At 39.2% G+C, this 144,179-nt stretch overlaps 6 protein-coding genes across 8 annotated transcripts; 2 read left to right on the plus strand and 4 right to left on the minus strand.

The window, feature by feature from the left end:
* Nucleotides 1-730: 730 nt before the first annotated feature.
* ei24 (EI24 autophagy associated transmembrane protein) lies at nucleotides 731-12,894 on the minus strand. Of its 2 annotated transcripts, none has more exons than XM_084730553.1 (11): nucleotides 12,758-12,894; nucleotides 11,559-11,695; nucleotides 9,762-9,907; nucleotides 7,565-7,625; nucleotides 7,097-7,163; nucleotides 6,874-6,998; nucleotides 4,933-5,052; nucleotides 3,021-3,132; nucleotides 2,817-2,928; nucleotides 1,286-1,360; nucleotides 731-1,202 (listed from the first exon to the last, which is right to left on the minus strand). In XM_084730553.1, exons 2-11 carry the CDS (start codon nucleotides 11,598-11,600, stop codon nucleotides 1,037-1,039), a joined length of 1,026 nt encoding a protein of 341 aa, XP_084586679.1. In that variant the 5' UTR covers nucleotides 11,601-11,695; nucleotides 12,758-12,894; the 3' UTR covers nucleotides 731-1,036. The 2 variants fall into 2 exon arrangements, with proteins under 2 accessions (XP_084586679.1, XP_084586680.1); XM_084730554.1 differs by having other exon boundaries at nucleotides 11,559-11,724; nucleotides 12,758-12,880.
* Nucleotides 12,895-15,764: 2,870 nt separating this feature from the next.
* LOC146318583 (uncharacterized) lies at nucleotides 15,765-18,438 on the minus strand. Its single transcript, XM_084730591.1, has 3 exons — nucleotides 18,360-18,438; nucleotides 16,232-16,746; nucleotides 15,765-16,126 (listed from the first exon to the last, which is right to left on the minus strand). Exons 1-3 carry the CDS (start codon nucleotides 18,436-18,438, stop codon nucleotides 15,791-15,793), a joined length of 930 nt encoding a protein of 309 aa, XP_084586717.1. The 3' UTR covers nucleotides 15,765-15,790.
* A 1,829-nt stretch (nucleotides 18,439-20,267) lies between these two features.
* On the plus strand, nucleotides 20,268-40,453 carry LOC146318584 (beta-galactosidase-1-like protein 2). Its single transcript, XM_084730555.1, has 19 exons — nucleotides 20,268-20,365; nucleotides 20,844-21,029; nucleotides 21,115-21,183; nucleotides 23,020-23,115; nucleotides 24,701-24,809; nucleotides 24,919-25,011; nucleotides 25,885-25,966; nucleotides 26,781-26,845; nucleotides 26,934-27,018; nucleotides 29,769-29,906; nucleotides 30,099-30,179; nucleotides 30,259-30,368; nucleotides 30,484-30,630; nucleotides 32,501-32,572; nucleotides 32,710-32,788; nucleotides 32,891-32,978; nucleotides 33,074-33,185; nucleotides 33,284-33,400; nucleotides 37,165-40,453. Exons 1-19 carry the CDS (start codon nucleotides 20,274-20,276, stop codon nucleotides 37,249-37,251), a joined length of 1,908 nt encoding a protein of 635 aa, XP_084586681.1. The 5' UTR covers nucleotides 20,268-20,273; the 3' UTR covers nucleotides 37,252-40,453.
* Nucleotides 40,454-40,726: 273 nt separating this feature from the next.
* On the minus strand, nucleotides 40,727-90,485 carry b3gat1b (beta-1,3-glucuronyltransferase 1 (glucuronosyltransferase P) b). Its single transcript, XM_084730556.1, has 8 exons — nucleotides 90,123-90,485; nucleotides 63,062-63,307; nucleotides 49,820-49,934; nucleotides 46,127-46,272; nucleotides 44,843-45,354; nucleotides 43,969-44,265; nucleotides 43,562-43,667; nucleotides 40,727-41,398 (listed from the first exon to the last, which is right to left on the minus strand). The coding sequence occupies exons 4-7, from the start codon at nucleotides 46,239-46,241 to the stop codon at nucleotides 43,581-43,583; spliced, it is 1,011 nt and encodes a 336-aa protein (XP_084586682.1). The 5' UTR covers nucleotides 46,242-46,272; nucleotides 49,820-49,934; nucleotides 63,062-63,307; nucleotides 90,123-90,485; the 3' UTR covers nucleotides 40,727-41,398; nucleotides 43,562-43,580.
* Nucleotides 90,486-122,440: 31,955 nt separating this feature from the next.
* LOC146318586 (uncharacterized) lies at nucleotides 122,441-123,773 on the minus strand (the record flags this gene model as incomplete). The annotated part of the gene is made up of 3 exons (XM_084730279.1): nucleotides 122,441-123,153; nucleotides 123,263-123,480; nucleotides 123,626-123,773. Coding segments are annotated over 3 exons (633 nt in total), but the record flags the coding sequence as incomplete, so codon positions are not given.
* Nucleotides 123,774-134,639: 10,866 nt separating this feature from the next.
* On the plus strand, nucleotides 134,640-139,234 carry LOC146318587 (uncharacterized). Of its 2 annotated transcripts, XM_084730345.1 has the most exons (10): nucleotides 134,640-135,183; nucleotides 135,295-135,547; nucleotides 135,940-136,216; nucleotides 136,357-136,534; nucleotides 136,689-136,765; nucleotides 136,869-137,049; nucleotides 137,321-137,569; nucleotides 137,758-137,929; nucleotides 138,006-138,154; nucleotides 138,941-139,134. In XM_084730345.1, exons 1-10 carry the CDS (start codon nucleotides 135,003-135,005, stop codon nucleotides 139,117-139,119), a joined length of 1,896 nt encoding a protein of 631 aa, XP_084586471.1. In that variant the 5' UTR covers nucleotides 134,640-135,002; the 3' UTR covers nucleotides 139,120-139,134. The 2 variants fall into 2 exon arrangements, with proteins under 2 accessions (XP_084586471.1, XP_084586470.1); XM_084730344.1 differs by lacking the exons at nucleotides 134,640-135,183; nucleotides 135,295-135,547 and adding an exon at nucleotides 139,154-139,234 and having other exon boundaries at nucleotides 135,933-136,216; nucleotides 138,941-139,008.
* The last annotated feature ends 4,945 nt before the right edge of the window (nucleotides 139,235-144,179 follow it).

Consider the following 144,179-nt stretch of genomic DNA (forward strand, 5'->3'; position numbering starts at 1 on the left):
GCAAAGTTGCACAATAACACAAACAAAATAATGGACTGAGGAAGCGTTAGGGCCAGTAACTCCTGTGTTGAAATCAATGTTACAGAGATAAAATGACTGTTTTTGCCAAAGGAGTCTGGTGGCTTTGGAGAGAGTGACATTTGGCTTCTGTAACTGTGGATTTTCATCAGAAAAGTCTGTCTGATTGCAAGGTAAAGCGGTGAAAAAAATGCTAAATACAGTGTACACTTTAACCGCCAAACCGAGGGCACGCCACCCGCCATCTTTTGTAGGTAAAACACTGACTATGGATAAGAACCTCACACAACCCCACTACAAATACTCCAAACTATCCCTTAAACATGGGACAAGACACCAAGCAAACCTTTACTCAACACACGACAAGAGTGACTTTGTTATTTGGTTTCCATTACTAAAGGTCAACAATTTTTTTTTTCATAGCAGCTCTTGAACTGATTTGTATATTCTACTAAAAACAAAGCTCTTACAGGGTAAAAAAGCCTCCCTTCATAACTATACAAGGTGATTCCTGGAACTGCAAGGAGAAACATGTCCATGTGCAAGAAAGCATTCAACCTGTGAGGAAGGAATGGGACTTCTTGCAGCACTGAGACAACATGTAGTGTCAGTAAATCAAGACTGTGCTTTGCTTCTGAAGCCCATTCAAAATAATAAAAAAAAATCCTTCTTTAGTCAAACGTTTGCTTAAACATATTAAAACTACATGAGCTCTTGTGCTGTAATTTATTAAAGGAGAGTCACTCAAATGGCACAGTATACAAAAAACAATGAAAGAAAAATTCACAAAAGAAAACAAATCAAGAGCCGAGTATATCATGTGTTTTGAGTGTGAGGCACGGGGCAGTCGATTTTTGTGTCACACTGAAAACTTGTCTGGTGGGTGCTGCAAATGAAGAACCAAAGGGCCAGAGAGACTAGATTAAAAACATGTAAACCCTTTGTCTTAAACTGCGCATCGTCTTCACTGAGGGACAAATCACATCAACTGCTCTCCTGTCTCCTTCAAGTGGATCCATCACTGGGTGGGCAGGGGTCTCTGGCGGGTCGGGGAGGTGTGGGGGGTGGAGGACAGCCTCTCTGAGGAGGTGGACGATGTCAGGGACGACTGCAGGTGGACCGTCTTGTGGAAAAGCTTGTTGCTGATCAGCACGACCAGGGAGAAGAGACGCAGCTGGAAGTGGCTGAAACAGTGGAGAAGACAGAAGTGAGGTTGCATTCAAATCACTTGAAATAAAATGAACAAAAATACTGATTTCACACTCACTACAGCTTGGTTGGCGTCTTGGCCTCATTAGCGCTGATGATGAAAAGCGGGAAGAGGATGGAGAACAAGCAGCCGCTAGGTAGAGAAGAGAAACACAGCATAGAGTAAATACAGTACAGGATAACTGAGGCAACACAGAACATGAGGTGCGCTTTCCATTGTGTGTTGTGGTATTTTGTAAATAATCTACATTTTACCTCCTGTGTCTGAAAAATGATTTAATTTATTTCAAATTGTTTACAGGAGACAGGACGCGACCATGATGATTTTTTTTCTGTTTTTTTTAGAATCCAAAAGGCCTGAGGTCATAAAATAAACATTTCGTTAAATAAACTAAGTCATTTTGAAGAAAGACTGTTGACATTTTGGGCTGGTGACGCATTAATGTGCCTGTATGAATGAGAAAATAAAACGGGCGTGTATCAGATAGCTGCTTCAGGCTCTGCAGACAGAAACTCAGAGTTAGTTGAAGAAAACCAGCCAGCAAGCAGCTGAGCTTTACAGAGTGGTTTGGTCGCAGTGGCAGCAGTTTGAGCATGACGTCCCTCTCCTACGAAGGACCTTCCAAATGTCTGAGGCCCTCACTCTCTGATAGCTGCTGTCTGTCTTAAAAAAACAACAACAGGAGACTGCTACACCAACAAGCTGACCTGTCTTTTTTAATCTGCACTCATTTTGTCACTGTTTCAGCTTGTCAGACATGCAGCTCTGCACTGTACCTCATGTGTTGATGTGGCAACCAAAAACCACGCCTGTGAAATGATTAGCTGTTAGTGTGTCACTGTAGCATGTAGAGATATAACTGGCTGTTTATGAGCCAGGGAGGGAGCACATGTGGGGTCTGTCTGTTAAATGACTGGCAGTGCATCACGCATAGCACGCAAGGAATATGACTGGCTGTTTACAAGTCAGCGCGTATTTGTTTCATGCTTTTATGGCTGTTTGCATTCAATGTATTTAAGTGAAACTACTAAAGATTTTATCAAATTACTTTCTTATTAATAAGCACTAGAGGAAAGACTTGAAAAATAGATCCAGATAAGTGGAGCACACAGACATGCTTGGTCATTTTTCAGCTTTCAGCTTCTTAAATGTGACTATTTTCTGGTTTCTTTTCTCCTCTCTGACAGTAAACTGAATAAATTTGAGTTGTGGACAAAAAAAAAAGACATTTAAGGACATCATCTTGGACTTTGATTTTGCTGTTGATGATGTGTCTATCATGATACATGTTTGTTTGCATATCGAGCAGGAGAAGTGAGAGACAATCACAAGTCATTACTTGAGACGCATGTGGAGATGCATTCTAATGCCAGATATGAACAGATGTACTCAGGGCTGCTCACTTGTGTTTGGATCATCCAGGACACATGGTGTAAACAGACAATATGTCATAACACTTAAATTGGCATTTTGAAAACATATTTTGCAGTTGACTGGAGCTGAGAAAGTACAGTAGGTCAAAACTTAACTATTTCTATGATAATAACATGTAAATACATTCAGAGTAATCAAGAATTAAAGGTGCTACCTGATGATGTATGAGGAGGGCAGGGCGGTCAGCAGAGCCATCGGTAAACCAAAGCCGAAGTAATAGGGCCAGTTTCTCTCAATATTGGACAGCCGTTGGTGCATCTCAATGCCTTCAACAAACACAAACAGCCACTTTTGTTTGAGCTCTCTCTTCAGCCAAGACGACTGATCTTGGATGTGAAATGTAATGTGAGTGTCTCACCGTTGTTGAACCAGCGATACTCAAAGCAATACAGGGAGTAGAGCAGTGACATGTGGAGGAGGCTAACCATCTGTCCAATGGCGTCGATGGGGAAGAGGCTAACAATCATACCCTAGAAAACACACAACACGTTTTCACCCCATTTGCTACAGAGAAGAGAGTTTGTATTATTTGTTACAAATGTATGCAGATCAAGTAGTAACTGAAACCATAAACTGAGACCATAGAGTTTTTTTTACATTTGGAACTACAGCAGCACGATTATGGCAAAAAACTTAAATCACAATTATTTTGATTGCTATTAAAATGACAATTATTAAACACGAATATTCACTGATTTGAGAACATCATATATGTTTACTGAATCTTTTTTAACTCAATGACTTTGAATTTTTAACATAACTGAACTGACAAACAATAAATAAATAAAGATAAATAACGATGTGAAAAAAACTGTCTGCTTGGTGCACACAGCTCTGTGTCAGCACTGTATGAAATGTCTGTTTGTCTCCCTATGTCTCTCAGCTTAAAACTGCTCACAAATATGTGTAATAAGCTCATAATTTAACACAAACAACAGCAAGCACATAACTCAACAGCGTCCTGTCCCGCCCCACGCTGGCTTAGTTTGACCTTTCTTCTTGACCAAAAACTGCCTTTCTGTCGCCCTCCACAAGTTGTTTCAAATTCAGTCAAAACGAGCTGAAACCAAAACTGACTGAAGAGGAAGGGTGCGCTGCATTTATCACACATGCTGAAACCCAACACACCACCACAGCATGTGGCACAATGATAGTTTTATTTCACTTATCTTGTTGAATGATCGTGGGAAGCCAAAATTGTAATTGACTTTCAACTAATCTCCCAGCCCTACTTGAAGATCCTCTGAACTGACTCTAGAGTCTAAGGCTTTAAACTACATTGAACACTAATATGCAGACTGTTTGTGGAGCTCATGTGCTATGAAATATACCTTTTCACCAGCTACACGTGCAGCACATCTACGGTGTAGAGTTGTGTGGGTCTCAGGCAGAAAAGGACTGTGAAGTTTTGTTTTTGGGTTTGTGTCTTCAGGGTTTGGACTCAGCACAGCACTATGAAACTTTAACTTTTTTTTTTTAACCAAGTTTGTGTAATGTGGAAAAGTTAACATCTAAAGACTAAAGTAGGAATACAGTTGTTAAGCAACTGCCAGCTGCAACTGGCAAAATAAATGCCAACAGGTATCTGATCATCTTTTTTTTTCATTTATTTTTATTATTTCCCATTCAGTCTGCTATTTCAATCTCTCTTGTCAGCTGCTATCAAAGGATCAAAGGATGCAGATGATAGGAAACAATAAATTAAAAAATTGCCAATAGGCCAGAGTCATTTCCTGTAAACCAGTAGTTTAATAAAATAAAAAAATAACACTTTATGACCCATTTCTGTGTAATAGGGCCGTGCCTGCCTCACGTACAAAATATAAACAGACGAATGGCCTATTTTTACATTTGTAAAGCAGACTTCCTTGGTGCATCTGCACAGTATGAATGATCTGCATCTGTTACATGCTGAATAAAGCCAGCCTGTAAGAATCAAACTGTTTGCCTGCTGGACACAAGCCATTTTGAACAACCAATCTCTTTGTGCAAAGTGCAAATTGGCATCTTTTCACAAGATTTATGAACAGCACGAGTTTTTAAATCAGTGAGAAAAGTGATATCATTTATACACACAAAATAACTGGTGAATCTGGGCTACAGTGACTGATCACAACAGCAACTTTACTGGAACTGTTCAACTCAAACTTCCAGTGACAAAAGAATCAACACAGAAGTTCACACAACAGTGTGATGTTGCTGTATTGATACAGAGAAATTATTTTCAAATGGAAACAAACAAACAAACAAAAGCATCAGCAACAACCTACCTGAATAAGGAAGAGTGCCTGGAGGAGGAGGTTAAAGAGCATGTCGGCGATGATCTTACTGACACTGGGAAATGGCTGCGCTTTACATCCAGACACTTCAAATGCTAGGTCAGCTATATCCTGCAACAGAGAATACAAAACTCATATCTACAGCTGTGTCACTGGAGGAAAACTGCAACAAACACATGACAAAATATCAGGTGGCATTATGAGATGAAAGGAGATACAACTTGACTATAAACAGATGTTATATTGTTGTACGGTAACAGTTGATTCTGTGTAATGAAATGACTTTAACAACGATATTTGAACATGTGTTTGGTATTATGTCCTGTTCCTCTCACAGAAAAGTTTTAAGAGTCCTGAACAGTTTTCCAACAACCTACTTTACTGTGAAGCAGCTGGAGTCACAGGAGTCCAGTTGAATGGTGTGAGTCCAGTTCAACTCATCATCTACGACCCAATTCCAATCCGGTCCCTACACCCCTCCCCTATCCACTCCCATTCTATTTGCATGTTCGCCTGGTGGGTATGTCGCGTCATTCATTTATTATCTACTGTGGGAGATTCTGCAACGCCTTTTCCTTGTGAATCTCCAGCAGTGATTTGTGGACTAAAAAACTAAACCTGACCTTCAACCAGCATGAGGGTGAGTAGATAATGACTGAATTTTTATGTTTAGCTGAACTATCCCTTAAAGTGTCATTCCAAACCAATTAGCCTTAAACTGAACTGGGTTATGAAGTCCTATAAGTCCGAGTCTGCGTGAATATAGGCTTGCAGACCACACTCGTCTCAAATGCAATACTTCTTTTTGTGTCCAGGATGGAGGAAGTTTCCTCATCTAAAACAGACATTTGATAGACTTTTTCGTATACACATGATAGAATTGGAAGTTACATCAAACACAAACAAACACACTGTTGTGTACCTGAGCTGGTGATGGATCTCAACACAATCTGTTACCTATTTTATCTGTTCTTTTATGTGTACTTTTATTCATTATTTTATCTTTAGTTTTTCCCATTGCGTTATTTTAATTTGTTTGTTGATGGTATATCTGTTCTTCTACTTCTTTTATTTGCCCTTGCTTGTTAAGCACTTTGTAAAGGTTGTAAAGTTATAAGAAAAGTGTTGATGTTGATAAAGTGAAAGGTCTCCCAAAGCTTGTCGGTGTATTTATACCCTCCCTCTTCATTACAAGAACCTCGACAGCTGCTGGTGTGACACAGACTTACACTCCATCACGGAGTTGTAGGGTTCAGGGGCTAGATTGGAAGTGGGCCTACATCTCCAGGGTAAGGTTGTCAAAAGTATTGATACTGCATTATTTTTTTCAGTACCACGTTTAAAACAATACAATCTTTACATCTGACAGTATTAAAAGTACCAGGAATGTAAAAAAAATCATCTAAGTGACACATTTAAGACAGACTCAGTTCAGTTCAGTATTTGTCCTGCCTGAAATTTGTCCTGTAGGTGAACCAGACAGTGATGACTTTTACTGTCCAGCACTGTGTGCAGATTGTTAATTTAAAAAAATTATCATGACTTTTATGTGACTAGGACTTTTCCTTTCTCTTTACTGTGGTATTGTAGTATTGTACAGTATTAAAATTTTGATATTGTGACAACCCTACTACAGGATGTTTGCAAGATTGAACAGGAAGAATGGACTTGATCACAACATGTGGTAGAGGCAGGGCTGGCTTTATAAACCTCAGCCCATTTATGGCATCAGCTGCATTTTCTACTGAGAATAAAATCCAATGCTTTCTGCAGCTATTAACAGCATGTCACCATTTAAAACCCCTAAAAATGATGCAGTTTTGATAACTTTGCGTATATGGCATCACTGTGTGATAGGATCTATGCATAGATTTTAGAAACACCATCTGTCCTGTCATCACACCATCACAGCCTATCAAAGCAGGGCCTGACCTGGAACCAGATGGCGTTGACTATCTTGCTGAGGACGAACAGAGGGAGAACCCAGAGAGCACTGAAGACGGAGGTCAGGATGAACTCTAACCAGGACCACACGCTGCCATGGAGGGAGGGGTCACCTGGAGCAAAACACAGCTTGTTGACTGTCTGCTTCCTACGACCAGCCAGAGACCCTGCCCCAGATTTCACCAGCAGCCATATACACATGCTTACATACCGATGATTTTTGCAGTGAGAGTCTGCAGCAGAGGGATAAACACCCGGTAGAAGAGAAACAGACTGAGCTGGAGAGAGAAAATGAAATAATAGTTACTCTTTCAAAATCTGATACTTGGCTTAAGACAGTTTCATGGATATTTAAAGGATACAGCAACCTTAAAACTGGCACTAACAGGAAATGAAAATTAAATTGAACAAACTGTTAAAGCTTTTGAGGATTTGCATTTATATAATCACATTCAAGACTTTTTTGGGAACTGCAGATGGCACAAAAAGGATTAGGGACAGAGAAGTCATTCAGGCCACACAGCATGGGTGTCGCAGACCTGTTCCTAAAATTGTACAGAAGCTAAAAGATGAGTTTGGGACAGCATGTGACTAAGAAAATGTCATCCAGCAGAGGCAGTATTATCAGGGAAACTCAAAACTTTAGTGGCGTGAGAGTAACAAGACTGTGCTGTCTTACCCAGAACACTCCTCCATTCCAGGCACAGCACTGAAAAATCCTGCTGGCTACTTTGGGTTCACTGAAAGAGAGAAAGAAATAATGACAACATCCATCACTGTTGACTAATGAAAGGACAGTTTGGTTTCACTTTAATTTTACTTTTCTTAATTAACCAAAGTCGGGCAAACTCCTGCAACTAAAGATTATTTTCACTGTCGATTAATCAATCCTGTCACTCTCTGGTCATGGAAAAATAGGTCCAAACATGTAGATCAATCATCATTTCCTCCACTCATCGATTAGTTGTTTGGTCCGTAAAATATCAGAAAATGTTGATCAGTGTTTTTCAAAGCTCAAGGTGATGTGCTCAAAAATGTCTGGTTTTGCCTACAACCTGAAGAAATTCAGTTTACTATCAGAAAGGAGTAAAGAAATAAAAAAATATTCACATTTACAAAGCTCAAATCAGAGAATTTGGACAGTAGAGTAGAACAATTTCCAACCACTTCTTGTTTACTTGTGCAAAGAGCCACAAAAGTTGCTCAAGAGATTATCATGATGCTTCAACTTTCAAAGAGGACTTTGAATTTTACTTTGTGGGGATGTAACTAATTTCCTTATGTTTTGTCTGATTTATTTGCCAACATCATCACTGTGATTGGAACTAAAACTTCCTACTTCAAATTCAAAAATAACTCGACTCATTTCTACTTTGAAATTTTACTGTTACCAGCTGTCACCCCTCCTTGCCCCTCTTAACAGGCACTTGAGACAAGAGAAGAAGCTGTGGCTGTCTGGGAACAAGTCAGACAAGTTTTCTGTAATGAAATTTGTCTGCCTAAACCACAAAGAGTTCATCTGCAAAACAGCACCCAAAAGAAAACACACAGTGGTATTTAAATTTTGCTATGCAATACTTTTGAACATGGCTAAGATCATGACCACCTTTCATCATGGCGGCGGAGTTTTTGCTTGTGATAAATAATAATGAGACAGGCCCATAAAGCTAATCTACATATAGTTATGTTGGGGAGTAACGGTTACATGTACACGCTTACGTAATCTGGATACAAATACAAAAAAGGTAACTGTATTCCTGTATTTACTGTATTATGGTTACACAGTTAAAAAAAAAGATGTAATCAGACTACAGATACATGTAGTAAAAACGGGGATTATTACTAAGATTACAATTTTCAAATAAAGAATGATACTACCATGTACAGTGCACACACAGCTGACAGTTAATTATCATGACCTCTAGTGACTGTCTTTAAATCAATCAATCAATACACTGGGGACAACACAGGAACAGCTGGACAAACTAATAAACCTAATAATGAACATAAGACACTTCGGGCTGCAAAGATTAATCTGTTGTTAATCGACTATTAAATTAATCTGCATCTATTTTTATAATTGTTTAATCAAGCCATATTTATCTTAAAAAATTAAAAGATTTCAGCTTCTTAAATGTGAATATTTTCTGGTTTCTTTACTCCTCTCTGACAGTAAACTGAATATTATTGAGTTGTGGACAAACAAGACATTTGAGGACACCATATTAGACTTTGATCATCAGTTTTCACCATCTTCTGACATTTCATGAACCAAACAACTAATTGACTAAATGAGAAAATAATCAACAGATTAATTGATGATGAAAATAGTTAATTGTACTATATTAATTGTAACTATATTATTCTAAACTATTTCACCATATATTATATCAAGGTAATCCATAAGTAACAGAAAGTAATCAAGTTACATTACTTTATGTAATATTGTGATTATGTTAATGACTGCATTTTTAACAGGTAATTATTAACTGTATTGGCATACTTTTTAAAGTAACATTGACGTCATGAACACTACATGCTGCGATGCCGCTCCCTCACTTGGGTGAGATGTGACACTTGGTCTTGACTTGGTCTCAACCCCTGATATTCTAGGTCTTGTCTCGGTCTAGCTACACTCTGGTCTAGGTCATGACTCAATCTCGGTTTAGGTGGTCTGATGCTGATGTACAGCATGGGAAGTACACAGGATATTCTACCTAAGGCTATCATGTCAGTATGAGTTGCATTCCCAGATTGTTCAGAATAGCTGCTAATAAGTCAGACATAAAAATATCATCCATGGTATTTTTGACTCTGGCTTGGTATGAAAGTCAGTGGCATTGCAGCCAAAATAAGCAGCTTTTTCTCTGGCCTACTTGTCCGGTTTGCGCTCTTCACTCTGTGCCCGTCTCTGTGCCAGGGCCCCGCTGGCCCTTCTCCTCCGCTGCTCTTCCCTTTTCTGCTGGATGCGGGCATCCAGCTTGGAGATCGTTCCAATCCCCAATATGGAGTCCTTGATCCCCTAGAGAACACAGAGCAAGAGAGAATAGACATAAGGTAACTGTTTCAAACTACTGAAAATCACTATAGAGCTTTGAAATGTCTCGGTAAGTTCTTGTTGAACACATGAATTGGGATGATAGAAGTATGTGAAGGCAAATCCCGTTAAAAACACTTTAGGACTTGTTAGTTCTGTAAACAAAGTGGTAACTTCTGTTTATTCAATATCATGACGACCAGATTTTTTTCTTTTCTTGTCAAGGTGGAAAACTCTCTGAATTTAATGGTCAGAGTAAAAAGCTTGAACACACTGTCATCTTTCCTCCATCCTACCTTCTAAAATATAAAACATTAAAAAACAGGAAACATCAACAATGTTAAGGGAGAAGCCTTCATCTTATCAGAGGTGGATAATGGAGGCTGGATGATGACAGCATATTATGCTGAAATCCAATTTTTAATCAGGCTGGCTGACCTAATATTGATCAATGGCTATCGTCCACTGTTAAATGGATGGTCTGGAGTCCCAGAGTCAATATTAGAGCTAAACGATATGAAATAATAGTCATATTGCCATTAATAATTCAGATAATGCGATTGCAATATGAGTCTGATTTAAGAGAGAATGATAGCTTTTAATATCATAATGCATCATTTTATTTCATAATGTCTATTGATACCAGCTTTATCTAGCAGTTAGCTCCTGTTAGCTAAAGCAACAACAACGCAAAGGTTATTCAATCAGGCTGCTGCTGTAAATAAACATTGTACACAGTCAAAGAAACTAACATCTCCTCTTAGTTGCCTTTAATTAATCCAAAAACAAACATTATCACTGGACTCTTTTGGAGTACAGCCAGCTCACATTCAAGCTGATGACACACAATGATCAAGTTCAAGGGAATAAATAGCAAATGAAGTTCAACTGTCCTCATTTGTCCCGGACAAAAGTAAACAAAACCCCCAGCATCATCAGAGGATTTGTCTGTTCACATTCGCCCTTCACACAGTCTACATACAGCCAGAGAACGTGATGTGCAATTTGTCTGGGGAATTTATGTGGACACAAAAATAAATAGATGGCATTATATGCTCATGTTATTGTATAACATGAACATGTGGCTCCTGTTTTCTTGACTGAATAGGGATTAGATGTTTCTGGAGCATACTTTAAAAAAAGAACACACAATGTTTTTAGCATATTTCTTCGTTTAGTATTGTTAGGTTTGTTCGTGTGTCAGAATTACAGTCTTTAAGCTTCAATGCAATACAACAGCTCTGCCATGAAATTCTATGTTAACTCATTTATTTCCAGATTTTGTTGACAGTGTCAGAAATCAGAAATTCCACTTTATATTTATTTTTGAGCACACAGTGGGTGGTGGTGTTGTACTGGATTGTATTATATTGAAAGGTGTTAATCATATTTTGTCCACCTCATTTACATTCATGAGGGTGGCAAAATATTATACGATATAATTATTACACCTTTCAATATACGTAGGTGTACCTAATAAAATACCAAGTAAGTGTATGCTGCCACTATTCCAAAATAAAGCTGAAAGGGTCTGTTAGTTTAAAAGCATGTATCTGTTTCCCTGCCAATGAACTCCACCTCTGTGGCACGTGTCATAGCATATATGTGAGTACAGTCTGTGTGTGTGTCTGCTGACCGTCGCAACATTGCGGAGGAAGGCCCTGACGCTGTCTGTCATCTCTGGACCAGCTGCAGATCCATCAACTGCAGAAGGAGGGGGGGGTGGTGACCTGGTGGTCAGCTCTCATGGCAGGGAGAGGCGCACCCAGTAACCTGCCACGACCAAGAAACAAGGAAACAAACTGAGGACAAAAGAAGAAGACAAAAATTCACAATAACCTCTTGTGTGTGGTCTAAACAGCAGACAATTCACTTTGTTATGCTGGGAGATACTGTTACTGGAGGGACATTCTGTAGAATGGTAGAATTGAGCATACTTATTTAAAAAAAACAAAACAAAACATAATCTTAAGGATCTTTTTATGTGCATAACTGAGAATTAAACTTTCAAAGAACAGTGACAGTTGTCACATGCATGACAAAAACACATCTGGCCTTGAGACATGTCAACGACAAACAGCTGTTTAGCACCTATTTCTATATTTGGGATATTTGGTAGCCATTTTGTGCTGATTCACATCTGATATAACTTTATTTGTTTCAAAAAATAGCCCATCCACACACCACATGAACCACATTTGACGAGAAAAAAACGGTTATGCTAATTCTGAGATTTGTCACGTCTCTGTAAAATGTTTCTTTGTATTAATAACAACTCTTCCCTTTGTCATGAACATGATACTATGAAAACTACATAAAGTAGATTGTACTGTAGATCACACGAAGAAGAAAAATGAGGACACAAACTAGTTACCAACTTCATGAATAGTACGAAAATGTGAGATATAATACAGGATCTGACTTTTTAACGTCTTCACTGAAATAAAGAGAACATAACTAACGGTAATGTGTGTTCAGTGGAAGTTAACGTTAGCAGCTGACTCAGTATGTTAGCTCAAATATGAGATAGCGTACAGTCAGTGTTAGCTGGTTCTCCCTAACCTGCCAAAAACTCCAAACACTTTCATACGTGAACAAGACTCTCACTTAAAGTATGTATTCAGTCTGCTCAGCATGAAGCATCTGCTTTCATAATCTTTGACTGTCGTTGGTTTGTTTAGTCCTCTGCTAGCTTGCCTCTGTGTGTTGCTAGCTAGCTAGAACTGTTAACGCTGAACAACTCCTTTAACTGTTGTGTTTTTCGTGAAGACAAGTCCTCAACCAGCGTGTAAAGTCGCAGACAGAACACACAGTTCACCACGGTACCGTCCTTACCTCATGCGACAGGCTCGGGGTTATTTTAACTTCGTTAATTCTTTCTTTAGCCCCTTTAATGTGACAACAACACCAAACAGACACTACCAGGAGCTAGGGCCGTGGAAAACATATTGCGCAAGCTCCGACACTCTAAGCATCATGGGAAGTGTAGTCCTCCTCATTGGACTTATGACTTATGGACTTGGACTTATGAATATTAGTTATTTTACTCTGGCTATATTACTTATTATTTTACCCTGGCCATTTTATTATTTTACTCCAGCCATACTAGTTATTATTTACTCTTGCTATGTTATTTTAGTCTAGCTATATTATTTATTATTTTATATATAAGCTCCGTCTTCTTTATGGGACTTTTGGCTAACCCTGTAAAATGGGTTAGCTATTAAAATGGAAAATGTCAACATATTTAACACAAATTAATTCAAATATATACAGGTTACCTCTAAAGAAATTATGGGTAAATATCATGGACATTCATGAAAATAGAAAAACCAGAAGCTCTACTGGCTTAGTTTAGAAATGTACTAAAGAATATATTTTTCTTCCATGCTTATAATAGCTGATACACATCAGCAAATACAAAAAATGTATTCAACTATATTTCTGGTTTTGACCATTGTCCCTTTTTGAATATTTATTGATTCAATTGTCTCTACATGTGGATTTTCTGTGTGACTTACTCAAAATATTTATGATTTATGCACAGGTTTGGGGAATATGGGATTATATAATCTTGATAGAAAAAGGTAGGTATATTCTATTTCAGTTACAGAAAAAAAAGACATAATCACATTGCAGATACATTTAATAAAAATAGGGATTACAGCTGTAAAATTATTAACAACATGCACAGCACACACACAGCTACCAATTATGGCCTCTAATGTAATTATGCCAAAGAACTGATCAATTAACGAAGAAAATAATTGACTGATTAATCAGTTATGAAAATAATTGTTAGTTGCAGTCCTAAAGAACACAATTTCAGGCTCCACCATATTTTACAGTAAAGATGCCTTCCATGAAGTACATTTATTTTATAATGCATTTAGCTATTTAAATTCATTGTTAACTTAGCCCTGCTGTTTTGAATCTGTTTGTATTGTTTTATGCAAGGTAAATTCAATATCCCTTCCAGAAATGTATTTTATTGAATTGTTCTAAGTAAAGTTTAAAAAAAAATCACTTCACATCTTGAACCCTTGATAACAACACACATTTGTAAGTATCTGCTTATTGTATTACCTGTGAGTTAATGTGTATATTAACCTTCATAGCATCTCTATAACCCATTAATAATGTATGAATTAATACCTTAGTAACATTAACACCATTAATGAACTGTTAGTTACTTCTCATACTGCATTAACTTATGTTAACTAATGTACCTTTATTGTGAAGTGCTAGAGTATTATATATAAAACTAATTGTATATTTATCAAACAATTCAAAGTTCCACAGTCCAAAGCTACACTTAAAACAGTCTTTAAGTTAAAGAAACACCAAAACACACTGAATCATCACTTACACAATATTTATTTAATTTCACATGTCAAACATTGTCACATTTCTCAATTATGTACTCAAGATTACAGTAATACAAAGAAATATTTAGAAAATAACTATTGAATGTGAGCAGTGCTGGGTGGGTTACTGAAATTTAGCAGTTTAGTAGTAGTTTGAATTTAGCTATATATTTTAATCTACCTATATTATTTTACTCTACTTACATTATTTTGGTCTAGCTATATTATTTCAATGTGGCAATATTATTTTAGTTTAGCTAGGATATTTTAATCTACTTGTTATTCTAATCTAGTTATATTATTTTAGTCTAGCTATAATATTTTAATCTAAGTATAATATTTTAATCTAGCTATATTATTCTAGTGTAGGTATATTATTTTAATATAGCTATTATATTTTTATGTCGCTATACTATTTTAATCTAGCTATTATAGTTTTATTTAGCTATATTGTTTTAATCTAGTTATATTGTTTTAATGTTGTTACATTGTGTTAGTGTAGTGTAGGGTGCTGACTTACTCCGCCCACTGAAATAAAGGTGACCACCGCTCTCCAGCTGGTCCTGCGGTCCTCCGTCCTTCTCATCCAGTCCGCACCATCTCAGTCGTCATGGAAATCCAGGATGTTGTCACTTCTTGTTGGGAGGTTAAAGGGATAGTTCAGATTTTTTTTGAAGCAGGCTTTTATGAGGTACTTATCCATCGTCATCAGGGGCGTGTTGAGCGCCATCTACTGTAGGGAATACACTGACTGAATGGATAAGTACCTCATACAGCTCCACTTCAGAAAAAATCTCAACTATCCCTCAGAGTATTGACTTACCTTTGTGTGGTAGAACCATCTACACCTGCTAAGGACAAATACATTACAGAGTAACAGAGTGACACCAACCATGATGATGATGATGATGGTGTTTTCAGGAGGCTTCTTATGGAGGCTTGATGGTCTTTTGGACTTCCCATGACACTTAAATGCCTTTTTACCCAAAGATCCTAATCTGAACATTGTCTTGCATAAGGTACAGTGAGCTTCATACATTATTAAGCTAATGTTACTTCATAAATCAAATCATTTTTTACGACCTGTCAGAATAATATTAAGACATTTGGAGGTCTAAAATTCAGATTATTGGATCTTAGACTTTTTAAGATGTTTTAAGATCACTGTAAATGCAATATAAGACTAATGTCACATCCAAAAGGGCAAGCAAATACGAAGGATGGTTTTATATGACTGAGTCCAGTCATTGTTGCTGTAGAAAAGTATGAAGGCTGATTTTATTAGACTGATATTTAGCTGCTGTGTGTAAGATCCAGAGTATGTTTAATGTTTGTGTAGATCCAAGTGCTGTCCAGAGGCTTGCTGGAGTTACAGGAGTTCAAGTTGTTGGTGCAGAGTGGGATATGCTGGTGAACACAGAATAATACTGGATGATGGTGGCCTTTGCTGGTGGCACCCTGGTTTAGGCCTCAGTTTTCCAATCCTGGGCAGCTGTTGGTCCTAGTCGGAGTCGCTGTCTTCAGACCACATCTGGAACTGGAAGCCGCCCATCCAGAATCTTCTGTTAGTGGAGGATCCAAGGCCTGAGGTAGAGGGAGCTGAATCCCTGTAGCTGTCTCCGCTGCTCCTGGATGTGGAGGGTCTGAGGCCTGAGGTTGAGGGAGTGGGCTCCTCCTGGCTGTCTTCACTGGTCCACCTGGTCCTCTTCGTACCTTCCTGGCCTGTGTCGTCCTCTTCCCTGCTTCTCTTTGTGGAGGAGGAGCCGGTGCCTGAGGTTGAAGGAGCAGGTGGGTCCAATCGCTGTCCAGGAGGCTCCTGCGGGTGCATGGCAGTCGGCTGCTGAGGGACAGGAACAGGAGCGGGGACTGGAGGAGGAGGAGGAGCAGGAACAGGAGTGGGGACAGGTCTGGGGACTGGAGGATGAGGAGCAGGAAAAGGAACATCTGGGCGTCGCCATCCCCTCCATAAGACCAACCCATCATCTTCATCGTCACCTTCAGGGTCGTCGTCGTCGTCGTCAGTCATGGTCTCGTACCCGGAATCTCCATTCTCCTCATTAAACCAGTCATCAAGGAAGTCGTCTTCCTCCTCGAGGTCGTCAAGGTCTTCATCCTCCTCCTCATCACTGTCAAACAGATCCTCCACAAACTCCTCCTCCTCGTCACTGTCCAACAGGTCCTCCACAAACTCCTCCTCCTCGTCACTGTCCAACAGGTCCTCCACAAACTCCTCCTCCTCATCACTGTCCAACAGGTCCTCCACAAACTCCTCCTCCTCATCACTGTCCAACAGGTCCTCCACAAACTCCTCCTCCTCGTCACCTGCAATAAAAATACCTACCTGAGCCACACCTACCTCTTCCTCATCAGAGGAGATGTCTTCGTCGCTGTTGATGATTCTGATCACCTCAGGGAGGCCATTGGCTGCAGGACGCTCAATGATGAAGTTCACGCCCCCTGAGGAGAGAACAGATGAAGCAAATTTTAAATCTCATAACATTAAATATTTGGGTTTAAATGAGCAACAATCCAAATAAAAGTTAGAAAAATACAATCTACCCACATACTAACTCCAACTGCAATTCACTTATCACCAAACCACCAACACACATGAGGCTCCTTGAACATTAATATCAAATACTGTGCAGTTCAGGGAATCATAGAGAGTTTGACGACAAACATAATAAGTATATTCACATGTATGACTGAGGAGTTTGAATTATAAAGTAAACAACAATTTCACGGCTGCAAACTAAACATGGTTGAAAGTATAATATGAGCCTGTTTACTGATGTATTTACATTCACAACTTACAAACACAAATGTCTTACAGCACCGAGACAAAAATCAGTATTTAAAAACTCACGTGGATCAGTATTTCTGGATGGAAAACAACATAAGTAAATATGTAATGGCATTGACAAAAAATGACCAGAAGTGTCATAATGAAGCATTTCATTAATAAATAACTATTTGTACAATTAAAATAAGCATTAAAACTATTTATATATCACATTTTACTTTTTATCATTCAATATACATGTACTACACCCCCTCCAAAACAGTGTCAATATCATCATTACATTTATTAAGAACATTCATATGTGACATGAAAAGTTTTGTAATTATTTATTATTCATATGTTTACAGTTATGTAAACTATTATATATTATATATTACTATTATGTCACTATTTCCGTGACACTTGTTGTCTTCCACAGACGTGAGCCATGCGTCAAAATGATACTACTGCTACGATTAACAACAACAACAACAATAATAATAATGATAATAATAATATGTTCAAAACACTGTAGAACTGCGGGACGGGGAGACAAGGAGGCCACGCGCTTTTATGCATGAGACGACAAATCTGCATTTGGACAACACGGGAACCAAGGAAAGATACACGCGACTAGGTACCATCATACAACAACCAGACATGACTTTCCCTGCGCCACTACGCACAGTGAACCATGGGTACATTGAGTCAGTCATGCGCAACCAACAACTATACCTCTCCAAAGTCACCACAGTAACCTCTGTGCAGACCAAACGACTTTATAACTCATGATTCTCTCAGTTTCTGAGCTGTGTGATGATTGAACACAACGCCTCAGCCTCAGAAACACCTGGATCAATCTAAACAGCACAGAGGAACGTGCACCTGCAGAATCCGTCCACATGTTCTGACGTTCGGAACTAATAGTTCCATCGTTTCCATTTCCAGTAAAACACAATTTGGCATCATATTAAATTTGGCCCTATCGCCATTTTGTTTTTGTAATTTTGATGCAAAATTTTATCAACCAATAGCCTTCAAACCAAAATAACCGTGTTTTCATTTCATTACACTAATTATTAACACACTCCATACCTGTCCAGAGATATTAAGACATTCTGTCCATCAATTCATCACTGTAGAGAGTAAAAGTCCGTTTCTCCAACAGGACCAATAAACCTTTACATTCAACAAGTGACACTGGTTTCTGTGCTGAGGAAGCATTTAAGGGTTTGAGGGGATGAATTGATGAATCAAAATGCTAAAATAAATATAAAAGTTATCTTACCTGGTGGGTGAAGCTCCATCGCAGGGGCGTCTCCCCTCGGCAGGTGTCCCACGTCGATCAGTGGTCTACTGAGGGCCATTTTCAGCCTCTACAGTTTACCACTACAGCTGAGTGACAAGAAAGTTTTGCTTCTCGAAAAGAGTCTTTCCAAGTAGATTTTCCAACAGAGAGATGGCTTTTCACAGTTTGGGTTCGCAGCAGGTCAACAAATCAACGCGCCAAAGATCCAAGTGAAAAGAGGGGAATTCTGAAGGTGTGCGGCCCTTTTATACCTGACCCACAGGTCACCGTTCTGTTTCCATGACGATTACTGACGCACGTGCGGGCACAGAATTTATATTTACATTTTCTGGTATTTTTAAAAAATATTTTCGTTTTATACATACTTGTGTTTTGTTAGTAATTTGTTTGCAAGTATTTAATTTCATTATAGTAGAGCTGCTGTGTAATATCATAGAAACCAAGTCCCCCCCCCCCCCCCCCACATTCTGAATTATAATTACATTGTAAACTTTATGCAAGCAGTTTGTACAAAGAGAGACTCATTTTTCATCACTGTTTCTGGTTTTTAGTCTTCTATTATTACAAAATGTTACCATTCATCCAGCCAATGTTTTTTTTCTTAAAGAAGGAGACATCAGAGTTTCTCAAAGATATAAATAATGTAACGTTTTATTAAAGCAATAGTTCATCCATGTATGACAATTCAGTGATTATCTACTCAGCTTAATTTCAGTTAAATGTTGGGTTTATTTAGTTAGTCCACAAAACAATGCTGGAGTTTCACAGAAAAACAGCATTGCACAATCTCCCAAAGTTTTTAAGTCAATGGTGACCAGTTTTCAAACATAAAACACAACCAGACAAAAAAAAAACAAACAAAAAAAAAACAAAAAACAAAACATACTCCCTACTGCTCATGTGGTGTAATCCAAGTTTCCTAAAGCCCCAACATGCTGTTTGCACACTGTTCCACCAAGTTCACACCCAGTTCGGACTGTGTGCACGTCTGGGAAATTCTGCAAGCTGTTAGCCCAGAAAAATGTGTTTTCACTTCTGAAATTTTTAAGGATGTAAATTTCATTTGCTGCAAAACATTTCCATAAAAACGTTTACAGTTTGACAGCCTGTTATTAAATTAATATTCACTATTTTTGAAGGTAAGATTAACTTTTTAAGTTTAACATGCTTAAGCATTAATAAATCAATATCATCACCTATATTTTTAATCCTCCTTTTAGTTTGCAGCAGTGTCATAGCATTAGTTTGTAAATTTCAACCACTGAATTTTACCCTGCAGTATGTTTTATCTCTGGTGCTTATTTTATTCTATTAACTTGTATTTATCGATTTTTAAATTCATAATCTACAACATCTTATTAAATCAGTATCACCATTTGACTTTTAACTTGGAGTAATGTTATAGTCTTTAAGTTTTAGCCTACATTATTTTTTATCCATTGTGTTTATTTTGTTTCATTCTATTGCCTTTTATTTTTAATAGTTTTATTTATATTTTTATTGCTGTAATTCTTATTCTTGCATGTTTTTATTTTACTGTGTCTTTTTATTTATTTATTTTCTCTGTGTTGTTTTACTGTAATTTTGTGTGTATGAAATGCACCATTTAAATAAAGTTCAGTTGAGTTGAAAATCAGGGAAAAAAACAAAAAACAAAACACTATATTGGATGTAGTTTTTTTTTTTTTTTTTTCAAACCACCCGCACACACCCGGTTAATGAGGTGTGTTTGGTTGCCATGGCTCCGCACTGGGTCACTCCCACGAGGCGGTGCGTTTACTCACACCCGCAGCAGCATCGTGCGTTCATCTGAGCTCAGATCAGATGCTGCTGCAAACTGAAGCGGACTGCTGACTGGCTTCATGTCACTGACAGAGCCCTCACATTCTCTCCATGGTTGTGTTGAGGATAAGAAATGTTCACAAACGGAAGTATGCACTCATGTGCCTGTGCATTGTTGGCTTCATCATGTACAGATACCTCGGGTAAGTCAAGTTTCCATTGCTACTGTTCATCATGTTGCAGTTAGGACTAATGTCTTGCTTGTACCTAATGCTGTACATTATTACAGTGAATTAATTATCTTAACAATACTGCAAGTCCCTGTAAGTTTATGGATAGTTTATGAATGTATCTGTAGGAACTTTACTGGTACCATGATTTGGAGTAAAATGAACACTGTACCTCACAATTAAATGGAAACCTTACATTCAACATAAAGAATATTATAGGAAAATACATTAAAAAAAAGTGTACATAACATTGTAAAAGTTTAATATAAAGTTGTATCTGTTCCTTCAAATTCAAATAAGTTGCTGTTTCTTTTGCCAACACAAGACGTCTGCAAATTCCTACCAAGCATGTCATGTGGTCCACTCAAATACAATTAGCCTATGTGCTATATTATGTGAGTGTGACTAACTGAATGACTAAATAACTGAGTGAATAACTCTCGTCTTGCAGCATGCCAGCAGGGGGACGGAGACTGAGCAGGAAGGTGGGCCTGAGCGCCAACTCGTCCCAGTTCACCCTGGCAGGACAGCCCTTCCACATCCTTGGGGGGTCCATCCACTACTTCCGTGTGCCGAGGGCCTACTGGAGGGACCGGCTGCTGAAGATGAAGGCCTGTGGCATCAACACCCTCACTACGTAGGAAAACTACAGTGTTGTGGACGTGTTTTATTTCCTCAGGAAGTGGTCACCAGTTGAATGTTATCGTGCTGGGTCTTTGCAGGTATGTGCCGTGGAGTCTGCACCAGCCAGAGAGAGGGGTTTTCAACTTCCACACACAGCTGGATTTACAGTAAGGAGTTCTGACATTTTTTTTTTCTGGCAAAAAAACAATGGATCGACTTAATCCTTTTCAGTCATTACTTAGAAATGTATGGTGGTGTCTGTATCTGCAGAGACCCTGCCGTCTGCCTGTATTTCCTTATCTGCTTTTTTTTTTGCTGTACTCACAGGGTTGCCAGGTCTATGTGATAAAACTGGCATGCAGAGAGCATAAACACATTGTATTTGTGTGTAGTTGTGTGGGTACTTGCTGATCTGGTGTCAGTTTTGTTGAATTTAGGTACACTGTAAAAAAAAAAAAAAAAAAGAAACAAACAAACAAAACAGAACAAAACAAAAAAAAAAAACGGTTGAGACAACTTAAAATTTCAAGGCAATGCACTGCAATAGATTTTTGAGTTTTGAGCCCAACTCAGACGTAAACTAAACGGTTTTACTGACCTAGAATTGTTAGCTGAGATAATTTACTTTAATAATACTGTAATTTTTCTGATTTGCCTTTTTTGCCTGAAAAATTAAATAGTTTTAATTGAAAATATTAAAATTTACTTTCACTTAAATTAATTTACTCAGTATTTTATCATTATTTTTTTTAAATACAATGCTTCAAGTGTCTAAAATTCTTCTAAAGAAGAAAAGTAAGTTATCTCAACAAAAGATCAGTAGCTGGTAAAACTTTCTTAAAACTTAAGAATTTCAGTTGGGCTCAGAACTCTAAATCTATTGCAGTCCGTTGCCTTACAACTTTTTCCTATAAAGGATTTCATTTCAAATATAGATGTGTATTTATTTTGGGGGGCTGTTGGTGGCTGTTGAATCCCTGCAGAGGACCCACAGCCTCGGCACCTGAGGACAAACACTCCACCAACCAAGCCACCAGGCCACTGATAGATGTGTATTTATACATATTTTCAACATAATTTGCATGCTGAATAGGTCCACCCAACCACAAAAAAAACAAATCCCACAGCAACACTGCAAAAGTAGCCTAGTTCTGTAGAGAAAACACAGACCTGGCAACCCCGTGTGTACCTTTAAACCAAATATGTAATACTGTAAAAAAAAAAATCATGCAGGAATTTAGTGGAGTCCTTTTGTTTTTCTCTCATTAACTTCATGTAACTTTGCAAGTTTTATTCTGGAATTAACCAATATATTTTTTCTTTACCCTGCCCCTCAAAGAAAATTGACATGGCGTATTTTAGAAAATGTATGCCCCTTCCCTTTAACCAGGAGTCTCCTGGGAAAATCTGGAGGGTTTGCATGTAGAGTAAATTCTTTTTGTGAAATTAAAAACTGACTTTTTAAATTGAGAAAATGGAAAAGAAATCAAGTTTGTTTGTAATGTTCATCAGTGTGGCTGAAGAGTTGTTGGTTCAACTTAATATCTGCAGCTTATATATTATATTATTACGTAGTGAACTTTAAAAAAGTTATTGTCTGGGATGCCTTAAAAAATGAAGTTAAAACAAAGTTATTTTTACAGTGATGGAACACCTTCCACCACCGCTCTAGCTGCTCTAACAATATTACCTGCAATGAGGCATGTTGGGAATACTCTCTGTCTTCTTATCATCTACACCCCGGTGCTCAGGGGAGAAGCTAGAGGCGGAGAGGTCCCACCTGACAACGGCAGCGTCTCCCCAACAACAGCGACTTAGCGAGCAATTAACCACACAGCGATGATAAGTGAGGAGGGATGTGACGCCTCAGCCTGCCGCTGTTGTTGCCAAGCACATTTCACACTCCTAAAACAACAAGACGTGGGGTCTCACTGGGGGTCTAAACCTGATGTTTTGTGTAGATAAATAATGCTTATAGATTGTCTTCTCCATCTTGGTTTCAGGGCCTATATCAGTCTTGCAGCTGAATTGGGGTTGTGGGTGATTTTACGTCCAGGGCCGTACGTTTCCTCTGAGCTGGACCTCGGAGGACTGCCAAGGTACTGCTAGGATTCTTTGCATTCATTATTATTATCATTATATTATACTATGAATAAACGTGATTGCATATAGGAGTCCCAGTTTACTCTGTTTGTATGAAAGTGCAAGAGATTTAGATTGTAGATTTAAGTGTAGATTTAAAGGAACAGTTCGCCCCTAAATCAAATATCCATATTGTCCCTCTTAGCTGTAGTTCTATTTATCCGCCCTATCCGCCTCCCAAATATACCAGGTGGCACTTTCTTCACAAGGCGGCCATTCTCACCAGTTTTTGGAAGCTCAGTGTCTTATACCTGTGCTCCAGGTTGCAAACACTGAGAATCTGACAAATCATTAATTCACTGCTTTCTGATTGATCAGCAACTTAAAATGGACAATGGACAGCAACAGATAGAGTTCATATTTAAAATAAGATATAACTTTATTAATCCTGATTAATCTTGTGTCAGGTCGATCCAAAATTACAGTGAAATAAAAACAGCAACAGTGCATCAAATAAGTGAAATATAAATATAAAATATAAAGTTTAAAGGAGTAAATGCAAAGAAACAGTGCCTAATAAAGTAACAATAGAAGATAAGTACAAAAGTAAGCTAAATAGAAAAAGTAGTCATAAAAATAAATAAATAAAAGGTAATAAAAATGTATATATTGCACCTGATAATGAATATGAAGATAGCACATGATATTGAACATGATATTAATGAAAAGTAATAGTGATAGTGAAAGTAATATTGAACATATAGCCCCTGATATTGAAAATTAGTATTGAACATAGTTTTAAAAATCAAATATTAAACATAATAGAAGAGTACAATTTAACACAATGATGAAAAGTAATGTTGTACATGATGTTAAAACATGTCATTAAATGTGATAGAAACCTGATATTGCACTTGACAATGAGCATAATATTCCTCATAATGTCAAGGTAAACAAAGGTAATTCATTAGCCGTAGCTAGTGTTAGCATTCAGCCACTTCCTTCTGCAGGGTGATACAGTTGGCAGGTGTAGTTTGGTAGAGAAATAAAATAGTTCCTATTTGAAACTGATCACAACAAAGTCTGTAGATTATCTTGAGTAACCAGGTCATGATTTCTGGAAAGAGACATTGCTGTTTTTTTGTTTGTTTGTTTGTTTGTTTTTTGGCACCTTGAGCACCACAAGCCAAGTGTCATGTAGTTCCTGTATTTTGGAGAGAAGGCAGACATCTCTATGGCTGATATCTCCAAAACAGTCTAGATGGATAAAGAGCACTACAGGCCACAGGAAAAATATGTATTTTTGATTCAGGGTGAACTGTCCCTTTAAGGAGGAATGTATGAATTATTGCATATTAAAGTCCTAATTTTCTGAGTATGTATGAAAGTATGATTTAGATTTAAACCCAAAGCCTGCTTTGTACAGCGAGCTCTGACCGGTTTATAAATGAATTATGTTGAGCGGGGTGAAAAAGTCACATCTTGCTGTAAGAGAAGACTTGCTCAGTGTGTGAAGCTCCGTCTGCTCTGTTAGACTCTGTTGTTCTTGTGGCTCTGTGGCTTCAGTCCTCACTAAGCATCTTGTTTTCTGTCTCTTTGCAGCTGGCTGCTCAGAGATGGCAACATGAGACTGAGGACGACTTACCCAGGCTTCACTCAGGCTGTCAATACTTATTTTGACAAACTCATACCAAAAGTGGTTCCACTACAGGTTTCTTTTTCTTACTTAAAGCTGTAACCATGGTGTCTGTACAGTGTAGCTCGCTAGTTCATTTGACTTTTTCTTCTTGTCCTTAAAATGAAATGTTTGTGTTTTCCAGTTTAAGAAAGGAGGTCCCATTATCGCGGTGCAGGTGGAAAACGAGTATGGATCCTTTGCAAAAGATGAAGGTTACATGCTTTTCATTAAAGAGGTGATGTGACAGACTTGCTTAAAGGGATAGTTTGGATTTTTTTGAAGTGAGGCTGTATGATGTATTTATCCGTAGTCAGTGTATTACCTACAGTAGATGGCAGTCAGCAGAGTATCAGCACAGAAGGTAATCAATGCACTGGGCCTGGGTCAGCAGCAAAAAACATTTTAGCAACATTAAAAAAATTCAAAATCGGTTTAAAGTGTAGAATATTTCCAGTTTGCCAGCAGACAACTTTTTCCAATGGGAAACCACTGTTATATAAGTAAAATATCATTCTCTCCAAAGCAACCAAACTCCTTTGGTAAAAACATTAATTTTACCCACAGAACACGGGAGTTGCTATGCTACCGCTGCTTCAGTTAGTTAGTTTGTTTGTGTTATTTTGTGACTTTGGTGGATCCAACTGTTCTTATAAAACACCAAAGTCACACAGTAACAGAAACAAACTAACAGAACGATGCAGGAGTAGACCAGCAAATCCTGTCTTCTGCACACTAAAATTGTTGATTTCACCTATGGAGTCTGGTAGCTTTGGAGAGAGTGATATTTGACTCATATAACTGTGGTTTTCCATCAGAACAGGCTGTCTGATGACCAGTTAAAGGTGAGAATATTCTAAATATAGTCACTTCACCCTGTCCACAGCAGTACATTGCTTAGCCTCCTACACAGGTACTCTAAACTGGAGGCATGCAGACCGCTATCTACTGGAGGTAATATGCTGACTATGGATAAGCACTTCATACAACCCCACTTCAAAAAAATCTGAACTGTCCCTTTAATTAAAATGCCACCTTAACCCTTAAACCCCACATTCACAAATAGTGATGTTCATATCTTCTTTTGTGTCATTCGATTTTATTTTGAAAGGCTTTACAGTCCAGAGGGATCAGCGAGCTCCTGTTCACATCAGACAACCACAACACATTAAAGTCGGGAGGTGTGGATGGAGGTACAGTATATAATTAATACACACACACACACACACACACACACACACACACACACACACACACACACAAAGCTAGAGTTGTCAAAAAAACACATTCTTCACTCAAGTAGAAGTGCAAATACTAAAGTATAAGCACTGATTCAACTGTGTTACTCAAGTAAAAGTGAAAAAGTACAGGTTCAGAAATGTGTAAAAGGAAAAAGTAGCCCTCATTGTTTATTACATCTGCTAAGCTTGTATATTTTATGTCATTTTTCATCTTGTTACATCTTTTTTACATCTTGTTACATCTTTTGCAGGGATTTTCATCTACTTATATATTTTTTGTCTGGTTACATCTTTTTTGTTTTGTTACATCTTTTACATCTTGTTATGTCTTGTTAAATCTTTTGTGTTGATTTTCATCTGCTTATATCTTTTTTGTCTTCTTATGTCTGTCGTGCATGATATGTACTGATGGATACACCAATGAAACGCCTCTCCCATTTGTTATTGACCCATACTTTTAAGTTGAAATCAGTCTTGATGTTGGGAAGGTGGTGTGCAATGATGCAAAATAAAAATAATCAAAAATACTTCTCAAATACATCAAAACTAAAGTCTGTTTTGAAAATGTAAGAAGTAGAAAGTACAGATATTTGTGTTAAAATGTAGGGAGTAAGTAGAAAAGTAAGTAAAAAGTTGTCAGAACAATAAATACTCGAGTACAATTAAAGATACCTGAAAATTCTACTTAAGTACAGTAATAAAGTATTTGTACTTTGTTACTTCCCTCCTCTGCAAACAGTTTACCCTGTGATCTCCTTTCTTGTAGCCCTCAGATCAGTGAAGCTGCAGAAGCTGAATCAGAGAGACATCCAGGATCTGACTGCTCTCCAGGTGTGTATCTCACCTTTCTACATCATGTCTCTGTCTGTCAGTGAGGATGTGTGTGATCATGTGGGTCTCTTCTTCTGTTGTTTGTCAGCCTAACAGCCCCACCGTGGTGATGGACTACTGGACTGGCTGGTATGATGTGTGGGGTGACCTCCACCACACGCTTCCTCCAGAGGGTAAGGATGAGAAGGGCACCTTTCTATCAGTGCTGACCTCTGATTCTTTATTAGCCTGAGAAAACCCTGGGTTTAGTGTTGGCTGTAGGGAAATCTTGATTTAATACTGCTTTGCTGAACCTATAATAAAGCTAAATCTTGGATTAAATGTAAACTCTGGTAGCTGAATGGTGAATACCAGATGACTGCAACAAGCTCAGTTCCAGGAGACTTTGTTGTGTGACATAACTCTTTCTCACCATCAACTGTCTCATGAAGGTGAAAAAGAAAAAGAAAATCTAATCTAAAATTTCATCTCAAATTTATTCAAAAACAAAAATACTTTTTTATTGGTTTCCCTGGAACCAATAGAAGGCAATGCACTGCAATAGATTTTTGAGTCTTTCTCAAATTTGAAATGAACTTTAAAAAGTTTTGCTGACATCTGATCTTTTGTTGACATCATTTACTTTTCTTCTTTAGATAAACTTTCACATCACCTAATTTACTCAACATTTTTTAAATACAGTGTTTTGAGTTTCTAAAATTCAAAGCTTTAACTTTATTTAAAGAAGAAAAGTAAATAATATCAACAAACGATAATTAGTTGGTAAAACTTTTTCAAAACTTCAGAATTTGAATTGGGCTCCAAACTCCAAACTCTGTTGTAGCCCATTGCCTTGAAATGTTGAGTTTTCTCGACATTTTCATTTTTACAATGCAGAATAAGTGACTGCAATATTGATCTTGACCACCTGTGCAATAACAATATTCCACTCAGGTGCAATATCAGCTCCAGATGTGCAATATCCACATTTCCTATGTGCACTGGTACAAATTAAGTAAAGTGACCATATTGAACCTCCAGATGCTCTTAAATGCTGTAAACAAATCTTTCTATCTCACTCTGTGGTATTTATTTTCCTACATCTGCTCTTTGCATGAGGAATGCCCGCTACATGCATCACTGTCAATGTAAATATGAAAGTCGGGGCCAACCTGCTATTGAATGAGTCAGTGTAGCTCCTGGCCAGCAGAGGGTTAAAAAGGCGTCTGTGACTTAACTCAAACAACCAGTGTGTAGGATTTAGTAGCATCTTGCAGTGAATTTGCAGATTGCAAACACCTTCCTTCACCCTCCCCTTCCAAGTGTGTAGGAGACCTTAGAGTGGCCGTATCTGGAGCCAGTGTTTGGTTTGTCCAGTCTGGCTGCGCCCTCTGGAGATACAAACAGCTCCTTCTAAGGGAACAAAAACACAATGATTCTTATTTTCAGGTGATTATACATTAATGAAAAGATACTAATGAATATTATATTTAATTTCTGACAATAAATCCACCTGAATCTTACACACTGGATTATTAACTGCTGTAAACAAATGCTTTCTATCTCAGTCTGTGTTATGTTTTACATTTATTTTCCTACCGCTTTGTTTTTTGCACGAAGAATGCCGGCTATGCACCAGCAAAATGCAAATGTATGAATTTGAATGAGTCAGTGCAGACAAAGATGCATATTTTTCCGTTGGCCTGTTGTGCTATTTGTCCAACTCTTTTGGTGTGACTTGCAGAGTTTTGGAGATATCAACCATAGAGATGTCTGCCCTCACTCTGATGTAATGGGACTAAACGGCGCTCAGCTTCTGGTGCCCAAAGCAACAAAAGTACATTTTAAAAACTCAAACCAGCATCTCTTTCCAAAAATCATGACCTACTTACTCAAGATAATCCACACACCTTGTTGTGAGCAGTTTCATGTAGGAACCACCTCCTCTTTATCAGAAAGTTGTAGTAGTTTCTTAAGTAATTCTGGTGGATTCTACTGCAGAGAAAAAGTAGTTCCTACATGAAACCGCTCACAACAAGGTGTGTGGATTATCTTGAGTAACTGGGTCATGATTTATGGAAAGAGAGTTGAGTTTTTCAAATGTATTTTGAAAAAAAATTATTTTCTGGTACTTTGAGCACCACAGCAGGAGTGCCAGCTAGTTTCATTATATTGGAAAGAAGGCAGACATCTCTACAACCAAAACTTGGCAACTCACACCAAAAGAGTGTAGATCAGGTGTCAGCAACCTGTGGCTCCAGAACCACACGCAGCTCTTTTGCCCCTCTCTGGTGGCTCCCTGTGGTTTTGACAAAAAAAAAAAAAATATGGAAATAAATAACAGTATTTTATTACATTTAAATTTTCATTCATCATTGTTGTAGGTCTACAGTCATTCTTACATTCCCCAACTGTAAAAATGTATGTATTACAAAATGTCTGAGCGCTTCCTGGATTTAAAATGCATTTTTGTGAGGTGCTCTTTGGATAGGGGCACTTCTGTACTCAAAAATCACAAAAAAAAGTCAATCATGCTGTGACAATAAAGGCAGGAATTGTTTTAAAAGAGTGCCTTAGAGTTTTTTGAGTAAAAATGTGTAGCCTATACACCAGATAATAATAACAAAAAACCTCTGGCTTGCTGCCTTTTCCTTTAAATTTTGTTGGTGCCAAATTGAAAAAAACAGAGAGAAGTCCCCAAGGAAGATATAAAAATAATTGTGGCTTCAGACAGATTTTTCTTTTTTGTTTTGGCCAAATATGTATATATATATATATATATATATATATATATATATATATATATATATATATATATATACATATATATATATACTATCCCTGGTATAGATGGATAAATTGCACAACAGGCCAGAGGAAAAATATGTATATGCCCTTTAAGGAGTGGTTTTGTCTACAGTGACCATGTTGAACTCGTTGTCAGATGTTGTGTCCACTGTGAGAGAAATCCTGAGGCGAGGGATGTCAGTCAACCTCTACATGTTCCACGGAGGCTCCAGTTTTGGCTTCATGAGCGGAGCGCTGGCTGAACCTTCCTACACAGCGCTGGTCCCCAGCTACGGTTGGTCCCTCTGTGTCATGCGCTCTGTCACAAACAAACTACCTGTGTCTTTCATGCAAATTTACAAAGATTTTAGTATGTTGATGAGGCACTTCCATGCGAGAGTTGGAGAACAGGACGACATTGACATGAACACCCAGCAGGTGGCAGCACATGATAGTTAATCTGTGTTATAACGGCCATGTTTTTCAGATTATGATGCTCCCTTGTCTGAAGCTGGGGAGTACACTCCAAAGTACCATCTCCTCAGGGATTTACTGTCCCGATATAACAGTGAGTTAAACACTGAGTTGAAATAAGAATAAAGTGTGTGATTACATGCTGTGATCTTATGTTTGACCTGTCTGCACAGGAGGAGACAGTTTCCCTGACATGCCAGCCCTGCATTACAGGGAGACTTATGAGCCAGCTATCATGTACCAGCACCTGTCCTTATGGGATGCTTTGAGCTTCACTGAGGGAGTATGTTTTATGTAAGATTAGCTGTTGCCTATAGGCTTATGTGTAATGAAGTTATTTTGCTTTTCAATCAAGGAGGTCAATTATTATTTTTCTTTTCTTTTTCTATGTTCTGCAGCCATTTAAGTCAGTAAAGCCAGTGAACATGGAGAATCTACCTGCGAACAACGAGAACGGTCAGTCCTATGGATACACGCTGTATGAGACGACCATCACCAGCGGAGGATTACTTAAGTCTCAGGACAACGTCAGGGACCGTGCACTAGTGAGTCTGTGTGCTACATGAGGGCAGGATCTCACTCACTCTAACCTGCAGTATTAATGAATATTGATTTGCTTGTGGCAGCTGTAGTTAAACTTAAAGATGTGTAACATGTGGCCAGAATTTTAGTTTAAAACAAAAAAAGTATACATTCTGTACCCAAGTAGGAGTACAGATACTTGTCTAAAAATACTCTGGTAAGTAGAAGTACAAATTCAATTTCTTAACTCAAGTGAAAGTGACAAGCAGAGGCTTTGAAGTGTATAAAAGTAAAAAGTCATCCTCTGAAGGACATTTGTGGTTCAGTCTCCCTCTCTCTCTCTGTTCCGTCTTGTTCCATCTTTTACGTTGTTTGCGTCTTGTTACATCTGTCGTGTGTGATATGCACTGAGGGATACACCATGGAATCATCTTTTCTATGTGTTATTGTCCCATCCATTGAAGCTGAAATCGGTCTTAATGTTGGGAAGGCGAGATCACGTGAGAATTCTTCATGCTAGGCTTATTGTAAAGATGATGACTGTGGTGAAGGCTTGGTTAATAACAGATGATATGTAACAGAATTATGTAATCTGGATACAAAAAAAGGTAACTGCATTCCATTACAGTTTCAGATTATAAAATGGAATCAGATTACATATATATATATATATAGTAAAAATGGGGATTATTAGCAGGATTACAGTTTTAAAATAAAGAACGCACACTGCACACGCAGCTGACAATTCATTATCATGGCCTCTAGTGAAAAAATGCTTCATTGCCGGAGATGTCAACATTTTTTTGTCTTTAGATCAATCAATTAATCAATTAATTGTGCACAGCAAAGGAAGGAACAGCTGGACAAACTAATAAAGCTGACAACCAACATAAAACTCTTAGAGCTGCAACGATTAATCTGCATCTATTTAGGTAATTGATAAATTGTTTTTCAGTCATTTTTGAATGAAAAAAAGTCAAAATTCTCTGATTTCAGCTTCTTAAATGTGAATATTTTCTGGTTTCTTTACTCCTCTCTGACAGTAAACTGAATACTTTTGAGTTGTGGACAAAACAAGACATTTGAGGACGTCATCTTGGACTTTGGGAAACAGCGATCAACATTTTTCACAATTTTCTGACATTTTATAGACCAAATGACTAATTGATTTAATAGACAAAATGGTCAACAGATTAATCGACAAAGAAAATAGTCATTGCAGGAATGACTTGAAAAATAGGTCAAAACATGCGCTCATCCGTGTGTTCCACATGTTTGGACCTATTTTTCAAGTGACAAGTTTGTGACAAGTTTGTGTTAATTAATCGATTAATCAGTTTGAGTAGATAGAGAATAAAAAAAATCGAAATTATCTGATTTCAACTTCTTAAATGTGAATATTTTCTGGTTTCTTTACTCCTCTGACAGTAAGCTGAATATTTTTGAGTTCTGGACAAAACATTTGAGGACGTCATTTTGGGCTTTTATTAACGTTTTTCACCATTTTCTGATATTTCATGGACCAAACAGCTTATCAATCCATTGAGAAAATAATCAACTCATTAATCAATAATGAAAGTAAAGGTTATTATAAACACTACATTAGGTGAAAGAATTTCACCATATTTTATACTGAGGTAATCCAAAAGTTCTAGAAAGTAATCAAGTTACATTACTTTAATATTGCAGTACTTAGATTATGTTACAGACTACATTTTAAACAGGTAATTATTAACTGTACTGGAATGTATTTTTAAAGTAACCCTTCCAATCCTGCTGTGGTGATAGTTGAAATCTAAAAATCTAAAAGCCATCTTTGAGACTGTATTCAAATGAGGAGATTATGTGTTCTATATAATATCATTTATTTGACTCTCATATTTTTCTTCCCAGGTGTTTGTAGACAGAAGCTACATCGGCCTTTTCAAGCGCAGAAGCCTGGAGCTGGCGGTTCCTGATGGTAAGGTATGGCATCAAGTCAGACAATGAAGGCACATATCCACTGAACCTCATCCATAGTTATCAGATGTGATGGCTGCTGGAGTTTTGTCTGTCTGGCACTTAAAACCTGCAAGAAACATAAAAGCAATCAACCCCTACAGGGACGGCGTACCTTAAGTTTATTGGTGGAGAACTGTGGGCGAGTCCACCAGGGAAGGGACCTTGACAAACAACATAAAGGTGATCGACAGACAATATGCAGTTCATTGCTGTTCCTGCTATTAAATCACTCAAGCGTTCAGTGGGTATTGTACAAGCCAATTTTGATTTGTATTCTTGCAGGCCTTGTGGGAGACATTTTATTAAACAATATCCCTTTGCGGGATTTTACAATATACAGCCTGGATATGAAACCCAGCTTTATTGATAGGTTTGTACGCTTTATTGAATCTAAAGAATTGCACATCACTTTCATTTTGCTGTAAAAAAAAAAAAAATGTGTTTGAAGTGGATGCTTTATTTCAGTCTTTTCCAGGCACCTTGGAAAACCCTCCCTCATTCTCCCAGCTTTCCTGGATTTTTCATGGGGAGGCTGTTTGTGTACGGGTATCCAAGTGACACATTTGTGAAGCTGCCAGTGAGTGAAATGAAACATACAGTTTTCATGCTATGTATATTTTTGTGCATGTGCGTTTGTGTGAGAAATAAGGCATTAAAGTTTCTTTGGGTCTGCAGGGCTGGGAGAAAGGTGTCGTGTTCATCAACGGGCTGAATCTGGGACGCTACTGGTCGATTGGCCCCCAGCAGGCTCTCTACATCCCTGGACCCTTTCTCAACAGTGGAATCAACCAGGTACAGCTGTGCACAAACAGAATTTTTACCAGCCATGACAATGTGTGAGTCTCTGTGTGTGTGTGGTTTGCACACTGTAAAAAAAAAAAAATAGTTGGGACAACTTAAAATTTCAAAGCAACCCACTGCAATAGATTTTTGAGTTTTGAGCTGAACTCAAACTCTTAAGTTTCGAAATAAACTTTAAAAAGTTTAGCTGATCTGTAATGTTTAGTTGAAATAATTTACTTCTTTAGATAAACTTGAATCTTGGAGATTTAGAAACTACAAAAAAAGAATTTCAAAAGTGTTTGTGCCACCAGCGCAAAGCAGGATACACCTATCAGATGTGCCCAAGTGCCCAAATTCACAGGCAAGTTTAAGCTGAACATGCAATAAACCAATCAGAAAGTCAGCTCTCATCACCTTTAAGAGGCAGGTGCCCAGCAGCGCAAGCGAAGGCAGCATGACGGCAGATTTACCAGGAGCAAACAAAGTGACAAAGTGAGGAGACAGAGCTCCTGGTTCAAGGAGTGAAAATGTGATATATGGAGACAGCAGGACGTCTCCAAAACAGCTTCATGTGTAAATAATTTATTTTACATTAACGCCTGCAAAAAACAATACAATAAATAAACCGCAAATGTCATGCAGATATGTATCTGCTTATATTTTAACCTGAAGCACATTGAAAGTATGTTGTATTTTATAATTAATTATTATCATCATCATCATTATTAACTCTGCTGGCTGAGGAGCGGGGAGAGAGATGGGGAGGGAGAGAGGGGAGGCGAACAGATCCAGTCCAGCCGCGAAGGTTCTCGGTTCCGCTGGCCCACCTGAGCCAGGGGGAGGAGCAGAAACGCGGCGGTCCGTGCTCCTTCTTCTTCTCCTCTCCCACCTAATCCTCATCTCCTCCTCCCATCCTCACTACTCTGACCTGCTGCGATCTGACAGCTGTGATCCTGTTTGCAGGTCTGTTTAGATTCATTAGGCTTTAGAATTATAATTTTTTCCCTATTAGTTAGTTTATCTTTATAGGCACATGCACGCATGACTGTTTAACATTAATGAAAAGTGTTCAGTGATTGTGGATTTACACTTTTCTTGCTGATAGAAAACATGTTCAAATAACACTTAACTAATCCACACTCCTGTGTGAGGAAGAGAATGACCATAAATGAAGGTGTTTTGTGATTGTGAAGACGTGTGTGTGTTTTGGCCAAGCCCGCCGGGTGCTATCTTGTTCTGAAAGACCACAGGCTTTGCACTTAGACCAGGTTTTAGCTGGTCTAAAGCGCAAGATGTTTTTACCCCAATGCGCTGAGCACAAGATAGCAAACGCGCCGACCACGCTTTCATTTTGCCTTCATGTTTAGACCTCCCGCCCACAGCGGCACAGACCCAGCACAAGTGCGTTTGCGTTCTTACAGACATGGCAAAAATGACACTTGTAAGATAGCAAAACCACTTGTGCTGGCGGCGCAATGGCTTTGCTCCGGGTGTAAGGTAGAGCCCTAAGAGTTGGAGCTCAAAACTCAAAAATCTATTGCAGTCCATCTTGAAATTTGGAGTTTTCTTAACTTTTTTAACAGTGTGTGTGTGTGTGTGTGTGTCATCATGGCAAAATGTGGTCCTCCAGACACCTACTGTGACAGGAATTCTGTCAGATTATGTCAATACAATAACATCACAACCATGCAAGATGCAGTCACCAAACTTTACAGTTGTGTAGCTAGTGTGCGGTAATTAATGCATTTGAACCATAATTTTAATGCCTGTATTATATACAATCAAAAATTCAAAAAAATGGCAGAATGTACAATAATTTTGACATTTCCACAAACCTTCAACAAAACATCAGCACTGCAGTGACTGAGCAGCTGGTAGAGCAGTGACATGGTCTGGGGCTTTTATTTTGACAGGTAAGAACAGAAGGCCTGGTTGTGTGATGGACTGCACTTGATTCTGTGCAAAGTGATAAACTTATAGTATGGTGCACATGGCGTACTTTTACGTTTTGTAGTATCCTGGCCCCCTCACAGGTTGTTTATGTATGTATGATATTTTTTGTTAAAATATGACAACTTTAAAGTTGCAGTATGATATTGCTGTATTTTGCATCTGGCAACACTGTGTATAGTTGATATCAAAGCCCAAGTTCAGTAATGGATGTGGTCCGACCTATGAGTACTGAGTACTCATGTAATAATGCAGTAATAACAACATGTTTGTTGGGCGTGTGGTGGGTGTGATCCCATCGCAAGATGGTCTCTAGTTGGAAACACTCTAGTTTTCTCACTTGCTTAGAGATAAATTGATACTGCTCTCAAGCCTCTATGCTAAGCTACCATTAGCTTAGCCTTGTTATAAAGGCAGGACACAGGGAAACAGCTTGCCCGACCCTGTCTATTAACAAAACCTGCCTAACAGCATCTCTAAAGCACACAAATCAACACCTTATATGTTGTTTTATCCTTAAAGGGATAGTTCACCCAAGAATGAAAATTCAGTCGTTATCTACTCACCCTCATGCCAGTTGAAGGTCAGGCTTTTTGGTACACAAAACACTGCTGGAGCTTCACAAGAAAACACCATTGTAGAGTTTCCCAAATAATTGAAGTAAATGGTGATCAGTTTTTAAATGAAAAAAAAAAACAACCAAAAAAACCCTGGCGTAATCCAAGTCTCCTAAAGCCCCAACAATTCACTTTAATTTTTTGGAAGATTGTGCAAAATGTGCAGATATAAAAGTAGTGTCAATCTTCTCAACTCATTCTTGGTAAAAACAAAACAAAACAAAACAAAACAAACAAATGAATGCATTTCCCAAAACATTATAAATATAATACAAAGAATCTCTATGCATGTATGTAGCTCTGTCCTCTTTTCTTTTCTCAACAACTGTTCTTCTAGCTGACTTCACACTGGGAGGGTGAATTATGGAGGAGACAAGGAAGTGCAGTGTGAAGTGCGAACTCTTGAGATCTTCAAGACATACTTATTAGCAGTGCATTACTACCAGCTGAGTACACAGTGTGTAGTGTACTGAGGGGAGAGCCCAATTAATTAACACCATGGAATGGGTACAGCTTGCTCTCCATTACTTGCTACAGTACATTCAAGGACAGATGAAGAAAGAGACCAGAGAAGTGGTGAAGACTGTCATTTTGTTTCGCCAAACTCAAACATTTGAAACTTCAGGGATGTAACTTTCAGAATGAACGCTTTGGTTCCTAGAAATAGCCTGGTCCAGATAGCCAGTGGATTATTTCATGTTCTCTTTTAAGTTTAATGCTATTTTTGCTCAAAATCACCATTCAGTAAAATTGTCATTTTCACATGTAAAGGACTACTCACACACAACCGGAGATGAACAGTTGGTCAATTAATCGATTAGTTGACAACTATTAAATTAATCACCAACTATTTTGATAAGCCATGATTCATTTTTATAAGAAAAACTGTCCAAATTCTCTGATTTCAGCTTCTCAGAAGCAAATATTTTCTGGTTTCTCCACTCCTCTCTGACAGTAAACTCAATATCTGGACAAAACAAGACATTTGAGACTGTTGCCTTGGGCTTTAGAAATTATTTTTCACAATGTTCTGACATTTTATGGACCAAACAACTAATCAGGCTAGGCAATTGTCACATTCTGAACAGGCGCAGCACTTCTTCCTTCCTGTTTTTCCTGCATTAAAATGGACTTATTAAGATTAAGTCAGAGTCAGGTCTCAGTGCTCTAACTTTGTCTTGTCTTGCTCTCACTTTGTCTCACAAGGTCATTGTGTTTGAGGAGCAGGAGGCAGACTACAAGGTTCAGTTTGAGGATACACCCGACCTTGGCATGGCAGCAGACATCCAGTGACTCATCAATCCTCAACGCCTGCATGGACATCATGTTTGGAGTGAAAATGAGTCTTTTGACAAAGATTTACAAAGTGCTGGTTACACCAGATCAAACCTTCAAATTCAGGGATGTCAAGGATGTTAATATCATGGTCACTGTCCAATAAAATTCCTTCAAATCTACACACAGGTACACACACACCAATATCAAAAACAGAGACAGGCATGTTTGTGTGGGAGCAGTTTATAGCTATGTACATACAGTACATTAAGTTACAGTGACTCTTTACACATAGAGCAAAATTACCAAATACATCCTGTTATCCATGGATGCCTGGTTAAAGAATAATAATTTCTGTGTGGGGATGGTTATATTTGATATTGTTAGATCTGTATTGTTTGTGTGAATATCTGAGCTGAGGCAGGAGTGATTCAAATGAAACACAAGCAGCACTGTAGCAACACCAGACCCTAATCTTAAAGGTTCCATGTTCCCTGTCGCATTGATAAGTGACCAAACTTTTAACAGTAACAGAGTCTGAGAACATTAGCATTTTTAAGCTGTGCCACTGCAAGTCAATGGGCTATGAAATCATCACTCGCAAGCCAGCCATCCGTGTTGGGAATAATTAGATTGTGTAATACAGCTATTTGAAAGGATGCACTTCCAATTTTTGGAGTAATGACCTCATATCCCATTGGCTCTCACAAGCACAGCTCACGACTAACAAGTGAGAGGTACCAGCTACTCTGAAACATTAAATAATTCTGATGAGAAACCTTCAGTTCACTCAGTCCACCATACTCACACAGCTTTTCCTCTGATGTCACGCTCAGGGTGGGAAGGTCAAATGCTGTTATCAGAAGCATAATGTGGTACTGCATCTGGTTGCAAATTTGATAGAAGTACAAAATCTGACACTTTGTTACCATGTCATCGACTCCTGACTGATCAGAAACTGAGAAGACATTGGGCAGTTAAAATCTGCAAAGGCATCTAGGAAGTTGTCCTTAGAAACTGTTTGGAAAAGGGCAGGCACTTAAAAAAACACATGGCAGGTGATTGGGTGAACCATCTATCTATCATATCTAACACAGGCTAACTTAAACCAATCAGATCGGTGTCCATGGATGCTTCTCACTATCGTCGTACCTAAAACCACACCTGTAACTGCCAGTAGCCCCTCCTGGAACGCTGACTGGCTGCAGCACTTTTGGTGTAGATGTAAACTGATAACTTGTAACTTGTAATCCAGCTGCCTTGCAAGGTAAATCGTGACATATTTTAAGGTAAAGCAGCATAACCCATTAGCTACCATTAGGCAACAGGTAAGGATAGCATTCAGTCGTGTCTTAGTGAACATTAGATGTACCATTTGATAATGTTACACGACACAATAGTAGGGTGACTGATGTCCCTGTTTTTGTTAGCCTGTCCCTGGCTGGAGCGTCTCTGCAAAAGTTCCTGTTTTAACTGTGTTAAAAACAAACTCCAAAGTGAAATTATATTTTCCATGGTAAAAGAGACAGTAATGGAAATACATGAAATTGGTATTGTCCCGCTTTTTTATTTCATAGTAGCATTTGATATTTTAATGTGATGTTGGACCCAAGAGAGGGGGCAGGGGAGGCGATTGCCTCTCTGGTGCCCCCATGTTCAAAAAGATGTTCCAAAAGTGCCGTCTTTGATGCCCCTACAGTGGATAAAACATGATAGTGTGCTTTCCAGGGTGCCCTTTGAGTGGACAAAACAGATTGAGAGGCGCAATGTTTAAGACAAATGATAAAGTGCCCTTTGAGTGGACAAAACATAATAAAGTGCATTACGACTTACAGTGCATACAACTGGTGCCATTTTTATTTTTGTTCGCCCATGCCTCTCAGAGTCTGCCGCTGATTTAATGATATATCGACTGATAAGATAGAAATGTCCCCAGTTTTCATTCCAGAAATCTGGTCGACTTATACAAAACTAAAAGCGCAAATGAATTCTTCCACTGATGTGTGAGAATTAATTTCTACCTTTCCCATCATAACATGTAACACTATCAAATGGTGACATTAGCTAGAAGGTGGTTAATGCTAACGTTAGCTGTTGTCTAATGGTAACTAATGAGTTGCTGAATATGTTGTTTTAACTTGAAAGATGGCCCCATGTTCCTCCACATGTCTTTTTTCAGTTGCTCATCAGTCAGGAGTCAGTGACGCCACCTTCCCAACATAAAACCCAATTTGAACCTAAATAGATAGGACAATTAACCTGACATGTCAGACTGTTTGTTACACAGAACCATCTGAGAAGTTGTCCTTAGAAACTATTTGGAAAAGGGCAAACACTTTCAAAAAACACTCAGCAGGTGATTGGATGAACCATCTGTCTATCATGTCTAACATGAGAAGCCAATGTAGCAGATTAAGCAGAGGAAAATATGAGCCTCTCTCTGTGAGCATGTTTTTTTATGTTGAGCATGTAACATAAAATAGATTGTTTGTTATCCGTAATTGTGATACTAACTTCTGTGTTAATGGGACTTGACATTAAAAGTCAGTGCCAAGCTAACCGACTGAGCGCTACTTACGTACTTAAAATGTAGAATATCAATTAAAGAATACAAAAAAGAATTAAAAATCTTAAAACAATGAATCACAATAGTCAAGAGAATCATTTTTTTCCGCCCCTGTATGTTAGAGCCTGTACTTTTTCACTTTTACTTGATTAAATCAGTTTAATCTGTACTTTTACTTTTACCTTTTTTTTTTTTCTTTTAATCTTTTTTTACATGCTTTATGCAACTTAAAACCCGGAACACAGTAGTACGACATTATCTTTTGAATAACAGCATTTGACCTTCCTTCCCTGAGGCTAGCTGTCTTGTCTCTTCGTCTGACCTCAGAAATGTTCTGTTAAAGTCAGTAATGAAATGTGACCTTGTGCTCACTGGAACGCATGTTTCTGTCTAACATTCATACAGATTATATCCAACACAAAAGTGTGTTACAAGCACTTCAGTGCTGTGTGGCAGTAATGTTGATAACGTTAGCTAGAAAGTGGCTGAATGCTAACGTTAACTGTTGTCTCATAAGAGGTCATGGAATATGTTGTTTTTCCTTGAAATATGACCCAATGTCCCTCCAGATTTTCACTAAACATTGTCTTTTCAGTCGCTCATCAGTCGGGAAGCGGTGAAATGATAGCAATTTGTCAGATTCCCTACATTTTTAGGACTCTGTTTCTATCTGTTTAATAACAGCATTTAACCTCCTCGTCCTGACGTCAGTGGAAAATGGCCACTGTGTGAATTTGGTGAACGGGGTCTTAATTAGCTTATATAATAAAAGAAATACTGGATCTTCTCTTAAATATGAGTATACCTCGGTATTGTTACAGCATATCAGGAATAAACAAGAGCTTGGAGTAAATGCCTGTAAGAGAGGACATTGCTGTTAAACTGTAATAAATCATCGCTCTGTGATTTTGAGTTTGTGTGTGTGTGTGTGTGTGTGCATCGTGTGCAGCGTGACAGCTGAGCATATGTGAGTGTGTGTTGAGGAGTAACAGGACTCCTAATTAGTGCTGGGTGCAGGGCGCTATCTAAATAGCTCAGTGTTGTACAGTACAAGTGGGGGAGGGCTCAGATCCCCTCAGTGCAGTCTGTCAGTCAGTGCTGACTCACTTAAGACAAGGACCCCTTTTATTCCTCTGTGCAGCCCTGTGCCCGACAGCCAGCTCGCTTCAGAACAAAAGGGTCCAATTTAATGCTAATTGGATGGTTGGCTGGTGTTGTCTGCGCTCAGAGGGCTCTTTATTGCTTGCCGTGCCATCTCTTCCTCCAGTTTAATTCGCGTAACATCCTTTGTCTCAGCTCTCCGAGGAGACATCAGTGGGCAAGCTCCTTTTGGCAACTCCTACCAGTGTCTCGCATCAGCCAGCGCTCCGAGCGGGAACAGGCCCGCTTGTATTTGTGCAGTTGTGCTTTGATACTCTGTCTGTCGCTTCACGCACACGGCTTGTGCTGTCTCCTGGGGTGGACAGGTGTGCCTCCATTTCTAAGCTGTGGTGAAGTACAGCTACTGTGCTGTGATGATGTTTTTGACTCTGGCTATTGCTTTGAGGAGCTGTGAGGTTGGTTTGAATCCAGATAAAATCCCGTGGAGAAATGCCTTCCCTGGAACGACAACAGTTTTACACTTAGTAAGGACAGACAAGGACACAGGACATATTAGCACTGCTTTTATCAACAACACTAAGACTGGGTTGCACCAACAAAGAATTGAACAAAACTAGGTTTAAAAATCTTTTTCAGTAATTTCAAGTTTATTGTTGTAAACTGAAATTGAATAGAGTTTAATCAATATGGAGATGCTTGATTACTCAAATTAAAATATAAAAGTCTGTATGCTGTTAGGCCCTAAGGTGGGAAGAGAAATAAACGTCTGAGTGCTCTGTATACCTTAAAGGGATAGTCCACCCAAAAACAAAAATGAAATGTTGCATAACAGGAAAAAATGTATTTATATAAATTTGTGGGTGCAGGCATGGATAAAAATGAACTAAGTGTGGGTGGGTAGCAGATGAGAACAAGAATTCAACACATACAACACAAAAATATGTTTGTTTTTTTTCCTGGAAAAGTCAGTAATAAATGATTTGCAGAATTTTTAACCTTGACATCCGCTAATACAGTAATATCAAGCCTGATCAATCAGCAGGATTTTATTGTGAAAGTTTGATTTGACCGCAAATTACTGTAACTGAGTAGCATTTTGGGGTACTTATATTTTTTTGACTAGGTTTTCAAGTCTGTTCTTTTACTCGTACTGAAGCATGCATTGCACTATGTAATCTACTATATTACTTTTGAAAATCTTAACTGAGTCTGAGTACAAGTTTAATTAACATCCAAACCTTTCATCTGCATTTTAGTAGCCAATCAGGCGATGTGATCACAAAAGGGCCAAAAACTAAATCCTGCAGCAGCAGCAGGTTTGGAGGAAGGATGTTAATGATTAATCATTAATCGATCACCATAGAGAATTTAATCAATAGTCTTGAAACTGCACGTCATTTGACAACAAAACTTCAACTTTAACATGAGAAAAAAAACTACAATACAAAACAAAGAAATGAAAATGAAAAAAAAATAACAGAAAAGTGTTTTGTGTCTTGTAAATTGTTAATACTTAATCGATTGCACAAAATGCACAAAACTTTATTTCAAAGAGAAATAAAATTCCCCTTTGATTGAATGCTGCTATTGATAATACATCAAACATCAATTTAACCTTTGATGTTTGATGTATTATCAATAGCAGCATTCAAACTTGAGTAGTTTTTGAGATGACTACTTTGTACTTTTCCTGAAGTATTTTTCCAACACTGGTACTTTTACTTGTAATTGAGTACTGGTACTTGAGTACAGATTTTCAGTACTCTGTCCACCACTGCTCAAAGACTGTGAGACTAACTTTGTCAGTGGCTTTGCTGCTTATAGAAAGTTTTAAAAAGCTCCTTGCCACTATGGAAAGACATCGACAGCTGCTGCTGCACAGATGCTGCGGCGGCTGAGAACCCATGAGACAAGTGAGTGCCTGTATATGTGTTTAATCTCAGGTGCAAGTTGGGTCACTGGGCTTATAGTATTGGTTCATGGCGGGTGCGGATTTGACTTAGGGATGAATGTGGGTAACGGGTTGGTTCTGGTTCTCAGAGTTGCAGGGGCGGGTTTGCAAAACTGGACCCATGCAGCACTCTGGCACAGCATTTTGGAACATTTTTCAACTTTTGCAGAACAGATGCTCAGGGCCTTGTCACGCTACAGCTGTTTATAGCTTAGTGTAAATACGCAGCGCTTTCACTGCAAACAATTCAAAAAGTTTGCTGGCTTCATATACTGTATGTTCCAATGCATCCAATAAGTTACAGAGATATTTCACTAAAAAACAAAAATGTCAGTGTTATGGTGCTGTTAAATGAAAGGTCACCAGAATCCTCTGGGGACTGTGAGTGTCTCCACAAAAGTTCATGATAATCCCTCAAGTAGTAGTTGAGTTATGGAATAAAGTGATGGACTGACCGACACTGCCAGCCCCACCACTGCTGTGGCTAAAAATACATGTGATAACCAAAGCAAAATGGTTTAAATGTTCATAACTAAATCTGCAGGAGACAATCCTTTAAACGTGTTATGTAAAGGTCAGACTTCTATTTCAAGTAAGGTCCATATCTCATGGTGCACATATGAGCTTGGCTGCTCCTCTTTGGTCCTCCGCCCCAAAATAATCACCGTGTGGAAACGCAGTAATTTGCATTTCCAAATCTCTGCTATTACCTGTGTCAGATGAAGTATGTCATATCTCCACGTTAGAGTCTGTAAATCCTTTCTTGCCCTCATTTATGAGCACAGGCTTCTCTGTCCGTGTGTGCCATACTAATACCTGCGGGAAGAAGAAAGGGATGGAGACGAGCAGAAATACAGTGGATATGATGAAACACTAAAACAGACACTTTGCCTGGCAGTGCTGTGCAGTAGTAATATGCTGCATCATACCTGCTACACAATGTCTACAGGCAGGATGTAGCATATTTTAAATGAGCTGTAAGCTGACAGTTTACTGACTCTAAGAACAAATTGTTATGACAGTGAAGACGCGCCCTGTTACACCGGCAGCGTTTACAGAAGCAGCTTGCTTTAATACGAGTTCACAGACAGTTGCTTAACATTACAAACATTCGTACCTTCGTGCAGTTTGCAGCTTTTGGCTCCAAGTCGCTGAGAGTGACCAGGTCCTTTAATAAACTGCTCTCCTGATATCCTCCCTTCACCCCGCGTAATTTGAAGTAAGCCTGAGGTTTGGACAGAATGAGGTGCAGGTTCACCGCGAACCCGGCCATGTCGATGGCAAAGGGCCGGTGCGGGTCGAATACAGTCTTCCAGCCGTACACCTTGCCAAAGGTGTTAACTTTAGGGGACTCGTAGCGTAGGCCACCCACGAAGGCCACGGGCCACACTGACACGTTTTTGGTGGAACGCATCTGGTAGTTAGAAAAAGAGATGGAGATACAGGTCACTCCTGAGTCATTTTAAAGTTTTTAGTTTGGATTTTCTGAAATGGGGTTGTATGAGGTACTTATCAATATTCAGTGTATGAGCTACGCAATGAAATGCTGTGGACAGGGTCAGCAACAAAAGATTTTAGCCACTTAAAAAGATCCACCTTTAAAAAAAAGCAGTGTCAGTTTAAGTGTATGCGATATTTAGGATATTTTCACCACTTTACTTTGACATCAGACAGCCTTTTCTGATGAGAAACTGCCGTTATATAATAATCATTTTTTAGTTACTAAAATATTTTGTCACTGATTCTGTCAATAGCAGAGGTGCCCCCTCAGCATCTTCTAATGAGGCTGTGCCAATCAGCATCTACTGTAGGTAATACACAATCGATAAATACCTCATACAACCCCACTTCAAGCAATGCAATCTAAATTCCATGAATCAAATTATAGATTCTGCTTAAAACACACAAGTAAAAAAGTCTGTGAACAGATGAGGAGGAGGAAGACACATTGCAGACATTGAGTCATTTTTCCATGCAGTATTTGTTCTTACCTCTTCAAACAGCTCCAGACTGTACGTGTTGTCATCATCTGCAAAGTAGACGATCCCCGGCTGGCTGCTGTTGGCACTGAAGGTCTCCCGGAGCCACCGCAGGGCCAGGTTCCTCTGTATGGTCCCCCGAGGTATTCTTGGGTCCTTAGTGTCCCCGCGTACCTTATAGTTCTTAGGCGTCTCCACGTTGAGGTGGGTGTAGTTGAGTCCCGTCTCCTGGAGAAGATGGCTGACCAGAGTGGTCCTCCTCGGCGAGTCCTCCACCAGGATCCAGTGCAGGTTGGGCACGTGCAGCAAGGTGTTGGCCAGACGCGTCAGCTCGGCCTTCTGCACCGGCCGGCTGTAGGTGGGAGTGATGACGTGGATGGTGGGCAGGATGTCAGACCAGGGCGGAGGCCTGCTGTAGACGTACTCAGTGCGCACCACCTCCACGATGTCCCGGGTCTGAAGGGAGCAAGACTCCTTGAAAGCAAAAGTGTTCCTGGAGTTGGAGCGACCATCACGTCTGTCATCTGGAGCATGAGAACAAATGGTGGATATTAATAATAATAAGATAAGAGGAAGAAGAAGAAGAAGAAGAAATTGATTATAGGTTGTTTCAATACAGTAAATGTTGTGCAACTGTGCAACTTGCTACCTGGAGGCAGCCATATTGGATTTTGCACTCACAGACCAGCTGCTGCCTGAAGTGCTCTGATAATCCACTAGAGGGCAGTAGACACGTCTCAGATTTCATACAACAGGTTTTTCAGGAAGTATTTTTTCTTTCACTGTGTTCTATATCGTACCTGTTAAAAAGTATCTTGTGTGTTTTTGAATGTCAGTTCATCACTTGTTGGTGACTGTCCTTAACCTCCGTCCATCAAGGACCACAGTAGAGATAAGCATACTAGCTTTGTTGTGTTATCCTTGACAATCTTAAAAAAACTGTGCATGGAAATCATATCCTGTATTTATTTTTTATTGTCATGAAATATCAATCAATCTAGCCAGGTGGTAAAATGATTAGTGAGCCTCTGTGTGCTGTGTATTGATGGGACCACATGCTACATGAGTCCTGCATGAGACAATGTGGACTAAACTGCTAACCTTATCATGTAAGTGAAGAGACTCAGTCATTCATGGTGTTTTATCAGTGTGACATTTCTCCCTGAGGTTAGAACACGGATACAGATGCATGCAGGTAACACAAGCACTTTTGCTATATAATGCTATGGTAAATATGATGGAAAAATGTTCATCTCAAAACATCAGCAAACATTCTCATGCTAATTTTAGCCTCACCCTTTTTTAGAGTAGCGAGCAGAGGAGCGAGCGTGCTCTGGTGCCAAACTGTGATGAGCAGTGTCCAAGGCAACACGATCAACACAATGGCGACGATGTCTCGTCTCTTCGGCATCTCCGGGTTCAGACCTGAGTCATGTCACTACCTGCAGGGCATGTAACACATGATATGATACAGTAAGGTTCACAATCATAGGAACCAAGGAGCTGTGAAATGAGGTGTCGCAGTTTCCAATTATCATCTCACAGAAGAGAACAAGCTAACAAGGTAGAAAGGGTCTTGGAAATACTGTTTTAAATGTTGGAGTTACATATCTTTGATATATTTAATTGCACATCTTCTCATATCCCATTAATGTTACCATTTTTCTTAAATTTTTTAACATTTGAATTTTTTTCTGAATTTATAAAATCACATAAGTTAGGTTTTAAGGCACTTTATTTGTTATTTACAGACAAAAGGAACTTACTGTTCTTTTAGAGTGCTGTATAATTACATTTAACATGATTTTTGTTTTTTTTCTGTCAGAAAGATATATGTATGGGTGGAGTTATCATTTCTAAAGGAATCATATGCTGCTTTTAGAGTTATATTTAGCATACTGTCTTCAGCTCGTAAATGTATGAGCTGCCTGACCGAGTTCTCCAATCTGATGGCCCATCATCACTGGATGTGAATTGCGTTTTGAAGTTTATAGATGGCGGCTCTCTATTGAACATCGGCACGCTGTGGCTGCGAGGCACAAACTACAAGGAACAAGGCATTGTGTGTAGAAGCAGCCTCAGCCTGTTGGAACTGCCACACAACAGAAAATAGGTCAGAAAACGCTCCGAGCTCTCTTTTTGTCTCATGTGAAAGCATGCTGGTGGACTACAGAGGATGTTTGAGCTAATGATTTGAAGAGGGATGTGGGTGTGGCTAAAGGGGTCGAGCCCTTTCCTGTCTGTAAAGAGCTGACACAAAGACGTTATAGATTCACTCTTTTATAGATTCAGTTAAACCTTTAAGTACCCTGATACAGCTAGGTCTATGTTCTTTATAGTTCTTTAAAGTAGTTTTTCAAACAAGATTTATTGACCTCAATTTTAATTTAATGCAAACTCAAAACCTCCTCCATGTTTACTTGATGTCTTAATAAATTTAGTATAATGTCAATTTCCTCTGCCATCGTTACAGCAGGTTTCCCTGATTTATGTTGAAGGCAGAATGAGTTAGCCTGACATCTCCAGATTCATTTGGAAATACGAATTAACCTGCAACCTCTCAGCTCATTTCCAGTTTCTAGGGGGTGTTATTAACACATGCAGACAAAACTGCCTCTGGATGCAATGGGATAGGCCAACCAATCAGAGCAACAAAACGTCTGATGTAGCAGTTTTTTGGCCCTTTTCGAGAAGGGCACTAAATGGCAGCATCATGGTTAGAACTGTTCTTGTATTACAACTAAACAGTACACTAAAACATGTTTCTGAAAACATCTGAAAACACTCCCCAGTTTGACAGTTCAATCTAAGTTTCAGGAGCCTGAGGGTTTGTACTGGATGGACCTGCTGACTGGACGCAATTGGATACGCCTACAACCAATCAGATCAGCAAAGCGTATGATTTGACTTTTCAAATCTGGTCCGGCAACGCTCCTCTGGGGGCCCAAATGTATCTGTCAAAGCTTGGCAGATTTGTCTGGTTCCCAAGCTAAGAGTGCGTAGTATTTTTCTAAAATAATTCCCCTAGACGTGTGTGCTGGTGTCTGTATCTGCTGAGACCCTGCCCTCTGCCTCTATGTTCTTGTTTTGCTGGTTACTGATTGATTCCACTGGGCACGGCATGTCTGCACCACTGTTTTGATCCATCTGCCACATGTCTGCAGCCCCCACCGGCAGTGTTTCAGAGACGTTTCAGCAGTGTTTCCTGCCTGATTATGTTTACTTGCTCAGATTTTGTTGATTTGGTCCTTTTTGCTTGCTCTTTGTGCTTCTGCTATGGATGAGCACACTATGTATGTAAATCATTTCCTTCCTGTCTGTCTTTATTATCATGAGTCTGCTCAGGATCTTATATTTTGAAAACTGAATTCCCTCTACTTCTTCTGTGTTGGACTTCCTGCCCAGTCAGTCTGCTCTGTGCAGATTGATGCGGCATCCATCAAAAATAAATCTGGCATGTATTTGAAGCGGAGCGGAGCAGAAAGCTAGTTCTGGGACACTCCAAGGCGCTGCTGGTGGAAGCACAAGCATTGTGTAGAATGGCAGCGATCAGCTCCAGCTGCCGCACTGTGGCTGTAACACAACGCAGCCTTGCCTGGTGGAATTTAGTGGTTAACGCCTCTGGGCATCAGCCTTTGAGCGGTAGGTGTCTACCTCCAGCCAATAACAGCTCGCAGGGTGTGAGAGCAGGACTCATATATACATAGCAACTCAGTGCCAGATCATGGACGCAATGTTGATAAAATGCAAATGTATTGAGGCAAAATGCCAAGTGGACAAAGCTTGTTTTATGGGCATGAAAAGCAACGTAGAATTGGCCCTTTTTTCTGTTATTCTACAAAATGCAACTAGCAGTGAGGTCGTAGATTGCCACCAACTAAATACTGCTCACTGCACTTTCACCTTCCAAACAGGTAGGAGAAACTATGGTGGCCAAGAAACTAATGAAAAACCAGAACCAGTGTTTGGTTTGTCTTTTCTAAGCTACGATAGAAACTCTGCAGTTCAACATGGCGGCTTCCATAAAACAGGACTCACGCTCTCATTCTGAGGAAATGTTTCCCAAACTTTTTACAGTCCTGTTGTCATTGTTTGGGTTTTTTTGTTGGTTATTTCCTGATGTATTTTGTAGTCCTGGTCCGCCCTCATGTGTCTTGACTTTACTTCCTGTCTTTGTCTTTTTCCTGCCCTTTTTGATCATCTTTTGTTCCACCTGTGTCTGATTAGTTGCTTGTCTATTTAGTCCTGATGTTTCTCTGTTTCTGTGTCAGTTTGTTGTCGCCCTTGTGTGTCGTCCTCTGTTCTACTGATCTTGCTTTCATGTGTTGGATTTGCTTTCATGGACTTTGTGTTCCTCATTTTGCCCCGTGCGGATTTGTTTGTTTTTTTGACTCTGGTTTTGACCTGACTGCCTTAACACAAGCTTTTTGTCCTGCTTGATCTTACACACTAGAAAGTTAAACTAGTTTAATGAAATTCAGTACCACCCCCAGAATCTTCAAATTAAAATTTTTGCAGCCTTACCTTTACAGGTAAGCTTTCACTGTGAAAAACCATGAGGAAACCTTAGTTTTGTTAACGGGAGCTTGGCATTGTGGAATAAGTAAAAAAAAGAAACCACTGAATTTAACGTAAGTATTAAAACTTTTCTATTTAAAAAAGAAAATCAGAGCAGTAGAGCGGTGAGTCTGACTCTGCTCAAATAATGGCCCCCAGCCATTATTTGAGATGTATTTAATTTACAGAGCGTTACATGCGTGTGGCTGTGGCTCAGGAGGTAGACGATGTTGCCCAATAATTACAGGGTTGGCAATTCCATCCATGGCTCCTCCTGTTCACAACCCCAAATTTTTCCTGATGGTTTGGCCACCATTTTGCAAGTTAGCTCACTGCCATCGATGATGCGTGTGTGTGTGTGGATGGATGAGAGGTAAATTGTAAAGCGCTTTGAATAAAAGCACTATATAAATGCAAATCATATTATCTTACCTATGTTTAGAGCCACCGCACATGGTCGCATCAAGGACTGATACTTTAGGCTCTGTGTCAAGAGGCCTGGAGAACAGCAGACTGTGTATCAGTGCTTCAGTCCAGTCGATTATCTCTGCAGAGAGAAAACACACTCAGAATTACAATCTGTTTGAGAGCCTGTCATGTATTTCAGGGTGGCAACACAGACATGAAACAAACATATTTTCTATAATAAAATCTGTTGAATTTGCCCTCTTGGTCATGTGATGCTCAGCATGTTCAGTCTTTGAGGTTACTGCTTAACAGGGAAACATGGACAGCTGTTTCACCTGCTTTATTTGTGTGCTTTTGGTATGACTCACGACCAAAAGTCATTCATGTTTCAGGCAATTTACAGCCAGGCAGGCTTTACCTGGCTCAGATGACATTTGTTCAAACTGTACAAGCTTTTTTTTTTGGAAAGTTAGAAAAGTATGTATATACACTACTGGTCAGAAGTTTTAGAACACCCCAATTTTTCCAGTTTTTTATTGAGAATTATACAGTTTAATGTCTCATTGTACTCTGAAATGAAAGCATAGAACAAATAAACAATTGAAGTTTAAAAATAAATAATGGAATCAATTTATAAACCAAAATGTATTCTAAACTTTTTACTCATCAAAGTAGCCACCTGGAATGGAAATGGAAATGGAAATCAAATATTCTTCAGAAAGTTCTTCCCAACTCTGTTGCAGAAGTTCCCATAAATGTGTGACACTTGTAGGTTGCTTTTCTTTCACTCTTTTGTCCAGTTCATCCCAAACCAGCTTGATGGGGTTTAAGTCTGGAGACTGTGTTGACCACTCCATGTTTTCAAGCTTACCATCTTGTTCTTTTTTCCTAAGGTAGTTCTGGTATAGCTTGGACTTATGTTTTGGGTCATTATCTTGCTGTAGGATGAATTCCTGACCAACTAGGCACATACCAGATATACCAGGGTACTGCATGGCGCTGCAGAATGCTGTGGTAGCTGTTTTGGTTCAGGGTGCATCTCACTCTGTACACGTCACTGACCCTGGATCCAGCAAAACAGCCCCAGATCATCATGCTTCCTCGTCCATGTTTGACAGTTGATGTCACACACTGAGGAACCATCTTGTTGCCTACTCGACAGCGTACAAAAATTCTTTGTGATTAACTGAAGATTTCAAATTTTGATTCATCAGTCTATAACATCTTTTCCAGTCATGGCAAGCCTCTTTTTCATTCTGATGGCAATGGCTTTTTTGCTGCAACTCAACCTGTCAAACCTGCAACTCGAAGTCTTCTCTTCACAGTTGAAACTGAGACTTGTTTACTATGACCACTATTAAGCTGTGCTTGAAGCTGTTGTCCTGTGAGCTGCCTATCAAACAAGCTGTTGACTCTCAGAAACTTGTCTTCTGATTCTGTTGTGGTTTTCCCAGACCTCTTCCTCTCAGAGTTTCCCCCAGTTTGGTGAAGGAAACTGTACTCACTGACACCTTGACTTTCTCCACTATTTCTCTGTAGGAAAGACCTACTCATTTAAGTGTTATCATAGTCTGTCTCTCTTCCATTGTTAATTGCCTTTTTCTCTCCATTTTTATAGCAACACGCTACTTTCTGCAGTACAATGCTGTTCAAATAATGGTCATGAGGGTATGGTACCACAGTGTGTTCCAACACTACTTTTATGCAGACAGAGGGGGTTGTAAGGAATCAAGAAAAGTTGGGACACTTGTAGGAATTTTTGTAGCACCAACTTTCAAGGGTTGATCAACCTCCATTGCTGCAGAATACCTCTAAGTTGTCGTTCCCTGGAAAAGGCCTTTTTTATAATTCTGAAATGTAGTGTCGCAGTAAATTGAACTTCATCCACTCTGTGTGCTTTTGTTTCTCTTCTCTTCAGGAGTCTCTTCATGAGACAAATCATGTGCTGGTTAATCACAAGTCTTTAGACACAATTAATCCTTGATTAAAAAGGATCAGCCCCGGTCTGAGATCAAAGGTTGTGCCAGCTAATTAACACATCAGGATCGGTTTAATAGGGTCGTGTTTGAACAGCATGTCATTGATACAGACAAGCTAATTCTCTATGCACATCATGTTGAAAAGCAATGACTCGCTCTCCACCTCTTCACCATTTTGCATCCCCAATTTAAGATGAATCGTGTCACAGCTGAAAGGGGCTGCAGCAGAATGGGATGTGAGGGGGAAAAGTTCTGAGTATGTTCTGAGTATTTTGCTAAAAAATTAGAGTTTGTTCTTTTGTATCTGCCTCAAAATATACACGGTGGCAGGGCTGCTGCTGCTGGCCATTTGGGTTAACCTGACACACCAGATCACTTGTAACACGAAACCATCAGGGAAGTTGTCCTTAGAGGCTGTTTGGAAAAGGGTAAGCACTTTCAAAAAGCACTTGAAAGGTGATTGGATGAACCATCTGTCTATCACATCTAACACAGGCTGCCACTAGTCCCATCTGGATGCTGACACAAACCAAAATAATGATAATTATAGTTATAATAATAATTTAATTAATACACAATTTGAAGCCTGCAAGATGGATTCTCAAACAATCTCACAAATGCAGCTGCCTCACAAGGTAACATGTGGGTGCCTTAGGCAAAATTGTTTTGTGGTGTCCTCCCCAGTCATAAATCCACAAAAAACATGGGTTAGCCACCTATTCGGTTTTTGAAGTTTTAGAGTGTATAACGGCTTAGAGCATTATGATTGAATTATATAAGGGTAATTCCTGTGCTCTGTTATGTTTTATAAGTTGCTGCAGCAGTTTTTGGGTTGGTGCTATTTATTGCTGCAAAATACAACTATTTTTGATGACTCGATAGCTAATAAAATGGACAACCCCCCCCCCCAAAATACCACATTAGGACACCAAGACCTTGAGGAACACCATACTGACTTTGGGTGAATATCTACATCCTTGTACACTGTACCTTGCACTGTACAAGGGTAAAAAAAATACCATAAAATTTAGCAGCATTGCCTGAAGTTTGTACATACATCTGTCATCTAAATTTGGTTCCACTTGCACAATGTGTTATACCAGTTTAAGTCTAGTCAAAGTGTTTATCATCATATGCCTGTACAGGGAAATTCTTCCTTTGCCTTCCATTCTGAATGCAACTGAAACAAAACAAACAAAAATAGAAAAGTGAAGAAAATATAAATTATAAAGCTTTTGAAAATACCAGTATAAAATATAGAAATACAAGAGACATAAATAAAGATATCAGGAGAGATCAGAGAAAGAACATACCCTCTGTATGAACAGAAACCTCATCATGCTGCTTTGGATAGTCCCTTAACTACTGAACCATATACTAAAGCTGCTGTGTCTCACTTTTAAAGCATCCTACAAAATTCAAAAAGTCCATCAACAAACTCATTTAGGGAGGGCGGGCAGGGAGAGTTGGGAACTGTAATTTCAGATGAAATGTGGAAAACCTGTGTCGAAAATATCCACAGTGTTCGATAAATGCTAGGCACGCATTGATTCAATTCAAAGTTGTGCACAGATTGCACTTCTCTCCTACTAAACTGCAAAAGAAATTGAAAGATGCCTCATCCCTTTGTGTGAAAACTTTCCAGGGTCATTTTTTTTTTGCCAAGGCTTTTGATACTAAGTTTCCCCCTGTCCCTCTTACTACATTATTTGGTGATGTTGAGCCAGGTAGAGTGAGGGGCAGGTATGAAGCTCAGGCCATATTTTTGTCCACACTGTGTGCCAGAAAACTGCTGCTACAATTCTGGAAAGTCCCCAACATTTGATATGTGGCTAAAGGAATTAGGAATATCTAGAGAAAATTAGAGTGGAAAATAAAACAGAAAGAACATAATGTAAGTAACTGAGGAACACTATGTGCAATTGCATTATAAAGTATAAAAAATACATGTTATATAGTATGTCCAATATACAATAAGTGGTATCAGAAACTGTGCAAAGTAGCAGCATTGTAAGAAATGAAGCAGCATAAGGGATAGTGTGCAAAGTGACATTGCCAGAATAATTTACAAATGTTTATTAAGTTATTTTTAATTTCTAAGGTGTGTTGTCAACGTGTGCAGGCTGAAAGGCCTCTGCCAGTTGGACAGACCTACAACCAATCAGAGTGCAATGTGTGATGTAGTCGGGACAGTTCTTGGTCTGTTTTCAAGCAGGGAAAAAAGGTAACCTTGTTTTAAACGTTCTCAAAATACAGCTCAGCGGTATATCAAACTGTTTCTGAGAACATCTGAGGTGAGAAATGGGCTTGTAGCTGCAGAATCTTTATTCAGTCAGTCTGATCTGAGTTGTGTGTGCGTGGTGTGTGTTTGACTTTTCAAATCTGGACTGGTGAGGCTGCTCTGTCAGTGATCAGTCAGTCAAAACTGCCCCATAATAAATAAACTGTTATGACTGGCCCAAAGAAATCCAGGGCAGGTGGAAATCTATCTGAACAGGAGGAGGGGCCAGACATATCGACCTGAGCAAATCAAACAGAGTCTGCAGATGCGTCTGGTTCTCAGGCTGGACAAACAGGCTGTGCCACCAAGAATTTCCCAGCCGGTGACTAAAATAAATGAAACTACTCTTTTGGGGGCTCATTGAAAATCAGAAATATTTTGTGAATATTGGTTGCAATTCATAGGAGAAGTGTTGAAAAACAAAATCGAAATGGTTTAGTAGTTATGAGCAAAAATTGTTTTCTTTCCACTAAATGTCAGCTGTTCAAAAGAAGCATCAATCTGTTAAGTAGTTAGTGAAACCCCCTGCTGGCTAACACCAACAGACAAATGGGAGCGAAAACAAAACTTCTTGGCGGAGGTAATTAATGATGAAAATAACAACAAACCAGGCTGTCTTACTGACGGGATGTGCTTCAGTGAAACACAATTATCCCTGTCAATCAAACGCAGTGAGCTTCCTGACCTGAAGGTGCAGCTCAGCATCTCAGCTTACAGATTTTCACTGTGGGATACATCCTGCACTGCAGCCAGCAGAAACTGTCTGGATATCTGATAGACAGCAAAGACGAGTGTTTTTCTTTCACAACTTTATAACTTGGTCAAAAGTCCCAGAACTGTGTTTGTTTCCACAGTAGTGATGCATTTAAAATAACTGCAAAGAGACTGTCTGATGGTTTAGATGAGAGGTTCTCAACCTTTTATAACTTCAGTCCCTTCTGATTGTCAAAAAATTTAGAGGACCACCTTCCCAGAAACATGACAAAAAAACTGGGCTGTGACAGGAATTCAACACATTTAACAAACTGTGCTTTCAGCTCACGATCACTGCCTGCCATTATGAATCCAGATTCAGTGTATTCAGGTTCATATTTCCTCACCAAACACTTTAGAGCTTTTACTGCTGCAGGGTTGTCTCCCACATCACTTTTTCATTTCAAACACCAATCCATTTTTGGTCACCACATCCAAGAGGATGTTTATAGAAGCTCATTTCCACCAGTGAAAGAAAAAAAATATCCCCATGATAATTATGAGATAAAAATTCAAAATTATGGTAAAAAGTTATAATTTTGAGATAAAAAGTATAAATTATGAAAAAAAAAAGTTATAATTATGAGATAAAAAGTCAAAGTTATGGTAAAAAGTTATAATTGTGAAATAAAAAGTTGAAATTATGATAAGTTATGAGATAAAAAGACATAATCATGATAAAAAAGTTAGAATTATGAGATTAAAAAAAGTTGAAATTCCGATTAAAAAATATATAATTATGAGATAAAAGTCAAGATTATGATAAAAGATATAAATATGAGATCAATAGTTATAATCATGAGACAAAAAGTTGAAATTATGATGAAAAGTTGTAATTGTAAGATACAAAGTCAGACGTATGGTGGCCTGGTAGCTCAGTTGTTAGTGTTTGTCCCCTGCAGCAGCTGTAGGTTTGACTCCTGCCTTTAGCCCATTCCCCCTTTCCTGTTATATTTTCATCTGTCCTATACAATTAAAGGTAGAAAAGCCCCCAAAAAATATTTCATTCAGACAATGTTTAAGAATGTTTATTGCAGCAGCAGAACATAGTTAGAGTTTGGTGTCTAGGCTCCGACCTCTCCATGTTTACACAGAGATATTATGGAGCGATAAACTACCAAAACTGCATGATTCAGAGCCTGACGCTGCTGATGTGAGGATCTTCTATGTGAAGGCTTAGGCACCTGATGACGTGTGAGGCCATTCCCAATGAGCTCCACAGGTATGAGGGGAATATACTACCTGGAGAACTGCTATGTGTGGGCCTGGGGACCAGCCACCGTGTAGTTATTCCCAACGAGCTCACAGCCATGAGGGGAATATACTAACTAGTGAAACTGTTATGTGTGTTCCTGGGGAAAAGCCGCCAAGTGGCCATTACCAACGAGCTCCTCGACCACGAAGGAAATATGTTACTTAGTGGAACATATACACAAAGATGGATGAATATTTTATACCCAGCAACCACCTGATATGCAGCAATATAATTAGGTATTGAGCAGATACAGTTGTATGTGATGGTTAGAAGGAGCAGGAACTTTTGTGCAGCCAAGATCTGGTTTTGGAGCCTGACGTAGTGTGGTAGGTGGAGGATGATCAGTGGTTTCAGAGTTGATGTAAGCAGGTGGAGAGCTGCAGTTGTAGCGGTGCCAATTCTTAGGGATTCTTAGGGAGTGAGGGGGAACAGTGGTGGTGGGGTAGGCTGCAGCTCAGGCAGAGATCACACGGCCAGAGCCATAATCTCATCACGGGTTTGCCACCATCAGAGATGAAAATGGATGCGTCAGGGATTGACGACGGAGTAATTTCATCATGTAGAGAAGGGACATATATGGTGTCTCTGAAGAAACCAAAATTTTTGTTAACAGGAACTGCATATTGATTTTTTCTTCTCCCCTTCTTCATATTTATATGATATATAAAATAACATATATAGACAAAATATTTGTCAAAAAACTACTCCGAGTATTAGTTACTTTTAACCGATGATGTCACTCTCACCTCTCCAGATTAGGGCTCTAAATTTTCTGTATTTTGCTTTACCAATAGTTAAAACACTAACAATCAATTAATCATTAATAATTGATTTGATACAAAACAAGTGTTTCTGTCCCTCATTTTGATTGGCTGTCTTTTTTTTCCCTCTCATTTCAAGTTTTTATTTCCTTATTCTGCAAATGTCTCTAGCAGACAAAACAAAGCTAGATGATGTGCAGTTACTGCCATGAGTATTGATTAAATATCCATGAATACATTTTTAACTGGTTAAGTTCTTAATGAAAAATCAATTAAACATCAGTCATTAAATATACTTTTTTTGTTTTGTTTTGTTTTTTGTCCATATGTCCTGGTTTTTATTGCCGTTTTTTGCCATCAAATCACTTAATTGGCTACAAAAATGCAGACAAAAGGTCTGAATATTAATTCAAATTGTACTCAGTACTCATCTATGATTTTAAAAGTAACTAAGTAGATTACATGACATAATGAATACTTAAGTACAAGTAAAACTACAGGCTTGAAAATCTACTCATAAAAGTACAAGTACCCCAAAAAACTACTTTGAGGCATGAGGCATTTGTAATTAATTACTTCCACCCCTGCGTGTATGTATAAAAGTCAAAAATATGAGATAAAAGCTCATAATTCTGAGATAAAAAAGTTAATATTATGTGATAAAAAGTTATAATTATGAGGTAAAAATTCTAAATAATCAGATGAAAACTCAGATGAATTGTCAAATATTATTATTATCGTTATTATCACTATTATGATATTTTAAAATGTTAAAATTCTGAGATAAAACTTTACAATTATGAAATAAAAAGTCTGAATTTTTATTTCATATTTTTTTCACTTTTTATCTCATCATTTTGACAGACTGGAATCACAGATCAGATGACTTTAGACTGGACTTGACAAAATCAAAAACTTCAACACCAACAACTCGTGACTTCACTCAAACTTAAGATCCAGTGTGTAAGATGTACTAGGATTTAATGGCAGAATATGGCAGACATTAAGGTTGGGTGATTGGACGAATATATGGTCTGTCAACGATGGCCTTTTTCAGGGCAGTATCTGTCACTTTATTTTGCTAATATAATGGTCTGCAGAGTGACAGCTGCTGCTCTGCACCATCGGAAACATCGGCCTTGCTTCTTTCTTCATACAGTGGATGCAAAGTGTGTTTTATAAGACTAATAATCAACCTGATGCAAAACCTCCAGCCAGATGACTTACTGCATATTCAACACATCATCAGCTGCTACAAGTAAACTGCTGCAGACAATAGAGAGCAAGAGGTTCAAGTTGCACAGCGGGAGTGTTGACATTCAGAACATAAAATGGTGCAAAGTGCTATTTCTTATTTTGTATTTTGGTTGATGGAAATTTGCTGCTTATGCCTGATTACCATAGCAACAGCCACTGATGGAGAAGATGTTTGCAGCTGAATTCAGTATGGATGATGACTGCACCATGACCAGCACTTATGTGAACCCTTACATTTCCTGAGCTGACTTTTTTTTTTGGTCGAATCTAATGAGCTAAGAAAGACGAATAAAGAGCATTCTGAGCTGAAAACATCAACAGAGGAACTGAATGAACGTAATGACAGTCGGGTTATTTGTTTGCTTTATGATGAAGTACTAAAGTAAGATCTGGTGTTGATTGTGTCTTGGCACAATGCAACATCTATAATGTAATGTGCATCAGATGCCCATGTCCATGCACATCACTAAACACAGGGGGGCCTGCCCACTTCCTAATGACCTCTGCAGGCGGTAGATGAGCCAGCATATAAAATCTGGAGCTCTAGCAGACAGATGTAATGCTAAAATTGATCAGATTTGAAGAATAACAAAGGTAGATAATGAAATACAATTATCTATAAGATATGGAGATATGGTTAGTAATGAGGTTTGCACAATTGTATCTTATATTTGGTGCTGAATTAATTCATTTTGAGGCTTCTACATTGTGAAGCATTGTTTTCTTCTGCTGTGGTAAGTCGGCTGTAAACAGCAATTTCACTGTGTTCAAGCACTGAACCATGAAGCCAATTCAAGTGTTGCCTGTCAAAACACCAATCAACAGCCTTTACGCCCAGAAGGAGGAATAATTCCCTTAGATGACACAAACTGACCTGTAAACATTTACTTGGCATTCAATATTTAACTGGCACTTTCAGCTTGTATCTGTTTGTGTACAGTGTTGTGATTTCTTTAGCAGAAAGCAACAGTTCACATTATTTGAAGTGGGGTTGTATGAGGTAGTTATCCATAGTTAGTGTACTTCCTACAGTGGGTGCCGGTCAACAAGCCCCCAGTTTGGAGAAGCAGCAGGAGTGCTAGCAATGAACCTAAGCAATGTGCTGCTATGGACAGGGTCAGCAACAACAACAAAATGTTTTAGCCACCTAAAAATAAAATCAATATCAGTTTATCACTATATTTAGAATATTTGTGCCGATTTACCTTGTTGTCAGACTTTTCCAAGGGTAAACCCTTACTGTATAAACCAAAAGTCGCTCGCACCAAACCAAGCAAACTCCATGGATGAAATCAGTAATTTGTAACAGTACTTTGTGTTACTGTGTGACTTGTGGGTTTTAAAAGGTTAGTTTGGATCCACCAAAATCACACAATAAGACAAACAAATTAACCAATCGATGCAGCAGTAGAAGAGAAACTCCAGTGTGATGAAAATGATTGATTTCACCTATGGAGTTTGGTTGATTTGGAGAGAGTGACAGTTTCCTGTATTATAGTTTTTCTCATTCCTTTTGACATTAAGTACAAATCTCCAAACAACTAGTATGTTTTTCATGCCAGATTTGATTTTCTCATTCATTCAAACAAATTTCCCACATTTTAGCACATGTACAAAAGAGTAAGTCCAATTACCAACAATAAAAGGTAATTAGTAACTGTTTTGGAATACATATTTAAAGTAACCCTCCCAACCCTGCCCATGAAATAGTTGTGACAATTGCACTAACACTTAAGAGAATAACTGAAATGATGTTGAGAAAAACGTGAAGCTTTTTGAAGTAGCTAAAATATTGCATAACTTCTGTGCTGGTTCTCCTCTCTGCTTCTTCAACCAGTATCTACTGTAGCTAATACACTGACTGTCAATACTTCAAATAATCCAAACTATCCCTTAAATGGCATCAAAAGAAGTAACCAAACAGCCATCAAACACCAGTCAGCACAGGTACACATATGGCAGTGAGGCTGTAGTGCTGGAGACGAACCTAATGAATCCGATCCGTTGCTCACTAATGACAGACCTTGACTGGATCAAAGAGGCAGGAGTGGAGGGAGGACGAGTGGAAGACGGTGCCAGCCTCACTCTGCACTTAAAAAGATCGAAAGCTTCTTACTGTGTGTTTAATATGTATGGCACGGCCCATGAAAACTATAAATAGGTCTCTCCTGATATCAAACATCTCAGAGACGTGTCTTTTAAATCCTGTCTCAGCTGGGAAATCCATACTAATGTTGTCTGTGCTAATGACAGTCAAATGGCAGGGGCTGCTGGGGGCTATGAGGCAGATACACACTGAAGGCAGAACCGGCTGGTGAGAAATCCTCCATTTAAAGGGTAACAAGCTCTGAGATCACTGTGTAGAACAGAAGACAGATAAACCTATAATATGGGATCCAGATAGATAGCTTGAATGATGCTGACCCACAACAGTAATGACCACACCTTTGCTTTTTCTCTGTCTTCAATCTCCATCCAATCAAACCGTATCCGGGGCGAACAAAGCAGTTCTAGTCACAGCCTCCAGTCCTGCAGGTAGCTGGCAGAATGAGGCGCAATAAAGCAGTACAAAATAACGGGTAAAACTTTTTTTGAAGGGGTGTGCATAAGACCGTCATTACACTGTCATAAACTTGTGAAGACACCTGTCATGAACATGAAGGAGTCTTTATGAATGTTTATCACTGTAAGTCTCATTTGCTCAATTATGTCTTTAATATAAAGTTGACATTGTTTGTTGTCCTTGTCATGGCAACTTAACATTAACCAAGACAAAAATGTCTTTGTTATGACAACTTGACATTAACCAAGACAAAAATGTCTTTTTTATGACAGATTGTGTTGACAATACAATACAACACAATACCCAGGTAGTTTAGCTTACAGAGTTTGACAAATTGACAGATAGCAGTTAACTAGTCTGCTTATTGCTAAACTTGTCTGCTGTTATTTGTAGCTGGAATTAGCTTGTTAGCCTGGTTAGCTGGGAAGTTCCTTTAAGGTTGATAATGTCAAGTTGTCATGACAAAGACATTGACAGGTTATGTCATCTTGGTTGACAATTTTTAATACGAAAAACATTCTTGTCTCTTTTAATTTCATTTGTCACGACTAACAGTATTGGCTTGATTAATGTCAACATGTCATATAAAAAAAAAATCTCGAACAATGTCAACATTTATTAAAACCCCCTCATGTTCATGACAGGTGTCATGACATGGTTATGACACTGTAATAACTCATGCACACCCCATCAAATAAAATGTTACCAAAAAATTCACACTGTCACGGTCCTTGTAGTTTTTTTCAATAGTATTTGGCACATTTTGGGTGCAATTAAATTCTCAACAGAGGGAGATTATCAGGCTCTTTGAGGATCTGTATGTTGTGATTTTCTTTCATTAAATCCTCATCACTGGCGTCTGAATCCATCCAAGCCCTTTGATCCTGATGGTGACCTGTACATGTGTCTGTATACGATCGACAGCAGCAGATAATCTGATGAATCACCGTATCTGCCGTTTGATGTTCTGATATTTGCACAGTCCCTTTCAACTGGTTGGAGGTGTAAAAGTTGAGCCTGGTGCCTCGCTTTACGGCTGGTTCGGAATTTTAATATTCAGGTGCTGTGGGACTTTAGGGATGAGCCTCTGAAATAGTTTTTCACTTCAGTACCTTTAGTCTCGGCTTCTTTCCTTCAGGTGCTACTTGAGTTTTGTATTTAAAGAGGGGACATGGGAAGGTTGTTTTCTTCCCCAGTAGACCAATGTTTAAAGGGACAGTTCACCTCAAAGTCAAAAATACGTATTTCCCCCCTGGCCTGTAGGGCCATTTATCCATCTAAATTTTTTTTGGTGTGAGTTGCAGAGTTTTAGAGATGTCGGCTGTAGAGATGTCTGCCTTCGCTCCATTATAATGGGACTAAATGGCACTTGGCTTGTGGTGCTCAAAGCACCACAGGAATACATTTGAAAGATTATAAACCAGCATCTCTTTCCAAAAATCATGATGGTTACTCAAGATAATCCACAAACCTTGTTGTTGTTCTTTCTAGTAGAAAATAAAGTAGTTCTGGTAGATTCTACTACAGAAAGAAAGCAGTTCCTACATTAAACTGTTTACAATACAACACAACACTATCTGTTGTGGTGGACTGTCTTGAGAAGAACTTGGCAAAATGCGGCCTGGGGACCAAATCTGGCCCACTGAAAGGATTTTATGTGGCCTACAAGGCCATCACCAAAATATCAAAAGTTAAAAATCTAGCAAAGACACTGAAAAGCATTTTGCTTACCCTTAAACCATTATCAGACTTTTATTTTGAAAGGGGCCAGTGCTGTGTTCATTGGTAATGATAATGAACTGCATCTTTTATATTAAAGTGTAACTCACTCAGTGCTTAACATCCACATTGTTTATGTTCTTCTACATTTGCTGCTATTATCATTGCAACCTGTACACGGCATACATGGTACACTGTAAAACATCAAGTTTTAGACATTACCAACAAAATATATGCCAATTCAACACAATTCAACATGTCAATCCAGAAAGGGTGACCAACAGTAGAAGAGCTCCATATAGAACACCTCAGACCACTCCTTTATTAGAGATTTGGCTGTAATTGGGACCTTACATCATTTGTGTCTGATCTTGAGTAACCAGGTCATGATTTTTGTGAAGAGAGAATTTTTCAGATGTATTTTTGGGGGCTTTGAGTACTACTCAGCCCCATTGTACTGACAAGAAGGTAGACATCTCTACAACAGATATCTGCAAAACTCTGTCATTCACACCAATAAGATCTAAATGGATAAATAGCACTACAGGCCAGGGAAAAATATTTTGATTTCATATAAGGGTGAACCGTCCCTTTAACACTGACATTGAACATTGACTCTCAATGAATGAATGAGCTGCAACACACTGTTAATTCACTAATACAATAAAAACAATAAAGTGTAAGAGAAGTATACTTACAGAACTGAGTGATGACCCACTTTCGTCACAGAGTCTGATCCTGTTGTGCTGCGTTAATGACGGAGGTCCTGATAACGTCGCCGGGCCTTGATGTGTCAGCTGTGATGAACAGAGGGATCCATCAAGCCCTCTTCCCCGGCACACATATGAGCAGCAGAGTCAGGGTGACAACCAGCGGATTTCGCTCACGGCATCCGGCGGGTGCTATCCAATCCTCAGGCAGGGTCGCGTCCTCAGTGCCAGCCCCTGTAGAGACAGAGGAGGTCATCCCTCTGGAAGAATGCTGCTTCTCATTGCAAAAACAAAGGCTGGGATTGTCAAAGCTGATGGCAAGGGGACGGGGTGGAGGGGCAGCCATGGCCGGAGGACTCGGGACAATAGAATAAATCACATGAAAAATGTCACAGCCCCACGAATGCAATTCTTACTTGGGGATGAAGCGGGATTTGAAAAATTGAGAGAGCCATGCATAACGTGGGGGTTGTTTATCTAAGGCATAAACAGGCACAGTCACATGGTCCACTAGTCAGACAGTAAGAGCATTTCTATTCATTTTGCTTTCATTTCCTGACAGGCATATGAAAGGAGTACACTCTGAATGGACTCCTATGCTTGAAAAGTCTAATAAAGGGAGAGGGTAAAAATATGCCGCTAGTCTAAAGAGCTGCACAGATGGAGAGGAGGCAGCAGCGTGAGAGGCAGCACAGCTCCTGTCAGTAATTAAGGAGGATGGTTATACTTTGGCTGTAAATGATGCTGCTTATAGCAGGTGGTTTAGATGAGTGACCTTTCAAGCTTGTGGAAGATAAGGTCAGAAATTACACCTACTGTATTAGAAACAGAGAAATGCTTGTTTGTTTGCCACCATGAAGGCATTCTGAGGGCAGCAAATAGTTTCCCATGTCGTGTGTGGCTTATCATTGCAGGAAAAACAGATGTACAATGCTGCGTTCACATCACATCATTTTGAATCTATTACAAGCAGCTGAGGGGGAAAAATATTCATGCCATACTCTGATTTGTAATTGACCCTCCCCTAAGCCCCGCCCTTCTTAGTTACTGTTAATAAGCTGCCACACTTTCACACTTAATGGTGGCAGATTTAATATTGACATTGGGAGCATTTTTTGAAACACGAGGCCTTTGAATCCTTAGAGATGTAAAAAAGGCAGCTTCTCATTTCTCAAAAGCATTCATAAGTGTAGCAGGCTGATGTAAGCTACCGCTAACTCATTAAGTCAGCTGAGAAGTCCAACTCCAGCTGATGTATTAATGTTTCCATCTGATATGAACCCTGAGAAATTGTATATTTAAAGTTACCTGACAGATAACGTTAATGCTAAAAGACTGAGGCTAAAGCTAGCTTACGTCTCGGCAAACATTGGTCAGATGGTGAAATACAGCAGGTATATTTGCATGATAGATAACAGAAATACATGGCAAAACATGGGAAAAGGAAGCGCAGGGGCTTGATTAGTGCAGCGGACCGGTCATCCAGCCAGACCATCCGGATGACACTCATAGAAGACAGCTGGGATAATGCTAAGCTAACCCGGCTTAGACCTGAGTTGGCAAGCCAGAGAGAGATGCATCGTTGTCGACCCACTTTGACTCTGCATCGGCCCACATCCTCCTCCTCAAACCCCCACAGAACAAGTGCAGATGCAGTGGGATCTAACAAGTTTGTCTGGAGGTAAAGTTACTGCAGCTAGTAAGCTAGTGTTAGTTAGCCAGACATGCTAATGTTTGCAACTTATGTTTGAGCAGATGAAGACAGAGTTTAATCCATTTAACACATGTGTGATCTTGTGTTTTACGTATTTGAGAGACTACAAAAGAGATGCCACTGTCCAGATCATCACCAATGAAAAATGAATTCTCCTTGGTCAGATAACGGACACTTTTACAGCCGAAGTCACTGAAAAGCTGCGCATGGATTTTGGCAGCAGAAGTAGCTGTCTCCTCCAGTCATCCAGTTGAGTTATCAAGCTGCAAATGTTGAATTAGATGGTTTACCAGCACCAAATCATCAGCATGTATGATTGTTGCGTCTACAGTTGTCAGAATTTATAATCCACTGGCTGACTCAAGTTGGATTAAGACAGGATCAGAGCAATCAGCGGCGTCTATGCCTGCAAGCTACTGAAGGTGTTGACTGGACTGAAGATGTTATGGAGGGACGTAACTTAAGTATTTGGACGGGGGTATCTCAAACTATTGAAATACTCTCTGCAGACACCAGTGATGCCTCCCACAAGAGTCCACAAGAAATGGTTCATTGAGTTTGTTGAGTTATAAATAGGGAGCATAGCTAAAATGTAGGGGGTGAGTCATAAGTCACTAATGACAAAGAACCTCTGCTAAATGCATTGATATCTTCAGTGATAGAAAGCGTACTGAAAATCTGTACTCAAGTACTGTAACACTGCTGAAATGTTACTCAATTACAAGTAAAACTACTGGTGTTAAAAAAAAAAAACTCAAGTAAAAGTACAAAGTATTCTTGTCATAAACTACTTAGAGTAGCAGTTACTTTTTAACCATTGCTGTTTCATGTGTTATCAATAAGAGCTGGGGGTTCTGCTTCTCCAAATCTTCTGTTTAAATTAGAGCTGCAACAACTAGACAATTAATCGATTACTTGATTTAAAGTAAAGGAGTAGCCATTTTAAGAATTGATTAGTTGTTTCAGTCATTTTGGATTCAAAAATGTCAAAAGATTCTAAGTTGCAGCTTCTAAAATGTGAGGATTTACAGCTTTTCTTTCTCTTCTAATGGTACAAAATGCAAAGAGGTGGTTCATTATGTTGTAATGACAACAAGAAACTGTGCTGAGTGCAATGATGCCTCCCACACGAATCTATACGTTACATGAATCCATCTAAAAGTTACCCACTTCTTCATTACAGGCGACTCCTACTGCCATGCCCCCTTTATGCCAGTTGGCATGAACACAAATACACACGTTCCCACACCCTCACACACACACACACACACACACACACACACACACGCTTGACCTCTATGCCAAATTTCAGCCACCTAAGGTGAAAATTGTGGCTGCAGGAGGCTGGGGAATTCGGTGGACTGACCAACAATGGAGTGACTTATAGAGCTGCTGGTCAGCTGAAAAAACGCAAACAAACAAAAAACACTGGGAACATAACTGTAACCACCATTGCTGGCAGTTATATATGAATAAAATATACACCTATCAGGCATAACATTATGACCTAATATTGTGTTGGTCCCCCTTTTGCTGCCAAAACAGCCCTGACCCATTGAGGCGTGGACTCAATGTGTATTCTGACACCTTTCTATCAGAACCAGCATTAACTTCTTCAGCAATTTCAGCAACAGTAGCTCGTCTGTTGGATCAGACCACACAGACCAGCCTTCACTCCCCACATGCATCAATGAACCTTGGCTGCCCATGACCCTGTTGCTGGTTCACCACTGTTCCTTCCTTGGACCATTTTTGATAGATACTGACCACTGCAGACCAGGAACACCCCACAAGAGCTGCACTTTGGAGATTTGGAGACTTCTGTCCCAGTCGTCCAGCCATCACAATTGGCCCTTGTCAAACTGGATAAAATCTTTACACTTGCCCATTTTTCCTGCTTCTAACACATCAACATTGAGGACAAAATGTTGACTTGCTGCCTAATATATCCCAGCCACTAACAGGTGCCAAGATGAAGAGATAATCAGTGTTATTCACTTCACCTGTCAGTGGTCAGAATGTTATACCTGATTGGTGTATATATCAATATCAGGACTAATACATCAATTTAGCCACTTTACGAGGAGCTGAACACTGTATGTTTGCATCTGGTTTGACTTGTTAACAAACCACTTCAAATATGTAACACAGTAAAAAATGCTGATTGATTATGTGTATCTAATGTGACTACAAGCTTAGTAATTGGGCGGCCATCTTGGAGCAGTATGTGAACACTTCTGAGTTGTAATAACAGGAGGTATTTCTGTTCTTCACATGCTGCTGATATTGTGTGAATGCAGCATTATGATTAATGATGCTCAGTTACATTTAAGTGTTACATTAATCTCTTGCTTGTGAGGCTGCATGCACAAAACCATGGAACTATCACACCAGAATGGAATTCAACCATCATTAATATTATCAGGTATCAAGGTCATTTGTTATAATTACAACACAACACAGGGCTGCATAAAAAATTAAAAGCATGCACACAATATATTTTGCCTAATACAATTCTACGATCTCCTTGATATCAGTATATTTCTTTTTTTGTTTTAATAAATTGTATGATAGTTGCGCAGTTGAATGCCTGCCATTATTTTCCCTAGACATCTGCTTTTAGAGCTAGTAATTAATTAATAAGTTAATACTAAAACCAATAATAATTGAATACAGAGGCAATTAGTTAATATTATAACATGTAGATACATTTATGTAGTCTTACATTTCCAACTGGCACTCTGAGGGGAACTATACAGGGGCAGATCTAGAGAAATATTCATCAGGTGGCAAGACAAAGAAGACTTGAAGGGGTGGCACAAAATGTTAATTGCATATCAATATTTGCTTGAAAGATATTTTAAGTTTAAGATATTACATTATTCTGGTATATGAGTTGCAGAAGTTTATAATGGTGGCAACAGAAATTCATAAAATTCCAGTTACTCAAGATAATCCGATTGAGAGCAGTTTCTATAACCGTGCTAGCTAGTGTCACGGCTAGCACCATTGATGTCCTATTAGTCATTAATGTTTACATCCACATTCAGTCTTCCTTCTGCGTGTTCAATGGTTGGCGGGGGTAGTTTGCTAGAAGGAAAATAGTTCCTTCATGAAACTGTTCAAATCAAGTCTGTGGATTATCTTGAGAAACCAGATCATGATTTCTGGAAAGAGATGTCGCTGTTGAGTTTTCAGTATTTAAGTATTTTTTCGGTGCTTTGAGCTGGGCGTCATTTAGTTCCAGAGACTCTCACCAAAACAACCTGGATAGCATCAAACTGTTCCTTGTTTTTTTTTTTTTTCTTAGGTGAACTGATTTTTTTTTTAAATGTGCAAATCAGTGAAGAAAGATAGAATCATGACAGATCTTGTTGCTTTTTCATTTATATCCACATTTTCTCATGTTCAGTGCAGCTCAGCCCACATTAGTTCGATGTCTGCAGTCTTCTAGTAGCCAACACTATCATCAGGCTTTGGTGGAGCCCAATTTTCTGTTGCACACCACTACTAAAACATGTCACATACACAAGGATACGTGGAAGTGTGCAGCAGTGTGGTGAATCACAGGGTTACTGAAAAAAAACACTGCACTGTTACTACTATAGACAATTAATACTGTCAGTAACATTTAATCGATGCTATGTAACAAAAACTGTTCAAAATCAAAGAGAAATCACGGCAAAAACATTTGTCAATCACATTGTTGTGTTTTTTAACTACAAAAAAGAGTCTTCTTGTGCTGTTTAATTAAAAAAAAGGAAATATAAGAAAAGAAATATAATCTGTAACACCGTAAATAAACATTGTTTTAGAGCTCCTCCTAAATGTTTTAAAGTAAACTTTGAGGGGGAACTCATGTCCGTTTCAGGGGAGCCGAGCTTCCCTTAGCTCCCCCATAATTCAACTGTCATCAACATGCTGAATTATCACATATTTTAAAGTTACTTGGCTTGTATCTCAAATGTATTGAAATTCTGCTTCTTTCTAAAGGTGTTGTCAGAAAGTATTCGTCCTCACTTCAACCTCTCCCTCTGTTCTCTACTCCTGCCTCCTCCCAACCTCAATTTCCCCTTTATTCTTCAAGCACAAGTACTGTGATGTGTTATCATCATCCCAGTATCAAATAATTCAAATCAGTCATTATCAATATCTCCTACATATTGAAAAAGACTATTTGGTATGCACCTGATCACCTGTTTGGCTTTTCATTTTTGGAGTCAGCCTTATTTTCCTCGAGAAATATGCTGATGCTAATATTGGCGCAGAATGAGCCGGTGCTTATAAACAGCCTTTTTATGGACGAGAGTATTAGTGGCATTATGATCTGCAGCGCTGTCTGAAATAATGTGTGCACGTAAACAGATTAATTGTAAAAGAATAACTGCTCTCAGCTGAACACTTCTTCTCCCACTGGCATCTTTGTATCCAGCAGAAACCCGACACCTGCAATCAACCCGGCGGGAATCATTTCTAAATAACCTGTCCTTATGTTGCCTTGTCCTCCCATGACACAAGGATAAAAATATAGCAAGATATTTGTTGTTAAGGAGAAATTTTGAGCGAGATCACCTAGAAGTTTGGCTCAAAATGAAATGCAGTGGTATAATTTTTATTCTTCTTACACCCACTATGAGAGAACGTAACATTACCCGCTGATTGTTCTCCTTGCGCGCTCACTGTTCTGTTATTTAATCACTTCCATCATTCCATCAATATTCTGTCTGCATGTGTTTATGTGCCGAGGCTCAGAGAAATGCCATTCGTTGTTTGACAGATGGGTGATTAATGAGACGGTGGTGCAGTTTCAAAGGTGTCACTTCCAGAAAGAAGTGTAGGTGTGCTATTAAAATGCAAATCATTAAAATTCACATTCAATTAATAGCTTCTTAAGCCATCGGTGGCAATATTGATGTGATGAAAACACTGCGAAGCATAACTCCTGTATTTTCCACTGCGGTGGCTCCTTTGAAAATCATCTGGGTGATAATTAGTGGCTTTTCACTGCAACAACTCTATCTCTGCAAGTGCCATTTCTCTCACTTGCTTTGTGTTTCATAGATTCACATTTTACGCAGAATATAATACAACATAGCACAATAAGTGTTGCTTCTGGAACTTGATTTCAGTGTTATTTGAGAGGCTGGAGGGGCATCAGGAGGGTAACTTCCTGCGAGCTTCATTAGTTCTGGCGTTCTTTGTCACATTCAGAAGCCTGAACATTATTCATTGTGAGGTGATTAGAATAACAGCGCTGAAGTGTCAAAACTACAACCGCAATACACCTATCAGATGTAACTTCTCCATTTTGTGACACTGACAAATTCAGGTCATTATGTCAATCAGTTAAGCAAAGTATAAAAGATTCTTCTGTTTAAGTTTTAAGGATATTAATATATTAATTTGCAGTAATTGTGCACCCAAGAAAATCAAAATCAGTCCAAATAGTGAAGTGGAGCCATAAACTGTATATTAAATAGGTTAATCCCTATTTAATATGCAATCTATGGTTGAAGTGAGATGTTTCCCCCCCACCCCCTTCTTTGCAGATGCAAAAAAGCTGCAGGAACACTGCAGGAGTGCAGGGAAACAATAGCAATTATTTCGGCCCTGAATAGAAATTTCAAAAGACACCACAGTTGTCAGATTATTTTATAGTCAGTATTAGTCAAATTAGAATGTTTCCTTGACTGCTGATGGCATGTAATGATTATTTTATGATTTATTACAGTAAATATATTACAGATTTCTCTTTTAAAGTGAGAATATAGTACATTTCAGAAGTAGAAATAACACATTCTTCGTCTTACAATTGAAAATTTGACAATTGATCATTTTATCCTGTGTACAGCCAGTACCATTGTATTGTTCTCATGGGATGCCTCATGAGAAAAATATCTTTACCATCTTATTTCAGCAGAGTAGCATTCTAACATTTGGTAATTAACACAAAACACACATAAAATTTGGACCAGATGGTGTTGCTCCACCAAAAGTCAGAGGATCATCACCATGATTAGAATTCATCCAGAATGAATGTGTGCAGAAAATTTCATAGTAAACAAGCCAATAGTTCTCAAGTCAGTTCACTCAAAACAAAGTATTAACCTGATGTTGGTGTGAGAAGGAAAGTCAGGGGATCACCAAGTCAGTGGGCTTCCTCGTGTTAATTTGAATGAGAGTGGTCTAGTAACACAGCCAGTGCAGAGGGTGTTTGGCAGAAAATGTAGGATCATCTGGCAAACCTTGCTAAACTTTTACTGGTCCGCAACACATCATCTGGCAAAGCACCAAGGCCAAACAAGTTAGTGGAGTTTCCTGCCAGATGACTTTGTCTGATAAGCTTCAAACTCATGTATCTGTTGCTCAAACTGGACTCCAATTATGCTGTTTTAAATTTGGCTGAGAGCATAAATGCTAACATTTGCACGCAAACATTTTTAGCTAGTATAGAGAGACGAAATCCCTCCCCTTCCAGTTTTCCCCATGGTTTCGTTCTTAGGACAAAAAGAAAGAAAAGAAAGTTTCCATTTGTGACTAACATATCTTGCGTGATATTTTTTAGCCAGCCACTCCTTTTACCAGCCATGACGTGAAATAGTGACCATTTCCTGTCTATCTAGAGCTGTCCTATCAAATAAAGGCTAAAGGCCAAATATAAAAATCTTCAAAAGCCAAAAACATCCTGTTACTACACCATGATAACACATAGGCATTGTAGCTTCAGTGGCTAAATTTAGCTTTTGGAAGAAGAAAGTCATGATGTTACTTAAGCGTCTGTATAACATGTACCGTATTTTATTTTATTTTTTTTGTTTAATTGAATGTGTTAGCATGCTAGCATTTGCTAGGACGTGACACAAAACACAGCTGATGATAATATTACTAGCATGCATTTGGTCTGTAACTAAAGTATTGGGAAAATTAAAAATTGACTTGACGATGGGAGGAGGGAGACATGAATGTACCAAACTTCCTGGCAAGCCATCCAGTAGTTGTTGATCAGGCTAAGTCTCTAGCATTGCCAAAAATGTGTTCAGTGTTTGTTAACACTGGGGATAAATACTGTGTTGTGTGAATAATATTCTCATCATTATTCCTCTCGCTGTACCACTTAGCAGTACAAAATATGTTGGCAATTTCTTATTTCTAAACAATTATTGCATTAATTTTTCCAGTAATCCACATTTGGAAACTTTCCTGTTTTGGATTACTGGTACCAGTGTAGATGTAATATGCAGTCATTATTTTATGTTCCATCACTAATGCACTTTACTACCACTCACTGGATTTTAAGATGTATGGTATTTATTCTGCCAAGGTCACATGCCCCATCTTGTAATGTTAATGAAAGTAAAAAATAACTTCAGTATCCACCTCCAGATTCAGATGCACTCCAAACTTCAAAGGGGTTCTTCCTTGGCCCATGCGACACCCTTCCTCAAAGTTAAAGAAAAATTGTGCCAGTAGTTTTTGTATATTCTTGCTGACAAACAGACAAACAAACAGCACTTCAACATTACTTCTTTGGTTGAGGTAATAATGATGTTAGAGCAGAGGAACAAGTAAGCACACAAGGCTACTAATGTATCGAAAGTTTGACACGTATGTCGAACATCATGATATTTAGAAATCTTACACAAGTCTCCTTTAACTGATCTGGTGCTTTAGACTTGGATAATAGGTCCCTCCATTCTCTTAACTCCTCACACACATGTGCTGTGTGAGATTAGCTTGTATATCCTCATTTGTCAAAAGGAGGCTCCAGAATACATGTAGATATAACATCACTAAAGCTAAACTTCTATCAGGAAACATGTTAATATTTGTTGTTCAGACATACAGTATCATGGCTTATGGATAAAACACGGGAGAGCACAGTCAAACTGCCATAATACCCAAGAAACCGATCTTAAAGAATGCCTTCTTTAGTTTTCAAAAAAAAAAAATATAGTGAGAGATAGTTAAATAATTTGCTATGTAGGCGTATGCAATTACTGCTTTCTACTGTGAAGATGTTTACAAGTACAGGCGGTGTGAAGTCTAACGTTTCAGTGAAAGTGCTAATGAGTACTGGGTTGCACTGTGCCAACAATACATTTCACAGCTCTGACAGGAAAAATGTTCCCACTTACAGCACAGTTTGCATTTGCAATTAGGATCCTCTTCTGTATATAATGGCTTGATTTTTTTTTTTAAAACCCAACAACCCTAGAACTTTTTTATTTCATGTTCAAAGAGAGAAAAATCAACTCTGTGTAAGTTGTCACAGTTAATGGAGCAGGTTCTTACTTTGCCTTTAAGTGAGTGTAAAAATTAACAGAAGTGTCTTGTGTGATTTAAGGTAGCATGTGGTTTACTCTTTAGAGCTACAACAATACGTTTTTAAGTGGTTATGAAAGAGTCTCAGTTTAATACTGATGCCTCTATATGACTGATATAAATCAACAAGACTTTTTAGTTAGTCTTAAAGGAGCAATATCTGCCTCGAGTAGTGATGTATCGGTCGCAAAAGATCCGGATCTTAGAGCCGGCTCTTTGAAGTGAACGACGGGAACCGGCTCTTGATTGGGAGCTGATTTGTTTTTTCTCCTCTTTTTTCTGTTAAAGTCACACGTGATTGGTGGCGTGTGTGTCCACACTGAGTAGAAGGGGGAGGGGAGGGGTTATAGACACACAGCACAGTGAGCACATGAACAGGTGGGAGGGAGATGAGAGAGAACATGTGCTACAGACAGAGACAACACGCTTGAAAGGTGAGAAAATACACTTGTTTGAGATGAACTGCGCCTCGCCTGGAAAGTAGGCAGGCCGCAGCAGGGAGTGGAGATGAAAATCTGCAGTCAATTTGGACAGTTTTCAACAGAGTTAAGAGAGAATAGAGTAAGAGACCACCTGTAGGTTACCTGTAGTCTGCAGACCACGTTCATAGCTGAAGAAATAAAGTGCGTTCTTGATCGCTGATTGAAGTTAAAATAGAAGAGATCCCCCTTCTGATACATGTAACATCTGTTCTTTTATCTGCCTTGTAAAACCAAGTCATATATAAGTCATATATATAACTTTTATTATTATCAGACAAAATATCTGCTTGTTGACAGATTAAAATTTCATTGCACAACAGAAGACTAATATATCCAGTGTTAAATATTACAATTACACAGAAAATGAGTAATTAATATAATATGTGGTGTTTGTTGTCAAAATTAAGCACTCTGCTTAGCACTCTCGTCCATGTTGAGTATGTTGAGTATATAAATAAATAATAAACATTTGATATAATGTATGTTTTTTACATTAGTAATTCATTTTACATAATTTTTGGTAATAAATTAATTTAAGCAACAAAAAATCCTAGGAGCCACTTGGGAGGCGAAAGAGCAGGCTCTTTTTAGAGAGCCAAAAAAAACCAGCTCCCTAAAAAGAGCCGGAATTCCCATTAATAGGTTGTAATCTTGTTTAATATATGATCTGTGGTTGAAGTGAGTTGTTTCACCCCGACTCCCTCCTCCCAGACATGGCAGAGACAGGCAGGCTGCAGGAGCTCCGCAGAAGCTCTGCAGGAGCGCATGAGGCGTGCTGAGTCCTCGACTGTAAGTTGATCAGCTATTTATAACTGTCAGTTGTCTGTCAAAGTAATGTTAAGACCATTATCCTGAAAACAAAAGCCCACTGCTCTAAAATAAAACACTCTGGACAATGAGTTAAGTGGCTGCCTATCTCACTGCTGGCCAAACTCCATTAACATTTTGCTCAATTTAACAGTTATAAACGTCTACACCCTCTAATTTTTTACCACTCATAAACACGCACTTGCTCATTTGGTGTGAAATTCTGCATTAATTTAAACTCCGATTGATTAAATTCATGCCACCAGCTCAGTGTATAATTTACAGTTCTGGTGGTGGAAACACTACTGCATTTGTCCAAAGGGGGCCCCAAAATCAACAAAATATGTAAGATCCTTTTAGTAGCTTTAATTTGCATTGAAGGAGTGGTGTGATCAATATAAAGTCTATATATAAATGCAGACTTAAATGCAATCTGAAAAGTGAAACTACAGGCAAAATGTATATATTCATGTGCATACAACCTCCTTTAAAATTGAATAAATTACCTTCCAATCACATTTCACTGATTGAAAGTATTATACACCCCCACAGAGGCAATTTTATCCTCCAACACAAGTAAATATACATTGAAAACAATCTCATATAGCTACAGGCTGTTATACAATCAGCAACTGCAATCAGAAATGAAGTGAATGTATGGCCTTAACCATATTCTACTGCACACCACCAACCCTGATTACAAAAACACACACATACAAAGCAGACACACATTAAGATGTTTACTAGTCTCTCAGTTGTTGAGAGTGTTTGTCCCGGGGGGACGGGGGACTTTAAAAGTAGTGCAGTAAGTTTTAAATAGTCCAGTCATCAGCAGAATGCTTCATTTAGCTGAAGACACACACTGCTGCTCTTTCTTTTTCAGTCCACTGAGTCTGTATCTGCTGGACAATATAACAACACACACAGCAAACAAAAGGAAGTAAATACTCACATTTCATTTGGTAGCATATTTGGACCTATAAATAAACTCAAGGCCTTATTACAGGCTAGTTAGCTTCTGTTTTGCAAACATGAGCTAACTTAAGATATGGCTATAGGGCTTTTACAGGTCCACCAGCATCATTTTAACCATCATCAAAATTTGGTTTTCTTTTCAACATAGACGAGCCAAGCACTTTGCTAAGAACAGAAAACAGGAAAGGAGAGAGTTGACTGAGGTTCTGCTGGGTACCAAGACTGAAGAACAGAGTGAGAATGGGCAGGATTTAGGAAGCATCAGTGGTTTTAGTAGCATCTAGTAGTGAGCTTGCAGACTGCAAAGACCTCTCCCTGTTGTCCTGTTGTCCCAGGGACAATGGAAATAGCTACATAGCTACTTTGGGATACAAAGATACAGTGTCTGGGATGGTAGAGAAACGTATCATTACAAATTAAATTATTATGTTTGTGTGTCATGGAATATCTAAATATTTAGTTGTTAGGTGTTAAAATTTGCAAAATGTAGCATAGTTTTAAGTTACATCATACACTGTAATGGTGTTTTCACTAAAACTGTAAAACAGTTAGTTCTGACCAAGTAGTCTGATTGGTTGAGAGACATTCCATCAGTGCTGTTACAAAGTACAATGGCACTGGGACTTTTAGCGACAAGTATCACTTAAATTAAGTGTGTATGTTCTAATAACCATTACATTAACATCCACGATTAACGATCCAGGGTTTAATTACTGTGGGATTGCCGTCACACACTTTTTAATCTGACAAAGCACACAGAGTTGGATACATAAACAGCAGTTTTAAAAACTTTAGACCTGTTGACCAGGCAAAATGGTGTTTGTAAAACTATTGTATAAAAGCAATATCACACTTGAGGTCATACTGTTGGACTGACTAATCAGCACGGCTGTGATCGCCTTTGGCACCTTACAACCCAACTATCATCTAACATGTATAATGTGTGTAGAAGAAAAACTCCCCTTTTCTTTTACAAGGACTTTAAGTGTTTTCTATGACACATGTTCAAAGTGTGTATGTACATTTTGATTGCTGTATATCTATCAAAAACAGGTTTGTGTTTGCACTGATTGATGCATTTATTGATCAAACAGACAGAAACAGTAACTCAACCAATGATGAAAAGAATAATTAGAACTAATGTGGGCCAAACACCTACATGTGTGTGTGTGTTTAATTTACATGTAAGTGCAGCAAACTAGCAGAACTTCCCAGGGGGACCAGAGTGAGTCACTGAGTTACTAAACTATATTTGTTATGTGGAATAAAAAAGAACTTCAGTTTGGGACAATGGATATTCTGAGACAGGTGAAATTTGCAGGACACTGAGGAAGGAATTTAATTTTGAGCCCTGATTCTCACCTCACCCTCCCCTTCCAAGAGTGAAGGAGAGCCTATGGTGGCCACGAAACAGCTTATTTTAAATAAATAAAAACACATTTCTGAATATTATATTATATTTGTGCCATATTCAGTCAATGATTCATACAATCATTTGAATGACATGTACATTCATATTGTGGTGTGGTTTTGAAACATTTCCTTAACAGAAAGACACTGTGAACAACATGGTTGTGCTGGCCAGTAAAGTAATGACAACAAATCAAATTCAGCTCACTGACATTTATAATAACAGGTGAGGAGAATAAAGACATGTCACAGTGAACGGCCCTGAAGAGGACTCACATCTTATCTGTCATAGCTGCAGTATTTCATTGTTAAATTTACACTTTGTGGTTGTTTGTTTCACAGTCTTTCATATTGTACTCTCAAGACAGATATAGGTCATCCAATATTAATAACACTGTTTTAATATTATTATCTTATTATTAATATTGGCCTAGCACAGCTTCATCAGTCTATGTCATTATCAGCATATATGCTGTATGATATATTTACAGTACATAATGCATGTTTATTTATTTTTTTAATTTACATACATTTCAATTCAAGTCTTGTATTTGTGCTTTACAGTGCCCTGATGTCATTTTTGATTTTACATATACATAAGGAATATCAGACACTATATTGACGTCTGCTTTTTTTCTTTTTTTAACTCCTAATATCAGTACCAACACTGGCCCCAAAAATCCAGTATCTGCAAGGCTCTGCTCAGGTCAGAATTATGGATGAGTCATGAATTTCGAATATTCGAATTATAATTAAATTATTTAAAATAAATCGAATAGTTAATGTGACTATCGTTTTAATCTTTTAAAATCTATTTTTATATTATTTTTCTATTTATTATTTTACCTGCACCTGGAAATAACACAATACTATTAGATCTCGCGTTACTACAGGCCCAGGTAGTATCATGGGCGGGACACTGTGTGGATGTTGAAACTTGTTTGAAGCAGCTATATAATGAGAGTAGGTGGTCAGAGGCTGTAACTGTTTTTTCATGTTGCTGTTAATGGAAATTAGTGCTGCAGTGCGAGCCGCCGTGTGGCCCTCAGCTGCAGCAATGCCGTAATGCATATGTGTGTTACTGCTGTGTGTAAATGGGTCTCTCTGTGGTCTCTGTGGGGACATTTTGGCTTGAAATGTCCATCCCTATGAAGAATTTTACTGTAACAACGATGTCCCGAAACATTTCCTGACACTGCTGCACTCGAGACTAATTTAATAAGCATAAAAGTTTTAAACTTTGGCTTTCAATAGTTTCAAACATTAAAAGCTCTTCAGAAAGTGAAAGTGAATCAGAAAAAAATTTAAAAAATCAGCATGGGTGCTGTCTGCACCCACTATCACTATCTGGCTTTGGTTATGTCCACAGTATAATCTAATTAGTACATGCACTTTGAGTTTGAGAATAATTCATTCAAGCTGTTCCCTCAGTTAATATTCCCATTTTCTTGCTCTTTTGCATACTGCATTTGTTGATGGAGTAAATAAAGATGTGCTTGTTTCACTTCAGGCAATCAACATTCATCAAAATGCATGTCTTATCGCGGTATCAATTCACTAAATGTGACCATAATCAAAATAATAATTACGTGAAGATGCTTATATGACCGTGTCGTAATTGCTGCATTCTTTGTAATAGAATTCAAATCAGCAGCCAGAGGCGAATGACAATCAGTTCCATCTCCAGTGAGTTCCAAAACTCACAGTGTACACACTAGTGCTGAGCACCAGTGTAATATTCTGCTGGGCATGTAATTAGCTTAATCCAATTATTCTCATGATCAAAGGGAAGAACAACAATTCTGTGTAAGTTGTCACAGTTAATGGAGCAGCTTCTCATTTTGCCTTGAAGTGACATCAGAATATTCTTGTTTCTACATTTGAGAGAAATGTGGTAATATTCACAGGAGATCAATGCAGCTGATGGGAAGGATGAAAGCATCTTTGATGAGTTAAAGGTCCAGTGTATAAGATTTACAGGAATCTAAATAATAATAATATACATATTCTGGTGTGTACAGGGTTGGGAAAGTTGATACAGTTACTTGTTACCTGTTTAAAAAATGTAGTCAGTAAGCCAACTATCAGAATATTAAGCAATGTAGCCTGATTACCTTCCATTACTTTTGGATAATGTAGTGTTTTTAGAGGTGCATGTTTATTTTGCAACATTTATTTTCATCATTGTTAATCAGTTGATTATTTGATCCTCAAATGTCTTGTTTTGTTCACAGTTCATAGATATTGAGTTTACTGTCAGAGAGGAGCAGGTCTCTATCCAGATTACGAAATACAGCTACATGTAATCCATTACTCCCCATGCCTGGATGTGAATAATCACCAGAAAATAAGAACTGTTGTGTTTTTGTTACCTTAGCCATGATGGCAGCTATGTTTCTACGGCAGCCCAAAACAAACAAACCAAACACTGGGTCCTTTTGCAAGTTTTGCAGCCACTCAGTTTCTCATACACGTTTGGGAAGTCAGGGTGAGGTCAGTCTGCAAGCTCACCAAAACAGACTTTAAAGTCTGTGTAAAGCAACAATAAATATGTGTTCTGAGTTTGTTACACCATAGAAACATGTTATTAACCACCAAGGCAAATTCAAATGATTAAAAAAATCAAGTATATAAGTATAAGTATCTAAAATTAGGTCTCACTATCATGAAAAAATGAGTTTTCTCTGCACTGAAATGCTGGGGGCGTGTCCACTCAGTGTCAAACACCTGAATGACCTGAATGCGACCTGAAACATGGACACTCTAGCAGCTTTACTGGACATGTACAGAAATGTTTGAGCCACCAGAGCCAGAGGACGGTGACAGGATGGTATTTTTTTCTTCTGTGTCAGACTGTTGGAACTGAAGTGAGCTGAAGTGAACTGCTGGGCTGAGAGAGTCGCTGAAGGTATGTTCATAACTGTTCACAGCTGGTGCATCACCGAGCCATGTTTTATGTCCGCCAAAAAAGAAATCCTGAACACAGAAATCATGAACAGTTTAACAGTCTCACTCCACAGTTCAGTACTACATAGTTCTCAGTCTTTTCACATGTTTACAGAAACTATTTCCTAACAGGTGTGTTTAGAAGAAAAACTGTAAATTTCCTTTAGACAGACTTTAAAGTGATCATATGCTGTGTATGTATGTGACTACAACCTCCTTGAATTTGAGTAAATTAGCTTTTGATCACATCTCACTGATTGAAAGAATTGTACTCCACCACAGAGGTAATTTTACTTTGAGGTGAGAATCATCGAAAAATTGTATCTGCATCGAAATCGATACAGATACTTTTTATTATTAAAAGAGCAATGCGCCATTATTTATGAGGTGAATGCATTAATGGTGACATATGTCTAAATGTCATACACATATACATACATTCATCACTGTGAATGAATTCTTTCACTGTTAAATGAAAAGGTTTATATTCAGCCAATTTCATACGTACAATTTGGGGGTTTTCTCTCTCTCGCTCTATCTTGCACTTTATTTTTTACAATTTCACTCAAATTAAAGAATCTAATTTATTTCGACAATATGTTTCACTGTGGTGTGCTGTGTGAGTGTGACGTGTGTTGTTTGGGTGCACAAAGACAGACAGCAGAGCGCATGCACTACACAATGGAACTGTGTTTGCAGAGACAGTTCTGCTCTTTTATGAAATAAAACAGTAAAACTGATCCCTATTTTGGGATCGATCCTATTGACGGCAGAATCAATCTTCAAAAACATGAAATATCTGAAGTATTCTAGCATTGAAAAATACACTCATTCTCATGCAGCTACTGCCACATATTCAATCAGCAACCACAATCAGGAATGAAGTGAATGCATGGCCTTGATTCAATTATAATATACACAAGCAGAACAGCTTCCATTATATGCAGCCATATTCACACACACACACACACACACACACACACACACACACACACACACACACACACACACACAAGCAGACACACATTCACATGTTTACTAGTTTCTCAGAGTTTGTCCCAGGGGGGAGGAACTTTCAAAGTAGTGCAGTAAGTTTTAAATAGTCCAGTCATCAGCAGAATGCCTCATTTAGCTGAAGAGACACACACTGCTGCTCTTTCTCTCTCTCTGTCCTCTACAGTCTGAAGCTTCAGCCCACTGATACTGATGTAGGAGGGGGGAGGGGGTTTTATCTCAGCCTGGCATCGCCCGACTTATTCACAAAATGTGAATTATTCTGCGAGATTCTGGAGACAGACCACACTCTATGTGGGTGCTCGTGTGTGTCTCAAAAAATGACATGACATAATAAACCAAACATTTTCACAAAAAACAACAGACCTATTCACATTAGGTTCCATGTTAGTCAGTATAGTATTCCCTCTCCAGAACTAAAAATTATTACTAAATGAATTCATTTCAGCCACAAGGCTAATGTTGCTAGAAATAGATTACTATGTTAAAGAAACTTAACTGGTGGGAGCCTTTACTTTGGGACACTAAGAATTAATGTAAGCAAGTGATGCTGATGAATTTTACCATGCTCATCAACTTAGTTTTGCATGATATATTGCCAACATTTGCACATTAAAACTAAACACAAAGAGCTATATACAGTATACATTCCAGTAGACACATCTGGCTTGTGAGATGCATCTCCGCAATCCTGTCGTGAGGTTCTGGCCCATGGAAAAAAAAAAAAAAAGACAAACTTTCGTGCAGCTTTTGCATGTTCTGTGTTTGTAATATATCACAATAAGAAATCCCTTTTCTTCAAGATACTGTAAAGCACCAATAAATGTGCGTTCCAAGTTTGTCACACCACACAAAAATGTTATTAACCACCCAGGTAAATTCAAATGTTTAGCTAAGAATATAAAGTTGGGTCTCAAAATCATGAAAAAAGTTCAGTGGTTTTCTCTGCTGTGAAATGCTGGGGGTGTGTCCACTGTCTCAGTGCCAAACATCAGTACAACCTGAAAACCATCTGGAACATGGACAGCCTGTCTAGCAGCTTTACTGGACATGTCCAGATATGTTTGAGCCAGCAGAACCAGAGGATGGTCACAAGATGGTATTTTTTCTTCTGTGTTGGGTTGTTGGAACTGAAATAAGCTTGAGTGAATTGCCAGGGTGATTTGGTCGGATCAACCAAACAACAGGGTATATTTGTTTTATTTTGTAGCATGTGTCAAATTCTGGGCTGGCAACTCAGTTCATGTGGCCCTTGAGAGCTTGCTATTAATTATTAAGATATTACTAAAATCGGGGTTGGGAGTGTTACTTTAAAAACTATCCTGATACAGTTACTAATTGCCTGTTTAAAAAAATTGTCAGTAACCTAATCCAAGTACCACAATATTAAAATAATGTAACTTGATTACTTTTCATTACTTTTGGACTACCTCTAACATTAGCAGTTTGTCTGTGTAGCTAATGTTAGTGGTTGGTTTGTGTAGCTAAAATTGGTGGTCGGTCGGTGTAGCTAACGTTAGCTTTAGGTCTGTGTAGCTCAAGTCATTGTTTGTTCTGTGTTGCTAACGTTAATCTGTGTCATATGTGGACTGTCTCTGATGCATTTGTTATCTATTCATGTCTATTTTTATATGCATTTTTTCCAATTTCCCTTCAGAGATGATAAAGTTAATCAAACAATCAGTCTTTATCAGAGCGAGGTCTGCAGTGAAGATGACAGAGTTGCTGTAGAAAGGAATAAACCGATGCAGAACACCTGAGTGACACCTGTATACATGTTATTATAATATGTGAATGTATACATTGTGAGAAATTAGTTGCTTATTTCAATAATTGATAAAGTAGGATGTGTTTGACCACAAGCCATCATGAGCCAATCAATGTTTCTCACTAGAAAATATGCCAGATATTGTGTTTTATGATTCTATACCATACAGACTACAGTATCTATTAAACATTACAGACACCAGCTGATTCACCACCTTCTGTAGGCAAATGACTACAATGTCATTTGTGCAAAATTAGATTGAAAAATATTGCATTTAATTTATCATTAAGCTGATAAAAAAGGTGTATTTTTACATTAAGATCTCACAGCGTTACCGCCTGGCTGCTGATGTTGTTCGTCTCGGGACTCTTCCTGGCATCACTGAACACCTGCTTTCAAGGTTTCTACGCACCCGTTTGCACCTGCTGTGTGCTCCCAGGGTAGTAAAGTGGTGGTGCAAGCTCCTGCCTCAGAGTGTTTTAAAAAAACTGACTCCTCACTCACTGTCGTCTGCTGTAGATACAACGTTCTCTAATATTCAGGTCCGACGTCTGTCTGTCTTTTGTCGGAACGCAAAGCAGCATCATTCTTTAGTGCAAGTAAGTTGCATTTCCTGCCACATGACTTAGTCTGATTAGCTTCAAACTCATGGATCTGTTGCACAAACTGAAAATCCTGAATTCGCCATACTCACACGGCAGTACTTTTCTTCCAGCATGACACGGGGACGCTCAAATCTTGTATTGCTGTGTTCCAGGTTGCAAGTCACACAGGGAATCTGAAAAATTGTTATCATTTCACTGTTTCCCCATTGATCAGCAATGGAACAAACAATGTGTAGTGAAAATTTTGAGGGACACCGGATTATATTATAAGCTAAAACTACATATTTAATAGCCATTAGCTACCATAGCTAACATTAGCTTTCAGTCATTTTCTAGCTAATGTTACTGTTTGATACTGTTACATGATACAATACGTAAGATGAAAATTAATTCTGAAATAACAGCACCCATCTTGAACACATTTATTTAAATCACACTAGATATAATGAAGTTTGCAATGTAATGTTAGCTAGCTTTCTTGTTTTCTCTTTATCAACCTCAAAAATGATTAAGTTAGTGATGTTATGTGACATTACACTCACTCAAACACATATTTCCAACTAATGTTCCATCCGACACAAAAGTGTGTTACAAGCACTTTTGCAGTGTGTGTTTTTTGTGTCAGTAATGTCAGTAACATTAGCTAGAAAGTGGTTGAATGCTGATGTTAGCTGGCATCTCACGGTAGCTAATGGATTATCAGATATGTTGTTTGACCTTGAAATATGGTCCAATGTCCCTCCAGATTTTTGCTGTACTTTGTCTTTTCAGTTGCTGATCAATTGGGAGGCGGTGAAATGATAACTACTTGTCAGATTCCCTGCATTTATAGGATTTGCGACGTAGAACACAGGAGTTAAGACATTTGAGCTTCCCACCCAGGGACATCAGAGGAAAATGGCCGCCATGTAAATGTAGTAAATTGTATTCTTTTCAATTTGAACACCTGCTAAGAGAATGCACTGTTTTTTTTGTTTTTTTTTTTCTGATGAGCAGTGCTAGGTACTTCTCTCAAAAGTAATTGAATCACGTTATCAATTACTGCATATAAAAGGAAATTAAGTATTAAGTACATGATGTCTGCTTCAATTCATTTACTAATGCATCTATATTATTTTAGTGACAACTATCAAATTTTTATCTATTATTGTACCCATTATCACTCATCGGACTTAATTAATACTTGCAACCACCAGAGGACAGCAACAACAAGTGTTCTACTAAGCTCGTACTAAGCGTTCACTTTTATTACCTATAGGTTGGATAGTAGGGTGTACTTGAAGAGAACAGCGCTGGATATACATGCTGATCAAGCATTGGTACCATAGTTGACAATAAAAGATGATATTATATTTTGATTAAAAAAGCAAGCTCACATTGTCTGAACTCTCTTGTGTCACCACAAGGTCCACTGATGTATCATAGATACATCAAAGAGACATGATCAGATTACTGTTTACAGTCATAGTTTTTTGTATCCTAATTAAGTAATCCCATTACATGTAATCCATTACTCCTCAAGCCTGTTAACAGAACAATTTGTCATTACAGTACATCTACAACCATCTCCAAGCCAAACTTTGCATCTCTGTGAACTGATTACAAGTAGTATAAAACCAGTCAGTTATTACACAGAGATGCTCCTACAGTTACAGCTTCAATAGCTTTAATGATAGTATTCCTGTTAGACCACAGTCTACACATCCCTCATTGTACATCTGCCATGACAGATTACAGTTCAGTGGGAACTTCAGAGGAGTCAGCATCCTGCTCCGTAGGATGATGATGCTGGTTTTGTTCTGTGTATTGATCTGCTCATGCAGCATTCCCTCCGCTTGAAGTGAGAATTTTGCCTCTGATCTGAACCAGCTTTCAAGTGGGCAAAAACAACCTCAAACAATCTGACTCAAAGGCACTTTTTTTGTAATGTACATCAAGAGCGCAGCGGAGTACGCAGATTTGAAAAATGGCAAGCCTGCAGAGCTAAGTTCAAAGCTAAATGATTTTCTCTTGAATAGCCTTCTGAGCTGCTCTTAATTCTACTGAGATGCATTCGATATAGATTACACAGGAGCTGATGCAGAATCAAAATTTGTTGGAATGATTTCAAAATGCTCAATGAAACAGCCCCACTGATGAGTTGCCAAGCAGATCTTAATTCTAGATCAAACTCTTTCAACAAGAACCAGTTGTGGGCAATTTGTTAATGAACAAGCCAGGAAGTGAGAGGCAAATCTGAAAGTTCATTCTTCAGACTTCTTTACAAATTCATATTCAGATAAAAAGGCAGTGATTTGCTGCTGATCTGTGACTGACTCACATGACAGCAGCACTGGCTCATCGTTTATACCACAGACAGACGAAAGTTTGTTTCTTCTTTGGCATTAAACACTCTGCTAAAGATTAATTTTATAGTTGATAAATCAGTTGATTGTTTTGTTGATTAATCGATTTGTTTTAAAATGCCAGAAAATTGTGAAAAATGTAAATCCAAAAATCCAAGATGTCCCCAAATGTTTTGTTTTGCTCACAATCCAAACAGTTTAGTTTCAAATCACTTAATCGATCATCAGAGTAGTTGCGAAATAATTTAATGACTGATTAATAATAAATTAATTGTCCTACTTCGCAGAAAATGAGTATGAGGAATTCTCTCACCTTCTAGATTGCTTGTAGTTTTGTAAAGTGTGAAAAACATCTTGTGGTATACTACATGTGCATTTAACATGTGTAGCTTGGGTGTTTGGTCTTTTATAACTCATTCTTAACTGATGAGACTGTGTGAAGTGAACAGTGAGATTTACAGGGGCGTTTCTAGAGAGGGGGCATGGCCACCCCTGGCATCTGATTGGCCACCCGATTATCTTCAAGTATGATTAGTTATCCTTTTGGTGAGAGGCTGGAACTTAGTTTGAACTGTTTAATGAATGTTTATAAATGCGTATCACTTTCTTTTATATGTAGCCTACTTTTAATTACGAGGTTAATTTCCTTCAATAATATATAATAAAAATAATTAATTAAAATTAATTCTCACAGCTTTTGATGGCTTAAAGAATAAAGTATTGAAGCTTTATATTATATTTGGTGTGTTGTGATTGGTAAGACTGTTTATATCGGAAATAAAAAAGACAGTTGTCAATACAGGCAAGTCAGAAACTGTAACGTTAATAGTTAAAGAAGTTTTGTGAAATGGTACATGAATGTGTGCAAGTGCATGCGCATGTCTGCCACCCCTGCATAAGTCAGTGCACCACTTGAGCCACCTTTGTCAAAAAAAAGTCTGGAAATGCCCCTGAAGATTTAAGTCCTGAAGAGACATGATGATGTCCCTGTTAAAGGGACAGTTGAAAATAAAATCAAAAAAACATATTTTTGCTCTGGCATGTAGTGCTATTTATCCAGAGGCACATGTGGCCCTTTTGTCCCTCTCTAGTGGCACCCTGTGGCAATGACAAAAAACTGTATGGCAATGAATAACAGTTGAAAGTGATTCTTACGCTCTCCAATTGTACGTGCAGCCAATACACCGAATAATAGAAAATGTTTTAACATTTCAGCAACTAAAAACTAGAACAACCTCTGAATTGCAACCTACATGCTGAAAATGGCAAATTAGCACCTTTTGCAGTGATGCAGACATTTTGATACCAGAGCTCCCCTCCCAACATGCAGATGCTCCACCAAAATAAGTTCCCCTTCCATGCTATTTTGCAGCAGCAGTGACCTGAGTTTACTTCTGACCAGGACATTTGTGAATGGTTTAAAGAAATGCAAACAAGGCAGGGTGTTTATTCCCTCATCGCAGAATGTGCGTGTGTGGAGTCAGACCTTTCTCCACCACTGAGAGAGAGAGGTCTAGCTATACAAGCTTACCCTTGACTAGCTGTGGAAGCCAAACCTTAAAAAATGAAAGAGTCAAAGGAAAATAGGGAATTTAATAGTTGCGGCTCGGGACAGATTTTTTCTTTCTTTCTTTCTTTCTTTGCATTTTTTGGGCCAAAAATAGCACTTTTGAGAGGAAGGGTTCCTGACCCCTGATCTAGATAGTTTATATCTAGTTTAGAATTTGTCAGCTGTATAGATGTCTGCCTTCTCTCCAATATAATGTGACTATTATTTCTATGGAAGAATCTACCGGAACTACTTTCTCTCTACTAGAAAGAAAGTAGTTCCGACATGACACTGTTACAGACGACAAGCCGAGTACCATTTAATTCCATTATATTGGACAGAAGGCAGACATCTCCAAATATGTATTTTTGATTTTGGGGGTGAACTGTCCCTTTAAGGTCTGAATCAGATTTTAGGATACAAAAAGTCATTTAACAAAACTGCTACTGCAAAATGTGTAATCTGTCACTCTGGCCACATTTTGTAAAGCTGGAATTTCACTTGTATTCTTGGTAGCAGCTGATTTGAAATTCATTTGTGAGCAACGACTCACTGATTTGCATTTGTGCCGGGCTGAAGCAACATCACCAGAATATCCCTACATTCTGAGATATCATCCCAAGTTTTGCATATAAATTGGTGTGCTGCTGATGATTTGTTTCTCACTTTTTGCTGTGTATTGTTTTTAGTGTGCTGTTGTGTTTAATGCTGAGACAAAGACAGATTTCCTGCTGGTGGGGCAATAAAGTTCTCTTCTGTTCTTTGCAAAATCACTGTAAGCTTTTGTATAACAGATAGACCTTTTGTAGCAATAAGGAAGATGGCAAAGGAGTGTATATATTTCATCTATTGAACTGCATCTTCATTAGTGTCAGCGTTTTGAGAGAGAAGTGTTAGATAATCTGCAGTTCACTCCAGACACTTTGGCAGTGCGATGCCAAAAAGACCTCTTGAAGATCATCCAAAGTCTAATTAAAAGATTTACATTTCAGTAGAGCAGAGCAGAGCCAAGAATGACAGGCTTCATCTCAGCACACTCTGGTAGTGAGGATAGAAAACACACATCATATCAAAGAACAGATCTTTGCAACCAGATGTTAGTCCCTGTTGCCGTAATCGGTTAAATACTTTCTATGATTTATGATTCACCAAATATAGAACATCATTTATGTATAATGTTTGTATTTGTGAGAAGCAAAAAGGGAACTACCACTTAATCTGGTTATCCAATATAAATAAATCTACCTTGGACCTTCTGTTAGACAGGAGTTCATGGCGCGAGTAGGTGTGAAACTGCAGCAGGGTCTTGCTGCCGTGCCAGAAGAAGAAAAACGGATCAGTTTCACATTTAAAAAGTTTGTTACAACAGATGTTTTTCATGGTTTTATCATGTCATTATGACATGATAAAATGATCACGTTATGACAAGAAACCTGTCTTTTTATATTGTGAAAAGGTTCATGTTATAATGTGGTAACTAATGTGATAACTTGTGTTTTTATAGCATCTTGATATAAAAACAGTACATTTTATGTTATAACAAGTTCAATTCTATAGTGTATGTACGTAAACAGTTCCTGTTATAACAACATGTTATCATGTTATAATGTGAAATGTTTTATGTTGTAATAATTAATTGTTAAATAACCTTTCACGTTATAAATAACCTGATTTGTAAGTTTGTAAGTTCTTGTTATAAGAATGATATAACATTATAATATGAACTGTTTTATGTTATAACAATTAGTTCTAATGTTATAACATGAAACATTTCTCATAATAACAAGATAGTAGGGCATTATTACCCAAAATATTTCTTGATGTAACAACTCATCATATTATAAAACATATAACATAAATAATATGTGACGTTATAAGTTTGTGTGTTGTTACCTAAAAATATCTTATGACGTGAAACATTTATGATCACTTGTTGTTGTAACATAAAACATTTGACATTTTAATGTGATAACTTCTATTTTTAAAACAACTAGTTATAATGATACATGTTATCCTATTATAACCTGAAATGTTTCACATAATAACAAGATCAACAGTATTGTCACTTCATAAAACTTTTTACCTTATAACAAGATAAAAAGTAAATTGCTATAACAAGAAAAGCTTTTTGTTATAATGTTTTAAGTTTTTATGTTACTAAAACGTGAAAAATTATTTTTATATCATGAAAAGTTTCATGTTATAACATGCTAATTTATTGTTATAACATGCAATATTTCTCATTACAGTGGGATAACTCATATTTTTACAGGGTCCCGTTAAAACAATATACATCATCATGAAATAACATGAAATGTTTTGTGTAATAACAGGAAAAATAGTATGGTATTATTAATCTAAAATTTTCTTGCCTAAATAGTAAGCTTTCCCTTTATGAAACTTTTCACATGACACAAGATAAATAGTAAAGTGCTATAACAAGGAAAGTTTCTTTTTATAACGTGTTAAGTTTGTAGGTTGCTAAAACATGAAAATATCCTGTTATATAATAATTTATTATTATAACATAAAATATTTCACGTTATAACGTGTTAAGTTTTTTATATAGGGTTTTCATTTTTTTTTATAACAATTTAAGTTATCAGGTAATAACATAAAATGTCTCATGCAAAAACAGAATAATAATATATAGCATTATTACCCAAGAAAGTATTAAACTTATCATGTTACAAGATAGTCGTCGTTAAAATGAGTTTGTGTGCTGTTGCAATGTCAAATGTCTTTTTCTAACATGAAAACATGCTGTTCTAACAGAAAACTTTCAATGATATAATGTGATACTGATCTGATTTTCTTTTTCTGATGTGACAGCGAGGCATTTCCATATGAAAGAACAAATGAAGCAAGAAATACAAAGATCTTCAAGAAATCTGCAGTAATCTGAAGTAGCTGAATGACTTCTATCAGCATGAAAGTTCTCTGTACAGTAAACCAGGGTTTGACAAACTCATCTCTGTCGTAGCTTGCTTTGTCCAACACGCACTATGACAGCAGAAAAATAACAGCGAGGACGCCTGTCCTGTGTGTCTGTCCTGTGTGTCTGTCCTGTTTGTCCGTGCTGCATGTGTGAAATGAGAGAAAAGGTTCAGACCTGAACAGCAGCCTGGAGCAGCTCAGTATCCTCTCCTCTGCGTGTCGCCTTCTCCTGCTCTGCCTCTGCCTCGGAGCCCAAATGATCTCATCAAGACCAGCTTTCAGACGCTCCGTGCTGCCGTTAACGTCTCAGCGGCGTCGCTGCCATTCACACGTGAACGCTGCGTCCCCGAGTGAATGAACAGGGCTTACAGGTGTACGTGTCGGGAGACTCACGCTGTGCTCCGCTGCTCTCAGACTGAGCTGTGGGAGAAGAGAGGGCAGCTTATTTGGCACTACACCCTCCCTCCCCTCTGTTCTACTCTCCTCCCGTCTCTCTTCCTCTCTCTGTCACTGTCTCTCGTCTTATTCCACTTTACCTTCTCGCTGCCCCCGTTGTTTGCCCCCCACCCTTTCCCCCCTTGCACCAAATGATACCCCCGGCTCCCTCTTTTCTTGCTGTTAGCATTAATGCCAGTAATTGTCTGATTCCAGCAGGAGAAAGAAAGAGAGGCAGACACGGCTTGAAGCAAGACATCTGTGAGTGTATTTATATGGGACTGAGGGAGTCTCTGCTTTGAGGGCAGGACCAACCCCCATCCTCTCTGAAACAAGCAGCTATTGGCATGTACCAGAGAGGGATCAACAGCCTACACGATGAGGAGGACAGATATGGAGCAGCAGCATCATTTTATCAGCTGTATACTGCCGGTGTGTGCCTCAAAGAGAGATGAGCAGGTTGTGAAAAGAGATTGGAAATCTCATGTAAGGTGCACTGATTCAAACAAGCACAAAACCGCCCTCAGAATGTGGGACGCAATTACATTTTTTGACATTGAATGATCACCTCTGAGGAACCATTAAGTGCTACTTTTCCTCTTTTTGAAAGGTGTGACATTTAGAAGAAATGCTGCACTACTGAGGGTAATCCACCAAACTTGAGCCTAACCTTTACTAAATAATGGTTTGTGGCTAAGCGTCATGTGACACCTCTGTAGTTGGAAAACAATATTAAAATCCAAGTGCCTCACTGTAACAGTTGTAAAGCCACAGCAGACTCCATAATAACACAGTTTCATGGTTTGAATTACAGGGGAGCTAAGAGGAGCTCAGCTCCTCTGAAAAGGACATGGGCTCCCCTGAGAGCTTACATTTAGAGACATTTAGGGGGAGCTCTAAAACATCGTTCATTTTTAAGTTCTGTTTCATTTTCTGTACATTAAGGTTTCTGAAGTATATAATAATAGTAAAAACGTATTGATTCTCTTATTACATTCAAATTTCAAAAAATTTGTCTGTGTAAAAACAAATGTCTCAGTTAATTTTGATTCAAGCACTTTTGTGTACATTCACAAATATTAGATGATGACATTGATACCTGATACCTTTATTTCTCTGTAATTAGAAAGCACAAGTTTCTTTGTTAACTTTATTTTATGTTTTATCTGATTATGTCCATTCTTTGAGTTTGGAAAGTAGCCTTATGCTTTTGTTAGTTAGCATCTATGAAATGTTACTGACAGTATTAACTGTCTGTAGTAGTAGCACTTGAATGTTTTTTGCAGTAACCCTGCAATTGACGAAGATGTTTGTGTGGGCATGAAGTAGCGGTGCACACTGGAAAATAGGACTCCCCTGAAAGCCACTGTGTAATTCGAACCCAGCACAATATTGATTAAAGAGCGACTGTATCGCTGTTCTTTTCCAGGTTTTTCAAATGGAAACGTTCACTCACCTGTTAAAAAGGCGGTGACATAGATTACAGCACTGGTTGATCTTTTACTTAAGTAAAACAAGCTTCTCCATAAAACACTATTAAAACTCAACAGAAACGAAGCAAAAACTTACCAAAAAGACTTTGTTAGTCCCTCCACTGTTCAGCATTCGCCTGCTCTTGTTTGGTTGAAGATAAATCCTTGTGACTCCCCGCTGCCTCTCTGATGCCTGATCTGCCTTTCGCTTCTCGCTGCTTCACACCTCTGTTTCTCCCACCTGTTCATCGTCCGTGGACTGAGAGTCCTGATCTTGTATCAGCTCTATACAGTATTCCCTGTTGTCAAGCTGGACTCTAATAATAAGGCCTTCAGCTAGATAGCTAATTGAGCTAATGGCAACTAGGAGACTAGCTACAGCCAAAGAGAGTTACATTAATGTACAGTGATTCGCTGTTTGTTTGGTGTTAACTTTGACAGGTGGCCATATTTCACATGCTGCTCCTTGAACCACTGAGGTTTATATAGCAACTACATCATGCAGAAACTTTTGCAACATCATGCTTGCAATTTTTTTTTGGAATGGCTTGGAAAAACAGCATTTTGACCCCAAAACCTACATATTTCGGCCAAAATTTAAATATCCAGATTTGTATACATGAGGAATACTACCAGGAAGCTACAGAATAATATAAACACCTCAAAAACCACAGAATAGATGTAGGTGTCCTTGAAGAAAACAATTTCGTAAGTATAGCGCATCCCAGTCGAGACAGCACATTCCCATTCCCAACCCGTTAAAAACGCAGCTTGGTCAGCAGCCCTACACTCTGGTCTCAATGATCAGATATGTGAAATTAGTTAAAATTACATTCTGACATTTATATATATGTACATATATATATATTTCAAATCAAATCTACTTCCTGTGGAAATATAAGGTAGCAAGTGGCTGAGATGATGGGCTGCCCACACCAGGTTAAGACCAAGATAAAATAGAGGAAAAGATCATCATCATCATCATCATCATCATCAACTAAACTTTAAAAATAACTTCATATTCCTGTTGAATTCATTAATATTAGATGCAAAGAGTGAAAGCTTACATAGCAGACCTTGCTAGCTGAAATTTGCAAAACAGCAGTTAAACGGTCTAACTCCACAATTCAGTGCAACATAGTTGTTTTCACATTTTCAGCAACTATTTTGCAACACCGATCTTTTCTCTTGTGACACTGAAGTCTCAGCTGTACTGTTGCTAACTGTGCTTTAGCTCCCATTAGCTGGTTATCTCAGTTAGCTATCTCAGAAGAAAATCTCCCTGCTGGTTGTTCTGATACATTCAGATTCATTACTATTTTGCTGTTAGCATTTATCACGCAACTTGCTTTGGGCCCCTCCAAAAATAAAACATAGAAATAATTATTATAATTATAATATCTGAATATCATAAAAGTGCAACGTGGACTAAGGGCTTTTAATAACGAGTACTAGTCAACTCAGAAGATCTTTAGTTGGGGGCAGAATTACTTTAACATTATAGTGACGCCTTAGAGAAAAGATGTATACACTACTGGTTAAATATTTCAAACTCTCTTGAGCCTACATGACTGTCTTAAACGCTTTGTCAGTTACTGTTTTTCTTCCATAATCTTGCCAATGAAAAGGTTCATATGTCATGAGATGCTGTCATTTAGCAGATTGCATTGTCAGTGTCTTCAGATGTTTTGCTCAGATTAATTTACTTTATATACGGGCAGAATTTTTCTGGAAATAAATGTTTTTGTCTACATAATGCAGGCCTCGCTCGAGCCACTCTGTAGCAAGATGTATTATCCCTCCGAGCTTCATCAAAATGAGACCCGAGGGTGCAGCAGCTGTGGCCTTTCAAAGTTTGAAATTTGACCTTTAAATTTTGTCCCCAATCACAGCGATTTGTAAGTAAAGCTGGATGTGAGCTGTTTTGTTTATTTCCCAGGAAGTGTGGCAACCATCAGTAGAATAAAAAGACATTGAAACTGCAGTCACTTTAAAAAAAAACGTTCCTCATTACAGTGCCTTCACTGCATCATGTCCTGTCTCAAATTCTAATCAGCACTGAATTATTCGTGATCTGTGCTCCAGTGATGTTCCAAAATCACCTCAGTAAAAATGGTTAAAGCGAGTTTTAATGAGTGTTTATTTTGACCGACATCAGAAATTGGTGATTTGGCTGAAGATCAAATATTTGATTTAAACCTCAAGAAATTGCCTGGCAAAAAAAAAAAAAAAGATCTCGGCTCCTTCAGGGTCACAAATGAGACCTCAAAACAGGAAGTTCATCTTGAGACATTGGCTAAATGTATTAAGTTCATGTTTTTCTGGGACTGTTTTATTCATGTTCTTTTTTGTGTTCATGTTTTTATAGAGTTTGAGTGGGGGGGGGAGGTAGTGAGATCAAAGGTGACACCTGATTTATAATGGAAAGCCGAAAGGTTCCACTTAGGTTGGCTTCTTATTACGTGAAGGGTGTACTTAACCCGGTGAGAAAGATGATAAGAGAGATGGGCATTTGTGATGTATGGAGGGAGTTCAATCCTACAACTAGAGACTACACCTTTTATTCCCCACCACATAAAACCTACTCAAGGATTGATTATTTTTTTTATGTACAGTAAAGATATCGGTTTTGTAAAGTCTTGTAAATATGGGATAATGGACTTGTCGGACCACAGTCCAGTTTACCTAGATTTAATTTTAAAAAATAGCAAAAATATTTTTTCCTGGAGACTTAATTTAAATGTACTTAAAGGAAAAATTAAGGAAGAACTTCAAAAGGAAATTCAGTTATACCTATCAGAAAATGATAATGGGGAAGTGTCCCCACTTATGGTATGGGATGCAGGTAAAGCTGTCCTGAGAGGGAAAAACACTGCGAAATTGGCCCTACCAAAAAGGCTCAGACAGGAAAAATGAGATAAACTAGAAAAAAGAGTTAGGTAATTTAGAAAAAAAAAAAAAGATGTCCAATTGTACATTACTCAGAAAAATAAAGAAATTAAAAATCAGATCAAAGAAATTTACGAGGTTGACATTCAGAAGAAGCTAACCTTTTTGAAACAGAGGTATTATGAAGTAGGTAGTAAATCAGCTAAAATTCTGGCTTATAAATTAAGAAAGCAACAAGCAGAGAGAGTAGTATATAAAATCAAAGACCCAATCACCAAACAAATGAAACATGACTTTCAGGACATTCACAGTTGTTTTGAAAAATATTACAAAAACCTATATGCCTGGATGGCTGGTAAGGGGGACAAGTCACCTGAATCTCTGCTTTCTTTACTTAATCTCCCAACAATTACAGAAGACCAGAATAAAGTCTTATTGGCCAATGTGACTATAGGAGAACTCCAAAAGGCAATCTCTAGACTCAAACCTAATAAGTCTCCAGGCTCCAATGGGTTCCCAGTGGAATGGTATAAGACTTTAAGTGACTCTTTATCACCATTACTACTGGGAACATTCAGTTGGGTCCGATCATAACTGTAATACCGAAAGATGGTAAAGATAAGACAGATTGCTGTAATTATCACCCCATTACTTTGTTGAACCAGGATTATAAACTCTTCACATCAATTCTAGCAAAATGCTTAGAAATAATACTTCCAGATATTATACAGTTGGATCAAGCAGGGTTCATTAGACAGAGGCAAACACAGGACAACGTTAGGAGGACATTACATGTCATTAACCATATAAACAAAGACAATGTAGAGGCTGTATTGTTAGGGTTAGAGTGTGTGTTAGATTGTGTCCCCGCTCTTATTCGCCATCTTTATAGAGCTCTTAAATCAGTGGATTAGACAGAATGAGAAGATAAAGGGGATCACAAGAGGAACACAAAATTGCCTTGTTTGCTGATGATATTTTGATATACTTGGAGCATCCATCCACTTCCCTTCCAGAATTGCTTGTAACCCTGAGGGAATATGGATTATTATCAGGTTATAAACTAAACACCCACAAATCTCAAATTTTGACATTTAATTATTCTCCTAGCCAACCCATCAGAGAGGAATTTAAAGTCAGTTGGGATTCAAAGTCAATTAAATATCTAGGTGTGAATATCCCAAAACATGAACCTGAACATGATTATATCAGAGAATTATGACACCCCATTTTCCAAAATTAAATCTGATCAGACCAGGTGGAATCTAGTTCCCTTTCTAGGATTAGGACAGAGGGTGGAAGCAATAAAAATGAACGTGTTACCCAGATTATTATATCGGTTCCAAAACATACCAGCGGGCAGGAGAAATCATGGATAAAGGAAGGTGCATATGGGGCAGACAAATTAATTATTATTACAGCTGTCATTGTTATTTTCTAGTTATCATTATAATTTCTCATTTTTCAGATAATTAGGTTGCCTATCAGTCCAGTTACAAGTTTACCTGTATAAGAGTACTGTGATAGAGAGAGAGTGTAGGTGCTTTTGAAATTATGTGATTTTTTTCTTTCTTTTTTTTAAAACCTATTTTTTCTTTCCTTATCTGCTTTGATGATACGACTTGACATTATGTATACAAAATTAAGAGCAACATGTATGAGCTGTATCTTTTTCAAATAAAAAGTTTAATAACAAAAAAAAAACTTAAAGTTTTGATTTTTAGAAACTCAAATAATTGTATTTAAAAAAAATATTAGGCAAATCATTGTTTTTGTTTTAGTTTCTAGTTTCAGGTCCGCCCAAAAAATCCTGAGCAGAGAAGTCGTGAACAACAGTTTAATGGTCTAACTCCACAGTTCAATACTACATAGTTGTGATTTCACATGTTTTCAGTAGCTATTTTCTGTCATGTATAATGTGTTCAGAAGAAAAACTCTAATGAGCATTAGAGGTGACTTTACTAACCTGCAGCATATTGTACAGCAGTGTGCTGTATGACGCTTTAATTTACTAGCTTTGAGTGAACTTGCTCTTTTTGATGTGAGTGCTGAAAGTGATGATTGGCTGCCTTATAATTGTGAACTATTTTCTGTTTCTGTATGTCTCCACAGTTTGCCTTGCAAGAGGAACAAGTAGGTCAAAGCGCCTGGGGACCCTGTAAGCATTCTGACAGACTTCCAGATCTCCTGGAAGTTGGTCTCCAGAGGGGTGAAGGCAATATTTAGGGCAAAGCCTTGCACAGTAATCTCCTTCCTGCAGCTAGCGCATCAGAGAACTGAGAACATGGAAAAAGAAAATCTTAAAAAAAAAGAGAGATAAATACTTTATGTAAATATGATAAAGCGAGGGGAGCTTGATGAAGGCAAGACACAGATGGATCAGTGATTCAGGCAGTCAGCTGCAGTGCTGCTTCTGAAAGATGCTTTCAATATGCATTGTTTGGTTTGTAGGTTATTTTAAGTACAGTAGAGTTATTGCGCTGCTCAAGCAAGTCCCTTATGGGAAAGCATCATCTACCTTTGTCACTGCCGCTGTTACCAGACAACAGCCGGCACAATCTGTAGCAATGGTGGTATAAAAAAGGGGCTGAGACAGAGAGGAGGAACAAGGCAAAGGAAGTTGCAAAAAAAAAAAAAAAGGTCGGCTCAGCCAGGCTGAATGGCCGGGTATTTTGTCTCCGTGTGTCTCAATGGGCAGCGTACAATGTGTGTTCAATTCATCCTTCACAAAGAGCCTTGAAGCGAGGCTTTCCCAAACCGGCAAACAAATCACTTCCTCGGCTCAATTGGTATTCTGCGGCCGATTCTCCAGCCTTTGTGTCGTGAAATGAACAGCGGAATAAGAAACTGATCCAAGTCATAGGTGTTTCACTTACAGAGAGGTGACTTTGACTCACACTCTTCACGCACACGTGTCTTTCACTGTTTTTGGCATGCTATGTTTTCTTTTACCTACATACATTTTGAAACATAGATAATGAAATATGCTGTAAACCCCAATTCATCCACACTGTAAAAAAAAAAAAAAATAGTTGAGACGACTTAAAATTTCAAGGCAACACAGGGTTTGAAATGAACTTTAAAAAGTTTTGCTGACCTATAATCTTTACTTGAGATAATTTACCTAATTTTAGATAAACTCGAATCTTTGAGTTTTAGAAACTAAAAAAAAATTTAAAAAGTATAAAAAAAAACTTTGGTCACAGTGAGCTGCAAACCTGATTTGTCTTCTTTGTTAGTGCCCGAAAAATAAGACTTTTTAAATTGAAAATAGTAAAATGTTAACATTTACTTTCACTTCAGTTAATCTCAATATAGTTTTATCTAAGTTTATCTAAAGTAGAAAAGTAAATTATCTCAACAAAAGAGCAGTAGTTGGTAAAACATTTTCAGAACTTGAAAATTTGACTGGCTCAAAAGTCAAAATTCTATTGCAGTTTGCTGGCTTGAAATTTTGAATTTTCTCAACTTTTTTGTTCATACATTACATGACACAGTCCACACAAATGTCTAGGTCTGTCAAAATGACATAAAAACTTGTGAGATGGGCTTTTTTTTTATGTTAAGTCAACAAGTTTAGATTTTTGAGATCATTTTAATAAAATGATAAAGCTGATATGGCCTAATTACTTCAAGTCAAATGAACAACACATACATTTTGTACTTTGCATGAACTGAAAGATGGCTGTAAAAATGTGTATTTTAATGTTGATATGACATGTCGTCAATCACTACAACATATTAATTTGTATTCACTTATTGTAACAAAAACACATTACAACAAGATCTGTAAGCAGGTTTTAATGGGATCAAAGCAGTCTGCAAAAACTGCTGAATTTTACAATTTTTTTTCCAAAGACATCATGATAGAGAAACAACAGAACAAAACAAAAAAGATCTACCTAGACAAAAATGAGGTGCTAAGTAAGAAGGAAAAAAACAATGTAAAAGACATAAAAAAGAGAAAAACTGACCCAAGACAAAAAAGACGTAATGAGACAACAATGATGTAACAAGAAAAACAATGTAAAAGATGCAAGACAAAAATACAAAAATGATATAAGACAAAAAAAGACGTTACAAGACAAAAAAATGTAACAAAACTAAAAGATGTGAAAAAAAAGACAAACTTCAGCAAAAGACTTGACAAGACAAAAACAACTTAAAAGCGCAACAAGTCAAAAACTACGTAAAAAGATGAAAATGACATAAGAAGGTGAAACAGACAGATGGAGACTTGACCACAGCTACTGTTTACTTTTATACTTTGAGTACATTTCAGAGCCTGTACTTTTTTTTTTTTACTTTTACTGCAGTAAACAAGTTGAATCAGTATTTACAAGTACAAGTACAAGTATCTGTACTTATACTTGAGTATAGAGTGTGTGTACTTTTGCCACCTCTGTTATTTATATCCCTGTACCAGTAATAAGACTTCCTACTGTCTGCCTGCAGGGGATTTCTCACCATATCTGTCAGTCTGTTCTGCACCAACAAAGAACGGGCCTCATGCACTCGAACAAACAGATTTGTACAAACACAATTCACAAGGTCCAGACCTGCCGTAGAGTCGTGTGCAGTCAGTCTGCTGTTATCCAAAATACAGTTTTTCATTAATGACTGTATATTTCATTAGAAGACATTTTGAGTTTGAAAAATAAATTACTCTTCATAATTATGTCGACATGATCCTGTTTGACTGCATTTCACTGCTTTATTTCAGTGAACGTCTGACCCTCAGGTAACACTGCATTAACAGCACTTGTGTTTCCTGTTTCGCCCGTTTCCCTGACGCTGTTAAAATCCTTTATTGGTCTCTGAAAGCAGGACGTCAAACGTCAAACTTGAAAAATGCTCCTTTTCACTCTTTGATGCCATTTTCATGGATGAACATATGGAGCAGGAAGCACAGCCTTAAATGGTATTATTTGTATGAGCCTTTTGTGTGAATAAAAGAAGAGAGAAAAGAAGAGAAATTTAAGATAAGAAGACAAAAATGTTCTTGCATGAGGCCCAATGGTCAGAAACCAGGAAGAGCTGTTGACATGCAACAGTTCTCCAGGTAGGAAATACAGGTTTCCCATATGTCAATTGCCCAACAGATTACTGGGATACTCACAATACATATAATATGTACATATAATATGTATTGTATTTTGTCATTTCTTGGGGCTACCCAGGGTTAGGTGTTAAGTACTGTAAGAAGTCACACATCTTCAAGTGTTCTGTAGGTTCAGATAAACAGAAAGTCAAGTGGCTATTGTGTCCCGAGTCATTTCACTGCGCTCTTAATGCATCTCCGGAGGGAAAATGAAGCTTTACTTTAAAGAGGAGCTGTGACAAAGTGATGAAAACTAAATTGGATGTGTAATTGCGCACACATACAAAAGGCACTGACGTCAAAAATGGAAACTCGACTGACTCAAACTATATGCACCTCCTCTGTTCACTGCAGTAAAACCACAATCAAGCCGACATTCGGATGTTCCTGTACTTTTATCTCTTCGCCCAAGGTTATTTTATATCATAGGGTGAATTATTTATGAACCAAATGGCCTTGCTTCATTATTCAATAACAACAGTGCAAGACAACTGACTTGTCCATGATGTTGGTGTGTCGAGGGTTTAAAGTCCTGTAAGAATCCTATAAGAGCCTCACTGGGGATGATGAATATTTAATTGAAGGAAAGAAAAAACACATTTGCACACACACTTCATCTGTAAACTGCATTTCTGAATTCATGTGGTTGTCCTATTTTTCCTCATCATAAACAGTGTTTACTCCACAACATGCAGTACATTTGAGTAGAATTAAAATAAACATATATCTAACAAATTACACTCTAAAAAATATTCAAATGTAGTCACGAGCAGCGATTCCAGGCTGAAACCTGTTTGTGGTCAATGAAGAGAAATAAAAACAGCATAAACTGCCGCACACTGAACTGATTTTACTGTGTGTTATTTGAAGTGAAGAATGCGTTTCGCCTGTAGCTTCTTCAGGTTCACTCAGCAGAATCATGAACACCCACAGGTGTGATGAATATACATGGATCACGTAACTAATTATCACAGTCATTGCATCTTTTCTTTTTCAAAAAACTGATTTCAAATTCATCCAAAGAGCGTAAGAGTTTACATGAAATTATACTAACCAAAAAATATAGCAAGATTCATGAAGAGTTACAAGAAGAGCACCATTTATATGTAATTTAACCTCATACCATTATACAACTGACTGGAAACGAAATGTTAAAAATCTTAAAAAATAGACTACAGGTCCTACTTCTGTCCCTTTATACTGCTAGATCAGGGGTCTGCAACCTGAGGCTCCAGAGCCACATGTGGCCCTTCAGCTCCTGTGACTTTGGCAAAAAATGACATGGAAATGAATAAGATTATATTTTTAAAATATTTTAATGTTTCATTGTTGTAGGTCCACACAGGGGCATTTCAGCATGTAAATGACATGAGCAGAGACACAATAAATGAATTCTTTTTATGCCATTTCTCTGAATGTGGGTGGTGGAATGTTTTGGTATCAAATATATTTGAACAGTGTGCACATTTTCCACATCTATAATTTCATACACAACAAGCTAATGAGTTTGAGTAGGTTCCTTCCTTATATACAGAACTGACTACAATATCCAGAACCATCAATGATGCCCCCAGCAACAGGACAGGACGGTGGGTGATGGTCACTTCCTGTTTTATTTTGGTATTTCTTTCGTTGTGTGTCTTTGTCATCTTTCTTTCCTGTCTCTGTCTGTTGTCCTGAATTTTTTGATGTCTGATCATTTCCACCTGCCCCTGATCACTTCTCAAGTGTATTTAGCTTGGTGTGAAGTTTCTAGTTCCTCCTCATCTGATTGTCTTTACTTCTAGCGAGGAAATGGTCCAAACTTGGGCTGCGTTCAAGGATTTTCAAGCGTTTGTTTATAATCAGTTTTTCTTGCACAGATGCTGCACAATATTCAGATACAAAAGTAGCTGTTTTCAGTGTGATTGAGTAATTATTCCCTCTAGCATCTGGCCTTGTCCCGTTTGTCTAAAACACTGGGACATTTCTTTAGCCTTAGTTTGATAATCATCTTTTTCACTGCCTATTTTTCTCAATTTTAAAACCGATCATACGTCTTTTCTCTGATCATGTTGTTTATTTTCGATAAATAGATGTCTCCAATTTTTTATTTTCATTAACAGTGATCAAAAGGTCCAAAAATAGTTTTGTTCATGAATGCATTCCATAGGATGCAGTGCAAGGTGAGATAAGTGCTATTTATAGTCACTAGATGCCTGAAGTTCATTTTCAGCCCATGAGGATGTCATTAATGTACCTTCTGAAAAAGATAAATAGTACTTCTAAAGACCCAAAATGAAACCTTCTAGCTCACGGCAAACTGAGTGACAGCATTAGGTGACTAATAAAGTTTTTCCAGGCTCAGAATGAGGCTGGGGTGGTACCATCCTGATAATGTGCTTGTGCATGTGTATCATGCCTTCACCTGTGGCAAGCAAACATTGTTTTATATGCAATATATTTTAATTTTCAATATCTTATCCTAACCCTACTAATTATGTTATGTAAAGAGCGAGTTGTGTAGGAGGTTGACATTGTGTCATGGATCAGTTTCACTATTCGTCACTGGTCTGGGATGTGATACGAAAAAACATGAGTGGGAATCATAATAACAGAAAGTCAGTTTTTTGTGTATTAAAACATGTGTAATGTCTTGTGTGGACTGTGGACTGATGGGAAAAGGATGGGACATGAATCATCCTTTCAGGACTGGGATGGGACAGGAGTATTTTTGTGAGACGGGGCGGGGACAGGAGTAAAAATCCACTTCCGTGTCACCCTCTACTTGGCTTGTCCTGTACCTACAGCAAGTTGTCAGATAAACTTCCAGTTTAGCCTTCCGCTAACTTGAATGGGGGATAAAACATGTTGCTCTTCTATAATTTCCAAATATTACTGAATGGAAGGAAATTACATGGATCAAATCATCATAGTGAAAAGAATCATTTTACAAAGGTTGTGAAGCTCAACAATGTTTGTCGGCCATTTTACAGCTGCCTTTTTCACAATGTAAGCTTATGGGAAAGACTTTTTTGGGCACAGTGCTTCACATGACATTGTCAGTAACCACTGTGTCAAATTTGCTTCAAAGCCCACCGCTCTTCCTGAGGGCTTGGTCTCCACTTCTTCCCACGGTACAAAAATGAAGCCAAAATAGCCTGGATATGAGCGCTGCCACCTTGCACTTGTGAAGTCATTTGGAACTGGCATCTGTGCAGCAGTGACTGAGGTTGGAGCCACGGTATCAAGATCCCACCCACACACCCAGCGAGCAGAACCCAGCTGTCGATCATGACGTCAAACTCCCACTTCCTTTAAATAAAGTGCAAGACAAAACACAGAACACTGACAAATTGAACAGAAAAAACAAAACAGTGAATACAGGACAGAACAGCTGGCCATAAAGCCAGAGAGCAAAACATAATTGTTGTTGATTTTAGGTTTTTGTAGGTCACTTTCTCTTTTATTTTGATATAGCTTACCTTGTCCATCTTCGTCATCTTTACTTCCTGTCTTTTTGGTGTCTGATTGTCTCCACCTGCCCCTATTCACCTCCCTTTTGTCTTTTCCCTCTTCAGTTGCTAGTTTGTCCTCGTCTGATTGTCTTTACTTCTAGTGTTTACTTGTGGACCTTTGCTTTGTGTTTTTTCCCTGAGTCTTTTTTGATTATTACATTTCCTGACTTTAATTTTTGTGTCTCCTTCGTTGGATTTTTCACACCAAAACAATGTGATTAAAAAAATCACTAAGTATTTTAAAATTAGGTCTCAAAGTCCTGAAAAAATGAGCTATTCTCTCTGCTCTGAAAAGCTATGGGTGTCTCTGTTCCGCTGTCTCAGTGTCAAACACCACTGTGATCTGAAAACAACCAGAAACATGGGCGCTCTGTCTAGCAGCTTTATTGAACATGTTTTTTTCTTCTGTGTCAGGGTGTTGGAACTGAAGTGAGCTGAAGTGAACTGCTGGGCTGATTTGGGCTGAGAGAGTCACTGAAGGTATGTCTGTAACTGAGGGAAGGTCGGGGGAAAGGAAGTGGAGCTTATATAGCGTTTTGCTGGACCATGACTCCGGCATGTCACTGAGCCATGTTTCAGGTCCGCCCAAAACATCCTGAACACAGAAATTGTGATCAACACTTAAACGGTCTAACTCTGCAATTCAGTACTACATAGTTTTCAGTCTTCTCACATTTTCAGTAATTATTTTCTAACATGTACATTGTGTTCAGAAGAAAAACTCGGCCTCTTTTGCAGCCTCTTTCACTCTCAACCCCACTGTGAATGTTTGCTGTTTCAGCAAAACACAGAGGTGCTGTAAAATCAACAGAACCTGCAATTCTGCACGACTCCTGTCCTGGAAAATGATGATGGATGATGGATGTTTGGTTAATAAAGCTGCTGCCATTATTGCAGTGTGACTGTAAATTGGATTAGACTCCTGAAAGAGAAGTGACCCAGCAAACTGCGCCCACTGGATCTGCCTTTAAATAATTCATTGGATAAAACATAACACTGTAGTTCTCACACACACTGATACTGCTCTCTGTCAGTTAGTGTGTGTTCGCAAGTGTAATCTAAGTAAACACCAATTTAATATCCTTTTACTGTGGACACAGGAACTTTGTGTGGATTTAACTTGTACACTCTCATGAATAAAACATATCTTAATGGTTCTTGTTCTGTGCTGGAGTCAGGAAATATAATCTCATACATGAGCAAACTAAGCCTCCAAGCAAACAAAACTTGGTAATGCTGTGTTCATAGCTGGATTAAACTGGATGACATTTCAATCAAGAAAGTGTGGGAGAGGGAAGGAGAAGAGTTTCATTTCCCAAAATTATACACATCTTCATTGCTTAAAGAATTACATTTCCCAGGTATAGGCCTGTTAGACATTAGAAACTATCAAGCAGTTGCAGATGAAAACAGTTTGCCAGCAGTTGTTGTTATTGCAATCCAAACTGTATACACAGTTTCACAGTATTTGTGCATGAAATGTGCTTTTTAGCCATATTATAGAAACTTCCTAACATGCATATCCCATCTTAACTGTATTTTAAAGTTCCTGTAGATAAAAAAAAAAAAGGAACCAACAAGTAAAAGAAAAAAGAGAAAACAGTCCCTCCAGGATTCTGCAGGCCTTTTTTGGGATTGCTGCGGCCTAAAATACCTGATTTCACAGCGGCTTTTCCAGAAAACTGATGCACGTTGTGATGTTTTTAGGCATTAATTGCAGGACCAAAAGAAAACTGCAAAATGTCGCTTCTTGCTCTGTATAATTCCTCAAAAATCAAAGGCAACTTGTTCCAGGGAGAACAAAACCGCACTGAGGGTTCTCAGTAACCTTCACAGCAAGTCTTAGGATTACAAAAATTTGTAGATACTAAAAAAAATCATAACAGCAAGCATGAAATTATCTAAAAATGTTGATAAATGGCAATGACAATGAAAAAGCTTGTGTTCTTTTCAGTACCTGTGACAAAATAAAACCATATAAATGCAGAAAAAGTAAATAAAACCTGAAGGAGGTTCACTGAGATGTACATGTGTGATGTTTGCGCAGGGGACCAATCCCTGTGGACTGCAGAATCCACAGGGATTGGTTGAATTTGTGGGAATTTTTGCAATTACAACTCCCTGCAGGGACCCCAAAAAAAAATATTTGAGATGCTCGCCGTTGAAAATATGTAAACTGGTGAATGCAAGGTGCTCTTGATGCCAAACTGGTCTACTTGGGGCTTACTTCAGGCACACTTGAACAAAGCCAAGGTTGGTCGTAGTTGTGTTCAACATACATCAGACCTACAGTACTCCATCCAGCCCGAGGTGACATGACCACACCCCCTTCTGGGCAAAAACTCAGGGCTTCATTTAATGGGGAGAGAGGAAAATGCTAAAAAGCTGCTGGCTAGCAGGTTGTAAAACAAATAAACATACAAATTCATCACGTTCTCTGACTACACAGGGTGTTTCTGTAATTTGGAACCAGATGATTTGTGCAAAGTTAACAAAACTCTATTTGGCTGTATAGGCAAGTTCAGTCTATTTCACACAGACTGTTAACGGTAACAAAGTTAGTATAACACATAACAGCACTTATCACAAACAGTGCCAGAATGAGGACTTAAGGCTAAGCTCAAGGATTTCACAGCTAATTGTGCTGAAGAAGACTGCAGTGAATTACAGCGATCAAATGGAGCAGGACAGATTTTTAAAAGAAGACGAATATTAAGCACCTTAAAAAGTGAATAGATAAGGAAATATTTAAAGTCCACCCTTCAATATTCAGCAGCAGGAATTAATGCAGCCACAGTCATCCTTGAAACCTGGAGATAAAAAGCAAGACTGTGGGTGAAAAGGAGCAAAGAGAAGGACTGTTATAGAGCAGAAAGGAGAAAAAGCAATAAATGTTTAAAAGGTTGCATCTGGATTCAGTATACATGTATATGAATAACAGTGATCTGACCATGCGTGTAGTTTATCCTCCTCTCAGGTCTTCTGGGTAGAGAGGAGCCTGTGTGGAAGTTAATGACAGAGGATGGTGTGCAGTTTTAAATTTTATTTTGTGGCTTTGGGCTGTATGAAACTAATTGATTTGCGTCGATCCCTCACATTTCTCCTCCTACCTTTTCCAGATTACAGTCAAAACACAACTTCAACACAAATCAGGCCCAATAACTCCCTATTTTCTTGCAGTGGAGCAGCCAATCAGCATCCTAGGAGGGACTGCTGGCAGCTTTTGGCATGGTTTTAGGCAATCATTCCCAAAGACTGGGTCGTTACCCAAAGGTGGGTCACAGGAGATTTTATTTGGGTCACGAAATAAATGTGTTTTTTGTTTTACTGATGAGAGGAAAAAAATTGCACTTATTTGGCATTTATTACATTTATGAAGTAGGCTAAAATGTCCTATTCTGTAAAAACAAAAACGTTATGAAAAAAGTTTCTAGGCAACTTAATTTTATTGAGTGAAAAAGTGAAAAAGTTTTACCAACTAATAATGTCTTGTTGAGACAACTGACTTTTCTTCTTTAGATAAACTTGAATCTTTGAGTTTTATTAACCCAAAAAATTTATTTATTTTTCAAGCACCCAAATAATGACAAATTAGGTTAAAGGTTACAGGTCAGAAACACTTACTTCAAAACTTAAGAGTCTGAGTTGGGCTCAGAACTTTAAAATCTATACCAGTAAGTTGCCTTGAAACTTTTGAGTTGTCTTTTTTTAGGGTAGCCTATTAACTCAAACAAACAAACATACAAACAAAAACACTGTGAAACAATGACACGCACATCCCCGATGCCCAATGGGTTGGTTACTGGATCACAAAATATCAAATGTGTAAAAAGAGGCAAAAATGCAGGTTCTGCACACCAAAAGAGCTCCTGCATGAAAATTTATTAGCGTAATGTTTCGAGCTGGACGCTCTTCCTCAGACTGCAGTCTGAGGATCCTGGTGTGCAGATCCTGCTTTTTTTTTCTCTTTTTAGCTTGTTAACTCAGCCTAAATGCATTTTGTTTTATTTATAAAGTATGTAAGGTGTATGCACTTGTTAAGATAATATAAGGTGGTGCAGAAATTAAGTAAAAATTGTCAGGAATGTTCATTTACACACAAATTAACTCTCCCAAGATGTATTGATAATGTCTGTAGTGAATTGGGTCACGGTGGTTTGCCACTTTTAAAAAGTGGGTCCCCAGAAAAAAAGTTTGGAAAACACTGGTTTTAAGTGTATTGACAGCGACAGGAAGTCAGACACCGGTTACTCCTGCACAGATTCTGGTTCCAAATTATTTCACCAATGCAGGATGGCAGCGCTCATATCCAGAATATTTTTGCTTAAGTTTTGTGGGAGTGGGAGGAAGTGGAGATGTTGTCCAACCATATTTACTGTCATTGGTGTCAGCTGTAACATCTCAACTCTGTAGCCCCTCTAAGTCAAAGATACATTTAGAAAAAATATTCAATTGCACTTATTTTGATTATTTTGCAATTGTGATATGATTTGCGATATTAGAAGGAATGAAACAAATTACATAATTGATTTGTGCATAGTCCTGTACCAAACAAAGATTTTTTTTAAGTCTGTAAAATATGCTGTGCAGCATGATGACACACATCTGGTTTTTAACACATTATGCACCTCATGCACTTTGAAAACTACCATAGATCATATTGTGATTTCAATTAAATGTTGATTAATCGTTCAGCACTATTCTCCAACCTCACTCTGCTGGTGTTAAATGGTGTTCAGAGTTTCTCTGTCAAATCAATATTTGGTTTCCACAGTAGCCCTCGCATGTATGACACCTTGTCAGAGGCATTATGCTGGGTTTTGTACAACACCTGCAAACTTCCAGTTGTCTGTCCTTCATCTTTTGGATGAATTTTTAGTGGTTGTATTTTCCACGTCACCGCCAGTTCACAGCATCTCCAGTTAAAGCTTTTTCAGTAGTTAGGCATACGTCTTTCTGAAGAGAAATCGCATAGGTTCTTGTTATAACCTTTGATGGTGCATTTATGCAAGCATTTCTGGCACAGGACAAACTGTCTTGCAACAGAGAAGTGATCAAATCGTTTCTGCTGCTACCATTCTTTTTAAAATAGATAGATAGATTTTTTCTCTGCTAGGCCACATTATCTTCTTTATGCACATCATCCCTCATGATCACTCATTCATAACACTCACTTCTATTGGCTAATTCTGTAAAATCTAAAAGACTCTGTGGTCTTAGACAAAGGTTGTTGCTCAGATCGTGGTTCTGATCCTTGCATGTCATGAATGCAGCATTTCTGTCCTTTACTAGGGATGTGCAGGAGTAGTTGACAATGCAATTAAATGTAGCCACCCTTAGTGGTCGGCACAAGAAATACTAGTTGGCTAAACATTTGATCAATATTTTATTAATGTGCAATGCCAGTTAACTGTTGCCCCTAAGATGTTATGCAGCTACCTGCTACTAGTCGAGACTACAGCCCCATCAGACAGCAGCCCCTCTCCCCAGCGCATATGCCCCGATGACCAAGGCAACCCCGGATGTCTTTATCAGCAAAATTGGGCAGATGACAGCTCATAGACAGCGCGGTTTGGCAGTGTTTTGACAGAAAATGGAAATGACGTTGAATGTATGCTGAAACAGAATAAACTGATATATAAACACTCGACTGGAGCAACATGTGACCACATCAGCACAGACATGGACATTAACCTGCAAGCAGAGCAGCTGCGAATGCTTATGAAAGCTATGCTAGCAAGAATTCAATTTCACACTCAATGCCAAGATCCAGCATCCTAGAGCCTTCTGGGGAATCCCTTCATTCAGCTGCTCCTTCAGGCAATGATAAGACTGCTGCTTTCCATTTCATTGGTGCATAAATTGATGTCCAGGCCAAGTTAAGGTTGTTTCTCGCTATATATTGATATATATATATCATGATATATATACTGGAAGCAGTTCTGCTGATGGCTTTATATGGGCTTCTCAGGTGTGGTGACTACAGGATGTCTCTCCTTCAGCCCTCACCATGATCTCACCTACTCTCATTTAACTTTAGAAGAGCACATGTACTCTGTCGTCAATCCCTGACGCATCTGTTTTCATCTCTGATGGTGGCAAACTAGTGATGAGATTATGGCTTTCGTCAAAGCCGTGTGATCTCTGCCTGAGCTGCGGCCTACCCCACCAACACTGTTCCCCCTCACTCCCTAAGAATCCCTAAGAATTGGCACCACTACAACTGCAGCTCTCCACCTGCTTACATCAACTCTGAAACCGCTGATCATCCTCCACCTACCACGCTACGTCAAGCTCCAAAACCAGATCTTGGCCGCACAAAAGCTCATGAGTTCCTGCTCCTTCTAACCATCACATACAACTGTATCTGCTCAATACCTAATTATATTGCTGCATATCAGGTGGTTGCTGGGTATAAAATATTCATCTATCTTTGTGTATATGTTCACAGGGTGTATTCCACCAGGTAGCATATTCCCTTCGTGGCCGAGGAGCACGTTGGAAATGGCCACTTGTTGGCTTTTCCCCAGAAACACACATAACAGTTTCCCTAGTTAGTATATTCCCCTCATAGCCACAGAGCTCAGGGGTATTGGCCTCTCAGGGGCTGGTCCTCAGGTCCACACACAGCGGTTTCACTAGGTCCTAGGTTCTCAAACAGTGGTATGTGTACCACTGGTGGTACGCAAGCTCCCTCTAATGGTACGTGAAGGAGTGTTAGAAATGTATTTTTTTAATGAAATAAATTAATTTAAAAACAAACATTGCTGAAATGCTATAAAATATAAAATATAAAATTGCTTTCAATATCAGTGTGTTATGTAGTTACGACCATGCTATTCATGTTATTAAGTCTTTAACATCGTTTTATTCTTGCTACATCTGTTTGTCTTGTTACATCTGTTTGACTTATGTCTCTTGTCTTGTTTCATCTTATTATGTCTTTTACCTTGTTTATTTCGTCTTGTTACGTATTTTTTGTCTATAACATCTCTTGTCTCAATATTTCCCCTCAAATGCTTCAAAACTAAAGTAACAAGTTTTGAGAATGTAATGAGCAGAAATGACAGATATTTGTGTTCAAACATAGGGAGTTAAGGCAGAGATATACTTGCTTTTAACTACATGTTCACATGCACATGACATCTGCCTTGAGTATCCTGCGTCCACTTGGAGTGTCGGTTGTGCACATCCTCAGAAATTAACACTACATGTCCACAGGATGCAAAACACAGATGACTGATGGAGGCAGTAAAGGGGCAGAATGCAGCGACAGGGTCAGGGGTCACAAGATACGTCAACAGCTACAACAATGGCGGAAAGTTTTGAGGACAGGCTCATTGAACAAATCCACAACTACCCTCATCTTTATGACATATTGTCACCGCTGCACCGTGACAAACGTGGCTGCCACAACAGCTGCTGGCAGATAAGTTCAGTTTTCAAAATCAAAACCGAAAAAATGTCGAAATAAATGGAAACAAGTTTGAGACCGCTATGTACCTGCACGGCGGAACATGATGGAAAACCAAACTCCTTTTCTACTTTTGTTTTTACGGGCGGTTTGCGGTCTGAGTTCTCTGTTGTGTTTTGCAGTAACTTGTGTAGACAAGCGGCTGCGTTGTGAACTGTTCTCTTCACTACATAGCAGGTTGTCTATGTGAATGCATGGTCAAAAAGCAAGTGTATCTCTGGCCCAAAAGAAAAAAAATGACAGAAAAATAAATACTAGCTAGTGGCTAATTAAAGATGCACCAGAAAAGTGTTCACTACAACTGCTGGCACCAACCAGTGCAAAACAGTTAAGTGGTACATGGAGTAATAAGTTTGAGAAATACTGCACTAGGTAGTATATTCCCTCCCTGCCTGCAGAGCTCGTTGGGAATGGCCACACAATGACTGGTGCCCAGGTCTTCACATAGAAGATCCAAGGAGGGTCCAAGATATTTGTTCACCACTCCTCAATATTTCTATGTAAACATAATCTTTAAGGAGTGATGGGGTCAGAGCTGTTGTCTGACTAAACTAATGTTACTTGCTGCTGGAGTTTTGTGTCTGTGAATAGACCACAGACGGTGGCTTCAGCTCCCCGTCATTAAAGACTGTCTAACAGTTAACACTGTCTACACTTAAACCAGTATAGATTTGGGCCAGGCTGGATCACTGTTTGTGTTAAAGGAGTGATATAAAGCTTCAGCTCCACATTGCTGAGTGCTGAGAGAAGTTTTGTTACACTCACATAGCACTTTGTAATGTGAATTTTGAAAAGTGCTCTATAAATAAAGATTATTATAATTAATATTATTGTAGCTGACATGGATTTTTTTTATGACTGGTTTGTGGAATCAATTGCATAATAAAATTCTGTAATAAAACTCAAGCACAAACCCAATGCAGGAAAGTTTACAAAAACGTTAATGACAATATTTCAAATTTCACTTAAATTGGATTTCTAATACCTTTTATATGCTTACTGTTGTGTGCATAAGACCCTAAATTACATGGTTAGAAGATTATTGTGGATTTTGGGTTCACAGAGGCTTCAAAGAATTCCATCTGATGCAGCTGACAGTTCTATCACATTTCTCAAGAATGAGATTATTTTGATCTGCAGGTATGGGTTTTTATCAAAAGCAGATTTCCTCCTTTGTGTTGCTCTGTGAACAGCAGGGGGCAGTAGGAGGGACGGTGGCAGTCTCATTTGTTTTCAGTACTTATTCCATGGACTTACACTTAATTTGACGTTGGTACACTTGGATTTAAAACTGCCTGTGCGGCGTGTTTAAAAGCCGGTGCATACCACCCTTTATTACCAGACAACAAAAACATACAATCCCTGGAAGCGCTTCTCTCAAGTCATCCTGCTCCTTAACCGTCTGCAGCTATGCACATGCCCAAAATGAAGAAGCATTAAAAGCAGACCCTCAGCCTTTATTTCTGCATCCTCCCACAACATAAGGAGACAAACAACCTTGTGTTTAATAATGAGAGCTTGAGCAAGAAGACCTTTATCTCGGGAGGCGACTGGGGAAATAATGGCAGTAATTAACTGAGCGTTACTCCTCAGCGAGACCTCCTGAGAACCCCCACAGTCATTCCAGGCCTCACTGTGCCACCTCCTCCGCTGCCTAAATTGACACTGCCGTCTAGTTTGACATGCTCGCTCACAACAGTGCCTGTGTTCAAAGCCGTGAACAGGAAACCAGTTTATCGCCAGGAGCTGGGACTGTACCACTCTTAATGCGGCGCTGGATCGGCGCTGGAGCAGAATGTCAATATTTTCTTTCATGCCATTTTTGATTTACTTCTCTGTCTGTCTCAGGATCCACTACAAAGCTGCTCCCGGAAGTCACTCACGATGAAAAACTGAATTTATTTTCACATTATGATCATTTTAATCACTACGAAGGCGTAAAAGAAGACCAGCGTGGAGTCATCATCTCAAACATAACGTGTTCGTTTAGTGCTATAACTGTGAGAGATGTTGAAGAGCGTCGGGCGCCGCAGCACACTTTGTGCTGCTGTGGCAGCCTGCAATAAATCACCAGGCCTCGATAATTTATGAATACGAGCAAAAAGGGAGGCATGATCATTATGCTTTGACAGCTCACACAGCTACTATCCACAGCACATATATTAGATCAGCCAGGTTAACACCTTCATCTGGGCCCTTTGCCATGAGAAATTACAGTGCACAGCTGCAGGGTCTTTCAATAAGGAGGGGAGGGTTGGGGTTTTCTACTTTTGGGCTTATAAACAGCATATGATCATGGAATTAGAATGTAATATTCATTGTGTTTTGTGTTTGTCACAAACCACAATACATTTCCAGAGGGAAATGTAACATTTTTTATATTTTCCTTTATGATTCAGATTTCTTGAAACACACAAGTCATCTTTTATTACATTAAATATATGTATGTGCATTAATCAAAATAAAGATAAGTCTGCAATATGAGCTAACTTGGTGGGGGATAAAACAAGTCGTATCAACCTGTATCTCAAATAAAAGCACACCTCAAAGTAATCCCATTACTGCTGTAGTATGTAATATTGTTAAAACAAAAAACATATTTTTCTCCTGGCCTGTAGTGTTTTTTATCCATCTAGATAGTTTTGGGTTGCAGAGTTTTGGAGATATCGATCATAGAGATGTCTGCCTTCTCTCCAGTATAATGGGACTAAATGGCACTCAGCTTGTGGTGCTCAAAGGACCAAAAAATACATTTGACAAATTCAGAAACAGTGTCTCTTCCAAAAATCATGACCTGGTTACTCAAGATAGTCCACAGACCTTGTTGTGTAAGTGTCATCCCTCTAGCTTGTTTCTGACTGGAGTAACAAACTCTTCTCCCCATCTTGGAAATTGAGATAAATGTTGCATGTATGTTTGCGAGCATTGAAAAATACCTTGTCATTCAAGTTTGATACATGATGAGTAAATGCAAGTGTGCAAGTAAGCTACTGGCAGCTACTTATCTGTACAGATAACTAAGTGAACTTGTTGCTTGTTTGCTAAACAGTGCAGCTAACCTGTTAGCTCATTCACTTCATTGTCCACTGAGATTGAAGCTTGGTCTGTCCTCTCCTTGTCACTATGAGGACGGATAACCTGGTGCTGAGGAGGAGAGCATTTCTGATGGCTGATGTGTCTCAGTCTTTGTTTTTGTCAACATCAAGACTCTAAACAGGCTGATAACATGTAACACTTGAATTGAAATGAAATGAATTCTAAATGATGAATACATATGTGAAAAATGTGTTGTATGTACATAATAAAAGAAAATAGATATAAATAGGAACAAATTTAAAAACTAAATATAATATCTGTCAGATCAAAAGAGTAAACAAGGTTCAAAAATTCCAGATCTCTCCAAAAATCTTTGGGATATTTTATAAACAAAAAAAGATGAGAGATTGTTTCTGCCTCGTGGTCACAAAAGCTCAATGTCTGTACACTTTAAAGTTTTTAAACTTTAAGAAATTAAACAAAAAGTTGAGAAAAGTCAAGGTAAGGGACCGCAATAGATTTTTTTTTACTTTTGAGTTCAACTGAAATTCTGAAGTTTTGAAAAAGTTTTACCACAGCTACTGATCTTATCTTGAGATAATTTACCTTCTTCTCTAGATAAAGAAAGAAACTCAAACCACAGTTTTAAAAAGAATACTGAGTAAATTCATTGAAGTGAAAGTAAATGTTAGAATTCTGGGACTAAAAAAAAAAGCTCACTGTGACCAGTTTCTGATTTTGTGTCTAAAACTCAAAGATTCAGATCTAAAGAAGAAAAGTAAATTATTTCAAATAAAGATTATAGGTCAACAAAACTTTAAACTTTATTTCAGAACTTAAGAGTTTGTTTCAAATTCTACTGCAGTGTGCTGCTTTGAAATTTTAAGCATCTCAACTGTTTATTTTTTTTTACAGTGTGTGATATTATTTTTTTGTTAAAATGGATTTTATATAATTGGTTTTGAGAAAAATATCATTCAGGAACCAGTATCAAAGCCAAGGCCTCGTACTGTTATTGAACATTTTTTAAACCGAGCTCTACTCTCTGCTGATGGTAATTCACAAAAGCGCAGCTTGAAACCTCAGAAGCTCCTCGCAATTTTGCTTGAGGGTTGGTTTGAAATCAGCTGTCGAGAAGCAGGTTATTTTGACAGGACAAACAGCCCCTGCTGTTTCCTAAATGGCTCTGCCATCACCACTGAAAACAGGTTCAGAAATCAACTTGACATTTTCCTCCTACTGCATGTTGCTTCCTGCTGGAACACATGTTTATCATCCACGATTTTGCATTATCATCATCCCGGCTGTCTCTTGTTGGGCCTCTTGGAAATTGTTGAGGCTGTTGAGCCTCCCAGCTGGTATTGTAATTGTCATTCAGTAGCATCCCTTGACTCATCAATTAGCATGATTCAGCCTATAGTAGTTTTGTTATGAGCCCTCCAGTTATAACAGTCAGCTTCTTTATGTGGCTCTTATGCTGTCAGCCTGTGCATTAAATAAGCCTCAATATGAGGAAAATGTGTCCCTAAAACAGCTTAAATGTCTGTGTATCACAGCTCACTGAAACTTGAGTGTTTCACACTTCGACAGCAATAATCCTCCTGACACTGACCTCAAACTGAAGTGTGATCGGTCAAATGAGAAAGAAGATTTCAGCCAGAGAAGATCTCCTGACAGTCCAGTCCTCACATCACTGTTAGAGGCCAGGTTAGTCACATGTCAGTAGTTAAAGATGCTGATTAAAGATGTGATATGGATTAATTTACTATATAGAACTATTTTTAAGTGGTCAGTGTTATATTTGTTTGACAAAGTGGTGATTTATCCACAACTTTATAAGCAAAACTCTGTGAGACTAAAAACCTCAGTGTTTTTAATATTTATCTTTAATGCATATTTGTATTCCATTCACTAATAAATTTAAGCATCATTTTATGTCATATAACATGTAATTTCATAATATAGCAGAATCAAGAGTGTAACTGTCATACCTACTGCTGAACATCAACAGCAGGTTTAAAAGACTAATAATTAAACCATCATTCAGATGGAAAAACAGATTCAATTTCTGCCATTTCATAATTAATACAATATAACTGAGCCTGTTTTCCCCCAATAGATGCCGCTTTTGAGCTTGGAAAAAGTAATTCTTCATAGAGCACGACTGAACACTAATCCTGCTGTAAGAGCCAAGAACCTTCCAAAATATATGAAATATGATATGATCTATGATGTTTTTCCTAACTGAAATCAAATAAAAATCGAGGTTCAGTTGATCTTGATTTTGATTGTGGCAATTTTTCATCAAAATATAATATACTGGATAATTAATGAGGAAAAAAAACATAACCCACTATTGCAGTGCAATAACATGTTTTTGTCACTGATTAGAAGATTAGAAAACACAGCTGTTTTCAGCACATGCATAAAATTTAAATTCATAGATAATCCAAATAAAATCTGTTTTTATGCAGTGCTTTAAAATGAAATAATTATACTCTTCAAGAGATGGATAAAATATCTAAAATTTCAGCTTCTTTTGTGGTTACACCATTTCACATTTCCAGGTGTATTGGTAGCTAATATTTTACACAATATATTAATATGATATGAAAGATCCGACTCTGAAATTGCATTTCATGATTGACTCAACATGGATTTAGTAAACCTTGCAAAATGTTGATTACAAGAAACAATGTGGTGAGTGATAGAGGTGGCGGGACGGCCCGGTGCACGGCGCCCACTGTTGATAGGTACAGTGATAGGTTCTTTGGAATTCATGTAAGGTCGAGTAAAGCCGATCTCTGTCTCCTGACCTGCTGTCAGTCAGATAAAACAGAGCTGGTATCTGCAGGATTATTTGTGAGCTTCACGTGTGTGTGATCCATTCTCCTCCATCTGACTGTCCGTCATGCGCCTGCTTGACAAATAACCTTGTCATTTGGGGGGGCAAACTAGGAGTTTGCTGGCCTCTGAGGGAACATGAAAACACATCTTTCTACACAAATTAGTTTGGCAACAAGTGTGTGGGACTCATTCCTACATGACAGTGATACTGCCTCACTGTCAGAATGATTCATCCCAGTCCTGACTGCGGTAGAAATTGCACCCGGGCTTTCAAACATTACACACAGAGCTATTTTCTGGCCTTCTTTCAGTAGCTGCAGCAGTGGCACATTATCCTGTTCCAGCTTGTGGCAGAATTAATACGATGCGTGCACTTTACAGGTGAACTTTATGCCTGCACATTTGTGTAACCATCCAAGCACTTGTCGGGTTCAGCTCACACTCTCTCCTCTGCCTCTCTTTTTCATCCATGACTTCACCAAATAATTATTTGCCAGAGCACAAAGCCAGTTCAGCACAGTCTCACTGCAGTTTGTCAAACACTCCATAAGTTCAGGTACATGGACACAAATTGACAAGGTTTTTCTTGACAGGCAGCATTATTACTTTCAACGTAATAATGTTGACTGTGGTAGAAACAGTGACAAAGCCCGCAGTGGGAGGTGGTCTGGATAGGCAGATAGATTTAAAGATAGATTTCCACGCAGGAGACCAGATTTCTGCTCCCGTATGAGACCAATAATCAATATTGATTGTTTTGTTTGTTGTTTTTATGGAGATACTTATTTTAACCATCTTCATTGTAGAGATCCTTAGTGTTGAGTCATTTTTACATGCGTGTGTACACTGTCTGAACTGGGTGTGTGTGGTGTGACAGTGTGCATGTTCAAGTGAACTGCATGTCAGGGCTTTAGAAGACTTGGATTACACCAAGCAAACAGTATGGAGGCATTTCATGTTTTTCGTCAGTTGTTGCTTTTGGGTAAACTGTCCCTTTAAAGCATCGTACAAGAGCCTAAAATGATCGTATTGAAGAAAATGATCATACAGCAGGACTTGCTGTGTTCAGGGACACACCATAAAGTCCCACCTTTAAGATGCGCTGTCACAAATCCGGCTCAAAAACAAGTCTGATTACTAATGTGAAATATTTCATCAAAGGAGACATATTTAGGGAAAAAACATACATTGTACAAACTATTGTGATGTTTAGATGTTGATCTAGACAGCTGAGCTACTTCCCAATTTGTTGTCTGTCCACCATGCTGTAGATGTGACTTTTAAATTTCCCAGAACACTGGAAGGCAGCAATTGTGCTACTTGTGGGATGTCATGACATTATGGTCTTTTGGCATCATTGATTGTGCATTGCACAAAGGGCAAAATTATCGTACAAATACAATAATTATTGGCAGCATTGATTTTAACCAAAACCATGCTTTGTTTATAAATCTAACCAAGTAGTTTTGATGCCTAAATATACGCAAGACTTTTATTATCATAAAGGCTAATTTAATCACAGAATAAGAATAATGATGGATAATACATTAGTTTGAAAGTGATGCTGAGTGTCGCAGGAAAAAAAAAAGGAAAATCAGTGCCCATGGACACAAATTTAATAGATTAAATTTTGTAACTATTTCACGTACTGCCATGAGACTGTGTTCAGTTTCAGATTGTATGTTGACATCTTAGTATCACCATATACCTTCAAAATGCTATTTTATGTTTTATTGCTTGTTATAAAATTATTAAAAGGGCGACTGCATCGCTGTTCTTTTCTGGGTTTTTCAAATGGAAACACCCACTCAGCTGTTACAAAAAGTAGTGACGTAGGTTAGAGTACTGATGCCCTCCCTCCCCTTCACTCAACTGCTCTCACCTCCTTACGCACAAAAGGAGTCAGATCCTCCCGTAGTATCAGCTGGGAGATGTATACAAGCGGTGACGTTGAAACTTTTACTCTTAGCTTTTATAGCCTAAAAAATAAAATAAACTCAACAATGTCAAGAAAGAAATTGTTGTTACACCAGTTGCCTGTAATCAACTACATCTTTGGAATGCAAGTTTCTCTCTAGGGCTGCGGCTATCGATTATTTCAGGAATTGAGTATTATCTCCATTATTCTGGCAAGAAATATTGCGTGATGATTTTTTTTCCATTAAATTACTATTGCTTTATTGAAGAGCAATAGTATAGTATACAATATGCAGGGTCATCAGCTGGGGACCACCACTTATAGATGTTTCGTCTCGTAGCCCCAACATCTCATGGTGGTGGAGCAATGAACAGGGACGTCTCTCCGATGCTCCCTGCAGCTAACCTTTTCCCCATTTCTCGTTGCGCCTTCTCAGCCAGATCCACCGTCTCCGCCTCCTCCACGTGGTTATGTAGATTTCCCTTGGAAAATGGAGTTCCCTGCCCACATCCAGCTCCATCTTTCACTCCCACCCTGGTGTCAGGAGTTTGATCTCTGGTTTGGTTGAAAATAAATCCTAAGTCCACCATGTTAGATGTGAAAATATTGCGACTCCCTGCCTCTCTGATGCTCAAACCCCCTCTTGCTTCTCTGCGCTTCACGTCTCTCCTGTCCTGGCCTGCCATGTTTGTGGTCCACAGAGCCAGAGTCCTGATTGGAGCTGTTGTATATCAGCTCAATACAGTATTCTCTATTGTCAAGCTGCTCCCTGTCAGTCTGAGAGACTGTTTTTTCCCGGTTTGGCCGTGTTCACTTAGGTGTTGCTGAGCCTGGTTCAGTTTCCCACGGCGTAAACATAAATACTCACCTGATGTTCTGAGCTGCAGGCCTGGCCAGACTCCAGTCATATTAGGACCATTAGCTACACAGCTAACTGAGCTAGGAGGCTAGCTACAGTCAAAGAGAGTTACAGCAGAGTACAAACGAATCCAGTGACCACTTTGTGTGTTCTGCCATCGCTGTGGTGGCATGTTGTGTCCATCACTCTCAGTGTCTGCTGGTTGTGTCTAGACGGGAGCCACAAATTTGCAAGTATCTCTCAAATTTTTTGATAGTTTCAGTCAAAATGTTCACTCTTGCAAGATCTTGCGGTACACTGCCCAGTGTTGGTTGGGCCTTCACTTTCGCAGGTGGACATATTTTACACCCTGCACCTTCAGCCTCGAGGCCACGGCATCATGCAGAATCCTACGTCAGATAATGTGGGAAAAGGTTTTTAGAAGGGCCTAAAAAATCTGCATGTTGTGCACACGAGAAACATTACTGTGAAGCTACAGAATGAAAAAACAAGTAGTCACAAAATGATTGGTGTCTGGGTCCTGCATCACCCCGTCTGGGTTTATTTCACAATAATGACCTGCTCACTGTGCATGATCCCTTACATAGTGACCTTTTCCTAAAATAATGCTGGTTCTGTGGTGTTGGAATTTTAAATCTGAAGCCTGCAGTGCGCCACTGAAGCTTCAATTGATGTGGGACTATTGAGCGATAATCGGTCAATTATCACTTTTAGTACATTTTGGCCTTAAGAAGGTCAATTGTTGTTATGTAATTCCAGCATTCATTTCATTTATTTGCACAATTCAGAAGAAGCAGTCATGCTGAAAGGACTTACTAAAAGTAGGCATTAACACTCTAGTATTGTGGCGCTGCTCTGGAAAACAACATACACAACATGTCAATACATTATTCAGAGAGACAATATTATGCAGAACCTCCTTGTGTTTGAATGCCATTTTGCTTTTCTTGAGAGAGCACAGTGTGGTTGGTACCGTTCCACTGCCATTAAAGAACACAGCAGTGGGAAATGAATAAATTTTCTTTTTGCTTATGGTGGGAGCAGAATTGTTTCAGCAGGCAGGTGCCGTTTATGATCAGGAAAAGATGTTTGTGAGATTGTCATGCTAATGCAAATCACAGCACGCTGCAGAGACCCACCGGACAGGAGGTGACATTTTACTTTGAAAATGCTCTTGACAAAAAAAAAAAGAAGAAGAAGAAGCTCTGTCCCTTTAAATCTAAATGCTTTCACCACTGACAGGTGACCAGGAAATAATCTGTGATAACAGATTGCCTGATATAATTTCACTTCCCCTACTGTCAGTCATGCAGGATCTGTCCTTTTCACTCTGTATGTTCTGTCTTATGTCCCCACTGCATCAGTTTGGTGCAGAAATATTGAATCCTCTACAATCTGGTAGTATATAGCAAATATCATTTAGCATCATAAAATTTACCTTTAGTCAAAGGCATCATTTGGCTGCTACTGATTTAAATGTAAAACTGAAAAACTGAGTACAAATACTTTTTTTCCTGTACTTAAGTTGAATTTTCATGTATCTGTACTTTGGTAGTATTTAGTAGTGTTTATTTTACAGACAACTTTTTACTTTTACTGCCTGCATTTGTGGCCAGGCCCAGCAGCTAAAGTGCTGCATGCTTTAAAATCAATTTAGGAATGTAGAAGGAATTAAAAGCCGACCTAGGAATTTACAGAGCCTAGGACCCTGGACAAAGCTCACAGGTTCTACACAAAAATCAGGCGAGCAGAGTTAAAAGCCAAGCAGGAGAATAAAAGTCCATTAAAAGGGAATTTATTACAATTAATAATAAACATTGATGGTACAACCAATCACTAGTGTTAAATTATAAAGTCAACACTACTAGTAAAATACTAAAAACAATTAAATGCAGTTCAGGCTTGCATGCCTCAGGGTGTGTGTGTGTGTGTGTGTGTGTGTGTGTGTGTGTGTGTGTGTGTGTGTGTGTGTGTGTGTGTGTGTTGTTGACTCTGTCACACATTCACCATTCATTATTGTTAAGTCATCAGTTTTGACATCAACCTGACTTCAATCTTTCAGTTTCTTCTGGTGTTGTTCTTGGTGTTTGGAAATCTGCTCATGACTCCTCACTGTATAAGAGAGATGATAGAATTTATGTCAGTAATTACCATCCCATCTCAAGACTGTACTGTCTGGCTAAAAGTCCAGATTCTCTGGTAAATAAACAAGTAAAAGAATTTTTCTCCAGGTATTAAGTCTTCAACCCGTGTCAGTCAGGCTTCAGAGCTGGTCACAGCACCATCACAGATGCTACTTTGGTTGTCAGGGATGTTGCTTCTTTTGTGGACAAGTGAAAACACTGTGCTGATTTCACTGATCTGTTAAAACAAAGTTATTACAAAGTTATTACAAAAAAAATGTTATTAGAAAGATTATGTAGTATTGGTTTTGGTTCTAAAACTTGTAATTGGTTTCAAAATTACTTGTGTGGAAGGCAGCAATGTGTAAAAATGGGGAAAAGTCCAGTCCAAATTTTTACCAGTATCAAAGGTGTGCCACAGGGCTCCATACTGGGTCCCACCTTATTCTCTATTTATATCAGTGGCATGTCATCATCCTTAATGACTGTCATCTCCATTTTTATGTGGATGACACCATTATCTTACAGATGTTGCATCCTTAAAAAGACAGAACTTCTTCTTCTGTCTGGCAACTTCATTTTTCCTGGCTCTATATATTTTTTAATGTTTTCTTTTCCAAGACAGCTGACAGCACTCATATCCCATACACATAAACAACAACAACAAAGATTATGTTGCAGCCGTAAAACAGTCTGGTGTCATGCTGTGTCAACTACATTATACCGTCCTCATTAAGAGTTGTTAAGTTCTGAGTTTTGGCCAGGACCCCGGATGCAGAGAACAAGATAAGGGAAGTTTTTCAAAAAGATTTATTGTTTCACACAGGGCAAAAAACAACTAAAGGCGAGGGCAGGTGCTGGACGCGGTCGGCTGGCTGGCGCAGCTGAGCAGGCAGGAGGAGATCCGTGCTGGCGTCGGTTCAGGAACTAGTGAGCTGCACACATGGTCGGGAGGAGCACTGAAGGCTGCACAAAAACACTGAAGATTAGAGCCACGAAAAAACACCATAAATCCACTAGGAAATTTGCTGCGCTACGTTACCGACTGCGACTGAGACTGAATAGTCCGGCACAGGAGTGGTGACTTGGCCGAGCTCAAATAGCAGGGGGAATGTGATGATGAGAGCCAGGTGCGTCTCATTAGGCTGAGCCAGCCAATGACTGCCGCCGCTGCCACACACACTGCCCTGGAAGGAAAACGGGGGAGGGAAGGGGAGACAAAGAAAAAAAAAGGGAAACACAACGCAGGCCAGACCAAAACACCTACAACCATGACATTACCCCCCCCTCAACGGACGCCACCCGGCGGCCTGCCAGGCTTGTCTGGAAAGTCCCTGTAAAAGTCATTAATAAGGTCCGGATCCAGAATAAAAGAACGGGACACCCATGACCGTTCTTCTGGACCATACCCCTCCCAGTCCACCAAAAACTGGTATCCCCGGCCCCGTCTGCGGACGTCCAGCAACCGCCGGACAGTGTAGGCAGGGTGGTCATCAATGAGCCGGGGGGGTGGAGGGGGTTCGGCCGGAGGGCACAGAGCACTGGTGGACACAGGCTTCAGCAGGGAAACGTGAAAAGCCGGGTGAACATTAAGGGCTGCAGGCAACTTGAGTCTCATCACACTGGGATTGATTACCTTCTCAATTTCAAAAGGGCCGATGTACCTGGGGGCTAGCTTCCTGCTCTCCGTCTGCAGAGGGAGGTCGCGTGAGGAAAGCCACACCTTTTGACCCGGCTGATAGTGGGGGGCAGGAGCGCGACGTCTGTCCGCCAATCGTTGATTGCGAGCCGCAGTCCGCGTGAGAGCCGCCCTTGCCTCCCGCCAGACCCGCCGTGCCCGCCGGAGGTGCTCCTGAACGGACGGAACTGCCACTTCGGTCTCCTGGATGGGGAAGAGGGGAGGTTGGAAACCCACAGAGGCCATAAAGGGGGACATACCTGTGGCTGAGCTGACCAGAGAGTTGTGGGCGTATTCCACCCAGGGAAGATGGGTGGACCAGGAGGCGGGATGTCTAGCGGTGACGCACCGGAGAGCTGACTCGAGGTCCTGGTTGGCCCGCTCCGTCTGGCCGTTGGTTTGGGGGTGGTATCCAGACGAGAGGCTGGCTGAAGCTCCCAGAGCCTGGCAGAAGGCCCTCCAGACCTGGGAGGAGAACTGGGGACCCCGGTCCGAAACTATGTCCTGAGGTATACCATGAAGTCTGAACACATGTTGGACGAGGAGGTTGGCCGTCTCTAGGGCTGAGGGGAGTTTGGGCAGAGGAACAAAATGCACAGCTTTGGAAAAACGATCAATAATGGTAAGGATTACTGTGTTACCCTCTGACGGTGGGAGTCCAGTGACGAAGTCCACTGCAACATGAGACCAAGGGCGATGGGGGATGGGCAGTGGACGTAGGAGGCCAGCAGGAGTCTGGTGGGAGGATTTGTTGCGGGCACAGACGGAGCAGGCAGAAACATACTCCTTGGTGTCAGACGTTATGGAGGGCCACCAGAAACTGCGTCGGAGCAAGGAGAGGGTGCGATGAAACCCAGGATGACAGGCGACTTTGGAAGCATGTCCCCACTGGAGCACAGGAGTTCTGGCGGCGGGTGGAACAAACATCCGGTTGGGAGGGCAGCTCTCGGGAATGGGTTGATCTTGTTGAGCCTCCTGCACGACTTGCTCAATCTCCCACCTGGCCGCCCCCACCACGCAGGAGGAAGGGAGGATGGTCTCCACAGGTGTGTCTTCCACCGGTGGAGTAAACTGTCTGGATAAGGCGTCGGGCTTAACATTCCTGGAACCAGGGCGGTAGGTGAGGGAGAACCGGAACCGACCCAAGAACAGGGCCCACCGAGCCTGCCGGGAGTTTAGTCGACGTGCAGACCGTAGATAGGAGAGGTTCTTGTGGTCAGTCCATACCGTAAAAGGGTGCGTGGAGCCTTCCAACCAATGCCTCCACTCCTGGAGAGCCAAGACCACAGCGAGAAGCTCCCTGTTGCCCACGTCGTAATTCCTCTCTGCCGGGGTGAGCCGGCGAGAAAAAAAGGCACAGGGGTGCATCTTGTGGTCTACTGGGGAACGTTGGGAGAGGACTGCTCCAACACCAGAGTCAGAGGCGTCGACTTCGACCACGAACGGTAGTGCGGGATCTGGGTGGGAAAGCACAGGTGCAGAGGTAAACAGGCACTTTAACCGGTTGAAGGCAGCGTCAGCCGCCTGAGACCACACAAAGGGGAGCTTGGAGGAGGTTAGCTGCGTGAGTGGGGCCGCTACTTGGCTGTAATTACGAATAAACCTCCTGTAAAAGTTGGCAAAACCCAAAAATCTCTGGAGATGTTTTCTGGTAGCGGGGACAGGCCACTCGGCCACCGCTTGGACCTTGGCAGGGTCCGCCTTCAACTGTCCCTTTTCTACAATGAACCCCAAAAAACTGACGGATGAAACATGAAACTCACATTTTTCAGCCTTCACAAAGAGTCTGTTCTCTAGCAGTCTTTTCAATACCAGTCTTACATGCTGGACATGTTCATCAGAGTCTCTGGAAAAAATCAAAATGTCATCTAAATACACAAACACAAACCTGTTGAGCATGTCTCTTAAAACGTCATTGATCAGTGCTTGAAAAACGGCTGGAGCGTTGGTTAGGCCAAAAGGCATCACGAGGTATTCGAAATGCCCGAGGGGGGTGTTGAATGCCGTCTTCCACTCATCCCCTTCCTTAATTCTGATGAGGTGGTAGGCGTTGCGAAGGTCTAACTTTGAAAAAATGGTTGCCTGGTGCAGAGGACCAAAAGCGGAGTCTATCAGAGGGAGTGGGTACTTATTTTTCACTGTAATGTCGTTTATGCCTCTGAAATCTATGCAAGGGCGCAGGGTTTTATCTTTCTTCTCGACAAAGAAAAACCCTGCTCCCACTGGGGAGGAGGAAGGGCGGATGAGCCCCGCAGCTAAAGAGTCAGTAATGTACTGCTCCATGGACTCTCTTTCTGGTTTGGACAGGTTGTATAACTTTTGGGACGGAAGGGGGGCTCCAGGGAGCAGCTCAATGGCACAGTCATAGGGCCGGTGTGGGGGAAGAGAAAGAGCCTTGTCTTTGCTAAAAACCTCCTGGAGGTCATGGTACATGGGGGGAATGGAGGACAAGTCAATAGGTTTAGGTGGCACAGGTGACGAGGAGGCGCTGGGGGGAATGGCAGAGTGAAGGCAGTGGGAATGACAGAAAGTACTCCAATTGGTTATGGCAGAAGCGGACCAGTCAATATGGGGGTTGTGCAGCTTTAGCCAGGGGAGACCCAGAACCAGAGGTGATGTGGGAGATGGAATAATTAACAGAGAAATTACTTCCTGATGATTGCCTGAAAGCTGCAGGGTCATAGGAGCAGTACGGTGGGTAACACTAGCAAGTAACTGACCACTCAGAGTGAGAACGTTCCCAGGCTCCGGGAGAGGCTCAGTAGGAAGGTTAGCTTGACTACACAGTTCAGAGTCAATAAAATTGTCATCTGCTCCACTATCAACCAGTACTTGCAGGGGTATCGTGTGATGTGGGAGTCTGAGCATACCTTGCAGTTGAACTCGGGTGGAGGGTGAGGAAGAGGAGATGGTACGGCTCACCAGCGCCCCTCCAGTGGCTGATGAGCCTGCCCTTTTGACAGTTGTGGACAGGTGGCGAGGAAGTGGCCAGGCTGGCCACAGTAGATGCAGAGCCGGTGCTGGAATCTGCGCTCCCGTTCCGCGGGAGACAACCTGGCTCTGCCCAACTGCATGGATTCCTCCTCTTTAGGGGCAGAGGAAAAACCCGGATGAGGAACTGGGGCTGGAATGGGGGTGAGGTCCCGGGAGATCCCGCGTGGAGGAGCGGACACAGAGGGGTGGTTGGAAGCCAAGGGAGGAAGGGTGCCCTGTCTCCCAACTCTCTCCCTGCGTCTCTCACGTAGCCGGTTATCGAGTCTAATGGCTAATGAGATTAGTTCATCAAGAGACTGGGTCTCATCTCGTGCTGCCAATTCATCCTTAACATAATCAGCTAATCCCAGAAGAAAAATGCTTTGCAATGCGAGCTCATCCCACCCGCTCTCGGCTGCCAGAATGCGGAAGTCGATAGCGTACTGGGAGACTGGAGCTGAACCCTGGCGAAGGGAAAGGAGCCGACTGCTGGCTTCTTTCCCTTGGACCGGGTGATCGAAAACTTTACGCATCTCACTGACGAAGGAGGAATATGACTGAGTTACCGCCGAATTGGTGGAGATAGCCAAAGCCCAAGAGGCAGCCCGATCAGTTAACAAACTCATAATAAAAGCGATTTTCGATCTATCTGTGGCGTAAGTCTGGGATTGCTGTTCAAACACTAAAGTACACTGAAGCAAGAAACGACTACATGCCCCTAATTCTCCCGAATACCTGACTGGGGTGGGGATGTATGGTTCCCGGGAGAGGCTGGATGGAGGAGCCGGAGACGCCATGGTGGGAACAGGGGAAGGAGGAAGATTCCCGGGCGGAACCAAGCTGGGGATCTGACTGACGGCCTGATCCATGCGGCTGCCGAGCTGAGATACGCTGGTCACAAGGTTCTGGAGAACGCCTTGGATTTCGTGGATGGCTTCCCCCATCTGACCAACATGTGCACCTTGCGAGGATAGCGCCTGTCGAAACTTATCTGTCTCCGCGGGGTCCATGATTTGGCCGGACTATTCTGTTAAGTTCTGAGTTTTGGCCAGGACCCCGGATGCAGAGAACAAGATAAGGGAAGTTTTTCAAAAAGATTTATTGTTTCACACAGGGCAAAAAACAACTAAAGGCGAGGGCAGGTGCTGGACGCGGTCGGCTGGCTGGCGCAGCTGAGCAGGCAGGAGGAGATCCGTGCTGGCGTCGGTTCAGGAACTAGTGAGCTGCACACACGGTCGGGAGGAGCACTGAAGGCTGCACAAAAACACTGAAGATTAGAGCCACGAAAAAACACCATAAATCCACTAGGAAATTTGCTGCGCTACGTTACCGACTGCGACTGAGACTGAATAGTCCGGCACAGGAGTGGTGACTTGGCCGAGCTCAAATAGCAGGGGGAATGTGATGATGAGAGCCAGGTGCGTCTCATTAGGCTGAGCCAGCCAATGACTGCCGCCGCTGCCACACACACTGCCCTGGAAGGAAAACGGGGGAGGGAAGGGGAGACAAAGAAAAAAAAAGGGAAACACAATGCAGGCCAGACCAAAACACCTACAACCATGACAAGAGTAGTAATAAAAATAACGCCAGGACCAAACAAAATAGCAAAATTATTCCAATTAAATTGAATAATGTACAAAACTGTAATTAGACTGCATCCTTTTGTCCAACCCAGCCCATTATATTTTCCATAGGATTTTTAAAGCATAAATATTTGTAGGTTGCAAGACAGATTTCCTTCAGCTAGCTGTTAGGAACCTGCAAGCTTCCTTTAATGTACTGCAAGGTGTGCTGCCAGTATTATAGACATTTACAATCTTCATATCTTCACCTTAGACAGAATCACAATTGAGCAAGCTCAATACTTTGGCATCTGACTTGATGAAAAGCTTCATTTCAAACATCGTGTCGACACTCTTGTATCTAAGTCACGACAGAAGATGGGTCTCCTGTACAGAAACAGGGCCAGTTTCCCTCTGCTTTACAAAAAAAAGGATTATTGAAGTGGTATTTCTATCAGTTTTAGATTATGATGATGTCATTCACAGGCATGCTGCCTTTTCTACCCTCAAACATCTGGACTCCATTTATCATTCTGCCTTTTGTTTTATTACTGCTGATGCTTACAGCACCCATCATTCAGATGAAACGTAACAGGCACTGGTATTTATTCATCCACAAAGCCCTTCTTGATTTACTTCCACCTTATATTTTATCTCTCCTGGTCTCATCACTCAGTACTTACCAAACTCATGATTGGCTTCACTTCACTTTTGTGTGCCCAATTTTGAATTGTGTTTTGAATTGCATGCTCCGGACACATGGAATAAGCTGTAGTATACTTTAAAAATTGACAGTCTTACTATTTGCCAACAATTTAGAATCTTCCCTCCCTCTGTCCTCTGTTATCCAGCTCCAGAGTGCAGCTGTGTTTTGTGATGAGGGTTTTAAATGATTTTACATACTATTTTATGTTATTTATTGAGACTAGCTATTTAAAGTGCATTGCAATGTTTCTTTTAGATTATCTGCTCAGGATTGTTTTTTATATTTTATTTTATGTTCATGCAGGTCTCTCTTGAAAATTAGATTCTGTCTCAGTGGGATTCACCTGATTAAATAAAGGTTATTGACTCTGTAGTCAGTGAGATTACAGCAAGATACAACACACTTCAGTGGAGTCATGTTTCTTAAATATTCTCTTCTTTCCAACCACAAGTTTCTTACTACCGTAATTTCTGGACTATAGAGCGCACCTGATTATAAGCCTCATCCAGTACATTTTTAAAGGAAAAACCATTTTGTACATACATAAGCCGCACCTGTCTATAAGCCGCATGTGCCCACATTGAAACATGAGATATTTACAAAGAAAGACGGTACACAGAAAGAGTTTTCAAAGTTTTAATAATATACCTTAGCTTTTCTTTCCAAACAGTGCCTGTGACGCGGCAGTAACACAGCAGCAATACGGTAGTAACACAGCACTAAAAGGGCTGGTTAAAAAAACATACCGGTAAAAGTCACTGAGACGCAGCAGTAACATAGCAGCAACACGGTAGCACAGCGAAGTTACATTAAACTTGCGTCTTCCTCGACACATATATTCCACCTGTCTCACTCTTACCTTTTCTGCTCGAGTGCCCCTGGCGGCCGTTAGAAAAAATGCATAAATTAGCCGCATCATTACATAAGCCGCAGGGTTGAAAGCGTGTGACAAAAGTCGCGGCTTATAGTCCGGAAATTACGGTACTCTGTAGATTTACAGACCACCTCCAGTGTTCAATCTCTACACATACATACAGCTATTTCCTTGTGTTTCCTTGTGTGGTGCACATGGTCTTTATCATCTTCTGACAAACCAGTATTCTTTGTTCCAGGAGGCCTGGTCTTCCTGCTGCCGTTGAGGATACAGGTCACCTTCGCCATAACACCAATGATGACAACATTAATGATCTTAATGTTGAGGATAATGGTCCAGTTGTTGAGGCTGATGTGGGAATCAACCATCAGTCATTGTCAGAGGCTGTAACATCTCCTTTACACCACCCATATGACACCGCCAGCACCCAACATTACATGACCAGCATCACTCCAGCCTGTTCTGTATCTGTTCTAATCTATACACAGCCTGGTTTAGAACAGGACTGAGGCACAGTAGGGGTGTGTGCAGACAGAAGGAATGACTACAGTCCACCACCAGCCCACCTTCAGCCCACTGTTGGCCTCCCATAAGAACTTTTTCTACAGTCTAAGGTTTGGGTGAGTGTCATTTTCATCTAATGTGGGTCCATCAGTCCAAAAAACAAGAAAATTAATAAAGAAAGAAACCTAATTCTTCTCTCTTCCAAGTGAATGTGTAACATTTGACATCTGATTATTACAGCAGTTAAAAAGTAATAATGCGTGTTACTTGCAAGATGTGGTAAATTTATCGTGTCTGAAAGTAGTGCAGTGTAGTTAATTTAGGGAACTTTTTTACCATTTCTTTCTTTTTAAGGAAGTGGATGTGCTAGGATGCAAGGACTGTACAGACTATGGCCTTGACAGTATTTATACTCAACAAGACTTGTCCAAGAAGGTCCATAGCATAGTCGACAGAGCATCGTAAGCTACACCAATCAGGCAACATTATGACCACCTGCCTAATATTATGTTGGTTCCCCTTTTGCTGCCAAAACAGTCCTGACCCATCGAGGCATGGACTCCACTAGACCCCTGAAGGTGCGCTGTGATATCTGGCACCAAGATGTTAGCAGCAGATCCTTTAAGTCCTGTAAGTTGTGAGGTGGGGCCTCCATGGATTGGACTTGTTTGTCCAGCACGTCCCACAGATGCTCGATTGGACTGAGATCTGGGGAGTTTGAAGGCCAAGTCAACACCTCAAACTCGTTGTTGTGCCCTTTACATCATTCTTGAACCATTTTTGCTTTGTGGCAGGGTGCATTATGCTCCTGAAAGAGGCCACAGCCATCAGGGAATACTGTTTCCATGAGAGGGTGTACATGGTCTGCAACAATGCTTAGGTAGGTGGTACATGTAAAAGTAACATCAACGTGGATGACAGGACCCGAGGTTTCCCAGCAGAACATTGTTCAAAGCATCACACTGCCTCCCCACACTTGCCTTCTTCCCATAGTGCATCCTGGTGCCATTTGTTCCCCAGGTAAGCAACGCACAAAGAAAACATGATTCATCAGACCAGGCCACCTTCTTCCATTGCTCCGTGGTCCAGTTCCTTTGCTCATGTGTCCATTGTTGGTGCTTTCAGCGGTGCACAGGGGTCAGCATGGACACCCTGACTGGTCTGCAGCCATGCAGCTTCATACACAACAAACTGTGATGCACTGTGTATTCTGACACCTTTCTATCAGAACCAGCATTAACTTCTTCAGCAGTTTGAATTGGACCACAAAGGCCAGCCTTCACTCCCCACGTGCATCAATGAGCCTTCGTCGCCCATGACCCTGTTGCTGGTTCACCACTGTTCCTTCCTTGGACCACTTTTGATAGATATTGACCACTGCAGACCAGGAACACCCCACAAGAGATGCATTGGAGATGTTCTGACCCAGTCGTCCAGCCATCACAATTGGCCCTTATCAAACTGGATAAAATCCTTATGCTCGCCCATTTTTCCTGCTTCTAACACATCAACATTGAGGACAAAATGTTGACTTGCTGCCTAATATATCCCAGCCACTAACAGGTGCCATGATGAAGAGATAATCACTGTTATTCACTTCACCTGTCAGTGGTCAGAATGTTATGCCTGATCAGTGTATGTTACAATGACTTCTATCATTAGCTTTTAATCATTAGTTGTTTTTTTTTACACAAATACTGCCATATACCACATACTAGGGCTGTTCCTGGTGACTAATTTCCCTGTCATTCAAACGCAAAATTTAATTTAGACTAGTTTACTAGTCTAACAGTAAGAAAACACTCAGAAAGCAGTTAAAATTGAGCATAATTTACTAATTTATAATGTCCATAAAATACTGTGTATTAAGAGACATTTGAAGCAGCTAATCATAGTTTACAATCACCAAATTGTACTTTAAATGCCGCTGAAATGCATGCCACTTTGTGCTGTGCAGCACAAACATTACACACTGACCTACAAAACAAGACAACAACTCACTAAATGCTTCACTTTTTGGAGACTGAAGAGGCTCACAGTGTCGGTAGCAGCAGCAGCTGCTCTGCTCGCAGGTTAATGTCCGTGTCTGTGCTTAATGTGATCACATGTTGCTCCAGTCAAGAGAATATGTACCAGTTTATTCTGTCACAGTCTACATTCAACATTATTTCCTTTTTCTAGATTAAAATGCTGCTAGACTGCGCTGGTTTTATGAACTGTCATCTGTCCCACTTTGTTGATTTAAACATCCAGGGTTGTCTGGGCCATCTGAGCATACACACTTACGCCATATGGCAAGAGGGGCTGCCATCTGATGCGGCTGCAACTAGTGGCGAGCAGCAGCATAACATCATAGAGGGAACAGTTAACTGGCATTGTGCATAAATGTAATCCTGATAAATAGTTTAAATGACTAGTATTTCTGATGCCAACTAGCGAGAGTGGCAACGTTTAATTGTGTCATTGACTAATGGCGCGCATTGGTATAGGAACTGTACCAGGATTCAGTTCAGCCCTCATTATAATAAATAATTAATTATTAATTACTTAAAGTGTTCCACAGATATCAGCACTAAATGTCAGACACTGCTTCATTAACAGCAAGGAAACAAACAAAAAACTCATACTTGGCTGCTCATTAGTGAAAGTTTTGTTCCTGACTTTGGTGACTACTCATGATTCTGTGTACAATGTTACCACTGTTAATGCTAGAAATGTTTTTTCCAAAATAAGAACTCATTATTCTTTTTATCATGCATGCATTTTACCTAAGATCAGATTTGGCATTGAATATTGCAGGATCACCAATTTCATGAAAACAAAAAAGCTTTTCATCTGGGACAATTGGGAGAAAAACCTTAGAAACCCTGTGAATCATTTCTGAGGCAAGGTGGAATTCATGAATCCACTTGAAATGACTTCTTTAATTATATTTCTTACTTTAAGGGTAAATGTTTTATATTGGGTACAATGTTATTTTGGATCTGTTGATGAAGGCACGACCACCATTGCAGTATGTAGTTTTCTCATTGCGTGCTTTCTCCACCATGGACGTGTTGATTTCTTCACCCTCAGTCTTCTCTTCGCATATCGATGAAGTGCAGACAGTTGTTATGGAGGTTAGCAGATTTCTGCGCTGAGAAAACTGCACATGCATTTTGGCGCATTTTCGGCAGACTGCAACAGCTTGTCAGTGGGCCGCTGCAACACATTTAATAGCTTGCAGCTGTAGGCGCCAGTTGCTCTGAAACGGTCGTGATCCTGTCGGAATTTTGAACAACTTATATCGACCACTGGAATTCTGAAGTATCACATACTCAGAAAACAGACATTTTGGTGATTTTGGTGCTGGTAAAATGTTTAATTCAACATTTGCAGCTTGATAACTTGTCTAGATGACAGGAGACCACTACTTCTGCTGCCAACATGCACGCGCAGCTTTTCGATGATGTCAGCTATAAAAAGGGTCTATAACTCATAGTACTGGTGACGGTGTTACACCACATTTGGTGACCCATCAGATTATGTGACCTGCAGTGATGGAAAAAGTACTCAGATCCTTTATTTCAGCAAAAGTGCTAATACCACAGTGTAAAAATACTTACAAGTGAAAATCCTGCAATTAAATTCCTACATAAAGTACTAAAGTAAAAGTACTAAGTAAAGTAACTTTAATTTTATTGTAGTACCCTAATTAGTACTTTTTATTTTACTTTTTCTTTAGTACTGTGCATAGTACTTTTTATTTAAGTACTAAGGTAAAGGTAAAAGTAGTCTTTTCTGCAGGAACCATGAAAAAAAGATCCTCCAGAATTCTTTCTTTCTTTACATGTTAAAATCACAAGGTTTTTCTTCTGTGGAAGGATGACCTCAACACATCACCTTTTTCACCTCGTAAGAGTTTAGAAAATATATTTCTTCCTCATTTTAATACACTGAACTATGAGGTATCACACTGATAGAAAAGAATATCAGTCATTTAAAATAAAAACCAACATAATGACATCCATGTCTTTGGATGACAATGGAAAATACACACATTTTCAGTTTGATTCATTCTTTTGAATTGATCTCTTTAAATAGAAATGTCTGTATGGACTCCTAGAACATCTTTTTTCCTCCAGATTATTCAGAGGCAGACACACAAAACTAAACACTCAACTACACATGAAAAATAAATGTAGTGATACATGTGTGATTCGTCCACTACAAATAACATGTTACTTTGGCTCCATCTGTTGGAAAAAGCTGTATGTGCACATAAATCACTGTTGCACAAAAGGTACACTGTAAAATAAGCAGAGTGACGCCACCATTTTACGACTATTTTACAGTGCATCTACTGTCATTTATTTTAACAGAATATTAGTATGTGGCAGCTTACTATTATTTTCAGTATATAACAGCATGTTACTCTTAATTTAAAAAGTTAATAAATATCTACGTTTGCATTTAATTCTATAAATCACTACAATTTTATTTTTTTTTCAATTTTTTTTTTTACTGTAAACTAAATCAGGCCTTGTGATTAGAGCAGGTATCCAGTTGTGTTTATTTGTGCTTAGAACATAATCACTGTTAAATAATCAGAAAAAAAGTGTTTTTGTCTGCCATTCAGTGGCTTCCTCTCTAACACCACACCTCCCCCATTTAATGTTTACATTGCTTCCCCACTAAAGCGCACAAAGGACAACAGTATGGGAACAGTAGTCCTGCATTACATTACAAACAACACCATGGGGGGTGGAGGTGCAGGATGCAGGAGGAGAAGAAGGACTCGTCCATAATAATGACTGTTAACACGGTTATATCAGTACAAACCAAGTCTCAAAATTAACAGTGACGATGATGATGATGATTGAATACATGCATTTAAAGAAAAAACATTTTTGGTACTATGTGTAGCTGTTGCCGAGAATCACTGTTGGACTATGGTGATATTTTGTGCATGCATGCTTCTGCTGTGACTCTTTTTTTTTTTTTTTAACATTTTTAATTGCAGTTTTATTGTGTTTTTTGTTCTGGTTTCCACTTTTATGTAAGTTCCTCTTTGGCTTTCTGTGCCTAAGTGCTTTTATTTTTATTGTTTTACTCGGCTACATTGTAAATGAAGTCTCTACCTCAATGTATTTCCGAGTTTGTAACCTCTGTTTCCTGCTTACAGGCAGCTGCATCACTACAAACTGCTTCAACAAGGGATGTCGGTTGCCAGACTGACCCACCAAAGAAGCACAGTGTCGCCACACAGCTGTCTATGACCACTCTTAAGCCTCACTTCAGGAGTAAAGGTTTGTAGCCTATTGTAATACATTTGCTTTTGATAAAGTTTAACAATTAGCTGTTGCTGGTTTTTGTAGTTGTTCTTATAATGAGATATCACAATTGTTATTGTATTACAGGTGTCCAGGCAACTGTGTCATGCCAGGACTTTGGTGTTGGCACCTCCACCGTGCCCTTTGCAGCTCCCCTACCCTTCCTGACATCTACATCAATAAAAAGGCCGTCAAAGAGACCTCGTCTGGACCTGGACGAGGAGGGTGAGGAGGAGGATCCATTAGAGGGCAGCTCTCCAGTGGTGGCGTCACAAGGGCTGGATGACACGTACGACCCTGCAGACTCAGTCACAGCTTTGACAGAATCACCAGACATGTCGTGAGTTATTCTAATGTGCCTCTAGATGTGGATGTGTAGTTGACAATATATTTGCTCAGATTAATGTAGTATTCAACAGTCCTGCAAAAAAAGTCTGTTCACTGAGTTTATTATACTCAGTTATTGTTGAGACTGTTCAGACAGGCGGTGATTCGACTGTGACATTTTTGGAGGAGTTTATGCTCCATAGTTTGTGCTCTAGCTGCACTGTTGAATTGAAATGCATTATATTGTCAGGTTTTATGTTAGTTTGTCCATTCGATTTATATTAGGGAGTGCTGACTAAATAAAATGAATCGCTTTGTAAAAGTTCAACTGCATCACAAATGATAAAAGAGCTCAAACCATATAATTATTGACTTATAACATGTTGCTCTATGTTTTTTTAATAGATTTGAATCATCCAGATCCACACATAAAATCAAAACATACATAGTTTATGAGACCTGCATTATGGAGCTCTTTGAGGTGTGTCCAGTGTGTCAGCGGGTGTGTGATGTGCGGACCAGAAGGATTGGGACATTCCTATCGGTTGAACAGCGATGCCCCCATTGTCAGTTCTTCCGACACTGGAATAGCCAGCCTGTTCTGGGAAGCACTCCCGCCGGGAACATCCAGCTTTCTGCGGCAGTGTACATAAGTGGAGCATCATTCTTCAAACTTGAAAGGGTAAGTGAAGAACAAGTATATGCGCTCAGAGTCTTTGAATATAGAATGTAATCTTGTTGGATCTATAGCAGCTGGTTCATAAGAAATTACAGAAGACGGTACTACATTTTTTTTCCCTTGTAATCTTTATCAATCATCAGGTCTTCAAGGCGATGCAGCTGCAACTTTTCCAGTATGACACTTTTCGACGGCACACCAGAAGCTTCATTGAGCCAGCAGTCATACACCAGTGGAAAACATCACAGGACGTCATGCTGCAGCGTCTCAGTGAGGAGGACAAAGTCATACTTGGTGGTGACATGAGGGCTGACTCTCCAGGTATTTATATTTTACTGAAATGACAAAGTTTAGACAGGTGTTTGATTTTATGTGAAAATAATAGGAGGGTGCCATGAAATTTGGAACACCACTATCAATAAGTAATACAATATCATATGTGGGCTTTAATCAAATTTTAACACGGTCTTAACAGGGCACTCTGCCAAGTTTGGAAGCTACACCATGATGGACCTCAAGACCAACACTGCTGTTGACATCCAGTTGGTTCAGGTGAGTGGAATGAAATCAAATAGTAATAGGGTTCTGCATTTTATTTACTTTACTTTACTTAACATTTTCTAATAATCTTTATCTCAATTTTTGGTGGGAACAGAGCAATGAGGTTGGTGGTAGCTACCACATGGAGAAAGAGGGTCTCAGGAGGAGCCTGGCATTGTTGGATGCACATGGTGTGATGCTGGATTGCATTATCATCGACCATCATCCACAAATCCAGAAATTCCTGCGAGAGGCCAACATCACCCATTACTATGATGTCTGGCACATGGAGAAAGGTATATTTCTTTATTTTCATGTACCAACACAAAACACATGATCAAAACTATTTGCCTGCATGGGTGATCAGTTTTTACTTAGAAAAAGCACATTGTAGCAGTGGCCAAGCCACACACATAGTAGCTTTTACTACAAATGTATTAGGCACACAACAGTGTATGATTGTATATAGTGTCTAAGTAGCATATGAAAGATGCTTAGTGTTGTTATAGTATAATCTTCCATTTGGACTTTTTTACTGAAAAGAAATGTGTTTCATATGAATTGTAGGAATTTCTAAAAAACTGGAGAAGATCAGTAAGATGAAGGACTGTGAGAAGTTACAGAAGTGGATGCGGAGCATCAAAAACCACATCTACTGGACTGCAGTGTCATCAACCTCTGGGCCAGAGAGAGTGGCGAAATGGACGTCCATCCTGAACCATGTACAGGACATCCATACGCATGAAGACCCTCTTTTCCCCAAGTGCACACACAGACTACGCCAGACAAGGGACAAAAATAAATGGCTGACAGCAGGTGTGTTGCTCATATACAGTCCAAAACCTTATAACAATTCCTCTTTTTATAAGTAGTGATCAGAATTATTCTATAAAGATAATCACACAAATCACTCCATTAATTAGGTTTATAAATTCATCACACATACTGTCATCAGTAATTAATACTGTATTGTATTGTAAAGTAATCATTTTTATCCTTTTTAGCAACCCCTGCGTTCTACAAGCTGGAGAAGGTGCTGACCAACAAGAGGACTCTGAAGGACGTTGCAAAACTGAGCCCCCACCATCAGACTTCATCTGTGGAGGCTTTCCACAGTGTCATCCTCCGTTTTGCCCCAAAGAATGTCGTGTTTCCATTTCTTGGAATGCTATGCAGGTAAATGAAACTGTGGTTACTAAAACATTTTTTGTCATTATTTACATGTTTGATTTTCTGTGTACTGTACTTCCAGACTCTACCTGGCTGCAATGTATTACAATGAAAACGCTAACCGACCACAAGCCAAAACATCTGGCGGAGACCCACTCTTCAAAGTGGACTTCCCTAAGGCTATGAAGGGTACATGCACAGCAAAACCAGTGAAGACAGAGCCGACGTTCGGTAAGTCTTACATTCTTTTCATTTTTACCACAAAAATGGTATGTACATGTTATATGTACTATTGCACTATAACAATTGTTGGAACTGTTTCAACACAAAAAAATGAGGGAAAAAAAATCTTAGAAAAATAGAATAGAAAAATACTAAATTGTATAAATAGGCAAACATAAACAAAATTCACACATATTAAAAAAAAGTCTCAACACACCTGAATGTATGACAGTTACAGGAAGATTCAACTTTAAGAAAATCAGAAAAGACTCCTGCACGCTGTCTCACTTTCTGCTAATTTATTACATATCCGACGTTTCGGTCTGGACAACCTTCATCGGCTATTTAATAATTAAATTAATTAATTGATTAAAATTAATTGTATTGTCTGCAGCAATGTTTCCTGAAACCCACGTAAGCTGGATGCTGATTTCCAGATACGGGCAAAAAAAGGACTAAGAGTTTCTAATGACTTTTAAGGAAATATCATTAATCCACAACATACCTAAGAACCACTTTTTTAAATATCTGCAACTGAGGAGTTTCATATGCTTTATATTGATTTGTGCTCTGAACACAATGGAGACATGAAGAAAGAGAACAAATGGGTGTGAGTGGGATGGGTGGGGGGGGGGGGGGTTTCACTACTTGTTAAAGCAAAAACGTACAGTGTATTGAAGAATCAACCCCTGTAGTGTTTTTTTATGTTTTCTGTGGCTGAAATCCAATCATCAAATCTCAAATATTCAAACAATGATGACACATGAGGTTCAAACTACAGCTTTTTGTCTCCAGGTCCTGGAACAGGAGTCTCCTCCCACTGGCACGGCCCTGGTTACTCTGAGGTCATTTACAGAAGACAGGTGAACAGACAGCTCGCTTTTCTTTCTGTTCTTCATGTCATGTTGAGATATTTCATTCTGAAACATTTGATTGGTCATGTGACACATGAAACAGTCAGCTGTCATTGTTGACTGACTGTTGGATGATTTGGTTATGATCACACAGCGGTGGTTCCTCTACCCAATCAGGAGCCTCATTTCCACCAGAACCGCACCACCCTGTCCTGGGTGACAGAAACCTACCCCCACTCCCACCTGTCTGAAGACGAGGCTCTGCTGGAGTGAACCATCAGACCTGGAGAGGTACAGACATCTTTAGACCTGAATCTTTAATCTTCTTCTCATCTGAAACATTTCATTTTCATTTCTTTCATTTCATTCTATAATAAATAAATTGTCATATCATTATGTGAATGAATTTTGGATTTTAATTTGAAGGAGCTGCCAAATGATGATGTTACAGAAAAAGGCAAGAACATAAACACATATTTGATGAATATTTGTGTCATGTAGTAGTTTTTATTAGTGCTGTCAGGCGATTAAAAAAATTAATCTAATTAATTACAGGATTTGTAATTAATTAATCTAATTAATCGCATTTTAATCTCATATCTGCTAAAGGTCCCCAAATAAAGAATTTGAATTCTAGGACATTACAAAATTGTAGTGCATGACTAATCAATTGAATACACCAAGAAGAGAAAATTTGAAATCTTTTGCTCACAGTTAATGCAAAAGACTTGAGTTTCCACCCTCTATCGATGAGGTGTGCAGTGACTCCCAGGTAGTTATGATTGCTTACCGATGTCCAGTGATGGCCCGTGAGGGCGACGTGGCAGGCCCCTGCCAACAACTCTTCTTTTGCGGTCCTCTCATCACTGTACAGCTGGTGAATTCTTTTCATCACCGTAGTTCTCGACAGTAACTGGAAATTAGAGTCAGATGACGCTATCTGAAACGCCTCCTTTAGGCCCTCGTCTTCCACAATTGAAATTGGCCTGCAATCAGCAGCAACCCACTTTGCGATTGAATTTGTCAGTTTTTCTGTCGTGGCTTTGCTCATTCGTTTTCCTACCTCAGCAAGCGTGGGTTGGCAGAGTGAGCTCACGGTAGCACTAGCAGCACTAGCAGCACTAGCAGCACTGGCAGCAACTTTAACAGTGGAACTTGTCCGGACATGTTTAGCGTTTAAATGATAATTCAGGCTGGAGCTGCTTCGGTGATAGGAAAATTCTTTTTTACACAAGGTACAAATCACTGCGTTCTTGTTAATAGTCCAGTCTTTGTTCTTTTTATAAATAAACTTGCCGTTCAAAGGTCCAAGTAAGCTTGCCTCGCTCTCCTGTGTCGCGTCCATGTCTGTTGTCACCCTGCTTTTGACTAGTGGCACAGGTAGGAAGTGACGTGCCACTGCAGCCTACAGGTCACTCAATGGGCCAAATTTAAAATGCTTGCACATTGACTTATCACTCATGATTAATTGCGTTAATTTGCAGCGTAATTAATTAATCTAATTAACGCGTTAAACTGACAGCCCTAATGTAAACACAGATTGAAATGATTAGGATTTTAAAAGAGCACCCACTGTAATATTCCTCTGAGTTGTAGAAGACCATAGTCAGCTCGGTAAATGCTGAAAGCGTTCTGCAGGGAGAACACACTGAGGAAGACAGGGTCCAATCCAGGATGGTCAACCATACATGATAAATCTTCCTCAACCTCCTGCATCCGTCTTGTAAACTAATGTAAGATAGAAAATTAGGGATCATGGTATCTGACAAATGTAATGGGTAAACATAAGAAATAGCCTATAGTCAGACTAGTATGGAATAATATATAGTGAGCATGTCAGTCTTGTGAAATAAACCCTAACAGGATGATGCAGGACCTCAACACAAAACAGAGAGGTTTTAATTCATCCAGAAGAGAGTTATTTCACAATATTGACCTGCTCACTGTATATTAGTGAGTGACTCTCAGTGCAGTGACTCTCCAAAATAAATAATTTGACACAAAATATTGATTTTAAAATATTTTTACATCACATCAAGACTCTATTCTAAGGTGTCATACAGAAATTAGTAATGAGTATGTAATGAATTAGTTTAGCTAAAAAATATTACCTGTGGTATCTCCTTGCAGCACATATTTTCATTTTCTGTAGCCATTGTTGCACAGTTTCCACATGTGCACCTGTCCAAAAATATAGAAAAATGTAAACATTTCAACAAAATATTAAATGTATGAAATTCAACATCTGACAGACATTAGACAAGCTGTGGTGGATGAGCAGTAAACTTTGCTAAATTTTCAAATACATAATGTTGGACCTTTGTAACAGGTAAGCTGAGACAGCACAGTGTAGTTTACTTAACACTGCACACAGCCTCAACTTCTGAAAACTGATGATAAAATAATAATTAATGATGACACTGACAGACTGACTAATTTTCTGTATACCAAAACAAGTTCAGTATTATGTAAAAAAACAAACAACAACAACAAAAAAATGGTTACATAAAGGATGCTGTTCTGATAGGCATCTCTGCTAAGAATATTGCAAAACAAGAAGATAATTTACTGCCAGCAATCATCAAAATATCTCTTACTAATTGTGACATAAACACCCGTAGTGGTCCTTTGTCCTCAGAGTACTAACGTGTCTCACCAGAGGCATGACGGTTAACTATATTCACAAATTATAATGTCACTTATTCACCAAAAGTTCCCTCAATAATGAACAAGCGGAGTGAGTTACAGTTAGCATTAGCTATCGTAGTATATCTTTCTTTATTTTAAAATTGTAATCCTACTAATAAGCCTCATTTTTACTAAATGTAACTGTAATCTGATTACACCTAATGTCTATCTGTATCTGTTATACAAGTACATTTTCTGTACCCAGAATGCATAATCCCAAAACATGTAATCTGTTACTTCCCAAGCCTGTCTAGAGACAGACATAAAAACAAAGTTAAAAAAAAAAAAAAATTAGAATTAGAATCAGCTTTATTGGCCACGTTTTTGTCATGCCTTCAGTGTACTCACACAGGAACAGACCAGATACCACAGCTGTAGGAACAAGGACAACAAAGCTAAACAAATGAAGGTAGTTGCCAGTTGATGTTTCTCCACAATGTGAAGGATGGTTTCCTGTAGTGTCATTAGCTGAAAACCTGTTTTACAACTGTTCGATGTCGCCCCTCTAAGCTACTGTGATCTCCTTTGTGTGTTCCTGGTCTGGTTGTACAGGATTCTGTCCCCACTACAGTCATACCCCTTTTCCTTGCACATATGGGAGGTGTCTCCAGGACCACATGTTGACATAATGACACTCTCACGGGGTGAAAACCATACCGGCTAATAGCTGAACTTCATTTAGCTGCTTTGGTTTCAGGGTCCTGGCATGTGGCCTGAGTCTGAAATAACTCAGTTTACTATATGGTGCACTATATTTACCCTCCACCATTCTATTTGAGTCTCTGCATATAGTATATACCTTACACTATGCCAGTGGTTCCCAACACTGAGTGCAGCTGGTTTTGACGTTATATCATGTTCTTGAGTCAGCCACACCAACAGCAATACTGTCAACACATCCAGAACTGTACTTCCTTCCTTCAAAATAAAATAGCATGCTTCAACTCCAAATTATGCAGTAAAAGCTGCCCAGTTTCTATTTTGAGTGTACCATCTGTTAGATGTTTTGTTAAACTCTCTTTTCATTTCAGGCATTTGCAAAATATCTGCTGATGCATTAAAGTTGCAACTGTATAAAGATATATGTATATATAACATTACTTATACACACTGTGCAGAGTAAGATTTATAGCATACCAATAACCTCAAGTCTTAATGCATGAAATTGTCATTTTTGCAATCAAAATTCAAATAATCGGGACATGTAATTATAAGGTTTATGAAATGGTTTTTTTTAATCACACATAGAAAAAAAAACAAAAAATTAAAATATACATATGGTGTGGAATTGCTTGTCACAGGTATCAAAATGGACCCGTGACACCTAACCCTTCAAACTCTCTGGAGGGTCAGGTCTCCAGCACCGGCCACACCATCTGCTCTTCTAATTTTTTTAATTTAATGCCTTTAACAGATAGGACAGCTGAAGATATGACAGGAAATGGGGAGAAAGAGTGGGGGAATGACATGCAGCAAAGGGCTGCAGGCGGGATTCAAACCCACGGCTGCTGCAGAGGACTCACAGCCTCCATATGTGGGGCGCGCGCTCTACCGCCTGAGCAACCCAGATGCCCCACCATCTGCTTTTGTCTCCCCAGTGGTGTGAAATACCCACAGAAAATATATGTATGACATTTTTCTGATTATGATGGGTTGGCATGCAACAACTGTAAACATTAATTTGGGATTATGGGATGTCATAGGTCCAATGGACAGGGAGGAGGAGCTTGGTAGTAAAGGATCGCTGGAGGCTGCATACAGATACAAGATACGTTTGTGCAGAAATATGCAAATTTTCACAGTATGAGGAAAGGCAACATCAGGCCTGGCCCAGGAACATGCCAGTGGGGTAGGTGGAAGTAGTGAGGAGGTCTCCCACCATGGCCCAGGCAGCATAAGCAGTCACCAGTCAATGGCTGCTGAGTCCAGAGGATAGAGGCCACACCTCCTGAACACAGCTACAACCACTCTCTGACCCTTCATCCGCTAGTCAGAGTCCCTTAGGACTCTTGAAAACACCTTCTCTGAAACCAAGACAGAGTGGCTTACTGCTAACAGATCTCCTGTAACACGCTCTGGTGTTCTGCCTCCAGGGCTCCAAAGAAACTCACATTTAGAAGTTTACAGATGTGAGTTGTGTGTGTTGACAGGCAGAGGAGAATGACCCACTTCCTCTGCGCCACCCGGACCAGCTCTGGATCCAGGTGGAACTGGTGGCCGTCCATGACAAGCAGTAGCAGGCGCTCCTGCTTGACGTACTTCAGGAAGTGCCCAACAAACCACTTCATAATCAGCTCACTGTCCATATGCCCTGCCTGCAACTTCCTGTAGAGGGTGCTGGGGACCCTTCCTTGTTGTAGGTGGATATCCCCATATATATAATGAAAGACAAACATTTACCTTACCTTACCTTCCTCCCTCTTCACTCCATCTTTTCACTCATCTGTCTCCTTATTCCTGTCTCTTTTCTCACTACTGCTTCCTCTTCTCTG

Source organism: Lutjanus erythropterus, chromosome 11 (assembly GCF_056507025.1).
Source record: "Lutjanus erythropterus isolate fLutEry1 chromosome 11, fLutEry1.hap2, whole genome shotgun sequence".
NCBI classification, from domain to species: Eukaryota; Metazoa; Chordata; class Actinopteri; order Lutjaniformes; family Lutjanidae; genus Lutjanus; species Lutjanus erythropterus.

Excerpts from the sequence above, each read along its gene's own strand:
- LOC146318587 (XM_084730345.1), top strand. The coding sequence starts at position 135,003 with ATGAAGTCTCTACCTCAATGTATTTCCGAGTTTGTAACCTCTGTTTCC. Across the intron at positions 136,217-136,356 it reads CATTCTTCAAACTTGAAAGG|GTCTTCAAGGCGATGCAGCT; the intron begins GTAAGTGAAGAA and ends ATCAATCATCAG. Across the intron at positions 136,766-136,868 it reads TTGACATCCAGTTGGTTCAG|AGCAATGAGGTTGGTGGTAG; the intron begins GTGAGTGGAATG and ends TGGTGGGAACAG.
- ei24 (XM_084730553.1), bottom strand. The coding sequence starts at position 11,600 with ATGACAGACAGCGTCAGGGCCTTCCTCCGCAATGTTGCGACG. Across the intron at positions 2,929-3,020 it reads GTATCGCTGGTTCAACAACG|GCATTGAGATGCACCAACGG; the intron begins GTGAGACACTCA and ends TGTTTGTTGAAG. Across the intron at positions 1,361-2,816 it reads CCCTCCTCATACATCATCAG|CGGCTGCTTGTTCTCCATCC; the intron begins GTAGCACCTTTA and ends TTCTCTACCTAG.
- b3gat1b (XM_084730556.1), bottom strand. The coding sequence starts at position 46,241 with ATGCCGAAGAGACGAGACATCGTCGCCATTGTGTTGATCGTGTTGCCT. Across the intron at positions 45,355-46,126 it reads GCTCGCTACTCTAAAAAAGG|ATGACAGACGTGATGGTCGC; the intron begins GTGAGGCTAAAA and ends CTCATGCTCCAG. Across the intron at positions 44,266-44,842 it reads GTCTGGAGCTGTTTGAAGAG|ATGCGTTCCACCAAAAACGT; the intron begins GTAAGAACAAAT and ends TCTAACTACCAG.
- LOC146318584 (XM_084730555.1), top strand. The coding sequence starts at position 20,274 with ATGGTTGTGTTGAGGATAAGAAATGTTCACAAACGGAAGTATGCACTC. Across the intron at positions 23,116-24,700 it reads GACCTCGGAGGACTGCCAAG|CTGGCTGCTCAGAGATGGCA; the intron begins GTACTGCTAGGA and ends GTCTCTTTGCAG. Across the intron at positions 25,012-25,884 it reads ACATGCTTTTCATTAAAGAG|GCTTTACAGTCCAGAGGGAT; the intron begins GTGATGTGACAG and ends TTATTTTGAAAG.
- LOC146318583 (XM_084730591.1), bottom strand. The coding sequence starts at position 18,438 with ATGGCCCTCAGTAGACCACTGATCGACGTGGGACACCTGCCGAGGGGA. Across the intron at positions 16,747-18,359 it reads GATGGAGCTTCACCCACCAG|GGGGCGTGAACTTCATCATT; the intron begins GTAAGATAACTT and ends TTCTCTCCTCAG. Across the intron at positions 16,127-16,231 it reads GGGGATGGCGACGCCCAGAT|CCGACTGCCATGCACCCGCA; the intron begins GTTCCTTTTCCT and ends GTCCCTCAGCAG.